The 144,179-nt window shown below is 32.0% G+C and overlaps 6 protein-coding genes, 4 long non-coding RNA genes and 1 pseudogene across 14 annotated transcripts; 9 read left to right on the top strand and 2 right to left on the bottom strand.

The window, feature by feature from the left end:
• The first annotated feature begins 635 nt into the window (after positions 1-635).
• LOC143062022 (uncharacterized) lies at positions 636-4,940 on the top strand. Its single transcript, XM_076233874.1, has 5 exons — positions 636-958; positions 1,687-1,854; positions 2,070-2,228; positions 2,743-2,919; positions 4,908-4,940. The coding sequence occupies exons 2-5, from the start codon at positions 1,687-1,689 to the stop codon at positions 4,938-4,940; spliced, it is 537 nt and encodes a 178-aa protein (XP_076089989.1). The 5' UTR covers positions 636-958.
• Positions 4,941-6,015: 1,075 nt separating this feature from the next.
• Positions 6,016-7,619, top strand: LOC143063494 (uncharacterized; annotated as a pseudogene).
• A 5,327-nt stretch (positions 7,620-12,946) lies between these two features.
• Positions 12,947-19,288, bottom strand: LOC143062225 (uncharacterized). The gene is made up of 4 exons (XR_012974618.1): positions 18,807-19,288; positions 15,140-15,319; positions 14,283-14,566; positions 12,947-13,687 (listed from the first exon to the last, which is right to left on the bottom strand). It is a non-coding gene; the product is annotated as an uncharacterized LOC143062225 (long non-coding RNA).
• Positions 19,289-22,378: 3,090 nt separating this feature from the next.
• LOC143062226 (uncharacterized) lies at positions 22,379-24,083 on the top strand. Its single transcript, XR_012974619.1, has 2 exons — positions 22,379-22,552; positions 23,537-24,083. It is a non-coding gene; the product is annotated as an uncharacterized LOC143062226 (long non-coding RNA).
• Positions 24,084-33,730: 9,647 nt separating this feature from the next.
• On the top strand, positions 33,731-40,873 carry LOC143062227 (kielin/chordin-like protein). 2 transcript variants are annotated; one of them, XM_076233994.1, is made up of 4 exons: positions 33,731-33,749; positions 37,930-37,989; positions 39,561-39,767; positions 40,675-40,873. In XM_076233994.1, exons 2-4 carry the CDS (start codon positions 37,959-37,961, stop codon positions 40,809-40,811), a joined length of 375 nt encoding a protein of 124 aa, XP_076090109.1. In that variant the 5' UTR covers positions 33,731-33,749; positions 37,930-37,958; the 3' UTR covers positions 40,812-40,873. The 2 variants fall into 2 exon arrangements, with proteins under 2 accessions (XP_076090109.1, XP_076090110.1); XM_076233995.1 differs by lacking the exon at positions 33,731-33,749 and adding an exon at positions 37,004-37,019.
• A 4,542-nt stretch (positions 40,874-45,415) lies between these two features.
• LOC143062228 (kielin/chordin-like protein) lies at positions 45,416-48,565 on the top strand. Its single transcript, XM_076233998.1, has 3 exons — positions 45,416-45,572; positions 46,790-46,996; positions 48,377-48,565. Exons 1-3 carry the CDS (start codon positions 45,542-45,544, stop codon positions 48,514-48,516), a joined length of 378 nt encoding a protein of 125 aa, XP_076090113.1. The 5' UTR covers positions 45,416-45,541; the 3' UTR covers positions 48,517-48,565.
• An 869-nt stretch (positions 48,566-49,434) lies between these two features.
• Positions 49,435-54,155, top strand: LOC143063495 (uncharacterized). 2 transcript variants are annotated; one of them, XR_012975017.1, is made up of 5 exons: positions 49,514-49,528; positions 50,749-50,788; positions 51,429-51,487; positions 52,458-52,664; positions 53,950-54,155. It is a non-coding gene; the product is annotated as an uncharacterized LOC143063495 (long non-coding RNA). The 2 variants fall into 2 exon arrangements; XR_012975015.1 differs by lacking the exon at positions 50,749-50,788 and having other exon boundaries at positions 49,435-49,528.
• Positions 54,156-59,740: 5,585 nt separating this feature from the next.
• On the top strand, positions 59,741-62,858 carry LOC143062229 (kielin/chordin-like protein). The gene is made up of 3 exons (XM_076233999.1): positions 59,741-59,898; positions 61,104-61,310; positions 62,665-62,858. The coding sequence occupies exons 1-3, from the start codon at positions 59,868-59,870 to the stop codon at positions 62,802-62,804; spliced, it is 378 nt and encodes a 125-aa protein (XP_076090114.1). The 5' UTR covers positions 59,741-59,867; the 3' UTR covers positions 62,805-62,858.
• An 862-nt stretch (positions 62,859-63,720) lies between these two features.
• On the top strand, positions 63,721-69,181 carry LOC143063496 (kielin/chordin-like protein). Its single transcript, XM_076235689.1, has 4 exons — positions 63,721-63,820; positions 65,793-65,850; positions 67,867-68,073; positions 68,972-69,181. The coding sequence occupies exons 2-4, from the start codon at positions 65,820-65,822 to the stop codon at positions 69,127-69,129; spliced, it is 396 nt and encodes a 131-aa protein (XP_076091804.1). The 5' UTR covers positions 63,721-63,820; positions 65,793-65,819; the 3' UTR covers positions 69,130-69,181.
• Positions 69,182-71,520: 2,339 nt separating this feature from the next.
• Positions 71,521-77,303, top strand: LOC143063497 (uncharacterized). Its single transcript, XR_012975018.1, has 3 exons — positions 71,521-72,560; positions 75,665-75,862; positions 77,117-77,303. It is a non-coding gene; the product is annotated as an uncharacterized LOC143063497 (long non-coding RNA).
• A 5,416-nt stretch (positions 77,304-82,719) lies between these two features.
• On the bottom strand, positions 82,720-115,691 carry LOC143063498 (uncharacterized). Of its 3 annotated transcripts, none has more exons than XM_076235691.1 (4): positions 115,065-115,691; positions 87,939-87,992; positions 85,927-86,032; positions 82,720-85,466 (listed from the first exon to the last, which is right to left on the bottom strand). In XM_076235691.1, the coding sequence occupies exons 1-4, from the start codon at positions 115,113-115,115 to the stop codon at positions 84,796-84,798; spliced, it is 882 nt and encodes a 293-aa protein (XP_076091806.1). In that variant the 5' UTR covers positions 115,116-115,691; the 3' UTR covers positions 82,720-84,795. The 3 variants fall into 3 exon arrangements, with proteins under 3 accessions (XP_076091806.1, XP_076091805.1, XP_076091807.1); XM_076235690.1 differs by having other exon boundaries at positions 85,912-86,032; XM_076235692.1 differs by lacking the exon at positions 115,065-115,691 and adding an exon at positions 112,782-112,800 and having other exon boundaries at positions 85,912-86,032.
• Positions 115,692-144,179: the final 28,488 nt, after the last annotated feature.

The following is a 144,179-nucleotide window of genomic DNA, read 5'->3' on the forward strand; positions in this document are numbered from 1 at the left end:
TACATGCATGTTCGGATAGCAGTAGTTTTACTACTTCAATCACCAACAACGTAGAGGGTATTTTATTTATGCATTCGACGACATCATTGGCGAAAATGTCCAAATGCATTTGTGATTCCCGTTTTTGATACAAGTTGTTAACTGCAATAATGGCATGATGTGGTTAATCTGCCCCGTGGGTGAATGCATTTAATGCATGAGTTCTATTAGTTTCTGACCAGATTTGTCAAGTTAGAAAATGAAAAATATATTTAGATAATTAGTCAATTTAATAAATGACAAAAATCGACAATAAAGCAAAGAACAGAACCTTTCCCCTGTATGCAATGATGACTTCTGTCGAAACATTGAAATTGTTACTGTCGTGTGATTATGTTATATGAATACAATGGATAAGAATGGATTCTTGAAAAAGTAATCATGAATCACGGTACATGAAAAGGTTGACGTCACGACAAGGTAAAGATCAAGTTAGCATTTTATTCCAGTACACTGAATTTCTAACCAATAGACAATACTCACATAATGCTTATTGTATTTTATTTCAAGTGATAACTTTATTAATTTTTAACTTTTTTTTAATTATAGGATGATGGTTGGTTACTTGATATGAGGAAAAGTGATGGAAAGAAAGGGGTGTTTCCAGAAAACTTTACAAAACGGATCTGACAGAACAGATAGATTTTTAAAGATGCCATATTATATTTGTATTTATATGTATTTCATGAATCAATCATTTGAGGCCCAAACACAGGGGGTTCTAGGTTACAGGTTTCTCTGTAAAGTATATTATTTGTTATATTTGTCAATACAGATATTAATGTGTATTTAACCTCATTGGCCAATTAACTTAGGCGGAAGTCCATGTGATTCTGTCTCATTTGTTTAATATCCACTGAAGAGAGCGGACCGTGTCCTGACTGCTCAGGCCAAGTTGGCAACATACTTCATAGGAAAGGTATATATTTTTTATTTTAAATGGCAAGAGGCCATATGATATAAGAATGACAAGAGGTCATGTAATTTGAGAATAGCAATAGACATAATACATTTTTAAATGGGCAAGAGGCCATGAGATATGATACTGGAAAAATGGCGAGGGCCAAGGAGATGGTTTGATTTATTTGGAGATGGTAATATTTATTTTTTGATAAAGCAAGAGGTTTTGAGATATAATTGAAGAATAATGACAAGGGTTATTAGGTATAATTTGAAAAAATAACCAGGGCCAAGGAGATATAATAAATTTTAGATTGGCCGGAAAGTCCGACACCACGAGGTCGAGTGCGAAATAAATTATATCTATAGGAACAATGTTTTTTTTTTTAACATTTGTATTGTATTTATATTCTAAACTGGTTGATAAGATATGTTCATTTCATAGTTTCTCACGAAATTTAATGAGGTATAAAGATTTTCAACAATCCCGTCGTGGCGAAAGGTGCGCTCGACACGTGTTATCATAGATTTTATAAGATTTGATTTATATAATCAAATGATAGACACTTTTAAAAATGTTGTTTGTTTCTTTAAGATTATAATGATAAATAACATTTGCCTATGTTCGTTTATTATGTGTGGTACTTCAGATAGTTTTAAAAAATGCCAAAAGGGGATTTCCCTCAACAGGTGCGCAAGGTCATTTGATGTCTAGACTAGTGTGTAGAGTTGTGTATTTATTTTCAGATGGTTTTACCCACGTGTTTGAAACGGAGGCACTCATTAAAAGGGGTACGGTTAGTGGCAGCTATTAAGAGAATAAGAGGAGGACAACCACAGGGCTTAAAGGAGTTTGCCCGTTTTCAAAAGGACAAAAAATTGGATAATTTATCCATGGATGATCTGAGGCAACAGGTTTGTAGTACTATTAATCATTTCATTGTTTGACTTGATTTATCTTGCTACTATTTTAAAACCATTTATAGACAATCATATGCAAGTCAAGTGTTTGTAATACATTATAAATAAACCAGTTTTATTTAAATTTAGCAAGGTTACTAGTACAAGAAGTAAAACAAAAGCTCTGTTGAGTTTTATTTGTCATTTTTTTGTTTTAAATTATTGATCAGGTTCTGGATTTAACTGGTGCAGAACTACAAGATTTACTTCAATTTGCCAATAGAGATAATACAGTTGAAGAAGCCAGGTGGGCCACACATTGTTTGATACTGTATGCAAATGAATATGGGCAACCTAGTGGACAAGATTTAACCCAGTCACAAGATCAAGTAAGTAATTTCTAGTCCTGCACTTTGAATGTAATGTCTTGGCTGGTAGATAAAATTAAATCTATTGAATTTTACATATACAATTCTGCACATTGACTAGGATGACAAGCTTAGAAGACAAATCAATGATCGCACTAGAGAATTTCTAAAATTGTATGCCAATGAGATAATAACCTAAGAAGTAATTGGACAATGCCATCATTTATGGTCTTTGTGTGGCCTTCACTTATGAGCAACAAATTGTACCACATAACGAGCATATAAAAATATAAAATTGTCTTGTTGGTTAATACATAATTACTTGTCTTACTGTGACGTAATCCATACTGGTTGAATCCAAGTATATGTTTATTCATATTTATAAATGAAAATATTGACAACACTGTGGTAATTTACATAGAATTTTGATATTAATAGTGATTCACTGGCATTGACTGGTGTTATGTAATGTGTGTTAATAATGATACCGGTTTTGTTTCTGTTTTTAAGACCGATTTTGTTTTCTGTTTTTAAGACTCCCACTACTAGTGCTAATCCTGTCAATGTGCAGATGAGTGGTGACATTGTGCAGAGTAGTGGTGACAACAACAACAATGGGACAAATAAAAGGAAGAGGGACGATTTGGAAGACAGGATTGCTAACTTAGAGAATACTACAAAAGAAGAAGTTGTTAAGAACACAAAGGAGAAGGTGAGGACACTTTGTCTGCAAGATAATCCTAGTGATTCACTCATATTACTTACTCTGGAGGAACTTGCTAAAGCTGCAAGACGGGTTAATCATGATGATGCCGATACCTTTGAAGAGTTAACACGTCAGGCAAACCGACATCAATTAAAATTAGATATCTCTTCTTTGTGTTTGTCCGTACTGGGTGGTAAGGTTGCGGATGCAATCACAAAAGCTGTGTCGAAGTGTTTAAAGGAAAAGCAACCTGAAAAGGATACTACTCCAAAACCTGAAGATTCGCCATTGCATAATTTATACCCGCCATACCAGGCTCCTTGTATGTATCCATACAATGCTATGCCTTACTTGCAACCGCCATATCCAGGTGGCTTTAATAATAATTATAGGGGTAGACCCCGAAATTCTGGAAATTTTGGAAATTCTGGAATACGTCAGAGAGGTGCTTGTCTGTTTTGCGAGAGTACAAGTCATCAGATAAGAGACTGTGACAAAATGAAGGCTGCAAAGGGAAAATAATGTTTTTCGTATATTTGTATGTTCAATTAATTGGGGAATTTTAATTTATTGTGAAATATTTTGTTTTTTATTTTATTTTATTTTTTCTCTATTTGAAATGTCTTCATTTACAATTCAAGGGTCACTGATACCCTAGTGGTTCTACATGTTCCACGTGGATTGTAGGTGAAGGGGTTTCTCCTTAAAGTGCTCTTATGTTGGTTCTTGGATATAGAGAGAGTTTTATTTTCTCTTCAGAATAGTAATACATTGGGAAGTTTAAATTCATTCAACATTCATGTTCCAGAATGGGAAATGGAAAGTGGTTTTAATCCCGAAAAGGTACAAGTACGCCAAGAACCAGCATGGGTAACACTTGGAGGTGAAACTCCTTCACTTACAACACACGTTCCTTCGGCTGAAGAAGTTCTGAATGGTGCATGTGGTGTTCATTTTGATAGTGGGACTTTTCCTTTGCGTGATCCTGATCTTTTTCTAAGCGGTCAGATTCATCACCATTTGTCTAACTGGAAAGATATTCTAGTAGGGACAGATGATAAAGATATACTAAAATGGCTTATAAATGGGGTTGATGCTACAGATTTTTTCAGATACTTTAAAGGAAATTTTAAGGGTCGTTTCTATGATTCGGATATCCCTCCAAATCAATATTTTCAAAATTCAAAAATTTGTAAGCAACATGTTGATTTTATTTCAAAAGAATTATGCGAGAAAATTGCTATGGGTTCAGTTAAGCTGTTGGGAGCAGTTGGTGAATGTGAACCCCCTAGAATAGTAATGCCACTTACAGTCGAACCCAGCAAGCCACGTTTATGCCATGATGAACGTTTTTTAAATTTGTGGGTGAAAGATTTACCATTTCATCTTGAAACTTTGAAAGATATTCCTAGATTAGTACAGAAAGATGCATTAATGGTAACATATGATGAAAAGTCAGGTTATGACCATGTTAAACTTAGTCAACATTCATTTACATATTTTGGTATTCAGTTTGGGGGATTTTACATGACTTACACAACATTGCCCTTTGGTTGGAAAGCAAGCCCATTCATATACCAGTCAATAGGGATGTGTGTAACATCATATTTAAGAAAATTAAATGTACTGAATACATTATATATTGATGATAGGTTTTCAGTAACTCGAGGGGGCCCATTGCAGTTTAGTGAGGAGAAAGAGTTCGAAGGTAGGAGGTTGGTTTATGTTATGCTGGAGGTTTTGACAAGGTTAGGGTATACTCTTTCGCTTAAGAAGTGTTCATTGGTTCCAGAATTTTGTAAGAAATTTCTTGGTTTTTTCGTTGATTCGGAAAAGCAAGCATTTATTTTACCAGAGGATAAGCGGAAAAAATTTATTGAGTTGCGTGAATTTATTTTGTCTTCTAAGGAGGTAGACTTGAGAACTTTACAAAGGTTTTCTGGAAAGTGTATTAGTATGCAATTAGCTGTACCTGGCTGTAAGCTTTTTTGCAGGGAGGTGAATGCTGCTATTTCTGTTTGTACTAAATGTAGTAGGCCTGTTAGGGTATTTGGACCTCTTAAAGAGGAGATTGAATATTGGAAATTTTTGGACAAATGGGAAGGCTTCTCAAAATGGAGACCAGAATTTCATAATAAGATTGACATGGTTACAGACTCTTCAGGTTATAGATATGGGGCACTTGTGAATTTAGGTGACAACCATTTGACTATGGGTGATTATTGGTTGGGTGATGATACTAGACCTATTCATGAAAAGGAGGCTGAAGCCATTTTGAAGGCATTGCAATCTTTGGGAAAATCTTTATTAGACTCTCGGGTTGATGTATTAACTGATAGCATGGCGGTAATAGGAGCCTGGAATAGTCAAGGGAGCAAATGTCCGGCCTTGAATTGTATTATGAAGGATATATTTCAGTTGGTCGCTGGGCAAAATGTTGATTTGCATCTAAGTTTTGTTCCATCTGAACTGAATAAGGCTGATGGTCCTTCTAGAATTTTGAACACGGCTGATACTATGTTGAGTAATGCTTCATGGGTTTTAGTTGATTCTCGATTTGGTCCACATACTGTTGATCTTATGTCTTTAGACTCGAATGTAATGCAATCAGTAGACAGTAGGCCACTTAGACATTTTACCCCATGGTTAACACCAGAAACCTCTGGTGTTAATGTGTTTTCCCAAGATTTAAAGGCAGAATCTAATATGTATGTATATCCACCCTATGTATTGATTTTTCCTTTGCTATGTTTTTTGAAGGAACAGTCAGTTTCTTGCACAGTTGTGGTACCTGAACTTTATCCAGTTCCTATGTGGTGGCCAATGTTGACTAGTTGTTCATCAACCTCCATTCTTCTAGGAGCTAGGGGTCAAAAAGGGGTTGTCAAAGCACCTTCAAGGAAAGGCTTTGTTGTTGATGAATTTGGTTTAAGATGGCCATTGTGGGCATTCAGAGTTTCTTTTTCTTGATCTTATTTTTGTTTATATTTCATGTGAAGTAATACATCTGTAATACGGATATTTCAAGTGAACTTAAAATGAATTGAATGTTTTTGTATAATTTTAATGTATCAGTGTTGCTAATCTTAAAAATATGTATATTGTTATTGGGTAATGCATGTGCATTGTATTTCTTTTGAGGTTATAAGTCCTATTAAGATATTTTCAATTTTTAATTGTTAAATTTTTTGTCATTGACCTAAAAATGGACCTTATATTTGTCATTGCAGATAAATAGTGACATTGATTTGGAAAAAATTGAGGGAAGAATGGACGAGTTAGATAAACGAATAACTTGTTCATCAGGTCACAAGAGGAAGAAAAGTTTTCAAGGTTCTTTTCTCCAATTTCTCCAAGATTTAGATTGCAAACATTTGTCAGTTTGTACACCTGATGATATTCGAAGATTTTTAATTTGGAAGGATTTTTTCTGGAAAAACTACTATTCACGGTGGTCATTGCAAACATTTAGGCCAAAAGGGGGAGTTTGACTGTTTTTGTCCAAAACGACTGGCTTCCGGTACAGTTGAAGGGGTGATCAATCAATTGGTTAATATATTTGATGATAATGGCTTTGGGAGATATTGGGACATTTTTTCTAAGTCTGGTAACCCTGCTTGTGCCCCCATAGTAAAAGAATATCTTAAACTAATCAGGGAAGAACAAGCCAGTGCACATGTATTGCCAAAACAAGCTAAGCCTATATTTTTATCAAAAATTAAGGCAATGTGTTCATACATTGATAGGGAAATTAAAAGTCCTGGTCTGTCATTACGGGAGAGGTATATTCTGTATAGAGATAGAGCTTGGATGAAACTACAATTTTTTGCAGGTGATAGGGCTAGTGACCTTTCTTTAGTTGTTGCTCAGGAGGTAAAAGTATTAAATGATAATAGTGGCTTGGTTTTTCAACATACGTTTGGAAAGACACTCCGAGGTGATAAGGGAAAGAGTAATACATTTGTTATTAAAAAGTGTGATGACTTGTCTATTTGTCCTGTACAAGGTCTGCTTGATTATGTTAATTTTTGCCAAGTCAGTACAGTTGATATGTCAGTAGGTTATTTGTTCAGAATAGTTTCTGAAAAAGGCAGAGTGTTGGATAAGGCTGTCAATTACTCTGTCATGTATGAGAGATTGCGTTATTACTTATCACTGTTGGGAATTTATGAAGGAGAAACCCCCCATAGCTTTCGATCAGGTTGTGCAGTTACCATGGCTTTATCAGGGGCAGCTGAAAATGTAGACCAGGCAATGAAACATATTGGTTGGTTTGGCAGAACAAGTGCCGAGTACTATAGTAGAATTCATACATTAGTTGATGCAGGCAGTATTGCATTGAGATTATCTCAAGTTGCAAATGGGTCTGAAAATATTGAAACTGTATTTAAAGAACAAGCTGACTATTCTAGTTTAGTTCATGTTTTTAACAAAGAGTAAAAGTAATCTTAATTGTGATCTAGCCCTAAGATTGAGGAAGTTTAATGAAGTATTTGCACCATATTCATTGTACTTGCATTGGTAATTAAAAATGTTTTCATCGTAACTATCATTTTGATAAGTTTTATTTGAATAATTGAAATTGCACAAGTTATTATTGTTAAATTTATAAAATACCCATGCATACATTTTGTGAATCTAAGAGCAATGTATAATTATGTTATCTGTACAACACTTGTTATGTAATAAATAATATTAAGAAAGAAGATATGTTTTATTTTGAGTTTTGGGAAGAGGCATTATACTGTATTTGAGATTTTGGGTTTCATCTTCAGGAAGTCTGTAGAGTTTCTGCTACCCATAACTTAATGGAACTGTAGCAAGAAGATATTGGACACTGAGGATATGGTCATAAATAAAGGCAACAGTAGTATACCGCTGTTCAAAACTCATAAATCCATGGACAAAAAACAAAATCGGGGTAACAAACTAAAACCGAGGGAAACGCATTAAATATAAGAGGAGAACAACGACACAACACCGAAACGCAACACACACAGAAACGGACCAAGCAACAGACAAAACACCACGAGAATAACAAATATAACATCAAAACCAAATACCATAACCTCATTGGCCAATTAACTTAGGCGGAAGTCCATGTGATTCTGTCTCATTTGTTTAATATCGACTCAATGAGGAGGCAAACGTTTGACAGAATAGGCAACGTTTGTACTGTAATGTATGTTTATAGCCTGCAAGTGAAGTTATTTTAATCCCACCTCATCCCACCCATTGTCTGTTTATAGTCGTGTGGTACCAAAATGTGATATACAGGATTGTATGTGAAATGTTGAGTTATTTTTGTTTTTAATTTATTCAATGCAGAGGCACCACAAGTCCTTCTAGTCTTTGATGTTTATTGTCCATCATAATAGGAGTTGAACAATAGACATGATAGAAATCATGACACCTAATTGCTAATTTCATGACATAGACTTGATTGGTTTTGTTATACTGAGTCATTTGGATTGTTGTTTGCTTAAAAGTTAAGCATTGTCTTGTTTAGAATCTATAGGAAAGGTATATCCCCATTTTGGTACTCCAGGAGTGTTCGATATCATCTCACACCAGTTCCCTGCAGAGTTTCTGCTACCCATAACTTAATGGAACTGTAGCAAGAAGATATTGGACACTGAGGATATGGTCAGATTGAATATTACATCTCATGTTTAACATAGATACTACCTCGCCACCTTGTTGATTGAAATATTTATCCACTGAAGGTTATTTCGCAAATATGTAAGCTTAAAAATGTGAAGTTACCTTAAATTACTGAGAGATGAAATATATTGTTATGAACCTGGATAAAGTGGTAGAATGGTTTTTTGTACTTATTTAATGAAAATGTTGCGTACAAAGAACCTGATGTATAATTTAGAAAATTCATGCAATGGCTGATTTGTCAAACTGGGTAGAATTGGTTTGTTTGCATACAGAGTAAGAAAAATCATGTTATAACCTGCAATTGTTAATTTACCCACCTATTAGTTCCATTTAGTTTCTGTTCTACTTAATAATGTTATGGTGCTATAACATCAGTAATTATTCACTACATTTATTCGTGTTCACTATAGTTATATTGTTTGGTGTAATAATTATCAGCTATGTTTTAAGTTTTTCACTGTTAAACAAATTGTCATGTTCTAATCATAAGCTTATTTTCAAACAAAAATCAAACATCATTTAATAGTGAGAAATTTCTTTTGTTCAATTTGACAAATTTTCTTTTTACACCTAAATTTTACATTTTAATGTCAACAGTTTTAATATTTTTAATCATAATGCAACCAAATGAAAGAATGATGGGACAAAAAACAATGTTATATGTATGAGTAGGAAAGTAAACAAACCCTATGACATTTTATTTAGTATATTGTGCAAACATTGCAGTTAAATTTTGAACTTGAAGATCATATCTCATACATACAAAATATGAGATTAAAATGCAATTTGAGATTTTTTATGATTAAGTTTATTATTTTCCTTTTAAATTTTGGAAAAAAAATGGTAATCTTTCCTAATTATGTTGTATATCTTCTTCATATTGGAGAAATTTTATATAAAATTTGTATGTTAGAGAGGTAAGCTATGTGCAGATCAAGGCATTTTTATAAGGGGGTTCCAACCATATGTCCCTATACAAAAGCGTTAGTTGTCAAACAAAAATGATGGTTTCAATCCCCAAAGCATTCACCAATAAGCTTGGAACATACATCATGCAGTAAGGTAAAAAAAAAGGTCACATCCTTTGATTTTAAAGAAGTTGTATTATTTAATGATTCAAAGATATTGAGGGTATATATGTGTATATCACATAACAACTATTCTTTGTTAGTGAAGTATTTTTTCTTCCTTAAAATAATGTAACTTGTTGAAATTTATAAATGTAAACTGAATTACAAGGTAGGATACTATTTTAGAAATAGATGACAAAAGTACTATTTTAATATATTATTGTAAATTACTATGAAATACTCTAAAAGGTATTTAGGATACACAATATTTTACCACTATTTGTAAACTATATATGAATTATTAGAACAATAGTATTTTGTTCAAGAGTTGTGTATCAACATGTGATTTTAAGATGCCTGTTGGAAAGAAGTAGTTTTGAAAACTTCTGTTTTTAGAGAAAGAAGGATTATTAGAATAATGTGAATACATGATCATGATGTTTTTTCCATGCATGGGTTTGTACAGTTGTAAATTCTTCAATTTCACAACTCTAGACAAATCTTTTGATATCCACGGTTAATGAATATACAGGGTTAAATTCAATAAAAAAGTAATGAATACAACTGTTATTGTATTTTAATGATTTGGCAGGGTATTATATTTTTGATAGACTTTTTTCTTTGAATGATTGTAAGATCTTTCTGTACATGTTGGTAATTTTAGTCAACTTGTGAAGTTGGATAAGGATATCATTTATAACAGGGTTTTGTTTTATATTTCTGCATTTCGGTTTATTTGATTATGAAAAAAATCTTTTATTGAATAATGGATAGTTTTAATGCATGAGAATTTACAGCCTTTATAAAAAATTAATTAATCTTTGATTCCCATACACCCAAACTTTTTCAGAGTAAAAAAAAAGTTTGAATTTGATTTCTGTCTGTTCTCCCCTTTTGGCAGAGTTTTTTTTTTTTTTTTTATGAAAAAAAGGTTTAATAAAAAAATGGATCTAAGAATTGGTTTATTATGGCCTATTAAATTTTTTTTTCTGTATTTTAAATTTATCACATTTTTGTCGAGCCTTCGACTTTAGTCGAAAAAGCCAGACTAAGCGATCCTACATTCCGTCGTCGGCGGCGGCGTCCACAAATATTCACTCTGTGGTTAAGTTTTTGAAATTTTAATAACTTTCTTAAACCATACTGGATTTCTACCAAACCTGGACAGAAGCTTGTTTATGATCATAAGATAGTATCCAGAAGTAAATTTCGTGAAAATAAAATTCCTTTTTTTCCGTAATTTACTTATAAATGGACTTAGTTTTTCTGCGGGAAAACATTACATACACTCTGTGGTTAAAGTTTTTAAAATTTAAATAACTTTCTTAAACTATCCTGGATTTCTACCAAACTTGTACAGAAGCTTATTTATGATCATAAGATATTATCCAGAAGTAAATTTTGTGAAAATAAAATTCCAATTTTTCCATATTTTACTTATAAATAGACTTAGTTTTTCTGCGGGAAAACATTACATCACTCTGTGGTTGTAGTTTTTTAAATTTTAATAACTTTCTTAAACTATCCTTGGTTTGTACAAAATTTGGACAGAAGCTTGTTTATGATCATAAGATAGTATCCAGAAGTAAATTTTGTAAAATGACAAATCCATTTTTTCCATATTTTACTTTAAATGGACTTTTTTTCTGCCAGGAAACATCACATTCACTCTGTTGTTAAATTTTTAAAAATTTTGATAACTTTCTTATACTATTTTTTATTTGTACCAAACTTAGACAGACGCTTGTTTATGATCAAAAGCTAGTATCTAGAAGGAAATTTTGTTAATATTTTGTACCTGTGTATCTGTATTTTACTTATAAATGGACTTAGTTTTTCTTCCAGTTAACATTACATCCAGTCTGCAGTTAAAGTTTTTAAAACATTTATTAGATTCATAAACTATCCAGGATTTTTTACCAAACTTGGACAGAAGCTTCCTACAATCTAAACAAAGTATCAAGCGGAATATTTTTATTGATTTTTCCCCTCATTTTTGTTGATCCTGCAATTTACAGCAAAAGTAGGCGAGACACTGGGTTCCGCGGAACCCTTACAATTTTTTTTAAAAAACTGACACCATTGATTGTTGAAGCAATAGATTTTGTTCTACATAAAGAGTGCTATTTAAGATATTCACCTACAAAAACATATAACATGTTCAGCCATATTTTCTATAAAACATAATGTTTGTTTATTGATCGCATTTAAATACTTATTATCATTTGTTAATATGTACAATTGTTGTTTTATAAATGCCAAATGCACTTGTTTTATAAATGCCAAATAGTGCATTTACATATAATCAATTTCTTGTAATTTGTAATTATGAATATACTCTTCAAAAGCCTTAATACTCTTCAGGATAGTTACATGAAAACTTGCATAGATCACTGGGAAGTCACATTTATGCCTTTTTAACTTTTTTGGATTCGAGCGTCACTGATGAGTCTTTAGTAGACGAAACGCGCATCTGGTGTATATACAAAATTTAGTCCTGGTATCTATGATGAGTTTATTTATATATCAATTTCTTTTGGGACAGGGAAAAAGAAAGGGAAAATTTAAAAACTCTATACAAGATAACCTATTTTCCAAGTTCCATCCCTTCATTTTATGTTTGTTTGTAATGGAACAGCCTTTGTACTAAAAGCTGCATTTATAGCAAAAAAAATCAGAAACTCACCATTTAAAAGATTTTCTAGTCTACCCTAATTAAACAGAATAGTGGCTGAAATTTTGAAATCTTCATGTCAGATGAATTTGATGTATCGATTTAAGGAAAAGACAAAGTAAGAAGGTTTTCTTTTTGGGTTTTAAAAACATTTAGTTCTTTGTATTTGTTGAATCAGACATACTTAAATGATTGAAAAAATTGAAAAAAAAACTGATTGGCAAAATTTTTATGTCATTTCTTAATTTTGACCAAATAAGGGCTGAGAACAACTAATTGCACTGATTATCTGACAGTATCAAAAGTTTCACAAAAGTACTTATTGACAAAATATTATGTCTAATCAAGATAATAATTTATATATGTGGTTATACCTATATTGTTGTGAGATTATAAATTAGAGGAAAAATAAAATATTTACTTGCATTGTATTATATTATATATTACAGTAGATATTGTCCTCGATGACAATACTATTAAAATGATATTTTCATAGAAGACCTGCGTTACTTGTCATACTTTGAACTCTTTAATAAACATTAGAGCCATGGAAACAGTTGTCAAGACGAAGAAAATATCTAAAATTCTTTTATACACATTGAAACAAGTTAATTCCTTAAAATCTGATGTTTTAAACAAAAGCCTTTCTTCTCACCCCTTGAATACATCATATTTCACTAAATTTCTAAATTTTATTTTGTACCGCATAAACTCTACTAAATGAGTATTAAAGGTACCCCTAAGGGTAAAACAAAGCATATTTTCCACTTCACAATTAAGTGTATCAAAATATCATAATGATGAAATAATCAACATTATGAACCATGAACTAAGCTAATGATTTCATATCATAGTGTTAGCTCTTTCAAAATATTTTGGAACAAGGATCCCATTTATGTTGAAATCTGCCTTCGCGAGATCACCTCGTTTCTGATTATCAGCAGAAAATTCTATGACGGCATTCATCGCATTTCCCAGTGTACCCCAGAACTCCACTGAAAAGGATGTAAAATTGTCTTTTGCGAGATACATGAAATACAAAAAAGAGTGTTGATGGCCTTTCTTTGTCGTTCTCGGTCTTAAACATCCATCTGGGCGAATTCGAATTCTCTGATGAGGGGGTAAAAACACATCTTTTGACGCAAAAACCCTAACTTTCCCATCTTTTTGATGCTCTGCACATATAAACTCCGCATGTTGTTTCAAACAACATTCTGTGATCAGGTGGATGGTTTTCCCATGTTTCTTTTCGAAGAACAGCAAAATGTTGCAAAGCATTCTGTTACCATAAAATAGTTCCAGCTCCTCTGATAATTCAGCTGTAAGATTTTTATGTCGTTTGATTCTTGCAAACAGTACGCTTCTAATGAAAAAAATATTAAGTCTTAAAAAAAAATTATACAAAAATTACAAAAAGAAAAAAATATTGTATAAGTATGTTCAAAGTGCGACTCAGTATTCAACAACAGGTAGATGATCTGATCTTTTGGTTAACAAAATATATTACGCCCAATTTTAGGTAATTATTACTAACTGTTTAATAGTTTTTTTTGGTGATATCCATTTGACGTGGTCTGGTTCTTATACATCAGGTAATTGTACTATGGTACATTTTTGTATTCTTCTCTTTCATATTGCTAATGGGCTTCGTCTGTATGCATTTTATTTTTCTCTTTTGGCTTATAATTGTTTGTTTTTATAGAGATTAAGATTATGGCACACTGTCAATGCACTAAAATGTCCTCCGTCGCATAAATTCTATTATATTGACGAAGATCTGTGAACAAAACAAGTAGACATAATAGGTTAAAATGTCAAAAATAGGGTCCAGCCGTCAGGTGGGGGACATTTTAGCGCATTTTTAGGACATTTTAGAGGCGGAAAAACTCATATGTAAAAGACTACGGGGAAAATGAATTACTTTTCTTAAATAATGAGGATTTCTAGATAGTACTTACTCTTCCGAATCTATTATTTGTCCAGTATACTCTCCAGTAGTGAGACGTGTTGGGTTCTGAATGGTGAGTTTGCCCTGCTTGAATAGTATCATTTGAACATTGGAATCGTCGGCTGAATCTGAGTCTCCAGTTTCATTTGTGTCATTGTTAAGTCTTGCAGATATATTTATTGACCTTTTTAATTTCGCCTTCTTATAATCTAAGGTTATTTTATGGCTTACCGCTTTTACTATTGTTGTTGAATTCGAATCATTGATTACGTATTTTCCACTTGGTCTTTGTACCTGAAAGGCATGTAGATACTTTATACTACTGTTTTTCGCTCTGAATTGTTTGTAAAGATACAAGGGAAAACATTTACAAAATCCTTAATCAGTAGGATACGAATGAATATAGTTGGAAGGCCGAAACAAATACCAAGTACTTGAACACTAATAATCATTGATTACTAGTAGAATAAAGTAAGCTAATTCTTTTAAGAAATGAGAGTGAAAATATGCATCACATCACATTCTAAGGGATGCGTTAATACATTAGAACGTTGGCAATATCAGTAGTTGATATGTTTTGCGTGTGGAAACATCATGCGGCCTTCAGAACGCAGCGTTATCAAAGCGACCAAATTAAACAGTAAAACAAATCTCAATTATATTTACATTTTGAATAATTTATAGGAGCCTTGTAGAATAGTTCAATAAGTCATATTAATAATAAATCTACAAAAGCAGAAAGATTACATTTATAAGTGAGCAATTTATTGTTCTCAAAACACTTTTGCACATGCAACAATTAATTAGCGCTGCTCAGTACGATCATTTTGTCGTAAAACTTATTTATTTATACATATTTATACATACCGTATATTCCAATGTATGTTCTTGATTAACGCAACCCTTTTCAAATTTGACAGTCATACCATTTTCTTTGCCGGTGTTTGTTGTTGATCCTTCCGGATGAACGACATGTGTAATCTTCTTTGGACTAGACACAATCAGAAAACTGTTAAGTCGACGACAAGCGAATTCAATAAAATCAAACTGAAAATATGATATAATACCATCTAACTATCATATATAGTTTTGTGTCATTACCGAGTATAAAGTATCTCCTGTCAAAATCACAGTTAACCGTTATATAATATAGTAGTATATTGGCAATTATTAAAAACAACTATATTGAATACCGCTCTGTATTTAGTTTTCTATGTTGTGTTTTGTAAACTGTTGTTTGAATTTTGATTGTTGTTATTGTCATGATGTTTTTTTCGACTTAGGAATTTTAAGTCCTTTTGTTATCTTTCGCATCTCTTTCACATAAAACTATGAGTAACAAAATTGAGAGAAATGAATACAATATATTTTATTGCTACCCATTTAACAGAGGAAATTTATTGATTATTATAACATTCATTATGCTGACATGGATTGAGGATTTTGCGAATTTTTTTCTTAGTAAAGTTGTTGAAATGGTTATTTGCATTCTAATACTATTATTGTTTTTTTTCTAATGTCCCCCCTTTAAACATACAACTGCAATAAAGAACAATAGGCACGTAGTTTGAAGTCATGACGTCCAGGTGTCATACAAGGAGAATACAGCTGGAACATGAAACAGACGATTTAATTAATTTTATCAAGGTTGTAATAAAAACAAATAAAAAAGGGCAACAGTGGTATACCCTGTTAAAAAGTTTTAAATCGATTGAGAGAAAACAACGAATCATTAAAAAGGAAAAAAGGAAAAAACAACGAAACAACAGAAACTGTAGTGCAACAAAAACAAACGCAAATGCAACTTACATAGAAAAGAACTATTTGATAACAACTACCATATTCCTAATTTGGTACAGGTAATTTCAAGAATAAAAGTGAGATGGACCTGGTTTTATGTCTAGTCAAACCTCGCGTTGTTAATAGCAATGTTAAAAATGTCGCTAAAGTGACAACACTACAAATAAATGCAAGAACACTCAGGACAGAGAAATATATAATATAATCATAAATTTCGACCTGTTAATCATAGAATAACAACGAACACCTACAATTAATGCACGTTAATACACAAAAACAGAAAAATGTAATTTCCAACTGTGTGTCACACGAATGTATCAACGCCACTATAAGTGACGTCACAGATGAATTTAAAAAAAAATGAATCTATTGGATAAAAAAGGGACGAAAGATACCATAGGGACAGTCAAACTCATAAATCGAAAATAAACTGACAACGCCATGGCTAAAAATGAAAAGGACAAACAGACAAACAATAGTACATATGACACAACATAGAAAACTAAAGAATAAACAACACGAACCCCATCAATAACTAGGGGTGATCCCAGGTGTTCCGGAAGGGTAAACAGATCCTGCTCCACATGTGGCACCCGTCGTGTTGCTTATGAGATAACACATCCGGTAAATAGTCTAATTCGGTAGGTCACATTTATGAAAGGGAAGGGGATTGTTATTACGACGTTAGGAACATATCCGATATCATTTGTGAAACGGTTATTCCATAACAGTCAACCAACTCGTGATGGCGTCCGTAAAATTTACGAAGAGATTATTTCAACTTTACCATTTGAAACTCTTGATTAAATAGCTTCCTTGTGAGCAACAACCCTCTATCAAGAAAATGATGATAGGAACTGCAAGCACGGGAATATCGTATCAATTGGGAGATATATACACCGTATGCAGGTGCTGCTGGAATGTTGCTACTTAGAAATGGAAAGTTCACAAAAGGAAAGCTGAATTCATCTCGTTTGTCGTAAAGTTTTGTTTTCAATCTACCCTCATTGTCAATTTCTAGATGTAAGTCAAGATATGAGGCCGACTTAACTTTATCTGTTGTATCCTTTATCTCTAGTTCAACTTGATAGATGCATTCGACATAGTCACCAAATTTTGAATTATTTAGTGAAAGTACATCATCTATATAGCGGAAAGTCGAGTTAAAGGATATTGCTAACTTCTTATCTTTCTTCCTAAGAAGTTCCTGTATGAAGTCAGCCTCATAATAATAAAGAAACAAGTCGGCAAGAAGAGGTGCACAATTCGTTCCCATTGGAATGCCGATGGTCTGTTAAAAAACACGTCATCCGAACGTAACAAATTTGTTGTCAATCAAGAAATCAAGCATCTTGATAATGTCAGTTTCAGAGAATTTTTTGTTTGAATCAGAGTGATCCTTTACAAAGTAGGAATTTTTCCCTTCCTCAGACAAGATACTTGTATCTTCGTTGGCCATTCTTTTTAATGAAACAAAGCAATACCAACTCTTTCAATTTGTCTTTTAGTTTAGAATGTGGAATTATTGTATAAAGTGTAGAAAAGTCAAATGTTTTAATACTATTGCAAGATGAAAGAGAGTTAGATTGTATGTTCTCTAAAAGATTTTGAAATTTTTAAGTATCCACATCTGATTCACGCCACCTCTAGAATAGGCAGTTTCACAATAACTTTGAAGCCCGTCTTTGATTGCTGATAAAATGAATATTAATAATTCAGAAAGAGGTTTCGTGGAGCACTTGGAATACCCAGCAATATACCGTTGTTTGTAAGGACACTTATGCAGTTTAGGTATCTAATACAGTGATGGAAGATACAGTTCATCATCTTTGGTTGAAATTCCAAAGGAACATAGAACAGATCTATGATTATCCAGGATTTCCTCTTTGGTATGTGTCGTGAGGGTATATGTTAGGTTTCCAAGTGAATTGTCAATACCTAATTCGTTTATCAAGCAGTTAATGTAATGGGTTTTACACACAAAAACGATGTTGTTTGGGGCTTTATCTGCGGAGACAACAACATATTTGTCTTGAAGGTAGGATAAGTGCTTTGCAACATTAGGGTCTTTAAAGATTGACGTAGCATGGGCATTGATAGACCCATTCAGTTTCTTAATTCTGATTTGCATTAACGACATCACTTCCTTAATCCATTCGGAAAGAGTGTCTACGTCTTCCTTCTGACGCTTAGCCCATTGCCTGGCATAATCCTCGACTGAATCAATCAAAATTTAAAGCTGTATTTCCAATTGATGAATTTTGCTCACGATATTTTGGACCTTTCGATAACACATTTCGTAGGGGAGTGTTATTAACAATGTTGAGGTCACCGGTAATACCACGGCCAGCCGGATTATATTTGAATTGGAAACTAGCACAAGTGCAATCAGGAGGTTTAGACTTGAAGTCGTCAATACTAAGATATGTTTGTTATGGGGTTATTTGATGTATTTTAAAACAATAAGAAGAATATTGATATAGAATTGTGTAATTAATTGTATAATCTAACTATGTCGAGATTTCTTCTAAATCAAACTGTGAAAACAAATAAAGTATGTAATTATATTTGCAGAGGGTATGCTACTGTTGAAAAATGAGAAATTGGAAATAAAAAATGAAATCGTATCATTGCAATCATTTCTTAACATTTCAAAAGTTTTACAAATCATTGAAATTTATTGCAAAATATTTGAAAGCTTCAAAAACTTAAATATCCTCAATATCTAATTTACCGTTATCCTAGCAGGTATTTTTTTCCACTGATTTTCACCATCCTCAATTAATGCCCAGTAATGGCTTATATCACCATCTTTGATATAGGTGTCGTCCACTGGAACTTGGAAATCACTATCAGCTTTATAACTATCCCGAAGTGAAAACAAACATTGTTTTTTTCCTAAACGTTTCCTTTCCGAGGGATCGCTTGCCTCTTCTAAACCACCTTTCTCTAATTTGATTGATATTTTATAGATATCGGTTACAAGTTTGAAACCAGAAGGGAAGCTTAACTCATTTAAATACATATTCCTTTCTTCAGCTTTCCATCTTTCAGCTTTAAAACATTTTAAGTTTTCTGAAAGTTCTGGTTTTGTTCTTATTCTCATTCCATTCGTTAAATCAACAATTCCGTGTCCTTCCAGAAAGTAGAAGAAATCATTTAAACCTTCATCTGATTCATTTTCTTTTATATCATTTAAATATGTATCAGACATTCTAGAATCTGGAAATCATAAATGCTGATAGTATTATATGAAGAACAACATGGAGAATTTTTTCAAACTAGAGGCTGACATGAGATACTTTAACATGCAACTACCTATTAAATTGCATTCGGATTAGATCAATAATTTAAGGACGAAACACGATTTGTTTTGTAGCTTAACTTTTTATATATCGAACAATTCCAAGGATGAACTTGCTAATATGGAAATGATAGAAATGTTTATAAATGTTTCCTTGTCTTAAGATCAGTGGAATAATTGAATCTAGTGTAATATCATACCGTAGTGATCATCGTTATTGATACAGTGTGTTTCGTGAACTGTTTGTCTTTTCGCTGTATTTATTGTTTGGCATGGCGTTGTTTCTTTTTCACTTGAGATTTGAACACCCCTTTCACCTCATATAATATAAGATCGATCATTGTAGTGCTCTTGTTGATCGGCTGTTGTGTTTGGTATACTGACTGAGTCTTTTAATCGTCTTTTGCAAAGTCATTGTCAGTTTTAGACTAATGAGTTTGAATGTTCCTTTGGTATCTTTCGACCTTTTTTTTATAATTGTAGATCTAGTTTCAACTGAAAATATGCGTTTAGAGTATTTCACACAGAATTAAATAAACATAAAATGGCATTATGAATTTGCATATGAAATTAAAATAAAATACATACAAAGTTGCACTTATGGTTACCTCTTGGTCAGTTTTGCTTTCGATTCCAAAAAGAATGCACAATACAGATTCGCTTTACTCTCGTTTGTATTGGTAACGCTATACAGGAAGTATTTTAAACATCCTGCATTATTTGACAAAGCATCTATATCATTATTTCGATTTGAATGCTATATTAATACTTTTCACGTTATTCCTTTTCAATAGATATTGCTCAATTGGTATAATATAAAAAAAAAAATCATTTGGATTTTAATTGAATGTTATATAATTTGTTTATTTACACAGTATTAAATTTTAAGATACACTAATCTTAAATATCTATTGACACGTTCAACAGAAAACGCTCGTCATGGTCTTGTGTTGTTGCTTCAACTATTTACGTAAACAACCTAATTTTTTACGAGAATAAGAAAATGTAAGCATTGTTTCTGCAACTTAAGCCAAAAAACATAAATATAGTTTATCTGATTATGCGTTATTTTATTTAAAGGATATATAGTAAATATATTTGCATTTTTATATATGATAACATTTGTTTGAAACGAATGATTTCAATCGGGAACTGAAAAAAATATTCTTAAATGAAAATAGAGATTGACATAGATGGATAACTTCAAACTAGAATTTATGACAGACGCGTGATCTTTCAATCCTCAACTTTAAACTTCTCAACAGTAACATACCTTCGGTCCTTTTGCTGCATCGAATTGTGTTTCATGTCTTCACTGGTACGTAACGTTTACATGCATGTTCACACTATACGGTTGTCATTAGCTGATGTGTGAACTTTACAAAGAGTTAACAGAAGCTATATTATAAAAGCAATATGATTTGAAACCGATAAACTACTGTCTTTTTTATTTTTCATCATCAACTCATAGCTTAGAATGAATATAGCCCATTAGAATAATCAAACAACTTAATTGACCATTGTGTCGTAGTACTCCAATAACCTGTCTTCATTTTCACCATCTTCCACTCTTAAAAATAATGTTTCTACAAAAGTGAGTTAAATAGTGAGACATTACCCCCACCCACCCCAAACAGTTGCCTTTATTGCTGTATATCATATTTGTTTTCTGATTATATTTTGTATACGTAAACGAGACTGTTTAAAAAAAAAGTCTCGTTTAAATTGTTTTGCCGTTGTCATTTCGGGGCTTTGTATAGCTTGCTATGCGGTAGTAAGTTTTCTGCTTAAGTTAGTTTGATAGTAGCTACTTACAATAGACACCTATAATATGTTCTATAAAGTTAGTAACTAAATGCCTGTACATCTCAGTGTTTTAACCTTTTCGAGGCCCCTACTCACTAGTTCATGATCCAGCGATTTGAATTAATTCGCAAGTTTGCGATTAATCAGATTGTCTTTTTCTGAATGTGATATAGAAATATTGTCATGAGAAGAATGTCTGAGTAGATATCAGCTACATAAAACATGAGAAAAACGCGCTTGGATGATTACAGCTTCCCATTTCATGAGACGAATGAACTTAAAAATAATAGCATCTCAGATCATGAGAACAATGTATACTTGGCATATAAAACTTAAGCATCCCAACATATGCACTTCCGTAATTGCTATTTGTTTAACTTTTTCAGACTATATACAATAAAAACACATTGAGATTCCAAAAGGCTATATCATTCTACAAAACGAATTAAAATTTAATGAATAAACACATCATAAAAAAAGTTATGCGTTAGCCTTCCTATTTCAATACATATAATGTCGCTGGACCATGAGAAGAAAGCAGAACGTATCTTCATTTTTTCATAAACAGTATTCGATATTTACATTTTTTTAGAGAACTTTACTTATGGTTCTAGAATCCCCCTCATAAAAAAGTGAACTTTAATATCAATTTAAGAAGAATATAAAAACAATTAAATCTTGCATCCAGTTTTCTGTGCTACCCTCATACAGATGTCATATTGTACTATTCTGTAGCTTATTAAAAAGATAATCGGAACACTTTGGCTATATTTGGCAGTTGGTCGTTGCAAATACGGATTATACATTTTTATTGTACAATTTCATGACTTTTGAACGGATTGCTTTTTAAATGTTCTAATTGCTTGTTTTTGTAAAATAAAACGGGTAGGACTTTTTAAAAATACCATATGTTCTACCTTTATTTATTAATGTACATGTACACTGTAACTAGCCTTTGGGTTCGTATCACGACGTCATCAAAGATGAGTTGGTGTTAGAATATTAAAGACTAGATTACATGTAGATACATATGCATCGCAGCACATATGGCAATCGAGAGTTATTGCCCTTAGGGTTAATAATAAAGATAAATAAGTTCATAAAAAAATCCCCAAACGGTACCAATTTTAATACAGCAGATGCGCATTTGAAAGTGACAATTAATGTCACTTCAGTGATGCTATAGGCCAAAATATTTCGAAATAAAAATCCTAATACAAACGGTGAGGAGATGATAAAAAGATACGTGTATGTGTACATTGTCATAATTGATTTTAATGGAGCTTGCAGCTTTGTTTTCCTGAATATAAATAAGTCTCGCTTACATGTATCTCATAATTAATTTAACATTTAACAGAAGAAACATGCAGGTAAGCCTCTTCATATTTAGTAACTTTGGGTATTTGTAAATGAGACAGCACCCGACACTACAATAATATCAACATATAGGAAAAAATGCAGTACCATTTATGGAAAACCTTCTTTTTTTCACCAATTTTGACGGAATAAGATTGGACATAAATGCCCCGGAGAGTTGTCTCATTGGCAATCATACCACATCTTCTTATATCGTTATATAACAATATTAACAGGCAACTATTGTATGGAAAGTATAAAAAGAAGAGGAGTGATTGCCAAATAATGAAACACAAATTTTAAACGAAAAAAACAAACGACATATTGTGTATGTTAGATTGCATTTTTGCGAAATGCTCTAAACGGGGCAAGATATTTGATTTGAAATGATTTCATATAATGCATCATCTATATATGAAGGTCTGGATTGGACTCCCTTCTTTCTTAATTCTTTAATTTTTCAGTCAATTTTTCTCTCGTGATTCTTTATATTTTTTGCCCTTAATTCTGTACGTTTTGATAATTATTCTCTATTATATAATTAAATAACATGTATGCTTCATTACACAACGTTATTTTGATTGGCTAAGACTTTTTCGCATCATTCTGAAATTAACCTCCATTTCAACATGAAATGTAACATTCATAAATATATAATGACACGAGCTTCCACAATGCAGTGCACAGGTATATAATGAAAAACTTGATAGAAATCGTGTTTTCATGATCCTAGCAAAAACAAATGTAATTATAAGTATAGAATGCTTCTTTTAGTAATTCTATAGGGTTGTAAAAGCAGTGACCGTGCCCACATTTTTTAGAATTTAGCGAAAGCGCTTCATACGCAATGTACTTTGGTCAATGCTTTTACACCCCAATTAATTTACAAAAAGAAGCATTCAATTCTCAATCAACACCCACCAGACCCTCACATATAACAATGGTTTAACTTATATTCATTTGTCGTTCTTGCTTAGAAATATTGTTGTTTTTTGCAGACCAAAGTGGTGTTGGTTGTTCTGGTCCTAGCGGTGATGCTCATCCTAACTAACGCCCAACAGACCTGCAGAGGGCGCTGCGATAATAAAACATCAGTATGCCAAAGAGAGTGTAAAATTAACAACAACAGCATTAAAAAGGTACAGAAGTGTGTTGATAAATGTTGGAAAAAAAATAGTAAATGCAAGAAGAAATGCCGGAAAGGACGCGATCTTGGTCTTCTAGACTCACTGGAGTCATTGCATGACTCGCTGGAAGATGAAGAAGACGCATATGATTTCTTGTTGTACTAGTCACAGACGGAGATACTGGTAAACCCTATAGGAGATACCGGTAGACCCTGTCGGAGATACTGGTAGACCCTACCGGAGATAAAAGTTTAGCAGATATTTTAATTTAATGATCCCTATTTTCCACTTTTTATATTGTGACAATTAATCGTTACTAGAATAAACGTACCAGCTCATTCGTGTAATATTTCACACTATTTTATTGTTTGATGTTTTGAAGTTCTTTACTGTCATTTATTAAAAGTAAATATTTGAGGATACTGTCCTGGAGAATCCTAATTATTTTTGCTATCCAAAAGGTTATTCACCAAAATAAATTAAATTTACATTACGTTGATTGAAAGAAACGTCTTCATTTGTTTTAAGATGATAAATTCACTTTAAAATAGCTATACGTTAATTGTTGTTGTTGTTGTTTGTGTTGTGGGTAATAGTACAGTGGCCGAGATTATGATATGTATATTGTCTAGTTTTATGATGATATAGTTCTTCGTTTTTTAACCAGCTTTGAACCTTTTTACATAACACCATGGTGTCTATTGTTTTGATTTGTGTCAACTTTTTTTCCAAGAACAAAGACCTATTTAATTTTCTCTGCAAGAATCAGCAAAATTAGTCCTAATCGTTTTTGTTATCCCATCAGCAACTTAGAAAATACTGCATATAAGAACAAATTTCCTTTAGCATTTTCAGTTGTTGATTACGTGGAATATTTTTGAACTCTAGATGAAAGAAATATTCAAGAAATTAGAGGTACATTTTTTATGTCTCCTTAATATCCCACTTTTAATCAAATGGTCCTAATAAAAATAAAACATTGTAATCATTCCACACGATATAAGATGCAGTGCAATATTGCTTTTAACAGGCTGCATGATTCTAATGTACATTTTCAGTTATTTTCCTAGGACTTAGTCTTATGGGCCGCAGTGAACTATAAACGTATTTACACTTTTGGTTTTTAGCAGAATTTTGTTCCCGAATGACCTTAGATCTACTCTGAATAAACTTTTGACGTTAATCACTTTTTTAATCTTAACGTCAAATTTTTCCAATTGTGATGGCAAAGTTTACGGGAAATTGTCTGACTTTACGTAATGGCGGACAAATTTGTATACTTGTAAGTGTAAATACGTCTATTGTCATCACTCGGCCTCCTTCGTCTTGTGGACTTTTATAAGTTATATGGTAGTCGCATGTTGTCTGTATCTTAATGTTTTTCGTCCAATCCTTTGAAGCGGTATGGTTCGAGAATTACAAGTAACATCTTGATCTTGACCTTTTAATTGTAAGGTGACATGTCCGATAGGGATTATTTCACCGCGCATACGTAATGTTGTAATTACTTAATCAAAATACTCCGCCCATTACAATATCTCCTAATGATCTGCCTTTGTTTGTTGACAAATCTTCTGTGTATTGAGTTCCAGTCCTTTGTAGTATTATCAACAAAAGTATTGCGGTTGTCCACGCTGTTATGACAATGATTCTATATTATTATAAGGAGAAAGGAGGTATTCGTCAATGAAATATTGACCCAAGCTCAAAACTGCACAAACATATCTATATTGACTTTAAGATATGAGATTTGATATATAACTAAAGAGACACCGAACCAATTAATTAATCAAAACATATCTATATTGACTTTGAGATATGATATTTGAAATATAAGTCAATGAGACAACGAGCCATCTAATGTTCAAGTAAACAAGAATCATATCACCCTTCCATTCATAAAACGACCAGTATTTTAACAAGACATCATCTGCACAACCAACATAAGTCGCAGATATTACAAAAAAATAATCAATTGGTTCTTTTTTGGAGATGATAACACAAACTGTCAATATGTACTCTGCAACACTTCACAGTAGCGAAGGTAGAACATTACATAAACAATTATATGTATGTCCAACACTATTCGACAATCTCTACAGATTCAATGCTAAAGTTCATTGGTTCATATGTATTCACTTGTTTTTTTTAACCGATTAAGATCAGCACATATACACAAATCTTTTTATTAGTCTCCAAGATTTTAGTCAGCTACACCATTCTACTGCAACCAACAACAATCACGGTGTAGAATGGTACGGAAGCCAATAAGGGCCATTCAAAAAAAAATAAATTATGTCGTAATTACGACATAGCATGTTGTAATTTCGACATAACATGTCGTTATTACGACATCGCTATGTCGTAATTTCGACATAACATGTCGTTATAACGACATCGCTATGTCGTTATTTCGACATAACATGTCGTAATAACGACATCACTATGTCGTTTTAACGATATAGCTATGTCGTAATAACGACATCACTATATATATTAAAAAATATGTATTATGATTGCCAAGAGACTAAATGACACAGAAATTAACAACTATATGTTATCATAATGCCCCCAATAATTACAAAAGCCCCCGCATAGTCAGCTATAAAAGAGGGACGAAAGATACCAGAGGGAGAGGCCCCGAAATGCTGTGTGGCAGACAGTTTTAACATTAATTAATTATTAGCTCCCTTGGTAAAACTCCAAATTTCATATTAAAAGTATTTTTAATTTACACGATGCTTATTAAGTATATATTTGTTAATTGCTTTTGCTATTTAAATTCATTGGTTAAAGATATTTATTCATATTGTAAAGTTTAATATATGTATCGTTGCAAAATCTTTGGTCACCTTCTTTGGTTACCTTCTGTGAGAAACTTATATAATTTATAGATCCTATTTAAGAAGTTACCAACCGAGGAAGGCATGCAGAGTCAGTCAAGGTCTTATAAACCTTCTACTTGTTCCAACAAATTTGTGTGGAATTATATGAGGACTGACATACAGTCCTACCTATAAACAAGCGCTAACTACATGCCTTCGTGTAATAAGAGTAAATTGAAATATTGATTGCTCTCTTTCTACTTTCAAACGTTGGACACGATGTTCCTACAACCTCTAGGATTTAAAACAGAATCTTCGAAATTTCATCCGCAAAACAAAATAAAAATGTTAGAAAACACGAACCAATATTAAAACAAATTCAATATATGTTTCAAATTATGTTTTTACAGCTCTTGATCATATACTAAGTAATATCTAGTATATTTGATGATTAGATTAGCAAAGCTATGTGAAAAAAACCGGATGTCCAACGTTACATTTATGAAAAACTGTTTTAAATCTTATGTATAGTGATCCTATTTCTTATTCTCTGATCTTCTTGATACTTGGCAGGAACAACGACAGGTGTCGGTTCTTTGTGGCGTTAAAGCCGTTATTTTTGCCAAATTTTATTTGACTCGGTGGCTTCATATTAAGCGGGAATAAGAAAAATGTCCAACGACGTTTTTCGTTATCTCAACGACTGAAAGTGAATTTTGTAAGTAGCAGAAAATGAATAAAAAGAGTAAGACAATAATAATATCTAACAAAAGTACAAATATTTGCCTCACGGTTCGTGAGTTCAAATATTGCTGATTCAATAAAATCTTCTCTACACAGTCGTTTTTCAAACGGTAGCCATTTTGTCCAAGTTGATATTTCATTTTTCAAAGCAGTTAACGCGTTTTTTTTATAATTAATCAAAACAAAAGTTAGATACACGAAGAGCAAAAAATGCCAAGATTCTTTTCTTATTAACTACATGTTTGGGTCTTAAAGGAATAAAATGCTTCCACACATTACAAAACAGTAGCCAATTTGTCCAAACGTCGAAAGTTCGAAAGACGCTAATTTCCGTCGTTACATGTGCTAAAGTTTCAATTAAATGTTCATGATAATTAAAACAAATCGTGTTATGAAATTTGGGAAAACAGGTTGATGATTGCTGCCGAAAAAAAAAGAATAGCGCATGTTGCTATAGACTCCACCCGGGGACATAGGTTCGACACAGGTTAAATTTTGCAATTTTTATTAATCGTTTATAGCTTTTAACGATTTATTTAAAAGAATGGGGAAAAACATCTCATTACATGAACTTCGTCCAACTTTTGCAAAGACAAATTTTAGACACCAAGACAGTCCTCTAAATGTGAAATTCGAATTGAAATTTATGTTGTGGAAGTACTCCATAGATCATTTAAAGTCGTCACTTCAGTAAGGTGCAATCACCAATATTACAAGACTTATACCAGTTCACGGAGTGTTTTACTTCGCGATTTGTCCTGCTATTCATGTTATAACTGTCGTGATGAAATTAATTCCTGTACAAGCGAAGCCGGAACTTTTCGTCAATATAAACTTGTGCATGAAATGGAGGTACAGAAATTAAACACTATAGATGACTTGCGGAAATAATTCTCAAGCCAAGGTTCAAGTAATTGAAGGGGTGTATTTCGACAACTTATGTACCAGGGAAAATACAATTCTATTCAAATTCAACCAAGGGTAAAAATGTTCGATTTACTTGCAGAGTGTCAGATATATTTGTATTGGGGTTGAGTTATTATAAGATATAGAAATTTTACAATGACAGATGATATGCACCTTGAAAGTTAAACATCATATGATAAAAGTTCCGTACATCTAAAAAAAATATCTTTTTTATGGAAAACTGTACCACATCTTTCTATATCTACTTCCGTCCCATCTTTCTTTCCCACATTACTTGCGACAGTAATGCATTTTTAGTTGAAATAACTTAAAGGGTAAACATTATTAAATAGATTTCCACAACTTGAGGTAATTTATGATAAAATGACATCACAAAACGAACAGAACCAGAATCAGAAATTTTAAAAATTTTGTAATATAATAATATATATCACCAACATATAAAAAAACGAATAAAACTTGCAAAAATTAATCAAAAACCCTCTTCGACGCCGCTTTTTATGTGTAACGTCGTTTTTTAGGAACATCGTGCCCATCGTTTGACAGTAAATACAGAGCAATCGATACGTCCATTCACCCTCATTACAACAAACCATGGAGTTGTGCGCTTCTTTAAAGAGAGGTGGGAAACTTTGCTTGCTTCGATAGGACTTCTGCTCAGTCCTCATAGTCCCCGGTCGGTTTCTTATTACTTTCAATCAGGATCTATAAAATATATAAGTTTCTCACAGAAGGTAACCAAAGAAGGTGACCAAAGATTTTGCGACGATACAAATATTAAACTTTACAATATAAATAAATATCTTTAATCAATGAATTCAAATAGCAAAAGCTATGCAATTAACAGATATATACTTATTCAGCTTCATGTAAATTATTTAACAATGAAATACACTAAATATGAAATTTAGAGTTTTACCAAGGGAGCTAATAATTAATTAATAACACTGTCTGCCACACAGCATTTCGGGGGCTCTCCCTCTGGTATCTTTCGTCCCTCTTTTATAGCTGATTATGCGGGGGCTTTTCTAGTTATTGGGGGCATTATGATATGACCTATAGTTGTTAATTTCTGTGTCATTTAGTGTCTTGGCAATCATAATACATATTCTTTAATATATATAGTGATGTCGTTATTACGACATAGCTATGTCGTTATTACGACATGTTATGTCGAAATTACGACATAGCGATGTCGTTATAACGACATATTATGTCGAAATTACGACATAGCGATGTCGTTATAACGACATGTTATGTCGAAATTAAGACATGCTATGTCGTAATTACGACATAACATTTTTTTTTTGATTGGCCCTTATCGGCTTTCGTAGAATGGTAACGGACTTATCGTTTTTTTTCGGCGTTTCCGCACTAATCGGGTTCAGCAACGGACGTGTTTTCAGGTGACAACATTTGGCGTAAGTGGTTATTTCTTTCAATTTGTATTAAAGCAGAATTGATATTTCCAAATAAGCTTGATGTCACGGAATGGTGAAATTATTTCTTTTGCTGGATATCTAGTCATATTCATGGGAAGCTACGATTTATTTTAAATTGTTTCCACCAATGTGGTACCCCAACTTGAAAACAAACATTTTTCATGGAAAGACGTCCAATTAAAGCGTGTTTTAAGCTTGTTGATTTCTTCTGCAAGTAAATATTTGGTTATTATTCATTAAATGTAGACATTTTCCCTTTCGGAACTGTTTCATGCACTATAAAGGTCTTAAATGATGGTTAATTTTGAAAATTTGTGGCACCGGACTCTTTGTGTTTTTGGCACCGGACTTTTTGCGCGCAAATGAATATGGAGACTCATATCGTTTCTGTCGGTCTATGTGTTTACTCCGCCTGCATGGTTGTTCAATACTTCTTACTTTATACATTAATCACACATCACACACTGATATATTTTATTAATCCACAAACAAATGTATGAGATTCTATCAGTATCTCGGCCTCATAGCAGGGAGGTTTCTAGTCCAAATAATTATGACGTCTGGGAAGGCTATTCTAGATGCTTGCTTTGACACCCTTCTGCGACGATGTAAAGCCTTTCAAGACGTGATAGTTATTTGAACTAGTAGGTATAAAAAAGAAGATATGGTATGATTGCCAATAAGACAACTCTCCACACGAGTCCAAAAGACATAGTAATTATCAATTATAGGTCACCGTATGGCCTTCAACAATGAGCAAAGTCTATACCGCATAGTCAGCTATAAAAGGCCCCGAAATGACAATCGGTCAAACAATTCACGAGAAAACAAACGGCCTTATCTATATAAAAAAAAAATGAACGAAAAACAAATGTTTCTACACCGAAGTGACTCAAACCAGTTGTTGGCATGACACGGGTTATGTTCTTCTCATATATGTTATGATGGTATGATACTAAACCCCTTACGGGAGGGATTGTGCCTGATATTCATATGATGAAAACATAATCTTTCAATCAGTGTAATTGAAGTCTGGAGCTGGCATGTCAGTTAACTGCTATAGTAATCTGTTGTTTTTGTGTATTTTTGTCATTTTGTTTAGTTTCTTTTGTTACATCTCCTGACATCAGACTCGGACTTCTTTTGAACTGAATTTTAATGTGCGTATTGTTATGCGTTTACTTTTCTATATTGGCTAGAGGTATAGGGTTGAGATCTCATAAACATGTTTAACCCCGCCGCATTTTTTCGCCTGTCCAAAGTCAGGAGCCTCTGGCCTTTGTTAGTCTTGTATTATTTTTAACTTTAGGTTCTTATGTATAATTTGGAGTTTAGTATGGCGTTCATTATCACTGAACTAGTATATATATTTATTTAGGGGCCAGCTGAAGGACGCCTCCTGGTGCGGGAATTTCTCGCTGCATTAAAGACCTATTGGTGACCTTCTGCTGTTGTCTGTTATATGGTCGGGTTGTTGTCTCTTTATCAATTTAACACATTCCTAATTTCCATTCTAAATTTTATTGCATACAAAATTAAGTACCTCCAGTTTTCCCAGGCATTTACACCAAACGATGATTTTTCACTAAGCGCAATATATCTAAAGAAACGCACACACACACACGCGGTTAAAAGACAGTTTACACAGAAAATTGCTCTATACATGTTCGGATAGCAGTAGTTTTACTACTTCAATCACCAACAACGTAGAGGGTATTTTATTTATGCATTCGACGACATCATTGGCGAAAATGTCCAAATGCATTTGTTATTCCCGTTTTTGATACAAGTTGTTAACTGCAATAATGACATGATGTGATTAATCTGCCGAGTGAGTGAATGCATTTAATGCATGAGTTCTATCAGTTTCTGACCAGATTTGTCAAGTTAGAAAATGAAAAAAATATCTAGATAATAAGACAATTTAATAAATGACAAAAATCGACAATAAAGCAAAGAACAGAACCTTTCCCCTGTATGCAATGATGGCTTTTGTCGAAACATTGAAATTTTTCAATAAAACTAACCACTATTAATAATAGGAATTGTTCCTTTTTGGGACCCTTCATTGATGTAGCAAAGGGAATACAACATTTAACATAATGTTGTACAACCTTTGCGATAACGAGTATTATGAAGATATGCTTGTAAAGTTATTTTGAACACGTAGAAAGGCAAACTCATTGGATTTTTGATGTAGTTATTTTCAATGTGCTATGTTGTATACAGCTGTCATTCATTAAATCAATTAATCAGCAAGCGTTCATGTATAGTTTTAATTTCTCATAACAACTTGATTGTCTAAGACACTTATCGTTAACATTTTGTTGGATTTTTTTTTATAAATGAATATTTTTATTGTCATTTTTTTTCATAATTCAAGTTTAAGGTAGCTGTTCATGAGAATGCCCTTCCCCAAATAATGACAAATAGTCAGTGCACAATACATTTATTTTTCCTTGCACATGATTAGCCTGCTATATAGGATGGTTTTTGTTTCTATCATAGGTCAATGCAACTCGTGTCGGATATTTGTCATTTGAGTTAAAATATCACCAGCAAAAAAGTAAGTAAGCACTTTTTTGCTAAAATGAAAGAACATTGGTATGCTCATTTTTATGTAAATTTACTGGTTGTTTAAGGTTGAATTATCAAGACCAGTAAAGTTAATATGAACAACAGATTGAGAGCGATGGCTTCCCTCCTTAATCTATGCTAGAATTTGTTCATGACCTGAAGATGGTTAATAAAAGTTGATTTTTAAGTTATTTTTGTTGCTCGGGTAGCTTCTTTAATTGTTAAGGTTTATCCAAATATCTTTAATTTATTCTGATAATTTGTCCTTACAAATCTGGTCGCTGTCAACTTTAGGAGTCATTTTATTTTATTTTGGGACTATACATTGTTTAAGCAGATGGGAAATGCCTTAATTTTTAATAACAAACTTACGTTATTTTCATTTTATTTCTATGATCACGGCTGAATATGTACATGTACATGTAAAGTATTTTTTTAATTTGTAGAAAAAAGCCATCTTCATATGATTATTGTATAACAAATTTATTTTATTTACAGCTGTTATTAAATAAATTGATTGATCGGAATGCCATCATGCATATCTTTACTTTTGAAAACAATATAGTTACATTGTACTACTTTCTTGTATGCTCGTTCTGACCGGACCCGAATTAAAGGTTCTTTACTTGACCGGTCGATAAGCTTGTCAGTTGTTCTATCAATATTTTTTTTATTAACAAAACTAAATTCTCTAGAGGGTTTTGATTATCATTAACGTCGATAGCTGGCATTTAAAGTTTAAATAGAATTTTACGCTGAACCATTTCTTAATGGCGAAATTTAAGTGGTTGTTTTTTCTGTTAATTTTTTTTCAATTTTTTTTGTTTGTTTCTTGGTGCTTGTGTTGCTATGCAGTAACACTGTCGGAGGGTTTGGCGTCCATTGCTATGTTTAATCCACCTTAAGTCAATGCATGTGGCAGACGTATGCAGTCTGTTGTATCCTTGTAGTAACAAAACTTTGAATTATTTAGCAAGAGGACAAAAGTTTAAAAGTCATTTTTGAGATTATTTTAAAAATCATTGTTATTTTTTTCGTAGTTTGTGAAAGGAAATAAGATGTCAATGTTAAATTTATGAAATATGCAGAGAATACATTTGTATATTCAGTCAATTTGAACAATAGATTTCCCACGATGTATTTCCCTCTAGTTTATCAAGGCATCAAGATGATGAGTTAAGGTGGATGTCTTTTGCTCACTATAATTTTTGTTGTTCGGTTTGATGCCTCATTGACTAATACCCAGATCTTCTCATGACTATACTGATAACACAAAGAGTAAAGTTCTTTGTCCTAACCGATAAAACTGGCCATATTGTATTTAAATGTTAAGCAAAATTAAACTCCTATATTTGTTGTAACAAATTTGTCATTTCTACTCCTGTGAAAACGGATCAATATGCACATGTACATGTTTAATTTTTTTTTTTAAATTTATGTAAAAAATATATTTAGTAAACAGATGTCTTCACATAAATCGATTAATCAGCAAGCGTTCATGTATACTTATACTTCCTCATTCGAATATAGTGTTCATTTCTTCAGCAACTTGAGTGTCTCTGAAAGCAGGTAATAACATTCTTTTATTTTGAAGCCAGGGAAAATGTTAAGTGAAACATATCATGAGGCTGCGGTCATTCATATTGTGTTTATAAAAGGGAGATGAATGGTATGTGTCTAATTTTTCTACTTTCCGATAAGTTTGGTCGTCGACTGAAAATGACGAATGCTCGAAATTACTATCTCGAAAAGACACCAGAATTTTCAAAACCAAAAACTAAATGAATGAGCGTTCTAGTTATTCTTTTAAACAATATTTTGTTTCTGATAAAGCTCTAATGGTTGGAACATTTCTAATCATCAACAATGTTGGTAGTTTGTCTGTTAAGTTGAATTGTAATTTTTAAAATATTCAACGCTGAACCACTCAAGAATATGAGACATTGTTGGCTTTTTTTTGCGGTTGTTTTGTTGCTCTGTTATACACTTGTAACACAGTCCCAGATTTAGGTGAGGGTTTGGCGTACATGAACATGTTTAATCCGCCACATTATGTGTGTGCCAGGAACCTATAATTTATTGGATGTCGTTAGTTGCTATGTATCATTTTGTTTTTGTTCAATATTTCGTACATAAATAAGACCAGTAGTTTTCTCGTTCAAATGGTTTCTGTACTGTTTCATTTCGAAGCCGTTTAAAGGTTGCATGCGGACTGTGTTTTGCTAATTGTTGAAGGCCGTATAATAAAGAGAACTAAAGTTGCCAACATCTCCGTAATTGGGTCTCTAATTGAGAGTTGTTTCATTGGCAATCGTACCGCGTTTTCTCATTTTTGTATTTGTTCTCACAACTATAACGAACATTTTTACAATTTCTGAAAGAATAGTTTATTATACAGAAAAAAATACAGAGATAGGAGATAGATCTATAAAATGTTGGGATAAATTTGATTTTTTACCAGCGTAGCCTTTGACTACTCACATTGGCGGTAGTGTATGTCCTATTGTTACGGAATAGAAGTTCCTTCATAATATAAGTTCCAAATGGAAAATAAATATTCTGGAATATTATTTCCAGAGGAATATATATTACTGTAGATGTTCCTAACGGAATAAATAGTATAGTATATTTGTTCCATCAGGTACCGGTATTATGACATTGTTTATAATAAAGTTTCCACTGGAACTTCTGTTAGGTGGAACGAATATACGTTGACACTATGTCAATTAGTTTGATAATCACCGCTGTGAAAAAACTATTTATGTTTAATAGCAGCAATTTTGTTAAGGACATTTTTACAGGAAATGTAAGTTATGAATAATAAGTTGATGTAATAGACAATGAACAATTATTGTAGAAAAGTTGTACACAACTTTTATATTTCTTGTGAGCAATTTTTGTGTGTAGTCATATCATAACCAAGTTGATACAAAATTCCGCTTTATAGTTACTAGTATTATTTTCATAGAAATCATGTCAACAGACGGATTTTTCCGTACAGTCGGATCTTCAAAACTAATTTTTGATTAAGGACTTTCTGTTTTGAATTTTCTTCGTAGTTCAGTAGTTTTGTGATCTTACGTTTTGCTTACAATAAAGTGATACAAAATTCCCCTTTGTAGTTATTATTTTCATAGAAATCATCTTTGCATACGGATTTTCCCGTACACTCGTAACTTCATAACTTATTTTTGATAAGAGACTTTCCATATTGAATTTTCTTCGAAGTTCAGTTTTTTTTGTGATTAAATGTTAATTTGCTTACAATAAAGTGATACAAAATTCCCTCTTTGTAATTATTATTTTCATAGAAATCATCTTTGCAGACGGATTTTTCCGTACAGTCGTATAAACTTCAAAACTTATTTTTGATTAGGGACTTTCCATTTTGAATTTTCTTTGGAATTCAGTATTTTTGTGATTTTTACGTTTTGCATACAATAATTTTTTTGTTGTTCGGTTTGATGCATCATTGAATATTACCCATCTTTTCTTTTAATCTACACAGATAATACAAAGAGTAACTTTCATTTGTCCTTACCAATCAAACTAATCGTTGTGTTTTGTAGAAATTTATCTATTCGCAGACAATGCTTTGTTTAAGCAAATTAGAAACGTCTTGATTTTTATAAACAAATTTCTAATTTCATCATTTCATCGACTGTGATTATGGATCAATATGCACATGTTCATGTTTATTTTGTTTGGAATTCATCTTCACATGATTCATGTAAAAAAAAGATATTTTATAAACAACTGTCTTTACTAAAATCAATTTAAGTGTTCATGTATACTTTTATTACCTCATTTCAACATAGCTCTCCAATTCGTCAGCAACATGAGTGTCTCTGAAAAAGGTAATAAAATTATATTAATTTGAAGACTACTGAAAATATAAAGCGAAACATATCATAAGGCACCGGTCATTCATATTGTGTTTATAAAAGAGGGATGAATGGTATGTGTTTGATATTTCTACTTTCCGATACATTTGGTCGTCGCCTAAAATGAAGAATGTTCGAATATACTATCTTTAAAAGAGACTAAAATGTTCAAATTACACCTGGGCGAGTTAGCGTTCCAATTTTTTTGGAACATTTTGTTTTGCCAAAGCATAATTCTCTAAGGTTGGAACACTTCTAATCATCCACAATGTTGGTAGCTTGTCTTTTTTGTTTTTTAATATAATTTTATTCCTGGACGAGAAAGCTGACCAGTTTTCTGTAAAACAAATTTTGATTTTAACTATACCAACTTTTCAAGAGGTTGGAACATTTTGTAACCATCATCAATGTCGGTAGCTGGCCTATAAAGCTTAAACATGATTCTAAATAGAATTTTACACCAGTCAAGAATTTCTATTTTGTCATTTTTACTCCTGTGATAACGGATAAATATATACATGTATTACCAATGCTATTTCAACTGATCGGGTGGAGCTTACGTTTTAATTTGCATGATGACAGTCTATTTGAAAATGTGTGTTAAAAGGAGGATTGCCGTTATAATTAATAATGAATTTTAATCAACTATCCGTGTCATCAAAGGAATTTACAAAGAACGACTGGACACTTCATTAATGAGTATATCTTAAAATCCCTATCTATATATGACTGGTTTATCATGAGCGAACCGGTTAAACTCCGCCCAGTCAAGTGAAATAAATCGAGTAATACATGTACAGTTTTTTTTTAAATTTACGAAAAAAACATATTTGGTAAACAGCTGTTACAGCTGTAACATAAATCGATTAATCAGCAAGCATTAATGTATACGTTTACTTCTTCATTCGAATATAGCTCTCCAATTCTTCAGAAACCGGAGTGTCTCTGTAAACAGGTAATACAATTATATTATATCGAAGACTGAAAAATGTAAAGTGAAACATATCCTAAGTCTCCAGTGACTCATACTGTGTTTATAAAAGGGGATGAATGGTATGTGCCTAATATTTCTATTTTCCAACGTTGATTAAAAATGTTCGAATATACTATCTTGAAAAGAGACAATAATGTTCACATCACATCTAATCGAATGGGCCATTCGCTTTTGTTTTAAACATTTTTTTTTTGTTTTGAGCTTAATTTTCTAATATATGGGTAGATTCTCTGTTAAGTTTGAATATAGTTTTACAAATATTCAAATCTTAACCAGTCAAGAATATGAGACAATTATTGGCAAACTGTGAGCGGTTGTCGTTTGTTGCTGTTCATTGTCTTATTGTTTTGAAGAGTTGGTTTTAGTGTTGTTCTATAGACATTTGTACCACAATCCCATATGTAGAAAAGGGTTGGCGTCTATGAACACGTTTAATCAGCCACATTATGTGTGTGACTGTAACTAACTAGTAACTTTAGTTGCTGTTGTTAGATTCGATATATTCCCTTCAAGTTAAAACGTATCATGGATAAAACATTTATAGACATGTTAGGTTAATAAGCATCAAACTTTTATTTATAGTCAATGCACTGTTGTCAATGGCTATCTCGGCGTTCCCGATGATGGCGAATCCAGAAAATCGTTTCGATCACTTGAAAGTTCTAATTGTTGTTTTCATTTATTGGGAAATACATTTATCAATTTTCTGATTGCTTTTTTCATATAGAAACATTTGAATTTTAATATGGTACATATAAGTGATGTGCGTTTGTTATCGATTCCCTCAATAATCTAGGACATTCTTTTAAACATATTTATTCCAGTTGAAACAACACCTGTTTATACATGTAGTTCTTTTTCTACGTTTTAGATATAGAGGACAAAAATAAATAAAGAATAATGAAGATCTTATTTGTATGTTTTGTGTTTGGTAAGTTCTTAATTTTGAATTTGATACATCTTTTGAAGATATATATAATTGATTTTAAAAGAAAAACCAATTGTTTTATATTGGTTATTTCACATACAAATGATACGAATGCTTAACTCTTAATTAAATTACACATTTTGCCTGTTACAATCGGTACTTTGTAATGTGCATATGGTACTTCTCGATGTAACATATTTAGCAAATTTTAGAACAATTTAAGTTTTCGGTGTAATTATTTTTTTCTGTCCAAGAGATCTTTTTAATGGGATAGACACGTTTATTTATACACTTAATAGATTTCCTGCAATATATGGGTGAACATTCTAAATTGTATTTCAAAAATAAATTTACCGATTAAGGTGATCAATGTTCAAATGTCATAAATTCATGTAGAAGAAAAAAATTGAAGGTAAAAGCAAACCGAGATTTCAAATTAATTGAGTACGGATGAATCTATAGCTTTAAGCATCTCTTGCTATGCTAGCACTAACTGCTTAGCAAAAAACTTTGAATCAATTATCTGGAGCGCATCTATCCAATCGAGCTAGAGATAAAGGATACTACAGATACAGTTAAGTCGGCCTCATATCTTGACTTACATCTAGAAATTGACACTGAGGGTCGGTTGAAAAAAAAAAATTTACGACAAAAGAGATGATTTCAGTTTTCCAATTGTGAACTTTCCATTTCCAAGTAGCAACATTCCAGCAGCACCTGCATACGGAGTATATATCTCCCAATTGATAGGATATTCCCGTGCTTGTATTTCCTAACATGATTTTCTTGATAGAGGGTTGCTGCTCACAAGGAAGCTATTAAACCAAGAGTTCCAAATGGTGCAGTTGAAATCATCCCTTCGCAAATTTTACGGACGCCATCACGAGTTGGTTGACCGTTATGGAATAACCGTTTCACAAATGATATCGGACATGTTCCTTACGTCGTAACTACAATCCCCTTCCCTTTCATGAATGTGACCTACCGAATTAGACTATTTACCGGATTTGTTATCACATAAGCAACACGACGGGTGCCACATGTGGAGCAGGATCTGCTTACCCTTTCGGAGCACCTGAGATCACCCCTAGTTTTTTGGTGGGGTTCGTGTTGTTTATTCTTTGGTTTTCTATGTTGTGTCGTGTGTGCTGTTGTTTGTTTGTCTTTTTCGTTTTTAGCCATGACGTTGTCAGTTGTTTTGGATTTATGAGTTTGACTGTCCCTTTGGTATCTTTCGTCCCTCTTTTATGTAACAATAGATCAGACGGATATTCTTCATAAAAGAAAAGAAAAATTTAAAGTGGCGCTTTCTGTAGATGCACAGTTCATTTGAACTGAATCTAATCAAATCAATAAAAGTAATTTAGACCTCTTTACAATATCAGAATGCTATACAATACTCTATATAATATCTTTTAGGAATGTACGCACAATCAATGTTAGGAAAACTTAGCATTCTTACGAATTACATATGTAAATTAGTTTTGTCCATAGATGTTAAATAGGCTTAATTATCTGTTTGAAAATACATGAAAAGTAATATACCTCATGACATTACTTTAATATTCATGCAGGCATAGGGATTGCTGGTGTACTTGGTAGAAGATGTGTTGTTTATTCGGCGGGTGAAACTATTCCAGCCATTCCAAAGGGTGCGCGGTATGGTAGAACGTGTCATTCTGTGCTTTTTGACCCCAAAAGGTACTGCATTGAGTGGGATTGTCCCCAAACTGACTGTTCTAATCCAATCATACCATATAGTGGTTGTCCTTACTGCCAAGGTACGTACAAATATATTCATGTTAATCTCAAATAAAAAACAGAAAACATAAACACACACAGTATATAACAAAAAATATCCGGACATTTCTTCCAATAGTGTTTTTTTCGTAATAAATATTTTTCGTTTTTTTTTTTATAAACTATGAGGAGTTTATTTAGAAAACCCTTACCAAAATTGCGCATCAATGGTGTATGAGCGTGATATTCTGTGCACATCAATTTTTCCAAAAAACTAAGGATTTTCTTGTCCCAGGAATAGATTACCTTAGCCGTATTTGGCACAACTTTTTTGAATTTTGAATCTTCTATGCTCTTCAACTTTGAATTGTTTGGCTTTATAACTATTTTGATATGAGCGTCACTGCTGAGTCTTATGTAGACGAAACGCGCGTCTAGCGTACTAAATTATAATCCTGGTACTTTTGATAACTATTGTATGAGTGTGACGTTCGAAATGCATCAATTGTTAATGAGTTTGACGTTCAATGGTTTACCAGTATTAGGTCAAGTATGTTACCAATTTGATATCCATGTTACGTTAAGAACACATCGCGTCATCTGTGTATTAGGGTAACGTTCAGTTTTCATCATTGGTGTCTCGTTGTTACGCTCAGTATCTATCATTGGTGTTATATTCAGTGTGCATTAAGTGTGTATTAATGTTACTTTAAGTGCAAGTTTGAGATTTAGAATACAGCAACGTTGATTTATTATAACGGACATTGAGCATTTAACAAACCCGACGTTCAGTTTGCATCATTTATTTATCAATGTTATATTGTGTATGTCTTTAATTGTACCACTTTTACATACTTGCAGTTTTCCGTCAATAGAATGCTGTTAATAAAACACATCTTTCTCATTTCATTTTAATTTCTGATTCTCTTAAAATATTTATTATCGCAGGTACATGTGTAAATGATGGTAATGTGTATCAGTATGGTGTGTCATTCCCATGTGACGGAGGATGTAATACCTGCACGTGTTTCATGTCGACTATGAGGGCGTGCTTTAAGAAAACACCACCAGCAGAGTGCCTGTGAATCATTGCAAACAACATAACGCGAAGATAATTGTTGTAAAATAAAACACGAAACATTCATAACTTTCATGTAATTTCAAATTTATTTCATATATTTCCTTACAATATAAAGTCATTTGTTGCGACGGTCATACAAGTAAGAGGTTAAGCTAGCTATAAAACTTATTTTTACATAAGACAATGCCTGTACCAAGTCAGGAATGTGACAGTTGTTATCCATTCGTTTGATGTGTTTATTATTTTGATTTTGCCATTTGATTAAGGACTTTTCGTTTTGAATTTTCCTTGCACTATTTTTGTAAATTTAATTTTTCCCAGATTTTAATTTGCATTGAAGAAGAGAGGTAAAAGATTCCAAAGAGACATTAAAACATATAAACTGAAAATAAAAGGACAACGCCAAGGCAAAAAAAAAGAAAAAAACCTAGAAGACAAATAACTGGCACTCAAAACACAACACAGAGAATCATAAACTGAGCAAAACAAACTCATCTCACGTATGACACCATCATTGCAAGTCATGATACTTTTACTTCTTTTTAAATAAATTGATTCATTGATATACAAAAAAGAAGATGTGGTGTAATTGTCAATGAGACAACTCTCCACAAGAGACCAAATGACACAGAAATTTCATAACTATAGGTCACCGTACAGCCTTCAACAAGAAGCAAAGCCCAAACGCATAGTCAGGTATAAAAAAAGCCCAAAATGACAAACGTCAAACGAGAAAACTAACGGCTTAATTTATGTACCAAAAAGATAATGGAAAATAAATATGTAACGCATCAACAAACGATAACCACTGAATTAACGGCTCCTGACTTACATACAGAATGTGGCGGGGTTTAACATGTTCGCGGGATCCCATCCCTCCCTCTAACCTTACGATAAGAACGAACTATAAAAATCAGTTGAAAAGGCTAAACTTATCAGATGGATAAAAATAGAAATACTACACAGAGTGCACGTGGCCGGGTACTTGTATATCCCAACAACAAAAAGATACTACGTACAGATCTGAGAGTACTCGCAGTTGCTGACAGCTAGTTCAAAGCCACTAACAACTAATTAAAAGAAATCATGCATCTTAGACTGAATTATCAATCAGTACACATCCAACATCCAATAGCTTTAGTGTAGAGACGTCATAAACAGTCAGATAAAAACATGACAGTGCAATGCCAAGATACAGGTATCAACAAACTGTAGATCCATGAATGTGAATATGTATATAACAATAATATCTAGTTTTCTTTTAATTTACAAAATCAATATTAATACCAATAAAACAATATTCAATGATCTTATTACAGTGTTAAAATAGTAGGTCCGGTAAGGGCCGATGTTGGCCTCAAATTTCAAGTTCATCTGACGAAAGATTGTAAACACTTTTTAAACACCTAAGTGTCTATTTCAGTTGATTCAATAAGTTTATGTGAAAGATTTTAACTGATGTACTCATTAAAAACGCTCCGATTCTAGCTTAAATATGAAAAATCTATCCAATATGCCCAAAAAATGTCACTTTTCTGATGGTTTTTGTAAAAAATGAGAGTGGCCGCATCCGTGTTCATCCACAACCTTTATATATGTTATGTAGTATCATAAAATACAACTTACATTTCAATATTAAGAATGAACACGAATGCGGCCACTTTCATATAAGACGGAAACCGTCTAAAATTTAACTAAAATGCTAAAATTGTGAAGATTTCAGTAATTTAGCATGACTTAATGAGCATTGTATTCTCAAAAACAGCCCATATTTATGTAGCAGAAGCATTTTACTTTCCAATGAATAACTTAAAGTTTACATCTTATTAATTTTGTAAAACTGCTATATTTTGGGCCAAAAAAGAGGGCTTCATGAACCTACTCCTTTGTAACCCTTATGGAAAGTTTATTTAAAGGATCGATAAGTTTACCAGTATTGTTTCTAAAATTTTGGGCGCGGTTGACGACATTTTCGTAAAAATGAGGATGTGCTATCCCGTTTGAAATAAGTTTTCTATATGTACAACCAAAACCAAATCTTTATATTTATGGAAGAATTTAGTAGAGGTTTTACGTAACTTGTGGCTTCAGAAATGGTTGTGCAGCCTTCCCTAAATAACTAAACAGAAAAATGTTAAATAAAGGTGAAAGAGTCGAACAAGTCGGCCGATTACATATCATCGTTTTATAAATAACTGGGGTCTGTCGTTTTTTAAATGATTTTCTTTTACTACAGATATCAACAAAGTAGATATACAGTGGACATTCTTTAAGGTCGATTCTCTCAAAGTTTAAAGTTCAAAATTATAATTAAGTCTTCCGTGTAAAATTTTGTGCACATGTAACATGCCATAGAAAATGCTGTAGTCTATCTCAGTTTCAAAATAATGAAATTTTCAAATCACTAGTTTATATTGATAGGGATTAATAAAGGAATCATAAGTGCCAAAAAAATATATAGGTCACCGTGCTTGTTTTTCAAAATTATGTAACACAGTATGTTCTGATGGTTCTAAGATCCAACTCTTACACAAGTTCTCCTATGTCACTCTTGCAATGCTCAGAGAAAATTCCAGACAGGTGCATGAAGTTTTATGACATTCCTGAGCCCTTTCTTATATTGTTTTTATATATTTAAAATTTATGTAATACAGTATGTTCTGATGGTCCTTAGATCCAACTCTTACACAAGTTCTCCTATGTCACTCTTGCAATGCTCAGAGAAAATTCCAGACAGGTGCATGCAGTTTTATGACATCCATGAGCCCTTTCTGATATTGTTTTTATATATTTAAAATTTAACTGCCGAGAGTGAAAGAGAATCGGTTTGAACAAAATGTGGTGGTCAAAGCAAATAACCAAGAGGTCAGAAAATGAATAAATAGGGTAAAAAATATAGAAATGGTGTTATGGTTATATTTGTTAAAATTAATCAAGTAACTCAAATTATTCATTATCGGTATTTTTTTAAATTTTTTTTTTAAATTTTATTGATTCATATTAAGTGGAATATTTGTTGATAACTAAATACATTAATATCATACTTTGAATGATATTTACCTTCATCCACGAGTACTGTTCATGTCCGACTGGTACATACTGGAAAGGCAGTTAGGATGGTTTGATAATAGATCGAAAGTCTCGTTGAGAACAAACCCATGCTTTGAGATCAATGCGTAGAACTGCAGATCAAGGGACAGTTCATGGGCTTTGTTACATATTTTGGTAAAATGTTGCATAAACATCTACTACAAGGTGATGAGGATTTGCTTTGGAAACAACATTATAAAAATAATGAAATGTTTTGGATAAATCAATGTTAAACACAGATGAACATATTAATTGGTTTACAGCTCACCACCCACGTAAATATACATGTATCTTAACCTATGTCGAATACAACGTCAATTTCGCTGTTTATAATAACATTTAAAAAACCCAAATAGGGCCGCTTTTCCTGTTCTAATGCATCACAAACATTATTACTGCGTTGGAGAGCCGTGGTGTAGTGGTTAGTGCATTAGACTACTAACACAATTGTTACTGGTTCGATTCCCGTTCCGTGATTAAAACTTCAGTGACTGAATTTTCGGCTCTCCCTTGACACCATTTGCGAGTATAGTCTTGAAGAAACAATGATAGTCCGTCGGAAGGGGAAGATAAATTGCTGACCCGTGTTAAGAGAGAGCCATATCTCTTGCACGTAAAAGACACCCTTGTAGATTTTGAAAAAATGTAGGATGATGCCGCTACAAGGCAGCACTCGCAACCACAAAGTGGAAAGGGATTTATATAAGTTGCAAAACTTTTTTCCAAATCCACTGTAAATAAACATGTTTAAACTACTGCGTTGGACATTGAAAAAGTTGTAAATTCAAATTGTTATAAAATCCCGCAATATTCCATGAGATGTCAGACCTGAACCACGAGGACATTAAACTTACGAAATGGCATAAGCTAACTAAATCATGAGTCAGGCTTTTTCATTGAATTTAAATAATGTGCAATAGAAGCTTTGTCAAGGAAGTTAATGGGCAATTATATACGTTATAAATAGCTAAACGATACAATATACTGTAGATAAACACGTGTAGAAAAACATTATGTATCTTCTAAATATGCTAGACATAAAATTGTCTTTATTCTGTCAAAACGTTATGCTATTCAACTGTGAAAAATGATTATAGTTATCAAAGGTACCAGGATTATGATTTAGTACGCATTGCGTCGACATAAGACTCATCAGTGACGCTCATATCAAAATATTTATAAAGCGAAACAAGCACAAAGTTGAAGAGCATTGAGGATCCAAAATTCCAAAAAGTTGTGCCAAATACGGCTAATGGTATATGCGTTTTTGTACCTAGCTGTAGTAACATTTACGGTACCATTTTTTTTCTGAATCCATCACGAATTCATTCGAGTTTCAAACTCCTAAAACAGAAATCAGATACAGACATACATCAATTTTGTATAGTTATTGGCATAGATGTTTTATTTTTATTTGGTTATTATTGTGTCTAAACTTTACAACGACGAAGAATTATGAATTGTTAGATTACAAAGGTATTTTTATAACATCATACGGTAAATATTCAGAATGTGTGTTTGTTATCTATACTGTCAACTATCTAGGACATTTTTGTCTTTCTAGAGATACTGATTTTAGTAGAACAACACCTGCTTAAAATATATATTTGCGTTTTAGACTTAGAGGACAAGAATAAAAGGAAAATGAATACCTTACGTATTTGCTTAGTGTTTGGTAAGTTCTTTTTTTATAATTTGAAATCGTTTATAATGATTGTAGATAATACTGATTTTAAAAGACAAAGGATAACATTAAATAATAATACCATGCTGACGATAAAACTACGAATTTTGCCTGTTTCTTTTTTTCTAGTAATATTTGGCACATATTCTCTCGATCTTACATATTCATCCTTTTTGTTCTGTTTTTTATCATACAGAATTATCAAGAATATAACATAAGAGATTTTCTTGTGCATCATCTATATTCTAGACCAGATAGACACTTATAATGATATAATATATAGATTTCAATTCAAAATTGAATTAAATTTCAAAGATAAAGTCGCCGTTTTACTTTACAAATGATCAAATCGCCGTTTTAGTTTACAAATGATCAAATTCCCAAAATCCATTCACAAGATAAAAACCAATAAAAAAATTATAACGTCACCAGATATTCTTGCATCACCACCAATGCAATTCCACACTAACCAAAACACTCATAATCGATTAAAAAAGGACACACGTTCAAACGATTATCCCCTAAAAACAGACAAATTTAAGATACCAATTTCTATAGTTGCACTGATTACTGTTCAGTTTTAAAACATCTTACAAATTGATCCTAGTAACGTTAACATATAGTTTCAATGTCAGCAGGCAACTCACAAACCTTTGGTAGATTCACTTTTGGAACGTTCTGTCAATCACTGATTGTAACACTAAACGTTTTTAAAAATTATATAAATAAAGGCAACAGTAGTATACCGCTGTTCAAAACTCATAAATCCATGGACAAAAAACAAAATCGGGGTAACAAACTAAATTCGAGGGAAACGCATCAAATATAAGAGGAGAATAACGACACAACATTAAAATGTGACGCACACAGAAACGGACTAAGCATTAGAAAAAATCCTATGAGAATAACAAATATAACATCAAAACCATATACATGAATTTGGGATAGATAAGTACCGTGACACGTCTTATAGTAATGTGAATTCACACTAAAACAAAAGAGAAAACAAACGACACAACGGAACACAACTTTAAAATGTAACACACTCAGAAACGAACCATAATATAGCAATGGCCATATTCCTGACTTGGTACAGGACATATATGTAAATTATCTTCTTTTCATAGACGATTGCATTGTCTGAATTAGTTGTTTGAAAATACACAACGAGAGAATGACATCATGACAACGTTTTTATCATCATGCAGGCATAGGGATTGCTGGTGTGATTAGTAAAAGATGTGTTGTTTATACACCGAGTGAAACTATACCCGCCATTCCAAAGGGTGCCCGATTAGGTAGAACGTGCCATTCCGTGATGACTGACCAAAATAATTATTGCATTGAATGGGATTGTCCCCCAACTGACTGTTCTGATCCCATTATACCAGAGACTGGATGTCCTCACTGTAAAGGTAACTACAAATATGTTCTGAAGAGGGAGACTACGTTGTTTTATAATATATCAACATAAAATGAACATAAACACGTATTATTAAGTGAAATAACCGGAAATTAATTTCGAAAGTGTTCTTTGATTCGTAATTCAACTGCAACATTTGCAAATATTAATAGCTTACAAAAGTAAGGTATAATATCGCTCGGGGTTTGTTTGTTTTTATAAAAAAAGATTTTGGCAAAATAAAGTTGATTACCTGCTTTCGATAGCTTGTTCTTCGTCGTTATATCTCAGATATTCCTTAGCAAAGGTCGATAGAATGTGAGACATACGTATGTTAATCCGATGACGGCAATTGTGAGCAATATTATCATACTGTATAAGATCTGTTTTATCCATACATTGCCATATTTTGTTTACATATGTCGTTTGTAATATGTCCGTTATCTTAATTCTTATTGGCATTGGCGAGTCATTGCTATGAATTTGGCATAGTTTGTGTTATTAGGAAATTGTTTCACATAGCATTCAATAGTTAATATGAAAACTATTTTTGTTAAGTAACGTTTCAAAATATGTATAACCGTAAGAGAGCGTTAACCTGAACCGCGTCCACTATCAATTTGTACTGATTATAGTCAACTTGTTAAGCAAATTTCCTAAGTACTAGTACTCTTAGTACAAGATAAACTTCATTTGTTGCAAAGAATGATTTTAATTGTATAGGTCGGTTTGCGGTCCAGATTAGTTAGTATTCATAGCGTCACTGTCGTATTAGTGTGTCGTTCAGTTGTAATGCTCTATCATTGTGGTGTCCAGTGTATTTTCACGATGTGGACCATTATTATGTTCAGCGGCATCAATCGTGTACCGGTATGAAGGTCAATACAATCACCAGTATATCATGATGACGTTTAGTGTGCATCAATGGTGTATGAATTTAAATAAATTGTGTTTCATTGTGACATTCAGTGTACATCAATATTGTATCAGTGTGATCTCTAATGTACATTGATAAGTCTGTTAGTTTGACGTCCAGGGTGAATCAATATTGTATAGGTGTGACGTTCAGTATACATCAATGGTATATTAATGTGATGTTCATTGTGCATCAATGATATACCAGTGTGATGTTCGATGTGCATCAATGATATACCAGTGTGATCTTCGATGTGCATTGCTTAGTTTATTGTTATGACGTTCGGAGTTGATCAATGTTGTATTACTTTGACGTGTAGTATGAAAAGAAAGTTTACCACCGTTATTGCTTGTTTTTGTTGTTGTCTTTAATATTGGCTCTAGTATGCCTTCTTCTTTTCTTTCAATAATACGTTTATTAAGAATGATGTTTTAAAATTTATTAATATTCTGATGCATTGAATATTTTTCATCGCAGGTACATGTGTAAATGGAGGTAGAGTGTATCAGGAAGGTGTATCGTTCAAATGTGACGATGGCTGTAATACATGTACATGTCAGTTTTCTACGTTGATGATGTGTTATTTGAAAACCCCACCAACTGAATGCATTAACTAACAACATAATACCCGGAGATAAACTATTGTACAATAAAAGATAAAACATTTGGAATGTTCGTATTTTTTATTCATGTCATTTCAAATCTATTGTATGCTTTTACTGTGAATTTTAACTTCCATTAGAGATACACATAGCAAGACAAGTTAATTTTACGGTAGCCATCACCAGTTGGGTAATTTAATAAAACAAAATTGACGGACATGAACCAACGACAACCACTACACCCCATGCTCCGGACTTGAAACAACATAAGAAAAAAATACAAAAATCAGTTGAAAAAAGCCTCATACGACGAAGATGTAAGCAACTGTAGACCCCTAACATTGGGCTACATACATACACCTAAAGTAAGCTACAAGAGATCCCCAAAAGACAAAATGTAAAATATTTGAAAAACAAGTCCTGATTTATATATAAGACAAAATTACGAAAAAAGAACCACACAGATCACAATACGTAACAACCAAAAAGCCACAGACGCAAGTATCAATCTAAGGGTATTTTCAGGAGACTTTGCCCTTTTCTTACATTTCAACTTTATTAATATAACGAGATAATAAATGAAATTACATCTTTTATTCCGCACACAAGGTTTAGATCCTTACCTAGTGTTCAAAGTTTGATGTAAACCAAACATACACTTTTATTTTGTGGTGAGGTGAATAACACGTTTATCACTCATATAAGGATGCAAGTTTGAGAAGATGAAAAAACACGACCAAAATACTCCATCTACATTTAATTGTTTTTTTTTCTAATTGTAAAATACTTAATACGGAAAACGTGAGTTGCGTTAATAATTATGTGGTTTCTTGACTAATTTGTTTCTTTATAAAACAAGGACAAAACACATACATGAAACGTCAGATTCGTTAATCATTTTGTGGTTACGAAACTGGTATGTCTATTTTTCAAACCAGGATTTAAAAAATATTATTATATAAGAAAACATATAGTTACGTAATAGAGAGGAAAAATTAGTATAACCATCTTCAGCTAATAGTAACATGTAAGTAAAAGTTTAATATTTTATTGTTGCTAATATAATATTAGAGCACAGCTTGGATCATGTATTTCTTTATGTGTATTCAAGAGCAAGGCTTCAAATAATAGTGAATTGGAACTACCAAGTCAAAAGTAAATTGCATCAATCAATTAAACCATACATCTGTGCTTTGGTCCGGCTTCCCTTATATCATGGCATAATTGTTGTGCCTTTCCTAAAAAAGGAGCTGTTTTTAATTTCATCTTGAACTCTTTTTATTTTCTTCTTTCATATTATATCTAGTTACCAATTGTAAAACGTCACACTAGTAGTCAAACTACGATAAATTTGACAAAGCCGCCACTTTAAATGATTTTTTTAGACAGTACATACCGTATCTGGTATACGAGTTCTCGATAAAGTACAAATTAAGTCAATCTATAAAAACAAGAGTAAATAAAATGAAAACAACAGTGTAAAATCCTCCTTCGTCCGAATCGAACCTCAAGGTGTACATACAAGAAGGTAGTACATATTTCAGACAAAATGGAATCTATGCATAGATGTCAATATTTAGGTAGTTTTGATATCAAATGAAAACTTCTGGACTGGAGAACCCTTTATGAAAATTTCTATAAATAATAAAGAAGTATATGAAATTGTATAAGAAGGGCACATTTACCCTGTTGTTCAGTTCAGAAGTACCTGTTTTATTACTACCTAACTTCAGGGTAACAGAACGCTCTTATATGCAATTAAGGGTATGTTGAATTTTTCAGCTGAAGTCAGGATTAGGTGTAGTTTTGATATTATGAAATAGCTGCCCCTTTATTTGAACATAAGACAAATAAGCCATTTATCCTGAACAAAATGACATTCAGATTCATAAGTCGAAAATAAGCTGACAGTGCCATTGCAAAAGAAAAAATAATAAGAGGACCAAAAGACAAACAATAGATTGCAAAACACAATAAAAAAACCTAAAGATTTAGCAACGCGAACCACACCCAACCTGGAGTTTTGATTTGTTAACGATCATATTACTTTTTCACATGTATTCATTTTAAATTTGGAATGTTTGTTTGGTTTTGAGCGTTCCTGTTGAAGGTAACTATAAAGAGATTCCATTATATATTCCGGCACCTGCTGGCGTGATAAAAACGTTTTTTTTTGGTCCCATTAAAAGTCAATAGCGTCAACATAACAAACGTAATCTGCATTACAGTTACAAAAAAATATTTCAGAGGCTAGTAAAGGATAAAATCTGATGAATATCCTATAACGGTACGTTTTTGATTTAAGATCGTGCTTTTTACACTCAAAATATTAAATTATTTGCTTTACGTATAATTATAAAGTATTGTATACAAGAGAAAGTAATTTTCACTGCATATAACAAAGTATTACATGTCCATCAATATTTAAGGAGGTACACCTAAGTTAAGGGAAATAAGCTTCTAGGTTACATAGATTATTACCAATCTGTTTCATGTATGCTTAAAATATATTGATGAAACTTGACTTTTACAAACGCACTGATTCAGAGACTTATCTACCTGAAATAAGGTCTACACCCTTAAGCGATCAAAATTACATTGAAAGCACTATAATACAAGCAGTGAATACAAAAGTTACAAACTTCATTGCAAAATTATTTATCTTAAACATATTTCTCATGATAAAACACATATTTAAACAAGTACACAAACTTGTACAGAACATATTTACTGCATCGCATATGTTGAACAAATACCTGGTTTTGATTAATATACGTTTAGGTAATGTAATTTGTAATATAATTGAAATTCAAGTCCCAGACTTGGTAAATCATTTGACTTGAATAAATAAAAAAAAAATCGTATTTGTAAAGGTAGTGCATTCCGTTATCACAGAACGAACTTAAATGTGTGTACTTATGTTTTAGACAAAAAAGGAAAGCAATAAAAAGGAAAATGAAGATCCTATTTGTTTGCTTCTTGTTTGGTAAGTCTGTTATTTTTACTTTGGAACCGCTTTTAAAGGTTATCGATAATACTAGTTTTCAAAAGTTAAGGAGATGTTTTGAAAAACAACATTGAAACCAATTGATATTTCGCTTAGTGACATTTTTGCATGTTATCATTTTCATTAGCCAAATAGCATTATTTGATACATTGCAATTATCGATTTTAAATATGAAGTCAGTGTTTTTAATAGATATACAAAACTATCATTAATTCTAAATTTCTTTTTTTTTTTATCAAATCTCAATCTAAGAGTGTCTTGTACATTAGCTCTATTGTCGAGCTACATTGGATAGTTGATATTCACTAATTTGTATACACTATAATACACTGTAAGTTGCCTTTAATTTACTTTCATTGGAACAGTTCATACATTTGAAATTCAATTTGAATATGATCTTAGTCTGAAATTCTGGTTTTCGTTTAAAGATGTTCAATTCTCATAATCTGTTAAGAAAATGAAATTCACGTTAAACAACAAAACGTGTAGGGAATTGCAAGACCTGCAAATGGAACAAGTCCTGGTGCTTGAACAGGGAATGCGTTTGTTGATTTGCTTGCACTACCATTCATGTGAATCAAAATTAAGTCAAAACTTCAAGTAATGAAAACGACCTGATGAGACGACTGTTTATCATAAAAAAAATCTAAATCAAGATGGCCCACTTATCAATACACACAATTTGATTTTGAGTTGAGCAGAGTTAAACAAAACCCGTACAAGTGATGAAAACGTGTGGTTACAATATAAGTTAGCAACACACTCACATTTTTTTTAATATTATATCCTTCATTAGCTTATGACAATGTTAGGGAGCCTAACATCGTCTTTGAAAATTAGATATGGTAATCAGCTTTGTTTATATATGCTTACATTTGCTTGATAAGCTGTTTGAAAATGCAGGACAAATTAACGATATCATGAAATAATCAATCCATTCCTCACGCAGGTCTAGGGACTGCAGGTGGACAGAGTAGAGGATGTGTTATTTATAAAGCGGGTGAAACTATTCCAGCCATTCCAAAGGGTGCCCGGTATGATAGAACGTGTCATTCCGTGATAAATGACACAAATAAGTACTGCGTTGAGTGGGATTGTCCCAAGACTGACTGTTCCAACCCTATTAAACCAAATAGTGGCTGTCCTTATTGTAAAGGTTGGTACAATAATGTTCTGATAGAGACCATGTATTAACTTATGTAAATATAAAATTCAAACAAGAAAACTAACTTTTCGAGGACATGTGCAGAAATTGCAATAGTATTTTGTTTATTCGTACAAAAATATTTGTAAATATGGTTTCCTTTTCTGATAAGTGATAAACACATTATACATTGCTCAAAAATCGATTAAAACATTTTTGGCAACGTTATTCGATTATGTTTCGATTAAAAACAATCTTATTTTGGCAATACCAAGGCGATTTTACAAATAGGCTTTTACCAAATTGGAAAACTCATTTGTAGTCATTATTTTTGTTCGATTAAACAAAAAGTCTTATTTTGGCAATACCAAGGCGATTTTACAAATAGGCTTTTACCAAATCGGAAAGCTCATTCGTAATCATTGATTTTGTTCGATTAAAAACAAATCTTTTTTTGGCAATACCAAGGCTGTTCTAATCCAATCATACCATATAGGGGTTGTCCTTACTGCCAAGGTACGTACAAATATTTTCATGTTAATCTAACAAAAAAAAAAAACCAGAAAACATAAACACACACAGTATATAACAGCAAATATCCGGACATTTCTTCCAATACTGTTTTTTTCGTAATAAATATTTTTCGTTTTTTCTGATAAATTATGAGGAGTCTATTCAGAAAACCCTTACCAAAAATTGCGCATCAATGGTGTATGAGCGTGATATTCTGTGCACATCAATGTTGTTTGACGTTCGAAGTGCATCAATGTTGTATGAGTTTGACGTTCGAAGTGCATCAATGTTGTATGAGTGTGACGTTCGAAGTGCATCAATTGTTAATGAGTTTGACGTTCAATGGTTTACCAGTATTAGGTCAAGTATGTTACCAATTTGATATCCATGTTACATTAAGAACACATCCATTTAATTTACAGTTACGTTCAACATAAGTTAAGGTTGTGACATTTGTACTTTCAGTGTTACGCTCAGTATCTGTCATTGGTATTATATTCAGTGTGCATTAAGTGTGTACTAATGTTACTTTAAGTGCAAGTTACTGGTGTGCAAGTTTGAGATTTAGAATACAGCAACGTTGATTTATTATAACGGACATTGAGCATTTAACAAACCCGAGGTTCAGTTTGCATCATTTATTTATCAATGTTATATTGTGTATGTCTTTAATTGTACCACTTTTACATACTTGCAGTTTTCCGTCAATAGAATCTTGTTAATAAAATACATCTTTTTCATTTCATTTTAATTTCTGATTCTCTTAAAATATTTATTATCGCAGGTACATGCGTAAATGATGGTAATGTGTATCAGTATGATGTGTCATTCCCATGTAACGGAGGATGTAATACCTGTAAGTGTTCCAATTGGTCGACTACGGCGGCGTGCTTTAAGGAAACACCACCAGCAGAGTGCCTGTGAATCATTGCAAACAACATAACGCGAAGACAATTGTTGTAAAATAAAACACGAAACATTCATAACTTTCATGTAATTTCAAATTTATTTCATATATTTCCTTACAATATAAAGTAATTTGTTGCGATGGTCATACAAGTAAGAGGTTAATCTAGCTATAAAACAAGGTCCAATCTACCATTTTTTTACATAAGACAATGCCTGTACCAAGTCAGGAATGTGACAGTTGTTATCCATTCGTTTGATGTGTTTATTATTTTGATTTTGCCATTTGATTAAGGACTTTTCGTTTTGAATTTTCCTTGCACTATTTTTGTAAATTTAATTTTTCCCAGATTTAAATTTTCATTGAAGAAGAGAGGTAAAAGATTCCAAAGAGACATTAAAACATATAAGCTGAAAATAAAAGGAAAACGCCAAGGCAAAAAAAAAAAAAAAAGAAAAAAAAACCTAGAACACAAATACCTGGCACTCAAAACCTAACACAGAGAATCATAAACTGAGCAAAACAAACTCAACTCAAGTATGACACCATCATTGCAAGTCATGATACTTTTACTTCTTTTTAAAAAAAATTGATTCATTGATATACAAAAAAGAAGATGTGGTGTAATTGTAAATGAGACAACTCTCCACAAGAGACCAAATGACACAGAAATTTCATAACTATAGGTCACCGTACAGCCTTCAACAATAAGCAAAGCCCAAACGCATAGTCAGCTATAAAAAGCCCGAAATGACAAATTTCAAACTAGAAAACTAACGGCTTAATTTATGTACCAAAAAGATAACGGAAAACAAATATGTAACACATCAACAAACGATAACCACTGAATTAAAGGCTCCTGACTTACATACAGAATGTGGCGGGGTTTAACATGTTCGCGGGATCCCATCCCTCCCTCTAACCTGGGAAAGTGGTGTAACATTACACGATAAGAACGAACTATAAAAATCAGTTGAAAAGGCTAAACTCATCAGATGGATAAAAATAGAAATACTACACAGAGTGCACGTGGCCGGGTACTTATATATCCCAACAACAAAAAGACACTACGTACAGATCTGAGAGTACTCGCAGTTGCTGACAGCTAGTTCAAAGCCACAAACAACTAATTAAAAAAAATCATGCATCTTAGACTGAATTATTAATCAGTACACATCCAACATCCAATAGATTTAGTGAAGAGACGTCATAAACAGTCAGATAAAAACATGACATAGAGCAATGACAAGATACAGGTATCAACAAACTGTAGATCCATGAATGTGAATATGTAAATAACAATAACATCTAGTTTTCTTTTAATTTACAAAATCAATATTAATACCAATAAAACAATATGCAATGAGGATGTGCTATCCCGTTTGAAATAAGTTTTCTACATGTACAACCAAAACCAAATCTTTATATTTATGGAAGAATTTAGTAGAGGTTTTACGTAACTTGTGGTAACGAAATCCCTGGCTTCAGAAATGGTTGTGCAGCCTTCCCTAAATAACTAAACAGAAAAATGTTAAATAAAGGTGAAAGAGTCAAACAAGTCGACCGATTACGTATCATTGTTTTTAAATAACTGTGGTCTGTCGTTTTTAAAATGATTTTCTCTTACTACAGATATCAACAAAGTAGATATACAAGGGACATTCTTTAAGGGCGATTACGTTTATGGATTCTCTCAAAGTTTAAAGTTCAAAATTATAATTAAGTCTTCCGTGTAAAATTTTGTGCACATGTAAACATGGCAGTTTCAAAATAATTAAATTTTCAAAACACCAGTTTATATTGATGTGAATTAATAAAGGAATCCAAAGTGCAAAAAAAATATATAGGTCACCGTGCTTGTTTTTCAAAATTTATGTAATACAGTATGTTCTGATGGTCCATAGATCCAACTCTTACACAAGTTCTCCTATGTCACTCTTGTAATGCTCAGAGAAAATTCCAGACAGGTGCAAGCAGTTATATGACATCCCTGAGCCCTTTCTGATATTGTTTTTATATATTTAAAATTAATGTAATACAGTATGTTCTGATGGTCCTTAGATCCAACTCTTACACAAGTTTTCCTATGTCACTCTTGCAATACTCAGAGAAAATTCCAGACAGGTGCATGCAGTTTTATGACATCCATGAGCCCTTTCTGATATTGTTTTTATATATTTAAAATTTAACTGCCGAGAGTGAAAGAGAATCGGTTTGAACAAAATGTGGTGGTCAAAGCAAATAACCAAGAGGTCAGAAAATGAATAATTAGGGTAAAAATTATAGAAATGGTGTTATGGTTATATTTGTTAAATTTAATCAAGTAACTGAAATTATTCATTATCGGTATTTTTTTAAATTTTTTTCTTTTAATTTTATTGATTCATATTAAGTGGAATATTTGTTGATAACTATATACATTAATATCATACTTTGAATGATATTTACCTTCATCCACGAGTACTGTTCATGTCCGACTGGTACATACTGGAAAGGCAGTTAGGATGGTTTGATAATAGATCGAAAGTCTCGTTGAGAACAAACCCATGCTTTGAGATCAATGCGTAGAACTGCAGATCAAGGGACAGTTCATGGGCTTTGTTACATATTTTGGTAAAATGTTGCATAAACATCTTCTACAAGGTGATGAGGATTTGCTTTGGAAACAACATTATAAAAATAATGAAATGTTTTGGATAAATCAATGTTAAACACAGATGAACATATTAATTGGTTTACAGCTCACCACCCACGTAAATATACATGTATCTTAACCTATGTCGAATACAACGTCAATTTCGCTGTTTATAATAACATTTAAAAAACCCAAATAGGGCCGCTTTTCCTGTTCTAATGCATCACAAACATTATTGAGAGCCGTGGTGTAGTGGTTAGTGCATTAGACTACTAACACAAAGGTTACTGGTTCGATTCCCGTTCCGTGATTAAAACTTCAGTGACTGAATTTTCGGCTCTCCCTTGACACCATTTGCGAGTATAGTCTTGAAGAAACGATGATAGTCCGTCGGAAGGGGACGATAAATTGCTGACCCGTGTTAAGAGTGTTGCGAAGGACGCGTGTTTATTTTATTAACTAACATTCTGTGAACAATATTTTCTTTATGGACTATTAAAGGGGCACTAGCTGTCAAATTCATGGTCACCGATTTGACTCAAATTCTTATATTTGATTTATAACAATGTAAAACATTTATCCAAACTATCAAAAGTTTAAAATAAACAGTTTACAGAGCATGGGGTAGATAATATATAGGTTCATTTCGTGTGTATTTTAGTCCGGACGCCATCTAATTAACTATCGATTTGACCTCAGATGACCATATAAGCGATGTAAACATAAATAAAGATATGAATAGATTAAGGTAGCACAATGCAAAGATTTTTTTACTTCCAATCACTAACCTTTGAAATGCTGTAACTTTCTTATGAATGCATAGAAAATAATAAAAGAGGTATATATAGATAGATAAAAGATTAATCTTTTAAATGAATGCAATATTTTTATTATGCAATCATTATGTAATCAATTATTATGTAATTAGTGGCAAAATCTGGGTAAGTTCACTTGATTGAATTTAGCTCTATCATCTCTTTAACTGTACAGAAAATTTTAACGAAATCTTAATCAACACATTTCAAAAGGGTGTCTCAGATTGTCTCTATGGTATTCCATTCTCTCATAAATCTCTAATTAGTGTAAACATCCTAACCACATAAAAGAAGATAATGTTTAATTAGGTGTAAAGTTTGTTCTATACATTCTATCTGAAATCTGAGACACCCTTTTGTAGATAATGGCCATAGGAACAACATATAATAAAATCAACCCTCTAGGGATACCTATGCAGAAGCTAATTTCATTTGAAAGTGGAAATTTGGTGAAAAATATTTTAGACACAGTTAACATTATAATTGGTTACATAATTGTTGAATAACACTAACCTTGCGTTTATTTGAAAGAGTAATCTGTTAGCTATCCAAAACTACCACTTTTATAAATTTTCAAGCATTATTAAGAAAGTTACAGCATTTTAAAACTTGGGAGTTGGAGTTATAAAATCTTTGTATTGTGCTACCTTAAACCAACACGTGCAATTGGATTTTTATAGGTATGTTTGATTTAATTTTATAGATTAAAAATAGATGTTTTTCATTGCTTTTAACCGTATAAGAATGATTTTACATGCATCGAATTAGTAATCAAATGATTTACCGTAGTTTCACTTTCATTGTTGACATTCTTTTTCTTTAAATAACCAGTACACGTACAATGCATGCGTTGTCAATCTCTAGCGAGCGGTTAAATTGAAGTTCACATGAATACGGCTTTAAAGAGATCGACTCATTTACTTGCAAGTGAATAACTAATTATCAATGTTTCTTAGCGTAATTTGACAAAATTGAACCTTTTTGGCTGAAAAAACGAATTTTTATTTCACTATTTCACTTTCATTATTGATTGAACAAAAAAAAAATCAAACTTTAGATTTTTTATATATCTCGTAGCTAGTGCCCCTTTAATTCAATTCAGTTTAAATTTACATTTATTATCGGAAATTTTTGATACTTATTTTAGCTAGTTTTTTAATAGGCAGAAATTATCTCCCTTGAAAACGTGGGCCGAACAAAAACAAGTAGAACTTTAAATCAGGATCAATGTGGACTGTATTGTTGTAACATCTATATTACTAATAGAACATTAATCAGAAACTAATAGTTTATTCTTTCGCCTCAAAGAGATAGCCATATTACTTGCACGTAAAATACACTCTTGTAGATTTCGAAAAAGAGTAGGCTGATGCCGCTACAAGGCAGCACTCGCAACCACAGAGTGGAAAGGGATTTATATAAGTTGCAAAACTTTTTTCCCAATCCACTATAAATAAAAATGTTTAAACTACTGCGTTGAACATTGAAAAAGTTGTAAATTCAAATTGTTATAAAATCCCGCAATATTCCATGAGATGTCAGACCTGAACCACGAGGACATTAAACTTACGAAATGGCATCAGCTAACTAAATCATGAGTCAGGCTTTTTCATTGAATTTAAATAATGTGCAATAGAAGCTTTGTCAAGGAAGTTAATGGGCAATTATATACGTTATAAATAGCTAAACGATACAAGATACTGTAGATAAACACGTGTAGAAAAACTTTATGTATCTTCTAAATGTGCTAGACATAAAATTGTCTTTATTCTGTCAAAACGTTATGCTATTCAACTGTGAAAAATGATTATAGTTATCAAAGGTACCAGGATTATGATTTAGTACGCCAGACGCGCATTGCGTCGACATCAGACTCATCAGTGACGCTCATATCAAAATATTTATAAAGCGAAACAAGTACAAAGTTGAAGAGCATTGAGGATCCAAAATTCCAAAAAGTTTTGCCAAATACGGCTAATGGTATATGCGTTTTTGTACCTAGCTGTAGTAACATTTACGGTACCATTTTTTTCTGAATCCATCACGAATTCATTCGAGTTTCAAACTCCTTAAACAGAAATCAGATACAGACATACATCAATTTTGTATACTTATTTGTTTATTACCGTGTTGAAATTTTACAACGACGAAGAATTATGCGTTGTTAGATTACAAAGATATTTTTATAACATCATACGGTAAATATTCAGAATGTGTGTTTGTTATCTATACTGTCAACTATCTAGGACACTTTTGTCTTTCTAGAGATACTGATTTCAGTAGAACAACACCTGCTTAAATTATATATTTGCGTTTTAGACTTAGAGGACAAGAATAAAAGGAAAATGAATACCTTACTTATTTGCTTAGTGTTTGGTAAGTTCTTTTTTATAATTTGAAATCATTTATAATGATTGTAGATAATACTGATTTTAAAAGACAAAGGATAACATTAAATAATAATACCATGCTGAGCAATAAAACTACGAATTTTGCCTGTTTTTTTTCTAGTAATACTCTCGATCTTACATATTCATCCTTTTTGTTCTGTTTTTTTATCATACAGAATTATCAAGAATATAACGTAAGAGATTTTCTTGTGCATCATCTATATTCTAGACCAGATAGACACTTATAATGATATAATATATAGATTTCAATTCATAAATTGAATTAAATTTCAAAGATAAAGTCGCCGTTTCAGTTTACAAATGATCAATTCGCCGTTTTAGTTTACGAATGATCAAATTCCCAAAATCCATTCACAAGATAAAAACCAATAAAAAAATTATAACGTCACCAGATATTCTTGCATCACCAACAATGCAATTCCACACTAACCAAAACAGTCATAATCAATTAAAGGACACACGTTCAAACTATTATCCCCTAAAAACAGATAAATTTAAGATATCAATTTCTATAGTTGCACTGATTACTGTTCAGTTTTAAAACATCTTTACATATTGGTCCTGGTAACGTTAACATAAAGTTTCAATGTCAGCAGGCAACTCACAAACGTTTGGTAGATTCGTCACTTTTGGAACGTTTTGTCAATCACTGATTGTAACACTAAACGTTTTTAAAAATTATATAAATAAAGGCAACAGTAGTATACCGCTGTTCAAAACTCATAAATCCATGGACAAAAACAAAATCGGGATAACAAACTAAATTCGGGGGAAACGCATCAATATAAGAGGAGAACAACGATACAACATTTAAATGTGACACACACACAGAAATGGACTAAGCATTAGAAAAAATCCTATGAGAATAACAAATATAACATCAAAACCAAATACATGAATTTAGGATAGATAAGTACCGTGACACGTCTTATAGTAATGTGAATTCACACTAAAACAAAAGAGAAAACAAACGACACAACGGAAACACAACGTTAAAATGTAACACACACAGAAACGAACTATAATATAGCAATGACCATATTCCTGACTTGGTACAGGACATATATGTAAATTATCTTCTTTTCATAGAAGATTGCATTGTCTGCATTAGTTGTTTGAAAATACACAAAGAGAGAATGACATCATGACAACGTTTTTATCATCATGCAGGCATAGGGATTGCTGGTGTGATTAGTAGAAGATGTGTTGTTTATACACCGAGTGAAACTATACCCGCCATTCCAAAGGGTGCCCGATTAGGTAGAACATGCCATTCCGTGATGACTGACCAAAATAATTACTGCATTGAATGGGATTGTCCCCCAACTGACTGTTCTGATCCCATTATACCAGAGACTGGATGTCCTCACTGTAAAGGTAACTACAAATATGTTCTAATGAGGGAGACTACGTTGTTTTATAATATATCAACATAAAAAGAACATAAACACGTATTATTAAGGGAAATAACCAGAAATTAATTTCGAAAGTGTTCTTTGATTCGTAATTCACCTGCAATATTTGCAAATATTAATAGCTACAAAAGCAAGGTATAATATCGCTCGGGTTTCATTTTTATAAAAAGATTTTGGCAAAATAACGTTGATTACCTGCTTTCGATAGCTTGTTCTTCGTCGTTATATCTCAGATATTCCTTAGCAAAGGTCGATAGAATGTGAGACATACGTATGTTGATCCGATGACGGCAATTGTGAGCAGTATTATCATACTGTATAAGATCTGTTTTATCCATATATTGCCATACTAGTATTTTGTTTACATATGTCGTTTGTAATATGTCCGTTATCTTAATTCTTATTGGCATTGTCGAGTCATTGCTATGAATTAAGCATAGTTTGTGTTATCAGGAAATTGTTTCACATAACATTCAAATAGGTAATATGAAAACTATTTTTGTTAAGTAACGTTTCAAAATATGTATAACCGTAAGAGAGCGTTAACCTGAACCGCGTCAACTATCAAGTTGTACTGATTACAGTCAACTTGTTAAGTAAATTTCTTAAGAACTAGTACTCTTAGTACATGATAAACTTCATTTGTTGCAAAGAATGATTTTAATTGTATAGGTCGGTCTGCGGTCCAGATTAGTTAGTATTCATAGCGTCATTGTTGTATTAGTGTGTCATTCCGTTGTAGTGCTCTATATTGTGGTGTCCAGTGTATTTTCATGATTTGGACCATTATTATGTTCAGCGGCATCAATCGTGTACCGGTATGAAGGTCAATACAATCACCAGTATATCATGATGACGTTTAGTGTGCATCAATGGTGTATGAATTTAAATAAATTGTGTTTCATTGTGACATTCAGTGTACATCAATATTGTATCAGTACTAGTGTGATCTCTAATGTACATTGATAAGTGTGTTAGTTTGACGTCCAGGGTGAATCAATATTGTTTAGGTGTGACGTTCAGTATACATCAATGGTATATTAATGTGATGTTCATTGTGCATCAATGATATACCAGTGTGATGTTCGATGTGCATTGCTTAGTTTATTGTTATGACGTTCGGAGTTGATCAATGTTGTATTGCTTTGACGTGCAGTATGAAAAGAAAGTTTACCACTGTTATTGCTTGTTTTTGTTGTTGTCTTTTAATATTGGCTCTGGAATGCCTTCTTCTTTTTCTTTCAGTAATACGTTTATTAAGAATGATGTTTTAAAATTTATAAATATTCTGATGCTTTGAATATTTTTCATCGCAGGTACATGTGTAAATGGAGGTAGAGTGTATCAGGAAGGTGTATCGTTCAAGTGTGACGATGGCTGTAATACATGTACATGTCAGTTTTCTACGTTGATGATGTGTTATTTGAAAACCCCACCAACTGAATGCATTAACTAACAACATAATACCCGGAGATAAACTATTGTAAAATAAAAGATAAAACATTTGGAATTTTCGTATTTTTTATTCATGTCATTTCAAATCTATTGTATGCTTTTACTGTCCGTGAATTATAACTTCCATTAGAGATACACATAGCAAGACAAGTTAATTTTACGGTAGCCATCACCAGTATGGTAATTTACTAAAACAAAATTGACTGACATGAACCAACGACAACCACTAAACAACAGGCTCCGGACTTGAAACAACATAAGAAAAAAATACAAAAATCAGTTGAAAAAAGCCTCGTACGACGAAGATGTAAGCAACTATAGACCCCTAACATTGGGCAACATACATTCACCTAAAGTAAGCTACAAGAAATCCCAAAAGGACAAAATGTAAAACATTTGAAAAACAAGTCCTGATTTATATATAAGACAAAATAACGAAAAAAACACACAGACCACAATACGCAATGACCAAAAAGCCAAAGACGCAAGTATCAATCTAAGGGTATTTTCAGCTACTTTATCCTTTTCTTACATTTCAACTTTATTAATATAACGAGATAATAAATGAAATTACATCTTTTATTCCGCACACAAGGTTTAGATCCTTACCAAGTGTTCAAAGTTTGATGTAAACCAAACATACACTTTTATTTTGTGGTGAGGTGAATAACACGTTTATCACTGATATAAGGATGCAAGTTTGAGAAGATGAAAAAACACGACCAAAATAAAAACTCCATCTACATTTAATTGTTTTTTTTTCTAATTGTAAAATACTTAATACGGAAAACGGGAGTTGCGTTAATAATTATGTGGTTTCTTGACTAATTTGTTTCTTTATAAAACAAGGACAAAACACATACATGAAACGTCAGATTCGTTAATCATTTTGTCGTTACGAAACTGGTTTGTCTATTTTTCAAACCAGGATTTAAAAAATATTATTATATAAGAAAACATATAGTTACGTAATAGAGAGGAAAAATTAGTATAACCATCTTCAGCTAATAGTAACATGTAAGTAAAAGTTTTATATTTTATTGTTGCTAATATAATATTGGAGCACAGCTTGGATCATGTATTTCTTTATGTGTATTCAAGAGCAAGGCTTTAAATGATAGTGAATTGGAACTACCAAGTCAAAAGTAAATTGCATCAATCGTTTAAACCATACATCTGTGCTTTGGTCCGGCTTCCCTTATAGCATGGCATAATTGTTGTGCCTTTCCTAAAAAAAGGAGTTGTTTTTAATTTCATCTTGAACTCTTTTTATTTTCTTCTTTCATATTATATCTAGTTACCAATTGTAAAACGTCACAAACTACGATAAATTTGACAAAGCCGCCAACTTAAATGATTTTTTTAGACAGTACATACCGTATCTGGTATACGAGTTCTCGATAAAGTACAAATTAAGTCAATCTATAAAAACAAGAGTAAATAAAATGAAAACAACAGTGTAAAATCCTCCTTCGTCCGAATCGAACCTCAAGGTGTACATACAAGAAGGTAGTACATATTTCAGACAAAATGGAATCTATGCATAGATGTCAATATTTAGGTAGTTTTGATATCAAATGAAAACTTCTGGACTGGAGAACCCTTTATGAAAATTTCTATAAATAATAAAGAAGTATATGAAATTGTATAAGAAGGGCACAGTTACCCTGTTGGTCAGTTCAGAAGTACCTGTTTTATTACTATCTAACTTCAGGGTAACAGAACGCTCTTATATGCAATTAAGGGTATGTTGAATTTTTCAACTGAAGTCAGGATTAGGTGTAGTTTTGATATGATGAAATAGCTGCCCCTTTATTTGAACATAAGACAAATAAGCCATTCATCCTGAACAAAATGACATTCAGATTCATAAGTCGAAAATAAGCTGACAGTGCCATTGCAAAAGAAAAAATAATAAGAGGACCAAAAGACAAACAAAAGATTGCAAAACACAATAAAAAAAACTAAAGATTTAACAACGCGAACCACACCCAACCTGGAGTTTTGATTTGTCAATGATCATATTTTTTTCATTAATTTATTCATTTTAAATTTGGAATGCTTGTTTGGTTTTGAGTGTTCCTGTTGAAGGTAACTATAAAGAGATTCCTTTATATATTACGGGGCCTGGTGGCGTGATAAAAAAACGTTTTTTTTTGTCCCATTAAAAGTCAATAGCGTCAACACAACAAACGTAATCTGTATTACAGTTACAAAAAAAATATTTCAGAGGCTAGCTATATAGTAAAGGATAAAATCTTATGAATATCCTATAACGGTACGTTTTTGATTTAAGATCGTGATATTTACACTAAAAATATTAAATTATTTGCTTTACGTATAATTATAAAGTATTGTATACAAGAGAAAGTCATTTTCACTGCATATAACAAAGTATTAAATGTCCACAGGTTGGGTTTATCAATATTTAAGGAGGTACACCTAAGTTAAGGGGAATAACTTTTTTTTAAATTATCAGTAAGTTTGTGTCAACCATTTTCTAAAATATATTCTAAGCTTCTAGGTTACATACATTATTACCAATCTGTTTCATGTATGCTTTAAATACATTGATGCAACTTGACTTTTACAAACGCATCACTGATTTAAAGACTTATCGACCTGAAATAAGGTCTACACCCTTAGGCGATCAAAATTACATTAAAAGAACTATAATACAAGCAGTGAATACAAAAGTAACAAACATTATTGCAAAATTATTTATCTTAAACATATTTTTCATGATAAAACACATATTTAAACAAATACACAAACTTGTACAGAACATATTTACTGCATCGCACATGTTGAACAAATACCTGGTTTTGATTAATATACGTTTAGGTAATGTAATTTGTAATATAATCGAAATTCAAGTCCCAGATTTGGTAAATCATTTGACTTGAATAAATAAAAAAAAATCGTATTTGTAAAGGTAGTGCATTCCGTTATCACAGAACGAACTTAAATGTGTGTACTTATGTTTTAGACAAAAAGGAAAGCAATAAAAAGGAAAATGAAGATCATATTTGTTTGCTTCTTGTTTGGTAAGTCCGTTATTTTTACGTTGGAACCGCTTTTAAAGGTTATCGATAATACTAGTTTCCTTACGTCGTAACTACAATTCCCTTCCATTTCATGAATATGACTTACCGCATTAGACTATTTACCGGATTTGTTATCACATAAGCAAAACGACGGGTGCCACATGTGGAGCAGGATCTGCTTACCCTTCCGGATCACCTGAGATCACCCCTAGTTTTTTGGTGGGGTTCGTGTTGTTTATTCTTTAGTTTTCTATGTTGTGTCATGTGTGCTGTTGCTTGTTTGTCTTTTTCAATTTTAGCCATGGCGTTGTCAGTTTGTTTTAGATTTATGAGTTTGACTGTCCCTTTGGTATCTTTTGTTCCTCTTTCAAAAGTTATAGAGATGTTTTGAAAAACAACATTGAAACCAATTGATATTACGCTTAGTGACATTTTTGCAGGTTATCATTTTCATTACCCAAATAGCATTATTTGATACATTGCAATTATCGATTTTGAATATGAAGTCATTGTTTTTAATAGATATACAAAACAATCATTAATTCTAAATTTCTTTTTTTTTTATCAAATCTCAATCTAAGAGTGTCTTGTACATTAGCTCTATTGTCTAGCTACATTGGATAGTTGATATTCACTAATTTGTATATACTATAATACACTGTAAGTTGCCTTTAATTTACTTTCATTGGAACAGTTCATACATTTAAAATTCAATTTGAATATGATCTTAGTCTGAAATTCTGGTATTCGTTTAAAGATGTTCAATTCTCATAATCCGTTAAGAAAATGAAATTCACGTTAAACAACAAATCATGTAGGGAATTGCAAGACCTGCAAATGGAACAAGTCCTGGTGCTTGAACAGGGGATGCGTTTGTTGATTTGCTTGCACTACCATTCATGTGAATCAACATTAAGTCAAAACTTCAAGTAATGAAAACGAGCTGATGAGACGACTGTTATCATAAAATATCTAAATCAAGATAGCCCACTTATCAATACACACAATTTGATTTTGAGTTGAGCAGAGTTAAACAAAACCCGTACAAGTGATGTAAACGTGTGGTTACAATATAAGTTAGCAATACACTCACATTTTTTTTATATTACTAGAACACACCCGTGATATCACGGGTACGTGACTGAATTAAAGTATATAACTATGCGCAAGCCTTATTTTAGTATTAGTATTGTCATCTGATAAAGTCATGCCGATTATAAGATACACAGTTTTTCTCTGCTTTCAAGTCTTTCTGTTTAAACCCGTCGAACTGAAACAATAATGTTTATTATTTGGAAAACAAAAGGTCCTGGAATGGAGTATTTTTTAATCAACAGCATTGTCCTATATAAGTTATAAATACAGTTGAATTCTTTGCTTCGCTGTTTTACGTCATGCCCACTAACAAAATGAAAACTGTACCTATACGCCTTATTTTTAGTCCAGATTTTTAGTATTCGTATTGTTATCTTAGAAAGTCTTACTAATTAAAATACTACAATAGGTTACAATTTGACAATTTAGTAGTGTCAACCCTGTGGTTATGACCCGTGTATATAGCATATTAATCCTGAAAACAACGTTGGTGGTGCACCTGTCAGATGCGGAACGTACAGATAAGGTAATAGGTAACAGGTGAATATACTATTGGTATCGGTAGCGGACTCGACCCGGAACTTCTTAATTATTGGCAATATTAATTACGTGGAAAACAAAAGGGCCTGGAGTGGTGTAATTTTTAATCTACACCTTTGTACTATATTAGTTATATATAAAGTTGAATTCTGTGATTCGTCGTTTTTACGTGATGACGGCTGACAAATTGGACCTCGTAATTTTAATATTATAGATATCCTTCATTAGCTTATGTCAATGTTAGGGAGCCTTACATCGTCTTTGAAAATTAGATATGGAAATTAGCCTTGTTTATATATGCTTACATTTACTTGATAAGCTGTTTGAAAATGCAGGACAAATTAACGATATCATGAAATAATCAATCCATTCCTCACGCAGGTCTAGGGACTGCAGGTGGACAGAGTAGAGGATGTGTTATTTATAAAGCGGGTGAAACTATTCCAGCCATTCCAAAGGGTGCCCGGTATGATAGAACGTGTCATTCCGTGATAAATGACACAAATAAGTACTGCGTTGAGTGGGATTGTCCGAAAACTGACTGTTCCTACCCTATTAAACCAAATAGTGGCTGTCCTTATTGTAGAGGTTGGTACAATAATGTTCTGATAGAGACCATGTATTAACTTATGTAAACATAAAATTCAAACAAGAAAACTAACTTTTCGAGGAAATGTGCGGAAATTGCAATAGTATTTTGTTTATTCGTACTAAAATATTTGTAAATATGGTTTCCTTTTCTGATAAGTGATAAACACATTATACATTGCTCAAAAATCGATTAAAACATTTTTGGCAAAATTATTCGATTAAGCAATACCAAGGCGATTTTACAAATAGGCTTTTACCAAATTGGAAAACTCATTTGAATTCATTATTTTTGTTCGATTAAACAAAAAGTCTTATTTTGGCAATACCAAGGCGATTTTACAAATAGGCTTTTACCAAATCGGAAAACTCATTCGTAGTCATTGATTTTGTTCGATTAAAAACAAATCTTTTTTTAGCAATACCAAGGCGATTTTACAAATAGCTTTTTCTGAATATCTTTAGTAACATCACAGTGATTGTTTTCGATAATAAAAAAAAATCCGATTTTTACATAACCAAGGTAATTTAACACATATGTTTTTACAAAATCGGAAATCATATCTTTAGTTACATCACAGTGATTGTGTTGTATTGCCTGCGAAGTCGGTAGCAGATGCGAGAATCCGGCAGCGGCAACACAGAAAATATAAACAACAGATCAAGTTCCAGTAATGAATAAATTGCACAAGTTCATTCGATATCAATCTGTATAGTTGGACATCATTGAACATGTACTCTGCGACTTCCTTATTATTTTTTTTAATAATCTCAGTCTTGCATTGTCATGGAACTTTCTATTTCAGATGTTCCTCCAGTAAAATTTAGCATGCTGATTATGGATTATTGTCTCTGTTTCTGTTCAAACTTTTGATCCTTTTTAAATGTTCTATTGCAGATACATGTGTAGATGGTGGTAAAGTGTATCAAAAAGGTGCGTCATGGAAGTGTGACGATGGATGTAATAGATGCTCGTGTCGCCCTCCGGTGGTGTCAACGATGATGATGTGCTATGACAAAACACCACCAAAGGAGTGCATGGCAACCATTGGATAATGGCAAAATACCCATATATTTACCATTGTTAAATAAAACCTGAAATATTCGATATTGTTTATTTCGATTTTTGTGCTAAGCGTTTAATATTGTAAATGTCCGGGAATATTATCTTTCATTAGAGAAGTCCTGTTTCTTTTATCTCTTTTTAAAGGAGACAATATGCACAAAGACGAAACGCTAAAAAATTTAAGTGAACATTGAATGATGACCCCTGTCTTGAGGTTTGTATAATTTGGTTGATATACTTCTTTAGCAAACTGTGGTATATCAAATAACCTCTTCTGACCAACTAGTTTGTATATGCATGTGGGGACGAATTCAAAACTTTATGAAAGAAAACAAAACGTATCTTGCTTAATTATCTTGTGCAACTACAAATGTATTAATGATGCAGTGCCATTCAGTAGCTTAAATTTAAGTGGAGAGTCCTTTTATTCTATTTCCACTATCCTCATCTTTATCTTCAATTTTACTTTTTTTCATATTATCATAATCAGCATCGATGTATTGTCAGATTATACAATTACCAAGAACGTATCATCAAATAATGATTGATCATAGCGTTCGTTGTATAGCTCCAAAACTGCAATTTTTAAAAAGGAATTGATCAACCAGTTTTTGGAAGATACTTTTCTTCCAAAGCGTAGTTTCTCATATACCAAAAGTATATGTGTAGTTATAAATAAGAGACAACGGTAGTTAACTAAGTAATATTGAATTTCGATTTCGGTATATTCATTAATTTTTTTATAATTCTATTATAATTCGACTCAACAAAATTATGCAGATGGGTCGTACTAGAGTTATTGAACTTTGAACTTCACATTTCAATTAAATACTGTAATTTTGTACAATGCAATATGCTGTTTCATTCATAGACAATTGTCTGTAGTAAACGGTAACTATATGCATGCATTTCGACTGGACAACCAGGTAAATCTTTTACCAAAATTGTTATCGATGTCCACATGGCCGGACACAAATCGATTCAATTTCAGGATTTTAATAGTAAAACTTGGAAGGAAATAGATTTCAACCAAATGTTTTATCTTTTCTATTTAATGTTTCTTATATTTAATGTGTTTCCCTCAGTTTTAGTTTGTTACCCCGATTTTGTTTTTTTGTCCATGGATTTATTATTTTTGAACAGCGATATACTACTGTTGCCTTTATTCTGTACATGTTCTTTTGAAACCAAAACAAGAAATTCAAATTGTCCTTTCACATGTATGTAAGATAGTTCTTTTCCTTTCATATTTCATGATAGAGTTTATCGAGACATTCGCTAAGCTAGTTTTTTCGTGTGGGCTACTGTCTCAGTAACTGAAATTCAATTCCCCTTTTTATTTATACGGATAATACAAAGAGTTACTAATAAACTTGACCACTGTGCACTGAAGGAAGTGATCCTTATTGAGACCGTACATTGTTGTGGCAATGCGGAAATCCCTTGCATTTTAACATAATCATATTGTCGTAAATCCCTGTACTTGTGGATTATTGTGTATATGTACATGTATAGTGATTTTAAACCTGTAGAACGACATATTCATATGATTATGTAACATATATATTCAATGTTTTATGCAGCTGTCAGCAATTAAGTCGACTTTTCAGCATGCACTCATATATACTTTTACTTCCTTCAACCAATATATTTGGTCAATACTCTAATCGATTAATTCATTGTTTACTGGTATATATACTTTATTCAACATCTTATTTATAGAGGTCTCAAAGCTCTAACAATTGGATCGTCTCTGAAAAAAGGTAATACAATTATATTGTTATATCGTTTTTAATATTTTTGTTTTGAAAATTTTAAGATTTTAAGCATGCATCATCCATATTATATTTGTTATTCTCATCGGACTTTGTCTAATGATTAGTTCGTTTCTGTGTGTGTAACATTTTATTGTTGTGTCGTTGTTCTCCTCTTATATTTAATGAGTTTCCCTCAGTTTTGGGTTGTAACCCGGATTTGTTTTGTTCTATCAATTTATGCGTTTCGAACAGCGGTATACTTCTGTTGCCTTAATTTATATGCGCGATACTTTTTTTCAAATATTTTTTTTTTTACTTGTTTTTATAAAAAAAAAAAATGTTTCGGATGGAAAGGGTAAATAGTTTCTACCTTTTTGCAAATTAGAAATAAAATTACCGAAAAAAACATTTATTTCGTAAGAGAAAAATCTTGTGCCTGCATGTATTGAATAAAACATGGTAAGCAGCACTTGATCTCTTGCGTGAAAATTTCGAAAATTTGTTCTATTAGTTTTCTTTTTGAAATAAGTGAGTAAAAAAGGGAAAGATATATTTGAACATTCAGTCAATATGGATACTCCAAGGTAAATTAAAAAGGAGAACGTCTATAAAATTTAACAAAACGTTTGACTATATGAACAAATGGAACGAACGTGAAACAACTGTCATACTTCGAAATTGGTACATGAATTTGCGGAGAAAAAGATGGCTTAAACTTGGTTTCATAGTTAGTTAACACATTTTATGTATTACATTTGTTTATTGTATAAATATATTGCTGAAAATCGTTGAGCCCGAACCAGACATACTTAAGGCCTTTTTCAAATGTTTTTTATAGTTCGTTCTTATGTTGTACTATTATGCCACTATCCCAGGTAAGGGGGAGGGTTGGGGTCCCGCTAACATGTTTAACCCCGCCACATTATTTATTTATGTGTCTGTCCCAAGTCAGGAGCCTGTAATTCAGTGGTTGTCGTTTGTTTATGTGTAACATATTTGTTTTTCGTTCATTTTTTTTATATAAATAAGGCAGTTAGTTTTCTCGTTTGAATTGTTTAACATTATCATATCGGGGCCTTTTATAGCTGACTATGCGGTATGGGCTTTGCTCATTGTTGAAGGCCGTACGGTGACCTATAGTTGTTAATGTCTGTGTAATTTTGGTTTCTTGTGGACAGTTGTCTCATTGGCAATCATACCACACCTTCTTTTTTATAATTAGTTAAATGTCAATTATGTATAGATTCTGCTGTCACATTTGCTTAAACATACATCATAGATATACCACAAAACCATCTGTAAAGATCCAAACAAACATAAACAAAGACGATAACAAAACACATTTTGTTGTTGATAGCACAATATGTAATACATGAGGCAAGTGCACTTTCCAAATTGAGTAAATATAAATACAAGTGTATACAAAATAAAAACAACATGAGTTCGGTTCGCTTTTGGACTCATTTGAAACGCCCATATCCAAAATCCCGAAAGCAGGATCTTTCAACATCCTAGCCAACTAAAAGAAACATAGAACACTGACAAATTAAGATTTCCGTTGGCACGGCACCTGTTAAAAATTATATATTAGCATATTCATGTTTCAGATATAGAAGAAAAAAAAATTGAGAAAATGAAGATCTGGTTTATTTGCTTCGTGGTTGGTAAGTCTATTTTTTTTTTTAATTTGAAGTTGATTTAAAGATTTTTGATAATACTGATATAACAAATTATATATGGTTTTAAAAAATAATTTTTATACTCATTGATTTTACTCTTAGTAACGTTACAATTAAAAATAGATGAATTTTCCGCACATTGAAATTTTCATTGTTACATATTTAGATTGTAGATATATAAGGGACGACATCAAATTAAAGATAATGTAAGATAAAAAAAAAATAGTTTGGGGGTTGGTGTGTGAGGGGGGGGGGGGGGGTTGAACTGCTGCAAGATTTGGTTATCCGACATTAATTTTTACATATATCCATATGGGTCAATCAATTTTTCCCAAATCAAGTTAAGAGGGGGGAGGTGGGGGGTTGGGGGGGGGGGGTGAAAAACTATGTGAATTAAGTTTTTTTATCTTTCATTGAACTTTTGATGTCGTCCCTAACACTATCTCAATTTTATACATGTATAATCTTTGGTTTGTTTTTTTTGGTAATTATCAAATCTTAATGTCCAATGAGATTAGTGATTGTCTTCTGTATTATCCCGAACTTTTGTACGATATATTTTCCTTAAATTTACTTGAGTTTAAGGTAACAGGTACGGAAATGGCTTGTCCTGCGATTTTTAAAAGAAATTGTATGCACGTAGAACTTTTCAACATTCCCGATTTTTTAAGTCTCTGATCTTTGCCGATTACCGGTTTATAGTAAGTTCATGTATGGACAGTTACCCCAAGGTTTAAACAAAATAGTTCCGAGACCCATTCTTTGTACTTTAAACAGTTTTGTAGAAACATAATTGAAATGCAAGCTTTAAGTTGGTCAGGTAGTATTAGTAAACCCAACTCAGTGGCTCTTCGGCCATCACGACATGCCAAGTTTCTTTCATTTTCATGGGAGGAAAGCACTGTTTAACTGTTACAAGATATTTCATTTTACATTCTTCAATTTTGCCTATATTTTTGATGAGATGCATTCAATACTCTTCCACCAAATTGACCATTATTCCGACGAAGCGGAAATATATTCCGACATCTTGAAAATATTTGTTATGGTGTACAGGAGATAACTCCCATAGCAACAAACGCCTATTGTCCCGTTCTCCGCTAGAGGCGTTCATTTACGTATACCTCTCACCTTAATATTCATACATTAACAATTCTATTTTAAAGAAAAATAATATCGTTAAATATTTACCAGTGATCAAATCTCATCCATTCAAAAAATACAAATCGAGATAATATAGACCAGGAAGGAATCGCATGAACTGCAAAAAAGAACATTTCCGATCGCGTCGACATGGTATTACCAATGTTATTTCAACTGTTCGGGAGCTTACGTTTGATCACGTTTACATTTGCATAAGGACAGTCTATTTGAAGATGTGTGCGATAAGGATGATTGCCGTTATATTATTTACTGATTTTTAATCACCTATTAGATATCCAAACCAAAAAATCTAAGTGTATGATATTGGACGAATAACTGGACACTTCATTGATGAGTTTATCCCGTAACTCTTGTCTATAGATGGACTGGTCTCTCATAAGTGAACCGGTTTAAACCCGCCCAGTCAAGTGAAATAAATCAAGTAATATGCATCTCTTGCTATGCATGAAGTACCAGCCATATCAATACACATTGATTTAAATGTCACAATCGGGAATAAGACATGATACCAGACGGCTCAAATATTAATAATATTCAAGAGTGCTTAACTTATGGATCCGCAATTTAATAATCAGTTTAACAGTGTTTTACCTAATTCGTACAAGTTATGTAAATGTAAGGATAATGTCAGTAGGATAGACAAACGTTTGTATCTGTCATGAACGTATACTATAGTCAATATCTATGAACCTGGACGTTTTCTAGAATAAAACTTGTAAAGCAGGTTTGATTGTATATTTAAAGTCATATGAAACGAGTGACTGGTGAAAAATAATGTTTATCCAATTCTTGAACCAATGCATGTATATATCATAAACTTAGTCTTCTGTGCACGATTTTATCATTTTTTACGCAAATATATCGTACAATCGTCATTTTTTTCTCTCTGTCTGTTAAGATTTAACAAATATGGCTGCTCATTAAATGTCGTGTTTTGAAGCCGAAGTTTACCGATTGTCACCTTGTAGTCAACAATCAACAAAAAATCATGTGTATTGAGCACGTGTTGAACATGTACAATCAGATAATTGTTTATTCTAATAACAGATCCAAGCGTATTGCGATCACCGGATTTTTACGAAGAGGGTCACGCTAAGGTCACTATGCTTACGGAAATATGTCGGAGAATTGAAGCAATTAAAAAAAGGAAACTTCTTCTAAATGTGAAAAAAGTATATAAGTTATATAATGAAAACTATCTATTAAGTAATAAAAAATATATGCATACTTTTTTTTTAATTTGAGGTTTCATATGACTTTAAGGTTCATGTGGACCCTTTGGCTAAAATGGCCGTATTTTCACCTCAAAATTTACTCTAAGTACAGACAAATCTGTGCATCTGTAAAAGTTTCAAGGCATAGCATGCCCTAGGTAAATAGAATTCAAATGTATTGTATATGATTTAGAAAATTCATAACTAAACTGGATTTTGGTGTGCTCTTTTTTTCGTCCCTGCAGAAGATGATAAAATTAACAAACAGTTGAGTTTTCCTTGATATGGTCCACTCAGGTACACAGTTTAAATCACCAATTATTGTCACGTATCTATTGTCCATATATTGTCCATGTCAATCAATACAGCTCAATTCAATTATTACTCGTGGGGAAGTTCTCAAACCTGTTTCACAACTTAGTTTATTTTGGCAACTTCTTGAGGAATGAAAGAAAATGAACTGCAAAATCCTGGTAAGTTTTTATTTGTCTAAAACATAAAACATATTTGTAATTTATTTATCTAGGGCATGCTATGCCTTGAAAATTTTACAGATGCGCAGGTTTGTCTGTACTCAGGGTAAATTTTGAGGTGAAAATACGGCCATTTTAGCCAAATGGTCCACATGAACCTTAAGAATGGGCTAGATTTATTGCTTGAATATGCAATACAAAATTCTGTCCTCATTACTTTGTTTCAATTCTCCTGTAGTCCTAGGGATTGCAGGTGTACTGAGCAGAAGATGTGTGGTTTATAAGGGAGATTTATCAGCCATGCCAAAAGGTGCCCGGTTTGGTAGAACATGTCATGCAGTGACAAATGAATTAAAATACTGCATGCACTGGGATTGTCCCCCAGTGGACTGTTCGGATCCTATTATTCCAGTTTCTGGTTGCCCTTACTGTAAAGGTAAGTACATGAACGTGAATAGTCATAAGGTTCGAAATGTGTATCTGGGGCGGTCAAATTAATATAGTTAATCTTATCATAATGGAGGGTATATAGAAATATTGTGTACACACATACACACACGTGTGACGTAGGTCGCAGAATGAGAGACACGTGAATCCAGCCACTTATTTCTATGAAGCTTTACATTTCAACAATTAGATGAACTTTATATTCCATATCATGTTAACAGTTTTTTTTGTTTTGTTTTACGTTTTCGTCTGTCATGTATCAGTTGACCTTAATTTAAATGTCTAGTGACTACATTTAAAATGTATATTTTGTTTTATCACATAATTTATTCAGTGATTATGCCATAAAGTAAAAAGCTATATGGTATGATTGATAATAAGACAATTTCTCACCAGAGTCCAAATAAAGATGATAACTCTGACTGTAGGACACCGTACGTTCAGTCTTTATCAATCCAATGGTGTATCAGTTTGAAGAACAGTGTGCATCAATGGTGTATTTGTAACAAAAAAATTGTTCCGGCGTGACATTTGTTCCGCCAGAACAAATTTTATAGGAAATATGTTCCACCGGAATTTATATCACAGAAAATATGTTCCAGCACTTGTGTGACGTCTTTTGTTTATCACTGGTGTATCAGTGTGTTTCATAGAACATCAATTGTGGATCCATGTGACGTTCGGTCTACTTCTATGGTGTATCAGTGTGACTTTCAGTTTGCATCAATGTTGCTTCTGAGTTACAAAAGTGTGGTCAATGGTCTATCAATTTGACGTTCAAGTTTAGTCATTGGTGCATCAGCATAACTCGGGTATAACAATGATGTGTTAAAGTGACCTTTAGTTATCGATGCTAGAACATTGTGCCGTTCAGTGTACTTCAATGATGTATCAGGGTGACTGAACGTACATCAAATGTGCATGCATAATTATATTTTTGATTTTTATGTTGTTTATCTGTCAATGACAGTATCGAGCAAAGTTTGTTGACAACAAATACACCAATTTCCAGTTCCGTTTTATGAATTAGTTGCATCGGTTTACACAACGTCAAACGATGTAAAACCACAATCCATCAATTGACCTTTAACGCGACGAAGTGATAAAAGCATAGTGACGTCGAAATGAACAGTGAATGCACGAATGTGGAAATCTTCTATTTTTTTATTTTAGAAATATCAGAAATTCCTTCTTTAGTTTTTTACTTCAGTAGTATGATAAGTATGATTTTTTTTTCCCGCAGGTACATGTATACATGACGGTAAAGTGCACAAGGAACATACATATTTCCAGTGTGATTGTAACCAATGCACGTGTAGAGGGTCGACGAGAAGGAGGTGCTTTTATAGGCTACCAAAAGAGTGCATGTAATACCTCCACCAACAACATAATACCTACAGAGTAATTATGATAAAATAAACAAAAACAAAATCTAACTGTTCCTTTTTGTTTGTTATAAGTTCAAGTTTCATTTATGTGTTTACTGGCCGTGCACTGCAGGTCTATCTTTTGCTGAGGCAGTTGAAACCTGAAAATCATTTTCTTAATTGCTTGTAAACGAACAATTGTAGAAAGGTTTTGTTATATATCATATCAGTTCGTTGCTTCTGACTAATTTGGATTGATTACATCGTTACATGTATTTGATGGTTCAAAACTGCAATTTTGACAACTTTTCATCTTTCATCTAAAAATAGGAGTTTTTTTCCAATTTGAAGGTTGTTCCACCTCTAAAAAATATATTCTATACAAAATCAATTATCTTTTTGTGGTAACACCCGATGCTTATCCTTGGTTTTTGTCTTTAGTTCTATAGAAGTAAATAGTGTTATTCCATTTTTTAAACCAATTTTTTAAATGTTTTTGTCACATAAAGGCAACAGTAGTATACCGCTGTTCGAAAGTTATATATCAATTGAAAGAAAAAAATCCGGTACAAACCAAAACGGAGGGAAACACATCAACCACAAAAGGAAAACAACGAAACTACAGAAACACTGAAATGCAACAAAAACAAACGACATCGTAACACGCACAGAAACGAACCACAAGATAACAATTGCCATGTACCTTACATAGGAACAGGACATTTCTAAAACCAATGGTGGGTTGAACCTGGTTTTGTGGCCAGCCAAACCTCGCGCTTTTGCGGCAATGTTAAATATAACACTAAAAATTTCAGTTAAAGATATTTGACAAGAGAAAGGTAGTTTTATCTGTAGCTTGATCGATTGTGTTATATTCTCACTTTTAAAATCCATACAATTCCCTCTGTTTTTGTTTGTATGTCTTAAAATGTATCTTATTAATAGATTTACGATATTTGAACCTCAGAAAAGTACTGCTGCCTTTATTTAGACATGTCTTCAATTTGCCGATTTTATGTTAAGTTTTACAAGAACATACAATATTTGGAATTTAAGTAATATTAGGGTTATAGAACTTTGTACAGTTAATATAAAGTCTATTCTTGCGTGTTCGTACAATACTTTGTTTATCGACTCATATATTAAAGTCTTTCAAAATATTTAAAGACAATTTTGTATTAAAATTATCCTATCTTAACCTTTTCAAATATGTCTCTAATAGTACTGAAAGTTTGTTTCATAAACCAACATTACATAAACTGTAAATGGTGAAAATATTAGTTGTTCTCTTCTATTCACCGTGATCTAGAGTTACACATGACATTTATCATAGACTGTGGTATTTTATTGTTTTGCTAAATAATTTTACACGTTTGACGGACTCGATATGTTGAAAAAAACTTTTCTATAAAAGTAAAAATATCAAAAAGAGTAAAATACTGTAAACTATTATCTATACAGTATGTGTCAAAATATCTCATCTCATTCCAGATTGTAAAATTTTTGCTCAATGTGGATTTGCATGGTGAGTAATTCCTGGATAGCAGAACAAACTTACGCTAGGAATTGCTTACCTTATTTGTATTTGGAAAAACTTTTCGGAATTTGGGTTCTCAATACTTCTCACTTTTGTAATTTATTTCATCTTTTGAATTAATTTCTTATTCGTTCGTCATTGATTATACTAGTCGTGGCATCTAGCGTACAAAATTATTATAAGCCCGGGATCTGTGATGGTTTTTTTTCCTGTCGAGTTATCTGGTTTATTCTATTTCCTCAGTTTTTGATTGTTACCTTTATGTGTCTTCGTAAACGATTTATGAATTTGAACATCGATAAACTACCGTTTAACATAGTACGAATTCAAGTTCGTTTTAACTTAAAAGAATGTCAATTGTTTATTAATAATAAAAAAAAAAACAGTCAAAAGTAGGTATTCTCTTTGCATATCTTTCTTAAGATTTGTTTTCATATTTATATCTAACTAATAACTTTTGGGAATTTTGGGTCCTCAAGGCTCTTCAATTTTGTACTTGTTCGACTTTATAACTATTTTGATCTAAGCGTCACTCACTGATGAGTCTTTATATGTAGACGAAACGCGCGTCTGGCGTATTTAATTATAATCCTGTTACCTTTGATAACTGTTAGTTAGGTTATTAGGAAACTGACTATTCTAGAGTTGGCGTAAATCGAGGTGGATACTAATAAATCCAAAGATCTTTTAGAGTACCTACAATTTAAGACTCGTTTATCTTGCAATAGTATTAAAACATTTGACTGTTCTACACTTTTAAACAAGTATTCCACATTCCAATCTAAAAGACAAATTGAAAGGAGTTGGTATTGATTTGTCTCTTTTTCAAGAAGGTCTTAATAGTTTAAAAGTATCTTATCTTTGTGGGGGGGGGGGGGGGGGTAATTCTATTTTGTAAAAATCACTCCGATTCATTAAAAAAAAACTCTCTGTACTGATAATATCAATATTCTTGATGTCTTGATTGTCAATATATTTGTAATTTTTCAACATTTTATCAACACGAACTTCTTAGGAAGAAAGAAAAGAAGTAAGTAGTATACTTAGACTTTACTATCCGCTATATAGATTATGTTCTCTTACTAAATAGTTTAAAATTTGGTAACTATATTGAACGATTCTATCCCATCCAACTCCAGATAAATGATACAAAAGATACAGTTAAGTCTGCCTTATATCTTGAATTATATTTAGAATTGACAATGAGGGTCGGTTAAAAATAAAACTTTACGACAAAAGAGATGATTTCAGCATTCCCAATTGTGAATTTTCCATTTTTATTCAGCAATATCCAAACAGCGCATGCATACGGGGTATGCATATCTTAATTGATACAATATTCCCGGGCTAGTATTTCCTATCATAAGGAAGCTATTAAACCAAGAGTTCAAAATTATCCATTAATAAATTTTACCAACGCGAGTTTGTTAATCGTTATGAAATATCCGTTTTTCAAATGATAGCAGATATGTTCATAATTTCGTTACTAAAGTCCCGTTCCCTTCTCTCGAATGGACTTAGCGAATTATACTTATTACAAACCAACATGAGCAAAACAACTGTGCCACATGTTGAGCAGGATCTGTTTCTGTCATAGCACTTGAGATCACATCCAGTGTTTAGTGTGGTTCGTGTTGCTTAGTCTTTAGTTTTCTATGTTGTGCTTGGTGTACTATTGTTTGCCTGTTGTTTTTTTGTTTTTGTTTTTTTTTTTAGCCATGGTGTTGTAGGTTTATTATAATAGATTGATAAATGTGAATGTCCCTCTGGTATCGTTTGCCTTTCTTTTGCATGAAACAACAATCCATCTGATACAAAATAAATGTGTGTAAACAAAACGAACATGTGTCGTACTTAATTATTATCATAAAATTGAGAATGGAAATGGGGAATGTGTCAAAGAGACAACAACCCGACCAAATAAAAAACAACAGCAGAGGGTCACCAACAGGTCTATTTGATGATTGTATTCCTACGCTATAAGATCTTGCACGTGACAATGAAGGTGATGATTCTCTCTAATTTGTCCGTTTGTATATATATACTTTGTATGTCATTCGTTCCTTGTTTTGTCTTCTACGCGCGATGCTTTTTTATGAATATGACTAAAACTGTTAATTTTTCAATAGATACATGCAATTTTCAGGTTTTCCTCTTCTAAAAGAATTAGTATAATCAACGCATTATTTTGTTTATTTGCTTGCCACTGCTAAAAGACCGTGAAATGTCAAGGGAACAATCAACAAAATAGACTGGTCATGATTCATATGTTGCATTTTACTTTTACAAATAATTATTATTATAGTCTAAAATTAAATTTGTCTATGTGTATGTTTCCTTCATATTTTGCTATGCGGACAAGGAATGATTTCCTAAAACGGTACACTATGGTAAAACTGTTCTTATAAAGGTACAAAAGAGGGGCGAAATGTATCAGAGGGACATTCAAACTCATAGATAGAAAATAAACTGACAACGCCGTTTTCAAAGATAAAAAGACAAACAGATAAACCATAGTACACAAGGCACAACATAGAAAACTGACGACTAAGCAACACGAACCCCATCAAAACCTGGAGGTGATATCTGGACTTGCGGTCATAAAACTTTCGAGTCAGGTTTTTGTACTCCTACTCGAAAATCAACCAATCAAACTGCTTGATTTTATGTTTCGAGCATGAATTTTGAGTTCCGAGCACTGAACAAAGTTTGATGCCTTCAAGGCCAGGTGCTCCGGAAGGTTAAGCAGATCCTGCTCCACATGTGACAACTGTATTTGTAATTGTTACTTGACCACTGCAATATGGTATAATGCTTGAGAATTACTATCGTTAATGACATGAAATTTCAACTGGGCTACATGCTGTTCAATTCTCGACTTTACAATGGGATGTTGAACAGAATATATGTGCCAATTATTTTAACGTTCGTTCTCTTAAGTATTCCTCGGGGATCCATTGAATATCCGATATCCTTAATCTGTTGTTGAATAACCTTCTGGCGTCATGAAAAATTATTTTTTTAGTTATAACATCAAATGTTTGAAATTGTGAAATACAAAGAAGTAGGTCCGGTAAGACCCCTTTTTGGCCCCAAAATATAGCAGTCTCACAAACTTGTTATAATGTAAATTTTAAGTTATTTATTAGAAAGTAGAATGCTTTTGCTTCAAACATATGGGCTGTTTTTGACAATACAATGCACATGTATCGGGCACTAGCATCATTAAGTTATGCTGAATTACTGAAATCTTCACAATTTTAGCATTTTAGTTAAATTTTAGACGGTTTCCGTCTTGAATGAAAGTGACCGCATCCGTCTTAAATGAAGGTGACCGCATTTGTGTTCATTCTTAATATTGAAATGTTGTATTTGATAATAACACATAACATATATAAAGTTTGAGGATGAACACGGATGCGGCCACTTTCATTTTTGACAAAAATCATCTGAAAAGTGACATTTTTGGGGATATTTGATAGATTTTTCATATCAAAGCTAGAATCGGCGCTTTTTTAATGACTAAATCAGTTAGAATGTTTCACATAAACGTATTGAATCAACTGAAATAGACACTTAAATGTTTAAAAAGTGTCAAAAGTATTTCGTCAGATTAACTTGAAATTTGAAGCCAAAATCAGTCTTTACCGGACCTACTCCTTTGCGGGAACTTGTTTGACTTCAAGTAATGACCGAAACATTTGGAGTATTCTCATGCTTTTTCTCGTGGTATCTTGTTTTGATTCCTGTAAGTTTTTTTTTTTAATCAGACTATTAGTGTTCCCTTTGAAAACAAATAGATATAAGGAAATTTGGTATGTGTGCCAGTGAGATAACTCTTTATCCAAGTCATAATTTGTAAAAGTATTTATTATTATAGGTCAAAGTACGCTCTTCAAAACGGAGCCTTGTGCTTGTTTTCATTGTTAAAAGAACTTGAGATTTGGCTTATTTTTATTTTATTTTACATTTCAAATAGTATACAATGAAAATTTTTGTTTTGATTATTATTATGCAAAGTTTCACAATTTTTATAACATAGATGATCCAAGTCAAAACTTCATATCACAAATTCAGATATTTAATTAATACATGTACCCTGAAAACAGACAAAAAAGGTCAACTTTTTAAACATATTATTATTTACATACAAACAATGGTAAGCAACGTATTGATAACTAAAAATAAATAAGATTTCTCGGCAGGTGAAGGCCTTTTAAAAGTAAAAGGCCCTTAAGTGTAAACTTGATAGCATTACCAGTAAATCATTAAGGTATTTGCAACATTCACTCAAACAAATTTACCATTATACCGGAAAAAGTCATATTTCTTTAAAGAACAAAATTGCTAGACATGTTATTTATGTTCCCACGAAAGTTTTAACTTGGTTCAGAAAACGAGAGATAAGTTTTAAGATGTTGTAAAATGAATAAACAAAAAGTAACAAAGAAAAATTAAAACCGATAAATTTCCTTTATTTTTTCCTTACTGACAAAACTCTTGATTTATCCTTTTTACCAAATTAATGTTACAATAGTTTCACATTGAAAACAGAGAGAAATAAGATACCTATATGCTGTAATTTCATATCATATTTTGTGATAATATCTGTTAATTTGAAAGCAACAAAGGAGTATCCCCTAAAGAAAGTATTTCCTTTTCACAGAAATTATATTAATGATTTTCTTATTCAGAAGAAAACAAAGACTGTTTTGTGAGATCAGTAGAAACGCAAGACATATTTATAGAGTTTAACATAAAGAGTAGGTTATTGAAGGCATTTTGCTAACCTTCAAATATTTTTATTTCCTTTCTTCTGGCTCTTTGGGATGATTTACGCCCAACTACCATTTTTCCATATTTAGATAACTAAAAATCGTGTTTTCGTTTTTTATAAAAATCTGGTAATAGACTTATAAAACTACCGCTGATGTTGTATAATAAGATGTTCTCCATAAATTCATTCATATCAAATCTTTCATAGTGCTTCATCACTACGAAATTGAACATTCTATAAACTGATGCCATTAATATTATGTTTCTAAAGGGTTTTAAATAAAGTGAAAGTATAAGAAGTTGATATTAATAAAACAGTGAAAAATAGATGGTACAATAAGAGCAATTACGTGGCCCCTGAAATAGCCAAAATAGTAAATGTATATAAGCGTCTCAAAATTTTGTTTTAATTACAAACTGAACAGGTTAATAATAATCTGAACACTTAAGTGCAGAAAGGTCAGCATTGATGTCACTATGGCGCTATAAACATATAGAAAGAACGTATTCAACCAAAAAGAGGCATTTGGAGCATAGTTTTTGGTCAGAATATATATCATGAGTCATATAGTTTTACTCAACGATATGTTACACTTATTGACATCTTAAGAAAATACATTATGTAACATAAAATAACTCAAAAATGAAATATTTACAGTAAAAATAAATCTATATACAATGATAGCTTAAACTATTAGTGCATTATGGACCTATAAATATCAACCCTATCTGTATTGTTCTTGCATTCATAACAAAAGCAAGCTTTGATAACATCACGAAACGAATGATGAATACAATATATATGTGTTTCAATCACTATTTGTTGAACCTCTTTGCAAATTTGTTGACTTTTGCTGAAAAGTACCAAAGTATTATATACCTCAAACTACAAAATATTGCATTTAATAATAATTAACAAGATGCAAAAATTGTAAAGGTTGAAGGTTGTGGAACTACGAAATCTTTAAAGACTGAATGGAAACGTGGTAAGAAATATTTGTCATGATTTCAGATTGTTTTTTTGGTTTCCAAGCAACAAAGTTGCATGACCAGTCTCCTGAAAGAAATACTTTTTTATTTTCACTTTCAGAATTATTGAATTGTTATTTCAACATCGTCATAGCATACGCTATTTCATTTCTGGAACCCGCTTTACCGCTATGTTTTAACTCTGTTAAAGACTGAAAAGACATCAATAAAACAAACACCACAGTAATGCAATAATGAATAGTGTCACTAATGTTATGATTTTGTTCTTCTCTCCTTCTTTTTGTCCTTCTTGGAAATCTCTTGTGAAACAAGTTTGTTCATTAAATCACTCGTGGTGGTAATATCATCATCTTCTCCTGGAATGATTGTTATTTTTGATTTTTCACCTTTTGATTTTTGATTTTTGTTTTTCTTACCACGTCTTCCGCGTTTATTCTTCTTTTTCTTATTTTTATTCTTGCGTTTTTTATTTCCTTTTGGCTTCACTTTACCTTCGCGTCTTCGCTTTTTACTACGCATACTCTTGCGGCGTTTCCGCATCAATTTGCGCATGCGTTTTTGACGCCTCTTTTCAAGTCTGCGTTTTCGCCTAACTTCTCTGTTATCACCACTAGTTTTGTGTGATCTGACTAAGTAACCTCTGTCTATATAATTTGAGTAGTCAGGCGACTTTATTGGTTGTGTAACCACCACAGGTTCATTTGAACCTAAGCCGATAATAGGTTTCTGTATAACATTAGTCTGTTGATTAGGCATGCATTCGCTTTCACATTCAGCCTTTGATTTAAAGTTATTTTCATTTCCTCTGCAGCCTTGAAAATAAAACCAGCTACATTTTTGAATGTGAGTATTGAAATACCATCGTACCCATCTTGCGCCACAGTTTCCCGGTTGAGGAGGTTTTTGACATATTCTCAATTTCACTATAAAAGAACACAAAATGAAACATCAAATATATATTCAGTGAGAACATAAAGGCTAAAAATAAAGTTAACGACGAGTGTCCAGAATGGTCGGTTACACTGTCTTATCAACGAAGGAATAAGTCTGATTATCAATAACCAACATATAAAGCATCTTGGTCAGATCTCATTTTGCACAAATCACAAATTGTGTATTTATAGATATGGCTCGGTTTTGCATTTTAACTTTTTCAATACCTTGTGATAGATATAATTAGAGTTATTTTTCTTTGAACGATTATCGTGGGTCTAAAATTACATATGAGAAGCATGTAAAAAATGTGAGAAGAAAGACAAAAACAAAGCAGAAACAACACGTACAAAACTAAAAATTACATAAAACAAAACTCAACAAAAGAAAAAAGTAAAATAACTTAAAAGTAAATAAAACAAAAACTCTAGCTACCTTGTATCAACATACCCGAGATTTCACTTTCCGGGACACAGATGGGAAATGACATATTCATAGGCCATGATAGGTGTTGTATTACACATAAACTGCCTTCAGTACAACTTTTCTTCCATTCCTGAAATAAATGATTTTATCATTACAAACTAACTTAGTTTAGCGCTCACAAACATGTTTAACCCCTCTACATTTTGCTCAATGAAGGTAAAAAGTCAAATTACAAAAATACTGAACTCCGAGGATAATTTAACAAGGAAACTCCCTAATATATGAATAAAATAGAAAATCATATTCCTGACTTAGTACAGGCATTTTCATATGTAGAAAATTTTGAATTGAACCTCGTTTTATAGCTAGCTAAACCTCTCACTTGTGTGACAGTCGCATCAAATTTCATGCATTCTTTTTTACATCAACCAATACAAAAAAATAGAAGATTTTTTTATATATATATACTTCTTTTTCATGATAAGAATTAAGATTATGTATGCAATCCATGAAAAAGCCATAACACAAAATTAAAAGTCTGAAAGGCTGAATATATAAATATTATTTTAAAAATCTTGAGTTATGATGCGTAAACTGCGTACCAGGAATATTTTAAGTTAGCTAATATTACAAGAGTTTAGCCCCTTACGATTCTGATAAGTATGGAATTTACTTCTCATATCTGAGAAAGTATTATTGTTACTCAACGCATCTTTTAAGGTTTGCATTATAATCGATCACTCTGTTAAGTAAGAATTTAACTATATTTGTCTTAACTTGCAAACTTGGATCAAATCTGAACCTTTCTCAAAACTGTATACTTTCGGGAATCCCAAAGATGACAGGAACCTGAACAACTCTACAATTTTTGACTTAGACCTAACTAAACTAGTTCTGAATAGCACTGACCGATCTTTGATTATTCCTGTACAATTCCAATACATTTTTTGACTTATATCTAACTTAACTAAGTCTTTATAGCACTGCCCGATCTTTGATTATTCCTGTAAAATTCCTGTACAATTTTCGACTTAGACCTAACTTAACTAAGTCTTAATAGCACTGACCGATCTTTGATTATTCCTGTTCCGTACATGTAAGTTCTGATCATTAATGGCTCTCCAAACAAAGTACAGATAGTTCAAATAAGACACATACATGTATAGAGACATTGCAAAGTTATTTGATGAACTATTAAATATTGACAGTTGGCGTACAAGTCTCTTTAAATCTTCCTTGTGTTAAAATATAATCATTTTAATAAATCACTAAAGTTGAATTATTTTAAATAACTCTAATGTATAGGTACTGGAACATGCTGGTAATCATTAAGGATATTTTTTAAGTATATAAAACTTTTGCCTTTTTGCTGTTGGGATAAACAAGTACCCGGTCACGTCCACTCTGAGTTTCTATTTGTATTTATCTGATGAGTTAAGCCCTTTTTAACTGATTTTTATAGTTCGTTCTTATGTTGTACTATGAATATGACAGTTGTTATCCATTCGTTTGATGTGCTTGGACTTTTGATTTTGCCTTTTGATTTTTGATTTTCCTTTTTGAATTTTCCTCGGAGTTCAGTATTTTTGTGTTTTTACTTTGTACTGTTACATCACTGTCCCAGGTAAGAGTAGGGTTGGGATCCGGCTAATATGTTAAACCCCGCCATATTTTGTATGTATGTGCCTGTCCCAAGTCAGGAGCCTGTAATTTAGTGGTTGTCGTTTGTTTATGTGTTACATATTTGTTTTTGGTTCATTTTTTTGTACATAATTTAGGCCGTAAGTTTTCTCGTTTCAATTGTTTTATGTTTGTCATTTCGGGCTTTTATTGCCGACTATGCGGTATGGGCTTTGCTCATTTTTGAAGGCCGTACTGTGACCTATAGTTGTTAATGTATGAGTCATTTGGTCTCTTGTGGAGATTAGTCTCATTGGCAATCATTCTAGATCTTCTTCTTTATATTTAACCCTATTTTCAAGAGTGTGATGTGTCCTTCACACTTAAGTAGGCCAATTATTAAAGTATATACATACCTTGCATTTTAGTTCTGCATCTTTACCGATTGTAATTCTGTTTGCTCCAGTTACCTGAAAACAAACAAATAAATCAATTTACACGAATGTTTTTACATATCTAAATGTTTTTACATGTACATATTTCTATGTTTTGTACATATTTTTCTGTGTTTTCCATTATTCTTGTCGTAAACATCCAATAAAAAGAAAATTTAATGTCACAAAAAAATCAGTGATTTATTTACCAGTGCATTCATGAGCAGAAGGAATTTTACCCATAAATAGCTAAAATATATATCTTACAAACATTTAGTCTGATATAATAATACGACGTACGTTTGATCTCTAGATCTTCAAGTGAATATGCAGACATATATATATATATATATATATATATAACTTCTTAAAATAGATCATTATATCAAAATCATTCCTGGTGCTGCCAAACTTGTTTTTGTCACAAGGTCCTAAGACAAAGTAAAATATTTTCAATATGATTTATAAATCGCTTCAGTTTGGTTTTTTTTCTTCTTTCACTTGTTACATTAAATGTGCAAAAGTTTTTTATGCAGCGCTTTTCGACTTGTTTAGAAAGGGCGGAAACGATTGGAAATTTACATATAGAAAACACAGGAAAATGGGTCTCTGCCTCAAACATCTATGGAAATCAGCGCATATTTATATATGGGCAATCACAGTTGGAAGCAGCAGTAAGACCGCAAAGGATTCAGGCGCAAAATTCTGGTATAAAAAGGACATTTACGATCAAGCTAAGATCGTTAACACGCGAAGCAAAAGTTTCTTAATGCAACCTGAAGTAAAACAGGCAACATGCTGAAACTGAAACTTGATCTATTACTAAAAAGTATATAAAAATATATTATCCACTTATAAGCCGAACATTTTTGGGTTTCGGGATGTCTGAAGGACGGACATTGGCATAAGTATAACAATATGGCCCGGCCACTGAGTGTCATCAAAACCAATTTCGCTTTACAACTGTGGGCTTTGACTCCAATTTACCAACTAAAACATAAGTTTCCGTAACGGTTTCGCACTAGAACCGGAATTGTTTATACGTTTACTTCAAGCACCTGTTAAGTAGTTGAAGCCATGGAGTTCAAACATTTACCAATGCCTAGCCTTGTTCTTTATCAATGGTTAACATCTTAGAAGTGTCTGCTAATAATATTAACAAGAAATTACATCAATATAATGTTTGATCCGCCTAATGATATTGTTTGATCATAGTTATTATTAACATTTATAAAACAATTAGGAGTGATCAATTTCATCTGATGGGCTTTTTGACGGAACTATAAATACTACTGTTATAGATATCGTATACCTTTGTTGGTACTTCGTCAAATACAAGAAAATGTTTATCCAAAACATAAACATATTTTAGAAGAAAAAAAATATATTCAAAGTTTCAAACGTTTCATTGAAGATAAACACATGTAAGATGAATTAACCTATAAATGAGAATAAATAAAGTTAGCAAAGGCATGCTCCACCTGTGCTAACTTATAGTTGCTTACATATATATGACTCCAAACTTGCCAATGTCTATGATGTATAACTACGAATTTCCTAATTTATAGTAAATTACCTTCCCTTTAATTACAAGAAACTCCCTTTTATACATTAATTTTGCAAATGATTATGAGTCAGAATCTAGAATTAGAAATCATGACGAACCAATCTCTTGAATGAAAAATTGGTCTATGTCAAGAAAATGTAATATTCTTCTTGGAGGTTGTTCCAACAATGTTGCAATTCAATCAAATCAAATCAGTTTGTGTTTACTTTTACCAATATCAAATCTATTATCAGTCCATTCCTATAGAATGTATCCGAGAGGACTAAAATGGTTCACCCCAATAACACAGTGTCGAAATGTGATAACCATTCTTCGAGATATTTTTATGGAAAATCGGACCGTATGCATTATTATTTATGAGTTTATTTTGCAGTATTGTCGATCAATTGATCGAAAACAATAGGATATAAACAATACTTTTGTTGGACACCTATTCAACGGACCTAATAGACACAAAACTGACAAATGAAGAGAGGATACAACTTTTATAAAGCTCTCAATTGTCCATTTCAATCACCCAAATAATGTCAGTTGTTATATTTCGCCGATATCCGACTACATGATCTCCGATAAAGCAGCTAGATAAACAAAAAATTAAGACACCAAAATTAACAAAGAAAACAACTATATAAACCTCTAGTAGCATCACAAATCGCTATCGTAGATAAGCTAAACAACCACAGTCCATTCATATTTCTTTCGCTTTTAGGATTTATTCTTCGAAAAATAGCTTTGACGGCAATAGGGCAAAACATTGAAACTCTACATTCTAGAAGAACAGATTTGACAATTACATTCGACTGTATATTTCCCGTTTCAGATGAACTCATTTTTCCACTGTAAAATCTACTTTATATATGCAAGTAGGTAATCTCGCATAACCGCCTTTATTTATGCTACTAAACATATAAGGTAGCATACTTTGACCTATAATGGTTTACTTTTATAAGTAAGAGTTGTCTCATTGGCACTCATACCACATCTTCCTATATCTATATAAGTATATAAATCAGTTTGTTTACAATCAAGATACGAAAAAATTGTAAAAGAGACGACCGACTATTTATCAGAGAGCCTGCGTTACTCGATTCTTATGTTCAGAAGACATAATCACTATGTTTTGGGCTACTTTATTTGTTTGATACTATCATATAAGTCAACATATCGTAGTCTAAATACTAGTCTGAAGTACCTAAATTATCACATAATTATAGTGTATCCTTAGACCACTCACTGAGGACTTTGAATGGATACATTAATTACGACTATCTGGTACCACTGAAGAGGGTATTAAACACCCGATGACCTTTAATACACAGCGGGAACATGTTCTTTGTCTTCTTTTTACTGATAATGGACAATGGTTATACAAACAAGGTTTAAGCTATGTTATAATGTATTATACAAATAAGAAAAATTTAAAGTGAAAAATCCGTTATATATTTTAATAAAATGTGGGCGAAATTTTCCGGGTGCGAGCCGCTCTGTTTTGATACAATATCTTACTCAACGATGTGTTTGGGAGGAATAATTTCCATTTGTTAATGTTGGTTTCCATCTTTGCTTGCTAAAGGTAACGGCTCACTCTCCCCCCCTTCCCTTGGCCAGCGAAGATTGTTTGTTCCTAGAGAGAGCGACTATTATGATCTGAATGCATTGATATTTTCATAAGCAAAAAGGAAATTAAAATTTTTCAAATTTTTCCCTTATTTTTTTATGATCAAATGCACTCCGTAATTCACAGAACATATTTTAAGCAGCCAAGATTTTTTTAGAGTTAATGAAAAGCAATAGAAAGCTAATATAAATACGAACCACAGAGAGAAGTGCGAAATTGATTACAGTTTTATGTCCTATTAACTGATATTAGGTGAATTAATGTCATACACTCTCTTTGTAAGAAGACCTCTTTTATTTATAATTAACTATTCCTCTGTGACGGAATCTATCATTTCCATGTCCGACCTAACTTTAGAGCTTAGACATTTGTAGCTATTTGATTACAGTATTAACACGTAATAGAACGTCAATTGATTTTCTTCATCAGTTATTAGAACTTAATTAACTCAGAATATGCAACAAGTCCCCATTAAAACTACTATGTCGCTCGAAGCAAATATAAGAGAGTATGAATAAGAAAACAAAAATGAGCATTAGGGTCGTCTAGTTCTAAAATCAACCCCACTGAAAGGCAGCATCTAAGCAAAGCTTAGTCAACCTGATGACGCTTGTCAGTCAGCGGTAAAAGTAGACGTAGGTTACTGTAAGACATTTATATGTGTTTGTTTGTAGTAGAGTTCGTTCGGTACGTTCTATATTATTTTAAAAACTCCAAGACAAACAGCATATCTCATCTTCTCCTATCTGTATTTGAATAAGAAAACACAGATCCTTGTAATGTTTTTTTTTTAAATATGCCGACGTCTTGATAAAGACAATATGCTCTGACAGAAATATAAACATACAGAAGTATAATCCACTTGGTATATCATCAGTTGCACTTCCTTTTACACGTACGTCGTATGTTTTTTTTTTTTTGTTAGGTTTTTTGTGTGCATAGACCGGAAGATATAAACCTCAACGCTATTTCTTAATCCATATCAAATATTTTGTTTAAAGATTGAAAAACAAGTGATGTTGTTCTTAACTTCATATGGAAATGTGGTTGTTGTTTTGGTATTACAATAGTTCCGAACTTTATTTAATGTATGTCTCCAATATAATTTCAAAACGTTTTTCATAAAATGAAACTGACCAACAATTATGTAAAGAGCGACAAGAAATTTGCCTATTCATTGTTAAAATATATAAATTAAAGATGATATCTATTGTCTAAAATATAAGTAAAAAGAGACATGCGATATTACCCTATATATCTTATTTACTGATCAATGATCACTTATACCTATCAAAAATATTGTGATATATATATGAAAGATAAGATGGTCGAGTTTCTTTTACGATATATATCTAAATATATAGGTTGATCGTAATCATTGAACATTTAACCGTAATAGAGTTTATGTCATATTTAGTCAACACATGAGTTAAGCCTAATGAGAAGTATAAAATAATTAACCTCTGGTCCCGTGCCAATACGTTAATCTCCAGTGATTCGCTTTGAGAGAATTTGCTAATTATTTCTCAATTTCCATTCCTTAACATAAAAATTGAAATAAAGTAGCAAAATAAAAGTAGTTTAGATAGATATCTCTCTCAGTGGGGGATAAATACATAGATCAACCATAAGTGACTTAATTTTCAATACTTTTATCCCCTACATTGAAGGTAAATTACAATGTCTTTATATAGAATTTATCCAGTTGAAAGAATAATACTGAACCACTTTGTTGCCGATTACCGACAGCATTCTTTATAGGGAGGTTTAATTACAGTTCAAAACGAGGTTTCCAAATAGTTTTTCGATCTATTCTTGGATTCCAATTCGTTTATTCACGTAAGTTCTCTTTTTGGTTTGAAAGAGATGTTGGCATCGTGTAATCAACATAACAAATATCCCCCAAAAGACACCTCCAACTGCGGTACTTAAGCTGGTATCATGAGAATGTGTTTACAAATGAATATTAAAACGGATCTCTATTTCTATTAAGAATTACTACCATGAATGAAATCTTATCCATTTAAATGCATTCATAAACAATATTTACTTTCTTAAAGTACAGTACTATGTCCTTTCTGTTGATTTAATTAATAATTCACGTCGTTTATTTGCCTAATTTGACGCAAACTATAGTTTTATAGCATTAACTTAGAATTGATATTATCAGCTCTTCATTGGCATATTTATGGCTTTTGATAGTATCCTAAACTAGCTTAAAGAAGCCATGAACTTTCTATTCTATTATATCTATATAGATAAATATTTATATTAGTTATTTAATATGGAAATTCCCACATATTGTAAGTTATGCTGTTCATTTGCTACAACGAATCCCTTAAGCACAGAAAACATATAAACTCGTACCCAGTTTAACATCTACAGTAGAATAAAAAAAAAAACGCGTATTTTAGGGCCCTTTTTAGCAGTTGCTATTCGGTGAGAGCCAAGGCTTCATGTTGAAGACCGTACTTTGACCTTTAATGGTTTAATTATACACATTATGACTTGGATGGAGCATGGATGTATTATTCTTCCATGGATGGAGAGTTGTCTAATTGGCACTCATATTACATCTTTTTATATCTATTATTCATACTGGTCCCGATAGAAAAGCCAAATGGTAGATCATTCAAACCCCATGCTCCTCTTGACCAAAACCAGGAGACAATATTAATGTATGCATTCTAATTTTTAAACGATAAAGCATCTTAAGTTTTTGTTATACAAAATTACATAGCACTTTTACAAGTAGAAAATAGAGTTTTCCGAGCCGTGAATGATTACTGAATGCTCAACATTCAGCGGCACATTTTCATGAATATTTATGACGAAAATATGTAAAATATTATGAATATTGTCTGCATTGGACAAGACCGTGCCTGTTAGGTGAAATTCATTGTTTATTTTACGTTAAAAAACTTGAAATTGAAAATGGAAAAGGCAAATGCGTCAAAGTGACAACTAACCGACCTAAGAGCAGAAACAGACGAAGGTTATTAATGGTTCTTAAATACAGCACAGGGGCGGACCCAGTCATTTTAAAAAGGGGGGTTCCAACCCACGGACCCCGCCCCCCCTGTATCCGCCAATGCAGCGAGAAAATCCCTCACCCTCGGAGGCGTGCTTCAGCTTGCCCCTAAACAAAAATGTGTAGTTCAGTGATTATGGACGTCATACTAAACTCCGAAATATATAAAAGAAACTAAAATTGAAAATCATACAAGGCTCTCTTAACCTCAATGCAGCTTTATTTCTTTCCAGTTCCATCGGTAAGTAGTGTGATGTGTGACTGCGGTACTCTTTCTTTTTGAGAAATACTTCTGATTGTTTTCTTCCAGTTCGTCATAAACTAATTATTTTAATCGATAGGACATTTATGTATGTATCATAGTTTATTATTTTTTCTATGCTAAACATAAGTACAAATAATTTAACAGGTTTTAAAAAATTAGAAAAGCAAGAAATTATCACGAACGATAAATGTTTATGTTTATCCTAATTAAATAATATTAGTAATAACAATACGATTAAAAAATAATAAATATGAAAAATCGTGCGAATTACAATATTGTTATTCATATCGCACAACTTTGAGATAAATTGTCTCTATTATCATAAAAATAAAAATCACACGATCTAAAATTAATAATCTGATTTCTTAATGAGTTAAAAGATTTTTAAACTTTAAATTTCTATACTTTACTCGAGTTTATGGCATGAATCGTGCATTTTTAAATGATTCCTTTATTTAACAAGTTGAAACAGGGGGATATTTTTACACTTAAAGATCGTCTTCACTCGTAAATCAATCGAAAAACAACAATAAAAGATTTTTATCACGTGGTAATACATTCTTATTGTCACCTTAAATACGGGACTAAAGAAAAAAGGAGTGTTCTTCTTTTGGGTATTTAGTCGAAAATAAAGGCACTTTCCACATTTAGTATTTTAAATCTTCTTTTTATCTCCGATCGACAGACATGGCACATTTAATTGTTATGAATTAGTTAAATATTAAGGGTAAATGTTATGGTGGTTACGTATAAACCTAGGGTACTATGATCATGTGAATGTCTTTAAACATGTATTGTTGTAAGTAAAAAGGAATTCCTTCGGTGACTTAATAAAAGAATAACTAACTACCCAAAAATATTTACCACAACATTCCTGGTCGTAAGATGGTTATCAATGTGCAGCAACAAATGAGACAAGATGTTGATAAAAGAGAAAATATTAAGCACAAAAGCTCGTTTCAAAAGTTATGTAATTAAACTTTAAAATGGGCGGGGTTTTACATTTTCAAATCCAGGTCAGTTTTTCAAACTCAAATTTAAAACAAGCGTAAAATTACAAGAATTTCTTCATGTAATATTTGAACTTCTTAGTTTTTCATTTCAGACTCAAACTTTAAATTAAAACAAAAAGAAGAAAGTTGAAAAGTGTACTGTGAACTTAAAGATGGTTGCTTCCTAACGAGTGACTAAGATAAATATTATAATAGTACCAGGTCAAAAAGTACGTGACACAAGCCTTCTAAAAACCGAGACATAAGTCAACAAATAATATCATATTGGAGACTGTGGTCATCGTGCTGGTTAGATGGGAATTTTAACTACCGGTGTAAATAGTTAAGGCTTGCTTTCTATATTCATTTCATAGATCTAGACAAGTTACCTATACCATGACTACATAGGATACCATGTAGCAAGTACAGAAAATACCCACGTTTATCAGTATTCTTTTATTCTGTTCAAGTTTTAAAAATCTTGTGGTCAATATCACAATTAAAAGGATATGTTTTCGCACGGAACAATATCGTTTCGATATAAATGACCTTTGTACACTAAACTATTCAAAAGTGTGAACGCAACACAAAATATGAGACACAAGACAAGCAAAAACGCGACTTACAATCAAAGTACAAATCAGTGAAATGAAGTTTCAGTCAACAATGATCGCATTAATATTTTGAAAATATGAACGCATTTTGAATGAACTACATATAAATCAGTTGTGGTGATCATCTTGGATTTCAACTCCGAGTCTGCAAAATATACCGGCATGACCATACGAAGTTTTTACCGAAAAATGTTCTTAATAACATATCTAAGAATTCAGCATTGGTTTGGCATGTTGGAACATTGATGCAAATTAAAAAAGAAGATGTGGTATGATTGCCAATGAGACAACTCTACACAAGAGACTAAATGACACAGATATTAACCACTTTAAGTCACCGTATGGCCTTCAAAGTTTGATTCCCATCTATAGACTTGAGGTTTCTTGAAAGAACTTTTAATTTTCAAACAACAATTGAAACTCACAAAATAAGGCTCATAGTTTGGTAAAACAGTCGACACGGACGACAGACGCCAAGTGATGACAAAAACTTCACTGATCTTCAATGGTCGTTTTGGAAAGGTGAGCTAGATGGGTGGAATAGAAATTGTACAAAAAAAGAAATCTGATTCAATGCGTTTAATGTTGTGGTTGGTGTAAAATTTGTCGTCGGGTGTCGTTTGGGAAATTCGATTATATCTTTATTGATCTCCCTTTAAAACTGTCTGTTTAACATTGTCAAAGATGACAGAAACGAGAATGTTTATCACATTGTGGTCTAGTATCAACTAACCTCTTGTGACAAACATATCTTTTTACAGAGGGGCGTAAAAGGGGGTATCTGTACGGAAGAACACGAAATAAAATTGCCTTTTCACGATGAACGAAAAAAAAAATCTTGCACGTTGATCTTTTTACCGATTTCACGAAACACGGTGAATAACGAACCTTTTTCACGGCTGCACGTGAAATAAAAATGGAAAAACACGTTGCACGAAAATAACCCTTTACCAACCTCTTTACACTATTGTCAAGGTTATATTTCGAACTAAAAAGTTTTTATAAAGGAGAGAAAAATGAAACAAAAAAATAAAATATGATCCTTCGGAATGCATTTTGCTTTATGGGAAAAATTAACATAAATGAAAAATTGGAGGTTTATAATAGTTATGCCATAAACTATAATAACGGTGGGTATATAGAATCTAAATCAAGAATTTTACTGTAGTATTCTAGAGGATAAATGTAAAATTAAAACATTTTCTATTCATAAGAAAATTCAAGCGTTGAAATATTTTTTTATTATTTAAGAAAAGGAGGTTTGTATAATTTGTTTTAAATGAAAGAATCCTTTTGTAAAATTTTTATTCCCAATGATTTTCTTACAATGGCTATTGTTGACAGATTATATCATTTATAGATTTGACATCCTCTCGTATTTATTATCTACGTGTATACAACTCATCCATGCTTGGATATCATATACTTATGATATATGTTTTCCAATGTTTACAGTGTACAAAAACATGTACGAGTTGTTCTGAAACAAATGCAGTATTGCAGAAAATTATCGATATTATTACTAAAATTGTTATTTTCGTTTGTTTTATTGAGGTTTTAAGTCATTTTCCATATTTATATTAATTCTAATTTGGCAAGGAGTTTTGATAGTATATATAGGAAATATGTAAATCAATCAGGTATAAGATTTAATTTGATTACACGGCACTTTGTATAAATTATAAAATTTAGACATTTCGGAATATTAAGAGGTATAGGAAAATTTATTGTTGATACACAAAAGGGAAAATAAAATTCGTTTCACTTATAAATAAAGGGAGTCATTTACCAAATTGGCCAATACGCGAATTGGATATTTTTGACATAAAAAAAAATAAGGATCGAATATAAACATCTAAACTAGTGGCAGATCCAGAAATGTTCATAAGGGGAGCCTTAAAAAATTCCAAAATTAATGCTGAAAACATGCACAACGCCATGCGGTATATTTAAAATTCAATTGTATACATGTCTCGATGCTAAATGCATTTTTAAATACTCTTACTATATGTTTTTTGTTTATTTCAGTGTTGGTATAACTCTGTGCATTTTCCAAATTTCTAACAACACTCTGATTCAACGTCTGAAAAACGTTTTTCTGTTACATTAAAATGGTGAAATATTTGTCTGCCTTTAACATCACACGTTGCATAATCTAAACATACAAAAGTAATTACAACAAACTCTCAAAAGATGGAATACATCATTATGTCTTGTTTATTGTCATTAGTTCTTGTTTCACTGTTATTTTTAACGTTTTTCTTCCGTGAAAGCTTTTTACTATGTGCTAATAGACGGACAATATATTTCATTGTAAATTGTATTGCACTGATGCATATTTTTATTATTTCCTCAAGAATGTTAGTTAATAAGAAATGACATTTTCGTTTAAGTGCAAATTAGATTGTTGGGCACTAGTTCTAAACCTTTCAAACATATGCAACTATTGTATTTATAAACTATGTTTTTATGAATGCGATTCATTGTTGTATTCATAAATAAGAAAAAAGTTATAATTGCTTTCATCGAGAAAGCAATTTATTAAATACAATGTCAAATTATATAGTCAGCCATAACTTAAAGAATCAGGTTTTCGCATTAACTAAACTGATTTACAAGTGATGGTAATGAATTTTAATTGAAATTTTCTAGTTTATGCTACTATTTATGTCAAGCTCGTTATGTTTCAGCAATGTATGTATTCTATATCATGTAAAACTATGTTTGTCATCAGTTATATATGAATTTTGCTTCACAATTAAAACTTAAGTTAAAGGGGGTGGATTTGTAAGATACATATAATAGTGAAGAGTTGATGGTATAATTTTGTAATTGTCATGTTTTGGAATTCATACTAGCTTTACTTGTTTATTTATTTTCCAAGGATGCTAAGTTTGAAGCAGTGATATGTATATACAGTTTTCGTTATCACTCCGTTGAAAGAATGCCATCTTTTTTATATGTAATTGTTTTTGTCGTAATCAGTATCGGTCTGCTCTGTCTCTCGTATTGTCAAGTGTGTTTTCGGTATTTGCTTCTCTGTTATCAAAGTGGGATCCCTATTCATAAGTTCCTAGAGTCGCAATCAACTGAGCAGTGTGTCATGTTACCAGGCTATAATAGATCTCTATTCGGTTATCATCTGACTTTAACATGTACCGATGATGACACCAGTACCGATATGTTAAAGCAGATGTCTATTCGGTTTACATCTGACTTTTACATATAAAAGATGACATCGATCTGCCATAGTCGATTAGACCACATGTTACGTTTGAAATCAAATTAATTTTATTTATGTTAATAAAGTACTCAATAATTAGTTAAATTTGATAAATCATTGAATTTTCTAATTGTACAGGTGCGTCAAAGAAATGTAATTTTATTGTTGAATATTAATAAAGAACATGACAGTTTATAAATCAAAATTTCTTTGAACGCCTACGAAATATTCAAACATTGCTACGTTTTTAAACATTCCAAATGTATTGATGCAAGTGATTTATCTATCTATTTCCTCATAATAACTTAAAATCGAAAATTTTTATGAAATGTTATTAAATGAACGTATGTTGTGAATAATAAGCATTATATGATGTGCATTGGTATTTTAAAAGTGAGATATTTATCAGGTGCCTTTAAAATTCCATGATGGTCATAAAAACTTAAAGTTAAAATTTCAATTTATTTAAATTGAAAAGTCAAGTGTTCCGAAGGGTGAATTAAAAGCTGTTTAAAAATCTCCATTTTCGATAAAGTTGAAATTTGTATATTGACATACCACTCGTATTAAGTGAAAAATAAATTTTGGCAGACCTTTGGACTACTTTGTCAAAATTATATGGCAAATTATATCACTTTCACTAAGTACGTATACAATCCATTAGGGAGGGTATATTAGAAATCAACCACATGTCAGCTATGTCAGCTATCTCCTTGTTAATGCGATTAAATCCTCAGTTTGTTGATGTTGGATCTTTCTGTTTGTTCTTTTATACTGTCATCAGGCCCCTTTTCTTATGAAAAATGGAAAATAGTGGGTTTTCTTAATTATGATTCTACCAGAGTACTAACGAAAATGCAATCCATAATTTCAATTTATTTTTATGAATGAAATCATTCGATAAACTAGCCATTTGACTACAATATATAATGGTTTGTGTTCAAATGAATATAAAGAGGGTAGATAGTACACATAAACTTCATATTTGAAATAAAAACAAGACAATTCATTTGGTTGAAAGCAGTGTAGGAAATCGCCAGCGAAAACGTAAGCTGGTACTAGATTATAGATAGGTTCCTTTTAAACATACACATCCGAACATCTTTTTATTTTGTATAGAGTGACGCACAGCAAGAAGAATGAAAAATGCATGTCTCCTAAATTTAACAATGATTCGTACAGGACATGACATTTCCGAAATACAACCGTTTGTTTATGTATACATAAATGTTTGGGACTTGTTTAAAATGTCACCTTTGAGTAACCTTCTAATAAATTTATTTGATTACTATCTTGTTCCTAAAACATATATATTTGATATGAATGTCCGTCCACGCACTTAAGTCATTAATTATAAACACTAACAAGCATATGATGTCTTCTCCTTTGTTTTGAGTAATCGTCTAAACATAAACAATTGATATGATCTACGTTAAACTTGGCAGGAGTCTCTAACAATTACAAAATCAATCTATTTAATAGTAACAGTTAAATAATCTTCCTTCTTCTGTTAAATTGAAGACAGCTAACTTAGATATAAAATTTGATAAACGTAATTTTATACTGTTAATATTGATTTGAAACATGATTTAGTCATTTGAAACATCATCATGAATATAAGATAAGTTCAACCAAGACAGGGATATGTTATAAAAGACAAGAGTGAAACATAAAATTGAAAGACAGTTAAAGGCTGAAATATTTTTTAATATGATACAACATAAAGATTGTAAGATAAAAGTTATGATAAGAATTTCGTTGCATCAAGTACGCTTGGTACCGACAGTATGGCAGATAAATGCATAGACTATTGAAAAGCAAAGGTCAGCCAAAATTTGCGCGGTTCAGTCTGGTTTTATTGTGTTTCAACCTTGGACTTGGAATGTCTGAAAAAAAAAACATTTGAGCGACTGAAATAGACCAGTTGGATTGTCTAAAATAGGTCATTGCAGTGACGGAAATAGATCAATGGAGTATCTGAAATAGTTTTATTATCTCAAACATATTGCAGTTAAGAAGTATTATGTAGAGGTAATTTAAAGATTCAATACATGAATGTGTTGGCTTTTTAAAAAATATTTTCTTTTTGCTCAAGCTTGACTTTCTGTATTTTCCTGTTTCTGTAAAATGTTTCATAAAACTATGGGGTTAAAGTTTTTTTGTATTTCATTCTTCCCTTTTGGTGTGTATGTAACTTACTAAGGTGATGTTGGTATTTTTATTATACGACATGACGTGTCCTATACATATATGCTAGTTACAAAATATTTAGGTTTTTACCAATACGTTAGAACATAAAGACAAAATTTCAATTTTAAAAGTCAATTTATAATATAAAAGAATGTCTTTCTAGTATGCTAGTTGTCCTTTCAATTACAGATTTATAGTATACAAAAATTAACAAATTTCTTTTATGCCAATTTCATTCATTTGAATGAATAGTTTAAATAGTTTACTGTTATCTCGAAACGTAACAATACTTGTGGTTTTAAACAGTCTTTAATTCAATCAGTTTGTACTATTTTTGTTTAGTCATTTTTATTTGAAAGTAGAGACTGATTTTAAACATTAAGTTCTGCTGATTCATAGTCAACAAGAAAACTAATGATTACAAATGTTGTTGTCTAGACTCCCATTACAAGCAAAGACATTGTTTTCCTCAAATTTGATATTGTTAGTCATATTATTTGATATAAAGCATCCAAATTAAATGAAATCAGAAAAAAAACTTTAATTTTACATCAAATCATGTGCCTTTATTATTTCACATTACAGAAGTTACACTGTGTTTTTCTCATTTATTATGAAGTGTTGTTATCATAAACAGTTGTTTTTGTTTTTGTTTGTTTTTATTTTTGGGGTGGTGTTGTGAAGTTGTTATTTTCACTGTTTATTTTAAGACCATTTTTTCCAGTTTTGCTCATGATTATAAGTAATGTTTACAACGAATGACTTGCTACTTTTGATTGACAGGAGAAAAGGAAATCGCTGTGCGCAATAACATACTTTCATGCATTTCACAAGTTCTGGTAATCTAAAATGTATTATATATACGCTGCGAGTATTACTATACTGGTAACCTATTTCTCTATTTAAAAACGTAAGATTATATTGTTGATATTCCATGTTCGATCAAGAATAAAGTAAGACACATGATAAGGTGCATACATTGGGATTCATTAGTAGTATTATAAAATCCCAACTTGAATTTTAACTTGGATCTGATATAGCTTGAAAAATCGTTTTTTAAAAAGGAAATAAACAACAAAATAAAACAAACTCCAAGGAAAATTTAAAAAAAAAAAAGTTGTGAGTTCGAACCCCGCTCGTATGGGTGCACGCGACTCTAATCTTTATTGCTTATAGTATTGACAGTTTTCCTATCGAAGGTCGGTGAATTTCTCCAAGCATTCCGGCTTCCTCCACCCATTAAAACTGACCGAAAAAGTGACGCTTAAAAGTGGCATTAAACACCACCAATCAATCAAAATAGAAAATCCATTAACAAATGGAAAATCAAAAGCTCGAACACATCAATCAAACGAATACAACTGTCATATTTCTGACTTGGTATTGGGATTTTCATATGAAGCGACATGATACGGATATCATAACCTAATAGTTTATAACATCATAACCTAGGAGTCAAAAGTCGGTAATATGAAAATGGTCAATTCGGTGTTCTTACTTTCATAATTTGGTATCTTACAGACTTCTATGCAGTGAGTGAGTTTTATTAACGTGTACTTGTATAATAATAATCACCACATTATGATCATAACCCGTGCATGCATACAACATAGAAACAAATTAAATAAACTTGTGTGTGTGGCATCTTAAAAAAAAACTTTCTATATAAACGTTACAATCATAGAACACCTGGGTAATTTATAAAAGCTTAAAATTATTAATTTCTCCGTTTATAACCTGCTGATATGCCTAAATAACAAATTACTGATAAGTATTCTAACACGAGATAAAAGAAGACAGGCAAATTGGTTGCAGACCGGAATTGAAGATTTTTTCCAATAAAACCTAGATACACTTATGATGATCTTATCCGTAATAGATGTAGAATGTCAAGAGCTGCTTTAAGTATCAAAATTACATATTCTTAACAAACATTATAGCAATTCGAATATTAACGCTCAGTATGAAACTATTCCGGATCTTTTTTTTTTAATCGTAAAGAGTTACTTGAAACAATAAGAGTAAGTAGCAAAACAAATAAAATAAACCATTGAATAGATATATGATGAATGATGTCAAAAGTTGATAAGATGTCAATAAATGTCTTTATCTTTATTAAATCACTTACGAAATTGATTATGAAGACAGTTAAAAATAAAACAAAAAACAAAAAAAACAAAGGGTAATACTTTGGTGCATATGTCGCTATGCACCAAATCATATATTCATTGGGAAACTCATGTTTTTGAACTAGGGATTTCATATAGCACTTTCGTTTCATATATATAGTGAACGGGTTTTCCCAAAGCCCAAAGAAAACCTACTATCTTTGTGCTTATAAGGCAGCAACCATTTGATTTTCTGGGGGGGGGGGGGGGCTATGGTTTTTTTTTCTGGACAAATTTTTTCGCGACAAGTCGAAAACAATTTTTTTCTTTCAATTTTAGCATTAAATATAGTGGCAGCTGAGGGTGAAACAAACAATTTTTTTTTCTCAGAATCAAAAACAAATTATTTTTTTCTCCAAAAACTGGAAACAAACTTTTTTTTTCCAAAAAAAAACCATAGCCACCCCCCCCCCCCCCCCCCCTAGAAAATCAAATGGTTGCTGCCTAATGTACAATGTATATTGATCTTAATTCTAGAGTAGTGTTTGTAAACGTGTTTGTAAATTCGTGAATTACATGTAGGTTTCCTTCAAGGACAAAGTGAAAAAACTATATGCTTTGCCTATACAAAAACTGTTATAATATAAAAGCAAACTGGGAATGTATAGGTTAATATACTGGAAGTCTTAATTCAAATTATAACACATAAAAAAGACATGACTTTTTTTTTTAGCTAACCGAACTGTAAATTTCATCCTCGATGTTAAGGTAACCCGATATACTCAGAAAAAAACAAACCACCCCTTGTGAAATTACATTGAAAACGAGATTATAATTTATGTGACGTCGGTATAATACAAGGCGATCTACTGTAACCTAACCTATTCATTACTGCTCAAAATAAACATCCAAGAGATTTATTTACAATGGCAAACATGTAGTTCGTATGTTCTTTTCAATGAAAGAAAACATTTTCCAGGTGCAAACGCATTTGAACAAAAGGTAAATAATTTCTCCATAGACGAAAACGTAATGAGAGACATAAGCAGGTATTGGGGAAACTAATTCATTTCTATTTCTTATGAATTAGTAACCAACCCGGATGTTATTTGACACGACAATCAGCCAAATGTTCTTCTTCCTATTCTTTTTATTTATGAATAGTCAGCATAAAGCAAGATATTTGTGGTACCCAACACTTTCACTAAAATTAATTTGGCTTGTTTAATTTTAATAAAATTTTGTCAAAGAATTTACTTAAACCCTTCAAAAAAAATATAAATATTTCAAAAATTTTGAACCAACCGTTTTGTCAGAAAAATTACACTGGTTATATAGTAGTTTGACAAACTCCAATTTTGATCATTAAGAAGCTTAATATTCCCTTTACAACACAACGTAATCAAAACGTTAAGCTGACTTTACAGAGTTATCTCCCTGTAGTGTTAGGTACCACCTTAAACATTACAAAACACCAAAATAAATACTTTTCTATCGAATGAGTGATTGTATACAAATTCTTGAAATCTTGAACCTGTTTTGGAATTTTATTCGTCAGTGGAAAACAACTCATTGTATCCATCTAGCAAAGAATAAAAGAAATAACCTTGATCAAGTTCAATAAATTCATTTCCGTTTTGTACGTGTTCTTAAAATGAATGCTGTGACTTTTGTATCGTATACATATCTGGTTGATACACATTGAATCATGTACACAATGTTTTTATTTTATAGACGTCTGCATACAGAATCAAAAGTAGAGATTTCTGCGTACCGAATCAAAAGTAGAGATTTCTGCATACCGAATCAAAAGTAGAGATTACTGCACTAAGACATTTTACCTTTTATCGTAATATATCTTTCACTTTTCTTAGGTTTCAGCGATTTCATTCATAAAATTATAAAACATTTACCAACATTTATAAAATGAAAGAAATCGAATCAACTAAGCAGAAAATAGAACGTGACGTTATCTAAGACTTCTATAAAGCGACGATTAGTGAATGAATGCATTGCAATTAAATACTCTTTGTAAAAAAAATGGTTGTGAAATTCCTATTAAAAAGGCTTGTCGGAAAGAATTTTATCGTTAATTTGTTGTATTTTTTTTAACATTTATAGATCAAAAGTTTTATTCAAAACGGTTATCAAATTAATCACAGAAATTCTATAATTATACATAAACTAACATTATAGGGTTCAAATATTTTAAAGATTGCTTTGATTTTCTCGTATGAACTCTTAATATGTTCACTATATGCATACAAAAGACTCGACTTTATTTTGATATTACATGTACATGGAGTGTCTCTTATAGTATACGCGAATACCTGATTTTACTCAACTTTATATCATTATACAATTTGGGGGATCATTAATAATGCAGATATCAAATGCAATACAATTTATAGACTAGTTTAAGAGGGACAGAGAGAGAAATATGTCCAATCCTTTAACTCACATGAAAAACTTTCATAGTATACAAAAACCAATCACAACTATAATAATCTTCGTCTTAAGTAATGTGGGAGTTTTATTTGAAATTATACCACTATTACCGAAAAAGAAGCGCGCTACATATTTTCCACCAAACAATGAATATTCCAATTTGACTCCAAATAAATCATATCATATGAAAGCGAATTAGATGATGTTAATGACCCTTACAGTTGTGTAACAATCTCGCTGTTGTACGTTTATCTTCGTTCTGCTTTCATCTCAAAGACGGATATCATTTGTTTATCTTTAAAATATGTATTGTACAAAGAGCAAAGTGATGGAGGGTAATACATGGTTTCCTTTTTTAGTCTAATCAGGGGCGGATCCAGCCATTATAAAAAGGGGAGGTTCCCAACCCAGAGTAAAGGGGGAGTTCCAACTATATGCTCCCATTCAAATGCATTGATCGGCAAAAAAAAGGGGGGTTCCAACCCCCGGAACCCCCCTCCCCCCCCTGGATCCGCCAATGCTAATTATATTATTACACAGTCGATACCCCTGACCTTCTAACTAGTAGATTCAACTTTAAAAGATAAACTTCAATGAACGCAAACAATCAAAACTGAAAGTTTGCTTCGCAAGTTAAATGAAACCATACGATCAAAGACCTGTCTAGAACCAACTATATAAATAAGTATATACATGTATATCCAATTCACACTAGTCTGGTCAAATATCACACATTCAAATATTAAAGTGGAGACAGTCTGAATTGCACAAATCTCAGCATGTCTCTAAATATGAGATTTGAACATGTAACAATCAACCAATTTGATGACCCTAGAATTCGTAAGTGATGGCCTCAGTTAGTTTCTTCATATCGGTGATGTTTAAACAACATTTATATTTGTGACAAATAGTATATACAGGGGCGGATCCAGCCATTTTAAAAAAGGGGGGTCCCAATCCAGGACAAAAAAGGGGGGGGTTCCGACTATATGTCCCCATTCAAATGCATTGAGCGGCCAAAAAAAGGGGGGTTGCAACCCCCGGAACCCCCCCCCCCCCTGGATCCGCCAATGGTATATCTACATAGAAAACCCGTACTCCAAGGCAATTCAAAGAGGGGAGGACCATGCAAGCTGACATAGTATTAAAATATGTTTTGCATATCTGTAAATAACATTTATACAAATAAACATAGTCGTTTTGTTCATGTTCTGTTTTATTATTCCAATTACACATGTGATATTTTTTTAAACAAAAAGAGAAGGTACCAAAGGGACAATCAAACTCGTAAGTTAAAAAACTGCAAGTGTTTCTTCACACTTTATTGTATTATATTTGTCATTTTAATATGATAGGATGATTTCATTGCTCTCCAGCTTTGAGCTTTTTATAACAAATATGGTCGATTGTATGCATTTATTATATCATATTAAGTATACTTAATGTCATCAGAAACGCAACACTCTCATTAAAATGATATAAAACAGTTGAGTATGACTGCAAAGTTTGGCGCTTGTATTTTATGATGTAATAAAATACACAGTTTGGTAACTTTGTCAGCTATCTGATATCATCTTGATTGTTTAAAGGTGTTTTGTCAAAAAATTAAACTGCTTGACATTTTGGTTTCAAGTTATTTTGCCTTCCTGTCACCAAGAGTGATATAAGAACAAGCAGACGACATAGCTGTTGGTATTGCAGATGTCACTCAGTCATACAGCAACCAATCAAAGCAATCACAGAACAAATCTATATATATATGTACACATTCCAAGTGTTTTAACCTTGTAACAAACTACTGTACACTATTTTTTTAACGGATTGTATATTCTCATTGATTAATTTAAAAGAGGGGCAAAAGATATCAGAGGGACATTCAAACTCATAAAAGAAAAAAAATCAGCTGACAACGCCATGTCTACAAAAGAAAGACAAACAAACGAACAATAGTACACAAAACACAACATAGACAAATAAAGACTGAGCAACACGAACCCCACCAATTACTGGGGGTGAACTCATGTGCTCTGGAAGGGTGAGCAGATCCTGATCAAAGTCATGATAGTGTGTTCCAACCATTTCGTAAGCCACTGTCCGTGAAACGGATAGACGAAACCATATAGGTGGAACATAATACCATATATGGAAAAGATCAGATGAAACAGTAGCCAAGAGGAAAAGAGATGAACATGTTGAGCACTATTCGTTTGCCCAAAAGAGATTATTTGATACTTATAGTACCTCCTTGGTTTGTCTATCGAAATTAAGAATTCGATGTGATATTTATTATGTTTTGTTCAGCTAATGTGCTGACTCTAACTGTAACTCTATGTAACAGAATCTTGGTAATATTCGATGAATAATTTAGCTGATAGATTAATAATTTCAAACAGTTTTATATTTATATGCCACAATTAATTTCTCTGTTGAAAAAGTAATAAATAAAAGAGTACATGTACACAATTTAAATTGTATATTCAAATGACATTTTTTTAGAACCGAACCTTTATTTCACACTAAACCCATTCTAGTTTTGACTACAACAAAAACGTTCTGTAATCAGTTATCAGAGACCTGGACATCAATCATGACAGCCAAATACTGAAGATCATATTATTTTATTTCATTATGTATATGCTGTGTTACATGGTTCTAAGTTATTGGCGTAATACGACCCTAAGTAAAAAGGCTTCCGATATATTCTGACACACTGACAGGTGGAGCAGTGTTGTAGATAAGCTTAATGCTGTCTTATCTTATTCATATATAAACAATACATGATACATTGACCTCCGATATAAACATTCCAATTCATCCACTATTTATACTCTTTATATTACTAAATTCTCTGAGACTAAATTGTATATACTCCTGCTTTGGAAAATACGCATGATATGTTTCAAGGAAATGCTTTTTATTTAAACCTATATAGAAAATATATTTGTCACCATGAAAATCAATTCGGAGTGAAAAGATACTGCTAAAGATGACATGCTAAAACTTAAAATGCAGTTTCCTTTATAAGACAGTCATTAGAACTGAGGACGGGTGACCCAAAACAATAATTTGAACTGCTATTTTAATATTATATTGTTTGTTTTTGTATATATGTTATGTTTGTCACAGATCATGTTTTTTTTTAAATTCATATGGCAATAAAGTATTTGAAATTATAAAAGTTTAGAGATTGTTGAGAAAGTAGGAGTTGTATTGCATTGTAAAACTACGGAAGCTCATAGCAATAGTATTTTAGAGTTACAAATTGAATAGTAATTGCTGTTTATATAACATTTACTCTAATGACATGCAGAAAGACAGTAAACAAATATCACAACAAGTATGGCAATGAAACAACAAACAAACATACGCAAAGCTGCATCATAGATTATTTATCAAGATATGTAAATATTTTCTAACTTTTGTATTCCTTTCTAAAACCAACATAGAATGAGCCGCTATTTTGAGATCATATGTAAAAGTCTTTTACCTATATACTAAAAGTACATTGGAGTTTGCCACAAATCTCCAGATAATAAGTGATTGTTACATCACCTATATTCCACATTTAATGAGATTTAGCTGCATGCATTTAGATTTAAGTATTTTTATTTGAAGCAATAGAATGTGATTCGCCGTATGTTTTAGCCAAGTAGTTTTTGATTAAAGGAAGATACAACAGAACTATCTGCTTTGATGCAGTTCCATTAATTAGTCACCTCATGAACTTTATTTATGAAGAACAGGTTTAGATTTGAACCAAAACTATCCGCAGACAGAGGTGAAATACGGTTGTATAGAGATGAAACACATCCTGTGTTGCACATTTGATAGTTTTGACAATTTTACTCCCTGATGCGAATCTGCAGATAAATTTTGCATTATAAACTTGATTCAATAAATAGACGCATGTTGTCAGAATTAAGAGTACGTGATTAACAGATCAGTTGTGTGTTTTGAAGTTTGTAAACGAATTATGAGAAACCGGATCTTCTTAATAACGTTAAAGCCAACTGCACATATAAAAAGATTAGGATTAAAAACCAAGGACATGCAGTGTATACGCCAATGAGACAGCAACCAAACGATACACGTACTAAGTAACAAAAAGATAGCTGTAGAGGTCTACATAAATCTACACTAACAAACAGGCGTTGGCACAAACAACGAATCTAACAAACGCATACGTAACTGATCATTTCTTTAAAACTGTTGGTTGTAAATAAGACTGCTCTCCTGGTCGAACTTTTTTATAATGAGACGTTATATTGACATTCACAAAACACAATCCGTCGAATAAATCATTTCGCTCTTACTGTTGCGAATACGACATAAATGTACATTATCCGAATGCACTTTCATTCCTCTGTTACAAGGAACAATTAATAAAGCAATTTACATATAATTGAAATGGAATTACAGAAAAAAAACCCAATCTTGGAATCTTGTACATTATATAAGAGTTCCAATTATACAGAATAATACGCAATGAATTTTCATTGAACAGCTCTATAGAACGGTTGTCTTAAGTCTATTACACATGAATAATAAAAAGGAAAATGTATATTACGGTGTTCACAAATACACCGACGTATAATTACAAATCAAATTAGCACTAAGTATGTAATGTATGTTTCAACAAGAAACAATATTGACGGGACAGTTTTATGTCTAAATAAATAGAAATAAATCTCCTACAACTGACAAATAATGACAAATATGTAGTAAATGAATAATAACCAGAATATATTGATATAACGTAAATTTCTATCATTACGACAAACATATTAATCTAAATATTCATACTATTTTTAATGTCTTATTAAATACCTACGTTTTACTTTCCTTTTATTCGCGTTTGGTTGTGTAAATATTATTCTAAACCGTTTAACATGTAATTTAAGAAAAAATGCCATACAAAATTCGCGTTCATTTTCAATTGAAACTTGACACAATTGTTCTCTTAAATTAAGCGATGCTTTTCACACGCTTTCAATATTTTTTGTTCGTTAGTTAGTTTACCAAAGCGAAGAAACTGGCATTCTTTGAGATTATATTTTGGTGTTGAAAATTTTCTCACTTTTAATTGACCAAGGTATAAAAAATATGAAATTGGATTAAAAGATTTATATAGTATTTAAAAGATCGTTTAAATCTTTGAATAGAAAACTTTTGGTTAAGTTGACTAAGGAGAAGTCATACTATTGTCTGAATCGCTATGTCATCTTGTTAACTGAGATGGGCTTTTCTCAAGTCTCGTACTATTTCAATATGGTTCTTGTCAATTTAACACGTACTCGGTACAATTGTATTGTTGAATATGATACAAGAATGTATATAACAAACAATGCATATATATGTGAAAATATTACAGTCGGAGTTAGTTAGTACATTCATAACATTAATATTAACCATATTTTAATATATTAGCTATTTTTACAATTCAACACATCCGTTTTAATGTAATGATGTATCACTGAATAATTATGAGTTCTCAGTATGACTGATTGCATAATTGGAATATCACTATCAAAGCCGATTAAATTTTGAACTGTCAACAGCATATAACAGGGCTGAGGTTTTAATAGTAACAGTGTAGGTCGTCAACCCCCTTTTTTTAACCCCTACCCCCAATAAAGAAGGTTATACAAGGTTAATTTGGACTCTTAACATAGTATTCTTTATTTGCAAAACAAACAAAAAACAATTTTGGTTATGGCAAATACATAGACAAAACAAACATAATGAAAACCTTATGAACATATTGGAAAACAAAGGCTTTTTTTATACACAAATCCCTTTTTAGGGCACCAATGGCATTTCGAAGGCGAAGTGCTTGCAATTGACGGTTGAGTCACATGTTGACAGTATATAAAGAGCTTGTATATACATATCTTTGATGAAAATAAACAGATCTGTTATCTTAATAATACAAAATGATATGCAGTTTATAAGAAATGAAAATAAACCGTAATCAACAGTATATAATATCTTTAAATGGCTTCATATCGCGGTTTTAAAGAAAAAACAAGGTCAAAAAGTACATCTTCAGATTGGTAAAAGTGTAATCTAGAAAGATAATTAACTTACTCAAAATATTTTAAGTGGCGAAACGATGAGATTGCACATCAATTATAGGTATGAAATTTGATTAAAATCACTGAAGCTCAGAAATATTTTTGTTGATAATTTATGAAAGAGAAAATTAGATGTAAAAGGGATAACATAATTTATTTCTTTCAATTTGAACACTGAACATCTATTTCCGATTTTTAATGGAATACAGTGCATTTCTTTTTTATCTAAATTCGTTCAATTCATTGTATCACTACGGTCGATTATTGAAAGCAGATATAACAGTTTATTGAGAGAGGCAAAACATTCAAGAGAAAACATTTTGTAGAGAATAACACATTTTCAATCAATTCCTCATTTTGTCATAGCCAAATTGCGGATTCAGTACCAACTGATTTAGTATACTTTTCAAAGTTTTGAGATGGATTCACATAGCAGTGGACTATATGTTTAATTGTTAATGATAAAATTCATATAAGTGATAAAAATCAAAATATATATTTAATATTTCTGGTAGTGCCCATTTAAATAATCTACATGATAAAATATGAATTTTTCTTCATTAAAATGTACTTGGCATCTATAATCTATGGCGATAATTGATGAAATAAGTCATTAAAGTCTTCAATTCTATTACCATTCTCTAGTGATAAAGTGAATATTTTGGTAGAATATAAATCATTTCGTTTCATCTTACCATTATAAATCATGTGAAACGCGCCTGTTTTTGTCATTACCGCTATCATCTTCTTACTTTTGTTATTGGTTTCGTCAACTGACAAATTCTTTCATTATACGTAAATACTACAAACACATTTCTAGTTCGTTCAAGTTGTTCTTACAAGACAAAATGCCATTGAACACACACGAAATTCATTTATATGTTATGTCAAAAGGTAAAAACAATCGTACTTTATAACTATTGTGCAAAAAAACATATGTAAGACTACACTAACATTTAAAGAACTCGTATAGTACTTATTTCCTTACAAATAACATGTGTTTGTAAAATAACCTCCATTTGCTTCGACCCAGACACCATGTGTTTGTCACATAAGTTTGGTAAGACGTTTATCTAGTCTAAAATATCCTAGAATTTCAATTATTTGGTCTAACACAAACACAGAAAAACGCGTCAGTTACACATATAAATAATGTTTTCAGTAGGGGCATAACAGCTAAAGGTTATAGCCACAACCGCCTTATATATGCCACATACCTTTGCCTGAGAAGTTTGTAACCTTACATTTCAGACGATTTGACATAAACAATATACTGAGCAATTAAAAATGTAATGAGAATTCTCATTTTAATAAAGGCCTTCTGTTTCACATATTGTCCACTGTTTCTCATATTAAATGTCAAATAAAAGTGTCAAATGAACATTAAATCGAATCCTGAATAATATTATATGGGTTTAAGGGTTTCTCTATATTTCTGCTGAAATCAATTATCATATAAAGTAAGCGTAAATACGGCATATTGTAAAAATCATGAGGGTTTTTCAAGTTAACCATTCACAATGGTGTTCGTAGCTCTATGATCTCTACACATATTCTTTTCTCAACAGTATTATTTGGTACACTATTCTACTCGGTGTTTTTTTTATTATTATTTATGGCGCTTATATTTGCATATGATGCGAGAATGGGGTGGTCTTAACAACTACATATAATTTTTATTTATCCACTGATATAATCAGCAACAATTTGAATTTATTGCATGAGAAAGGTTATGCTTTGTGGTAAAGATCTCGGCCTGTTGACACTTAGTCTGCACCAACCCTGACTTCACGTAACAATAAAAATATAATTTGCTTATGATAACCAAGTCATATTCATATAATCTAATCATATTCGAAGACTTCAATAAAATTATGAATAATAAAGATAACAATTGATATGTATGTATATTATATGATCACATTTACTTTCTGTCATAATATTAGGAAAATAAAATAACTATATCAATGCAAATATAGACTATGATGGATAGTTGTCTCATTGGCAAGCATACCACATCCCCTAATTTTATATCGATGTCATTTTTTTTTATCTTTTTTATTTTTCCTTATTATTTCCATAAAATCTGCAGTGTCGTTTAAAAGTGACATTTTGTTGCATAATGAAAGAAAAGATGTGAATCCCTGCAGTATTTAAATGACAATTAATCTTCAACTGTATTTCAAATGAAATGTCAATTGAATCAACAGAAAATGCCAAGTAAATGTTAATCTTTTTTCTATTTATTTTCTCATACATGCATATCGTTGTTTGGTATTTCTGGTATTGTTTGTCATGAATGCAAATATGTGTGTAAGATGCGCCAAAGGTACATTAAATTTGATCTACTTGGTTACAGATTGGATTTTAAAAGTGTTGCTAGCAGACTGGCTGCCCAGACACTATTTGTTCATTTTGGTATGCTTATCAATTTAATTTATCCCTTAGATATCTAGCACAATCAATATATGTGCATGTAATATGATATTACTGGAAAAATTAAAAAGTATGGTTACAAGACATTTAAACTGCAGGTCGATTTTTTACTTAACAAATCACACAAGAATGTCAACTATATTATAGTCTCTTATATTGATTAAAAGAGGTTTGTGCAAACATGTAAAAAACATACTGATAATAATTAGACTTGCTAAGGCGAAATCAAATAGATCCTTGTATAGAAACTTAAAACTATTATCTTTCAGTTGATTAAAATGGAAGAACTATTATTTTGCACGCAAATACCGACAGCGAAATGCCTAAACATCACGGACCTAGAAATAGTTGAGCATCTAGCATTTATCTAGACATTCAACTAATGTACTTTTAGCATGCATCTAATTGTCATGAAAAAATAAAAAAATATTTTCCCCATTATTAACCAATACCAAAATTTATTTGACATAGCATTACTATAAAAATATCAAATACAAGTATTATTTTTATTGGAAAATAAAAAAATGTTAATTTTACCATACCTTTATCACAGCTAGTAACAATACTGTGGAAATTATCTCTTGAATCATCATAGTTAACAATTAATCCAACATTGTAATGAGAAAATAAACATCCCAAGTTAATTTAAATAATATTCACATTTTTTTCTTTTTTTTTTTTAAATATCACTTTAAAGTAAAAACATTATAACTTGAAAATGTGCCACTGTTTTAAAGGTTCTGCAACGAAACATCCATCGAAATAAATTTAATTAATCCTTTAAATGCTCCACAGCTCGGTTTTGTTGCGTGGGACTTCTACATTCAATATACTACTAAATTCGAAAGATATGTGTATCATTGGACAGGTGCAAACGTTTGAAAAAATAAATGAATGATAAAAAAAAAAAACGACAAGAGGTCAAAGATCAACCGAAAGAGCACTTCAACCAATCAAATGTCTCGTTGTAATCGGTCACTTCTCCTGTCGTCTGTTAAAATCCCTTCTCTCAATGATAATTAACGTTTCGTTTGAATTAAACGCACAGTTGGTTAAAATGGGTTGGTATTTACAATATATAGGTATTAACACACTGCTACCTATAGCATGTCGACCACCTTAATAACAAACCGATTAAAGCGCCCCATTACTGTCGAAATACGTTGACACGAATAGCTTGATTGATAAGGAAGACACTGCAAACATAATATCATAGGAGCCTTCTTGTAATAGTTTGTTTATTTTTCAATTATGGCATCTTATATTGACTTTTTCTAAAATTATTGATAACACTGAAACATCGTTATCGGGAATGGATAGGGTTAACCTGTGCTAACACTTAATTTGTAATGACAGTTTTTAAATTTTGTCTATGTTTCGTTACTTTTAATTAATATATTCTGTGTTTTACATTCCACTGCTTTATAAATAAACCAAATAACATCTTTCTGTAATATATACCTGATACATTTCGTGTGTCGGATTTATCCGCATCAGGAACGCTCAAAGATAAGCAATTGAAAGCCATGGATATTAAAGTAAATGCACTGCAACGCTTATAATTAAAATATCAAAAATTGCAGAAAAATATAATTAAATATAGGCTTATATATGGTATTGGTTTTGCTCATTGTTGAATACACATTGACATACCATAGATTCTGTTTGCTATAGTAGCTTACATTAACATAAATCTGGTGGATAGTTGTCTCATTTGCAATCATTCCACATCTCCTTACTTTCAAAAAGAATGGGAGAAGGAAACTTATATATGAAAGTTATACAAAGAACTTACATTCTTATACTACGGACATAACAATAAGGGAAGCATGAGGAATGCACATTCAAAATTATTATCAAATTAATTTATAAAAATCGTAAAATATGATGTCATATATTTTTACAGTGTAGCAATACTGATTGTATTCTGCATCTTAAAATTATATTGTTTTTTTGCGGTTAGCCAATAAATTAATTTTATGATGCCATTAAATGGGACATTTCAGTAGACAGTAATGTCAAATTTCACTGCATTGAATATAGATGTATAGAACATCATTATTAATGGCCGTATTCATAGCAGGGTCCCTACGTTATTGACTGTCAAACTGAAATATTGCCACACAGCCTATTCGATATTCTATCCTTCGAAACACCAATATTATATAAAACCTGGTATCGAGGTAGGTCAGGGAAACGAAACCAATTTAAGTAATCCTTGTTTAAGTGTCTGTAAGACCCCTCCATTTCTTTAGAAATTTATGATCAACAATTTACGCCGTATTTGCTTTAGCTATCAAAATATTTACAACAGATCGTATTAAGAGGATTTTCTATTTTATTCCCTTTCTCAATCCCCTTGTTCAAAGTAAATATATTTAGCTCGGCTATTAAACAGTATGTAGTCGCCATTCGGAATGCCTTTCTGAACGATATTTTATTAATCATGGTTTACAAATTTATATTCACCAATTTCTTAACAGCTGAAACCATTATTATGGTAGTAAATGAGATATGTATCCCGATAAAGTATGAATGACAAATATTTATTGCTTTTGTCAGATATTATTCTTTTATCTCCTTATTAAGCTGTACCAAAATCGGATAAAACGTTCTTTCAGACAAACAAACTATATTAAAAGAGAGGCGAAAGATACCAAAGGAACATTAAATTCATAAATCGAAAACAAAATGACATCGCCATGACAGAAAGAGAAAAGACGATCAAAAGTCAAACAAATAGTATACAAAACACAACATAGAAAACTAAAGACTGAGCAACACGAACCCCACCAAAAACTGGAGGTGTTCTCAAGTGCTCCTGAAGCGGAAGTAATTTTCAAATGTGTGTGCTGTTTCTTGTGCCCATTGTTCGGTTTTCTCTTCAAATTACACCATGAATAGTATTAACGGTCATGTGTAAATACAGGTTAACTGAATTTACACAGTTTGTGTCAATGTTGTGTTGTTTAACTGCTGTCACGGGTTGAGGTTAGGCTTTACCGCTAATAGTCATGTCAAACCCATGCACATTTTTCATGAGCCTATTTAAATCCAGTGGTTGTCGTTGGTTGCTGAACTCCATATATGTTTGTTCCATTGTTGTTTTATGTATTGAACCGTTGTTTTTCTCTTTTAAATTGTTTGAAATTGGTTAATTTGTCATTTTGAACCTTTGGTATGTATCTGGGGCATATGCTATTATCCTATGAACGTAATCGGTTTTGACTAGTTATTGTCCAAATTCTTGTCTTTTAGTTCATGAGTAATAGTGTCATAAAACAACATTTGTAATCCCTCAGATTTGAGTTTACTCCTTCCCCCTTTTTTACCTATAGGACAATGTAGGACATTCGGATGATAATTAAGTCGATAAAGCTGAAGATACAAACACATTTTTTCCAATGTTTGTTGCTTCTGCAATCATATGACACATGAGGTATCAACTTCCATGTAAACACCAGAGCTCATACATCGGCAATCAGACGCATGACGTCAGGAAAGTTTGGAGAGCCGACGACATAGCTTCGGTTGTTAGGGGTATGCAGGTGTCCAGAAAGGATAATCAGTTCTTGTAGACTGGTTCCCTTCCTTAATGTGTTAGGCTCTGACTTATATACCCGTATGTTTTAAAGGAGAGGAGGACCAGCCTAGCAGTACTTGCTCCTCTAGTGACTTTTGTTTTGATTGTTATGACAGTTGTGTCCATCGTGATAGGCAGGAGAGGATCAGTTTCAAGCTAAATTCATAAAAGTTTAACCACCATAAGAAATGTTAATATCTTATTCAGTTTCAGCGATTTTACCTAACTTCTATCCCATATTTTTGAAACATAAACTAGTATCATATGATATGATATTGAGTAAAAATATGTAAATGCTTACTGATGCCTAGTTTGAGTAATTTTGTTTGAGTTCATTTAGAGAATAATGACTCTGAAAAGCAAAGGGTTGCAATATCGAACATTGGTCGTTTGGAAGTTCGGATATGTATACATGTTTACGCCATTTTAGCAAACAAAAATTGTAATACTGACTATGTGGTATGGGCTTTACTCATTGTTGAAGGCCGTACGGTGACCTATAGTTGTTATTTACTGTGTCATTTTGGTCTCTTGTGAAGAGTTGTCTCATTGGCAACCATACCACATCTTCTTTTTTTATGACATGGCAAAGTAAACTGCATTTTCCATAACAGATTTTTACAGCGTCATTGATAATGTCATTTAATAATATTTAATGCAGCCCTATTACCTGGAGATTCTTGATTATTTATGCAAAAATAACAAGATATAATCAAATTTGTTAAAATATGATGAGCAATTTTCTTCTGCACATTATGTTCCATAAAATTAAACACATACTGAGCATGCACCAAACAATATAATGCATGTTTCAAACATGTTTTGGCATGCTGAATCTCTGATGTGCATATAACTATCAATGGCATCTATGCTCACAATTGTGTGTCCAATCAACCGACGTTATTCAATTCATCATAAAAGATAAGCCTGTCATCAATCTCACTTACAATGAAAACACATGCTTAGAAAATAAATATTTCTATTTACGTTTTAGATACTTACATGGGTCGATAGAGCGATTGGGTGGATATATGTAGCATATCTAATTGCTTTAAATGTAATTTTGGTGTTAATGAGTATGACTATTTTGAGATGTTTTTTTCTGAAAGTTCTATTTTTCTATTTCCGTAATATTTCAAACCTTGTTTTTTTCTGAAAGTTCTATTTTTCTATTTCCGTAATATTTCAAACCTATGGTAACGCCTGTTCGCTTTTACAGTTAAAGTTCTAACAGACGTAGAACGCCTCTTGTAACTTTCCAGCGAAAAGGTTCGTGCCTACGCGCCATACACCCTAAGTATAACACGAACATATGTCTGTTTCTTATTTTTCAATCTCTGGGAACTGTATAATTTGCAATTCTTTGTTATTTTAGTTGTTCTTTAATCTCGAAACCATTAAGAATTAGACAGAAAAGACGCATCGTGCGACTAAACCGTAAGACTTGTTAACTATACGGTGACAGTTTTTCTCATTGTTAAAGGCAACACGGTGATCTATAATTACAGTTATCTTCGTCAGTTTGAACTCTGGTGTATAGTTCTCTCAATAACAACCACACCACTTCTTCCTATTTTTATACTGATACACATAATTATATGATATAAACTTCGAATGCAGAGGAAGGATATTAATAAACTAAATTACAACTGAATCATAATGAGGATTTTTTTATATAAAAAAAGTTTATGAAATTCATCATACGCAGCTTTCCGAGAAATACTCCACTTTCAAACCTCCCGTTTGTCAGGGTTAATCAAAATTAATATTGCTAATAAGGTAAAAAGTAATGGATAATATAATGTTGATTTATGTGGTTCATACAAGTGTTTCTCGTTTTTTATTTAGATTAGACCGCTGGTTTTTTGTTTGAATGGTTTTTGTGTTCTTGTCATTTTTGTGAACCGCTTCATAGCTCGCTGTTCGGTGTGAACCAAGTCTCCGTGTTGAAGGCCGTACTTTGATCTATAATGGTTTACTTTAACAAATCGTTACTTGATGGATAGTTGTCCCATTAACACTCATACCACATTTTATTATATCTATGTGGCTAATTACAAAGATGTCAAAACTTCCAAATATTTTTTCAAAGTTGTATTGACTTTGTTTAATTTTATTCATTAATACAGGATAGTTATGTATACGTCATCGCGTGGTAACTTTTGGTCTACAACAAGATGAAGTATAGTATCCTATCAAATACTATATACAGATATCTTTATCCAGGAAAACAAACAAACTATAAGCGCTGATCTGATGAGTAAAGCGTTCCCGAACTGATTTATATAGTGTTTATATTTTGAATTAACCACTGTTTAAAGTTTAGGGAAGGTTGAACGGCCACAAATATTTTTCAACCCCACCAAATTTTTATTTCTACACCCCAGACAATATTTTCGGTCCTTTGTATGTAATCATCGAATTCGTATTAAACTACATCTATAGCGCTACCTTAAATACCACAAATGCAGTTATGATCTGTAAACATTTACATAACGTCCTTTATAGTTTCTATGGAAACTTACGTTCTAACGTCTGCTACCCGCATTGACAAGAAATGAGAGAGTTATTATCAAACCGGATACGGAATAACCCTTCCGATTCCGGACAGATACAGATACCAGAATGTTTATAACCCTTATTTATAACGAAAATTATGTAAAACTATAACATATGAGAAACAGGCCAATAATACAGAAGGAAATATCAAGCCTTTCTTGGTACACCATAAGTGGGAGTCTGTGTTTGTCAATCGTTAAAGTTTCAGCGTGATGACTATAGAATTTTGTTTGACCTTTCGCCTTTTTTTTTAAATCTTTCTGTCTTCCATTCATATTTAAATTGCCCCCTCAGTGTGTTGTTCTTTATTACCGTTCACCCCAATTTATACTGTTATACAGTTCGAACATAACCTCAGAATAAGCACATTTTCGAATGAATGATCATTCCAAATTATACGTCAGATTTCATTTGTCTCAATTAACTTAACATGTTTAGATAGAAATCAATATTCTTTCTTAATTAGAAAAAAATGTATAATTTCAATAAACGTGATATGTAAAAACAAAGAAAATGATTGTTTTAAAAGATATACATTCCAGATTCTAATTGAGACGTTAACTTCGGAACATCTCTTGTGTCCCCTGGGTCAGAGCTCAGAAATCATTAGTCATGTGATATTTAGTCTGTACTGGTTATCTACCATACATGATTTACATTTTTAAAAACACGTAATTGCACTTATGTTGACATAATTACGAAGTTAATACATTGAAACGTGAACCCTTAATACATCAGCATCAAAGACTTCATTTGCAAAAGTAACCCAGAGAAGATATGTACTCTCGTGCTTCTTTCAGTTTAACCTGACGATGTCGTGTGATGGTAAATAACTTATAGAAAGAGAGGTAATTATCTAAAAATGAAAATAGGTAACAAGATCATATTATGTTTTAAATTAGTCTGACCCTATAGTATTTTTAAGTGAATAGATGGGACAATAATATTTATGGAAAAAAGTTCCATGTAACAGTTTTTGAATTTAGAATTAGTTGTTTGAAAAAAAGAATTACTTGGTAACAAACTGTTTTGATTTTGGACTCGGCCCCGTAATCCATGCCCTGTAAATTTTAAAGTTGCCCTTTGCGGATTCCTTGGTTTCACATTATTAGATAGTGTTTATATCAAGAATATATATATATATATATCTATGATTATTGTATTTCAAAATGTTTGAATAAGTCGACGTCGTTTTTCTATTATTTCAACCTACTTCTGTACCAAACGTCAAAGCTTTGCAGCTTTTTTAAAAAACAGTTTGCATTTTGATGTTTAACTATTTATTTAAAAAAAAAACATGTTAACATGACTGATTACTAGTATATAATTTTGACATCATATTCTTAACATAATGAAAGTGTATATTTCAAATATTTGTCACTGCCCAATCATGTCAATTGTTGCAAACACATATCCTCTAAGATTCTCAGAATTCTGTCATCACAAGTATCTAGAACTAGGCATTATAAATATCGATTGGAAACAGCCAGTACCAAAGCTTTTTGTGCTTCAAGAGTATAGATGTTACTAACCCACCTTCAACTAGTTTTTTAACTACAGTTCGCGAATAATGTCAGGGTCTTTTTATTCGTATTATCAACATCTCAAATATGTGTCTTTCATGCAAGAAGATTATAATGAAAAATAATCCTTGTTCAGGTCAATCGCAGCTGCAGCTACTATTTATCCTCTGTTTCACTTTGCTTGATCTATAATTTTAGTTTCATCCTCAGATTTTGAAATGAAAACGGCAGTTTAGAATTGTTGGTTTTATTTAAAATTAACTAGAGGCTCTAAAGAGCCTGTGTCGCTCACCTTGGTCTATGTGAATATTAAACAATGGACACAGATCGATTCATGACAAAATTGTGTTTTGGTGATGGTGATGTGTTTGTAGATCTTACTTTACTAAACATTCTTGCTGCTTACAATTATCTCTATCTATAACAGTACTTTCTGTGGAAAATGTTATTGAAAATCTTCAAATTTTAAGAAAATTGTTAAAAATTGACTATGAAGGGCAATAACTCCTTAGGGGGTCAATTGACTATTTTGGTCATAGTGACTTATTTTTAGTTCTTACTTTGCTGTACATTATTGCTGTTTACAGTTTATCTCTATCTATAATAATATTCAAGATAATAACAAAAAAACAGCAAAATTTCCTCAAAATTACCAATTCAGGGGCAGCAACCTAACAACCGATTATCCGATTCATCTGAAAATTCCAGGGCAGATAGATCGTGACCTGATCAACAATTTTACTTCCTGTCAGATTTGCTCTTAATGCTTTGGTTTTTGAGTTATAAGCCAGAAACTGCATTTTACCCCCATGTTTTATTTTTAGCCATGGCTGCCATCTTGGTTTGTTGGCCGATTTACCGGACACAATTTTTTAACTAGATACCCCAATGATGATTATGGCTAAGTTTGGTTAAATTTGGCCCAGTAGTTTCAGAGGAGAAGATTTTTCTAAAAGATTACTAACATTTACGAAAAATGGTTAAAAATTGACTATAAAGGGCAATAACTCCTAAAGTGGTCAACTGACCATTTTGGTCTTGTTGACTTATTTGTAGATCTTACTTTGCTGTACATTATTGCTGTTTACAGTTTATCTCTATCTATAATAATATTCAAGATAATAACCAAAAACAGCAAAATTTCCTTAAAATTACCATTTCAGGGGCAGCAACCCAACAACGGAATGTCCGATTCATCTGAAAATTTCAGGGCAGATAGATCTTAACCTGATAAACAATTTTACCCCGTCAGATTTGCTCTAAATGCTTTGGTTTTTGAGTTATAAGCCAAAAACTGCATTTTACCCCTATGTTCTATTTTTAGCCATGGCAGCCATCTTGGTAGGTTGGCCGGGTCACCGGACACATTTTCTAAACTAGATACCCCAATGATGATTATGGCCAAGTTTGGTTAAATTTGGCCCAGTAGTTTCAGAGGAGAAGATTTTTCTACAAGATTACTAAGATTTACGAAAAATGGTTAAAAATTGACTATAAAGAGCAATAACTCCTAAAGGGGTCAACTGACCATTTCGGTCATTTGACTTGTTTGTAAATCTTACTTTGCTGAACATTATTGCTGTTTACAGTTTATCTTTATCTATAACAATATTCAAGATAATAACCAATAACATCAGAATTTCCTTAAAATTACATATTCAGGGGCAGCAACCCAACAATGGGTTGTCTGATTCATCTGAAAATTTCAGGGCAGATAGATCTTGACCTGATAAACAATTTTACCTCGTGTCAGATTTGCTCTAAATGCTTTGGTTTTTGAGTTATAAGCCAAAAACTGCATTTTACCCCTATGTTCTATTTTTAGCCATGGCGGCCATCTTGGTTGGTTGGCGGGGTCACACCACACATTTTTTTAAACTAGATACCCCAATGATGATTGTGGCCAAGTTTGGTTTAATTTGGCCCAGCAGTTTCAGAGGAGAAGATTTTTGTAAAAGTTAACGACGACGGACGACGGACGACGACGGACGACAGACAACGGACGACGACGACGACGACGGACGCCGGACGCAAAGTGATGGGAAAAGCTCACTTGGCCCTTCGGGCCAGGTGAGCTAAAAAGTGATCTAGTCCTTGAAATATAATGAGTAATTTCAAACGCGTCTGTTTGTCGGATGCGTGGAATGAATTTTAGTGTATACAACATGTACAATCATACTACCAGACGCATATATGTTACTAGAATCCAAAAACGAAAGGTTCGGCATGTTTAAAGCTTGTGCTACATATTCATCCGAAAATTTAGAGTAATATTTTGATAAATTTACCTGTATATTAACTCATGAAAACCGCTGGATCATATCAAGAGAATCATGATTGAATCATGCTTTTAGAGCGGACTATGCGGTATGGGCGTTGCTCATTGTTGAAGGCCGTACGGTGACCTACAGTTGTTAATTTCTGTGTCATTTGGTTTAAAATGCAATTCTTTTGCATTAAAAATACCTAACCTTTTGCATGATACTTTTATTTATCCGACATCCTCGACGCTTTTAAGATCAGCACATGCCTTAAAAATTTTGATGGAAGTCAAATTTTCTTGTTGATTTAAATAATTATTTAAAAAATATCTCCCAAAATAATATCATTACACACAACGTGTCAAATGCTAAAGACACAACATGCTACACTTTCAGTTAATGGGAAATACAATTATATATTATAACGTTACATTCACGTTCCGTGCAAAAATCGTTCAATTTGGACGTGGTAACATTTACGGGAGACACGCAAAACTTGATGGAAATTGATGAATAATTTAGCGTGTCCTTAACCTTGAAGGCTTAGCCAAATCTTAAAAAAAAATCACATTTCAGTAATAACATTTGTTTGCATAGTTCATTTGTCTGTCACAAATTTAAAATACCCTAAATTATCATGGTACTAAAAAATCTTGAACAATGGCTCTATGGTAACATTTTCGGGAGACACGGAAAATACGAAAAAAAATAAAATGGGAGAAGCTATGTTAAAAATAAAAATGTTTTTGTAAGATTCAATAAAATAACATTTTCATGTAGAGGTGGCGAACCTTTCCTATTATTTATGTGAAAAAATTATATTGAAGTGTAAGCTTTCATTTTTGTGTACTCGAATTTTCAAATCTTACAGCTATATGGAATTTCGAAAATGGCTGCTAGATTGCGACCTGACAATATATTTATCGTGACCGTTTCACATAATAAATATGATCATATCATATCCCATCTGTACAAATTTTATCGAAATCCATTCAATAGTTATTATTTTTTTCTTCGTTTATATTTGGATGGTTGGCACTTGTTGTTACGTCTTACACGGCAAATATGGCAAATTATGAACCCAAAATCATTGCTTAATTACGAAATGAGTTATAACATTCAATTTATTGAAATCAGGTTTTATTTAGTTTCGATTCAAATGAAAAATCAAGACAAGTTACTTTTCATTAATGCGTAGATTTGATTTGTTTTTGTCATACTTCTGCATCAAGAAATGGTCAAATGAAACATAGACCGAATACCGTGCGTAACGTCTTAAGCCTTTTTCAACTGATTTTTTTTATAGTTCGTTCTTATGTTGTACTGTTATACCACTGTCCCAGGTTAGGGGGAGGGTTGGGATCCCGCTAACATGTTTAACTCCACCACATAATTTATGTATGTGCCTGTCCCAAGTCAGGAGCCTGTAATTCAGTGGTTGTCGTTTGTTTATGTGTTACATATTTGTTTTTCGTTCATTTTTTTTTACATAAATAAGACCGTTAGTTTTCTCGTTTGAATTGTTTTACATTGTCTTATCGGGGCCTTTTATAGCTGACTATGCGGTATGGGCTTTGCTCATTGTTGAAGGCTGTACGGTGACCTATAGTTGTTAATGTCTGTGTCATTTTGGTCTTTTGTGGATAGTTGTCTCATTGGCAATCATACCACATCTTCTTTTTTACAATTTTGTTAATTTCTGCGCTTTCTGGATTTACCTTCATCCGCAACGTTTAAACCAAAGCATTTGAAAATCAGAGCTGTATACATTCGTGGAAACGCTAGGGCTATATATATAATCAAAACAGACATAAAACAAAAAAGCTTAATCGGGTATGGTCATCGTTAGCCATGCAACTTTATTGAGACATGTCTTTGTCAGTTTATTTTCGATCTATGAGTTTGAATGTCCCTCTGGTATTTTTTGCTCCTTGTTTTAGAGAATTAAAACCTTAGTTTCTACGTTATTTCCTAATTTATCACTCAGGAAATTTAGAAATATATGTTATACATCTTTTAAGTACAGAAGCACTGTCTAATGATTAGCTGATGTTGAAGAAGTACCTAGTATATTCTGATGTATACATAAGGATATATCTCCATTGTGTGATACAGCTTGATTTTAGTTTTGGCTGAGTAGAAATTAGAAAGGTTCAGAGAAAAAAAACCGTTGCTGCATGAATTGTAAGCCATCCATGGCGGATAAACCTCTCACTACTCTATAAAGTTATGTTTTGCACTATTCTCTCACAAACCTTCTTATAAAAACTATGAATGGATGGACGAAAATTCTGTTTTGAAAGAAGAACCCTTGTAGATCATGCCAGTCTTCCACGGAGTTTCTGTCCTATATCTTATATCAATGACTTTTTTCAAAGCCAGTTTCATCTTCACCTACAACTTATCTCAAAACAAATGCAACAAACTAAAAACTGTAATGACTCTCCGTAAAATAAAAAGATACGGTACTAGTGCACGTCATCCAGTAAATGTTTTTTAAATGACACTAAAGCCATATATATAAAATCTGTAAGCGATTCTGTAAATGCATATATTTTCTTTAACAAAAAAAGATTAATCTGAGTTTATCCAACCAACCAGTCTCTCCTATATTTTATGTTACTTTCACCTTATTTTATATTTTAACGAGGAAGACATTAAGTAATGCGTGTTGTTCTGTCATAACAAGCAGATATAATCTAGTGGTATCTTGTACTGGTCGATGATACTGTGTTTAATCAGGCAAAGATGCTGTTAACACTAATAGCATCTATTTAGCAAATGTTCAGATAACAACTTGAATGATACGATGTGAGTCTAACATACAAGTGAAGGATGTTGAGCAAACTAGTCTAAAATCATAATTACTGTTTGCTTACTGACAAATGTACACTGATTTACAATGCTGAACTCTAAATCAATTATGACGCAACATACACAGTATAAGACATCTTTGAAAATGCTAAAAAAATCAACCCCTTGAACAAAACCTTTTTATTATTATTATTCCATTGACTTGAAAAGCTATTTTGATAGTTCAAGTTTTCATATACAATAAAAAGTTAACAGTAAAAAATGTTTAACCCTTGCTTCGTTATTCGTATAAAGACTCTCAACACGACTTGCGTGACGAATTTAAAATGATCCATGATACAAATATAGTGCAACAAAATTCTTCCATTTGTATATGACCGCCTTGCCAAATAGTGTGCGTTCTTTTCTGGACTACATTTTCAACAACATATAATGGATGTAACAAATGGAGACAGGAAATGCTTATCCATTCACTGATAAAAATCCTAGTTGGACACCAATTTATGATGGGATCATCGGCTGTTGGTTTAATGGCCCTTAATTGTAGTATTTTCTCAAGGATTTATACTCTAAATCTTAAAATTTACAAGAATTGCCAAAGATCCATTACCGACTCGTTGGTGTTGTAGTAGCTTGCTCGTCTCGAGTGGAGCGGAAATCACAGGTTCGATATCGAACTAGGTTTTAACAAAATTCTTTTTTTAAAAGCTTTGTTACTTCTTCAAACATGGTCTATAAATATCAACAAAGGATATGATACAACAAGGTCTGACCACTAAGTTCATAACCCTCTAAATCAAAGTTAAAAACCGTATTTCCTTAATTACTTTCATGTACCACGAATAATTTTCACGTTAGACTTTCATTGAACTTTTTATTTATTAATAGCGACAACATAATGTCATGTTTCTCTCTACCTTTCTCATACTTTTAGAGGCAAATTATCATGTTCATTTTAAAAGTTATTAAATCAAATAGGGACTATATAAATAATTATTTTCATGGTTCGTAGAGCAGTTATAGCAATATATACACTAAACTAAAACGTTGGTGACAAAATTAATTCACATGAAAAAGCTAACAAGACGTCTACATTTGCTCACAGTTGAACGAACTGCCACTAAAAACGATCATAAATTTATTTAGATGGGAGAAGCAGCTGTCAAACTTTCTTTCCAAGCTTTCAAAGTTGTTTGCTATTAAATAATATATTAAATAATATTAAATAACAACTATATTGAAGTGGTTTTTGGTCTATTGACTATATAAGCGACAATTTATGAATCTTCAATTTTATGGCTTATATCTTTGTAATTTATTTTTGAAATCCTCGCAAATCTTTAACCGGGTGAAGGGTACAGCTCTATTAAAAAATCTTTCTCTCCATTATAGTGCCACACAAAAAGATTTTCGAAATGTCCTGATATTTTCTTCACCTTTTTATATAATATTTACCAGTAAAAAATGAATACCAAGGTTCTTTTTAAAACATAATTCATTATGATTTATATTACTGCAGCGAAAAGTAAATATTTGTGGTTGTCGACGTAGATTCTTTGACATCGGCCTTGGTTATAATAACATTTTACTTGTAATGTGTATAGGTAAAATTGAAATATTATGAGTTCAAGCAAAAAATCTTAATTAGGTTCCATACCACCAAGATTTGACTGTGGTATTTTACATATGGTCATCCTTGGCCTTTTTTCCCCCAGTCAGTCAGTAATGGGTCGTCCGTTTAACTATGCACAATGTATAGATGTGTAGTCACGTCACGTTCGCTCTATATACGTTAAATAGCATTTGCATCATTGGCTCAGAAGGTTAAAATGTCTGCCCCTTTTAGCGGAATATCTTCATGTTTTAATAGGTCCCAATGCACTTTCATTTCTTCCGGTCGATATATCTTGCAAAACCCACCTGTTGTTTTGGTTGTTAAATAATTTGTTCTCGTCCTGAATATTCATGAACTTATTAAGGAAGTTACAAAAAATCAATCGATATATGGTTCCGTTTGAATATGATGCGGTTACAATTAACATGTGCATTTGCATGTACAATGTTATCCCTTCATTTAACACGTGCACTCTATATTTACGTGCAGATTTGAACGTTTTGGTTTTTTTTCTTACAGGCTGATTAAAAATTAAAGAATAAAATGTTTTATGGTTGTAAAAAATGTTATTTATACAAAATTGGTAGGGGGCAATCATAAACCGTGAGTGGAAGCTAGTTAGGAATCACCATCATCAAAAGAACACACTATGTCACAAAAAAAACCGGAAGTGTAAATATGTAACACATAAAAAAGAGGACCAAATGGGGTGTGCATGAATTGGTATAAAACATGCAGAAGGTAAGCATTAAACTAGTATACCGGGTAAGATCCAGTATGAACACTGTTGTTACCAATTTTGTGCTTTTAGACGGAAGTTTATTGTACTATCTCACAAATTGTCTGTGCACACCATAACACTCTTGCAACATTATCATTACTCATACATGCCGGTTGCTTAGCGAGGACAACACCAGTACGAAACTGCAAAGACAGTTTTAGTCTACCTGTCTAGATAGTAAAACTACGATCCAAAGCCTTTTTCAAGGCTATGTCTTGTCAGATTTACAACTGTTGTGATTGGCTGTTGTATGTTCCGGACCATATGAGTATTTAGACCATACGCGTATGGTCATGACCATATGGGTATACATATATACTCATATGGTCGGGGTAATTAACAAGTTTACAGGTAACACCCATCTCTTCATAAGGTATAACAATTGTAGTTGTCACGTCATTAAAAAGACGATATCAAAGGTCATTTCATTATATTATAATAACAAAATAAGCAGTTTTGTGCATTTAATTATAATCACTAGTCACTATAGTAAACACATTTTATTCATATAGTCATTACCGACTTGTTGTTACGAGTGCATGACAAAATGTCGACTTAGGTAGATATTTCCATAATTTCTTAATGACTGTCATGGAGTTTCCCCGAGACCTCGGGATCACTGCACGCAGCTGATAAGAAGGCTAGCTTTTCGCTCGAATGGAAATGGTGTAACTGCAAAAGATCGTGCACAATCAAGACGTGCAAATGCAGAAAAAGTTATGGTACAATGTGGAAGTAAATGCCATCCTAAGCGTAATTTTAAGAATACAATTCGCGATGAAAACTAATTGTGGCATCTATATTTGGTTTTTTTTATAGCCTTTGAATTATAAAATTAATACATTTTCATGTAAATATCATTGGCTTTTTTTAGATGAAGTTTATTAATATTTGAAAAAATACCTATATGGTCCAAATACTCATATGGTCCGGTCCGTTAATAACCAAACCAGTAAATATACCCATATGGTCCGACCATACGCGTATGGTTGGACCATATGAGTATACGCATATGGTCATGACCATACGCGTATGGTCCAGATACACATATGGTCCGGAACATATATACTGTATTGTTGTCTGTGAAAGTTGATCATATGAAATGATTGATTTGTGGTTGTTAAGCGCCCAGTGGCAAATTTGTCATGCGTGTTTAGCACTAGTTATGACCATATGAATTAAAAGTATTATATGGTACATGGAACGAAAGTAACATGCATTATTCCTGTTTTGAATCAGTAGGTAGAGCACGTGATTTCCCATACCTTTTTGGGTGAACGTGCACAGATAAAACTGAAGATGTTCAGACTCATAAAATTTAACCTTCGTATGAACATTGTCCTCCGTATGAGCTAGTATTTAGGTTTTCATCAAGAACATTTTATTTAATTTCGATCAAACTTCTAACGAACTTTTGATTTGTCTTTTACATGTTATAATGTACCACGTTATACTCCTATTCATCCGTCATAAACAAAATACACTTGCACAAAACTTGTACTATTTTTTAAAGCAATATGGCTTGTGGGGATCAAAACAAAACATATTTTAGAGAGAATCTCATACAATTTAATATTTCATTAATATAATTGATACAATTTACAACAATCTAGGAGCATGTTATCGATTAATACAATTTGATACAATCTTGGATCATGATATGAATTAAATAAATGATGCAAAATTCTCTCAATTGTGTCTTAATATGTTTTGTTGTAAATTAACAAATTCTACAACATATTATAAGATGAGAGGTGTACTTCATAAAGTATCAACCCAACAGCACAAAAAAAAATAAAGACCTGTTGGTTGACTTCGGCTGTTTTCTGCTCTTCGCTCGGTCGGGTTGTTGTCTCTTTGTCAGCCACATTCCCCATTTTTATTGTCAATTTTAAAGGACAACAATGCGCCTTCGACAATTGATAGATGTCAATGGAATATTTAAAAAAATCTAAGTCTCACATAGAAACTTCAACTTAGAAAAACGCAGTTCTTTCAAGGAAAATATTTGTGTCGAAGTCATCCACATGAAAGAGTTTTGTCCCTTTTCAACCTATGCCAATCGATTTCTTATTTCATACCACCACTGCTTAAGTCAGTATGCAATTCAAAGTGCTAAAAGATATATAATTTCGAGGATGAAAAAAATATTTAGATAAAATCTGTGAGATTGTATTATCAATAAAGTTTATTTGATATGAAATGTCATTTTTTATAAGAAAACAATTAATTCTTATTTTTGACAAAAGTAATATTTCACAAGAGGTCGTTTTTTCTTCTTTTAAATATTGCAATGTAATACAAGATTAAGTTACAAAGAGATGTTTTTACAAAACATACACAAAAGAACTTACAGCTAAGTATTAAAAAGTTTTAAAACATTTTTAATTCACTAAAAATTTAATTTCTATTGCATGCGAATTGAAATTGAAATATTTCTATTATTCTTTTAAATAAAAAAGGAGAATATATAATTAGTTTTGCTCAGCAGGATTGTTAATTTACAATACACGTCATACTCTAGGGTTACGCAAGGTTTAATAATTAGAAACCCTTAGGGTCTAAAAAAAAACGATTTACTAATAAATTGGCATGTTATACGGAGAAATAAACAAAATACATTACATTAAATGAAATATACATATATCACGACCAGAAAATGTATTTAACTAGTGGTTAAAACTGACACAAATGTCCATTGGAACAGATATGGACCTAAATAACAGGTTTTCATCATTCTAGGTACAAATATACTGTCACAAAAATCCAGGGATTACTTACATCATATCTTACTAGATTTGTTTACAAGAAAATGATTTATACTGTCTACTTAAAATATCGACAGAGGGCGTCTGTGTAAAATATCATGGATTAAAACAAAATCTTTTTATGATGTTTTATGGTTATTGGTTGTCTAATTTGTTGTCCCGTTACTGTTACACTTTTATAGTTGTGAAAATGTTATAAAATACAAAAAATGAAGTGGGAAAACCGCCCAATACCTATAATCGAAGCAAGAAAGAAATCACCAAAAGAAAAGAGAAATGAATAAAAGAACAACTTGTCTTAAAAAATCAGGGATGTAATTATCAACACTCTTGTCTTCAGTTTTAAAATGGGAATGTCGAAGTTTTGTTTTATTCCTTTCTGTTATAAAGATGTTACATGATTGCCAATGAGACAACTTCCACTATGTAGTAACTGTTACGGCCTTCAACAATGATCAAAACACATACCTCATAGCTAACGATAAAGGGCCCTGACATGACAAATGTAAAACATTACAAATGAAACAAGAGTGCACACGCTAAAATGTCTCGCCTTCTATACTAATTATTGATATTATGTTGATAGTCCTAAGTATAAAACTAAGCTTTATTACAACTGTCACATAAACTTAACATTAACCAAGTTAACTAAACAAAGACCAATGAACCTTGAAAATGAGGTCAAGGTCAGATGAACCATGCCAGGCAGACATGTACAGCTAACAAGGCTTCTATACAACATATATATAGTTGACCTATTACTTATAGTTTAAGAAAAATAGACCAAACCACAAAAACTTAACACTGTGCAATGAACCGTGAAAATGAGGTCACGGTCAAATAAAACCTGCACGACTGACATAAAGATCATAAAATATTTCCATACACCAAATATAGTTGACCTACGGCATATAGTATTAGAAAAAAAAGACAAAAACTCAAAAACTTAACTTATACCACTGAACCATGAAAATGAGGTCAAGGTCACATGACATCTGCCCGCTAGACATGTACACCTGACAATCATTCCATACAACAAATATAGTAGACCTATTGCATATAGTATGAGAAAAACAGACCAAAACACAAAAATTTAACTATAACCACTGAACCATGAAAATGAGGTCAAGGTCAGATGACACCTGCCAGTTGGACATGTACACCTTACAGTCCTTCCATACACCGAATATACTAGCTCTATTGCTTATAGTATCTGAGATATGGACTTGACCACCAAAACTTAACCTTGTTCACTGATCCATGAAATGAGGTCGAGGTCAAGTGAAAACTGTCTGACAGCCATGAGGACCTTGCAAGGTACGCACATATCAAATATAGTTATCCTATTACTTATAATAAGAGAGAATTCAACATTACAAAAAATCTGAACTTTTTTTTCAAGTGGTCACTGAACCATGAAAATGAGGTCAAGGACATTGGACATTGGACTGACGGAAACTTCGTAACATGAGGCATCTATATACAAAGTATGAAGCATCCAAGTCTTCCACCTTCTAAAATATAAAGCTTTTAAGAAGTTAGCTAACACCGCCGCCGCCGCCGCCGCCGCCGCCGCCGCCGCCGGATCACTATCCCTATGTCGAGCTTTCTGCAACAAAAGTTGCAGGCTCGACAAAAAACTAAAGGAACTGATTTATATGCAAAACAGTTAACGAAAAACAAATAAAATGTACAACAAACGACAACCATGGGACGAATGTGTTTATATTTTTATTGGATGTTGACTTTTTTGTCAATTTTTTCACCTTCGACAATACTCACATCGTACGTTCTATCTGCAATTCCTTTCTGTCTTTCGGTCTGATAGGCTGTCTGTCATTCAGTCTGCTAACATGCATGTCTATCTGCATATTAACTCCTCTCCAATGTATTAGGTTTAGACGCAGTCAGCAAAAAAACACAGAAGTTTGATTAAGAGATTTATAAAAACGTTATCAAATTCAAATTTATTATCATTTGAAATAAAGATAACTCTTATTAAAATACCTCCCTGTTTTATCGGCTGAACTCGACTGAAGACATTATTTCTGGTATTTCATTGCTTCGCTTACAACATCAACAATTGAGATTTAGTTTATAGTTTTCTTAGTGAAATATATAGTGATATATGTCTTATGTTTGGCACAAGTTTTATATAAACAAAATCTTTTTGATGAATAACTACAACTGTTTTTTTTTTCAAATCAAGAATGATTTACTCTAAATACAAACAATGGTAAATCTTGATTTATTCTATCATCGTAGAAAACGAAAAATGTTAAAGTCACATGTTTTTCTTATTAAGAAAAATTCTCAGTACACATGTTGAGGTATTCTTGCTCTGTAAGAAAAATACTACACATGTTTGGGTATTCTTGCTCTTGTAAGAAAAATACTACACATGTTAAGGTATTCTTGTTCTGTGTAAGAAAAATGCTACATATGTTGGGGTATTCTTGCTTTGTGTAAGACAAATGCTACACATGTTAGGGTTTTCTTGCTCTGTGTAAGAAAAATACTACATATGTTGAGGTATTCTTGCTCTTTGTAAGAAAAATGCAACACATGTTGGGGTATTCTTGCTTTGTGTAAGAAAAATGCTACACATGTTGGGGTATTATTGCTCTGTGTAAGAAAATATAACATAAAGTATACCATCCTTGTTCTTTGGTCGGATTTGTTGGTTCAATCTTGTCATGATATTGTGTCTTTCTTTCAATCAAGTTATGGTATGGGTTCGTTTGTTCAAACTTGAATTTTGGGGTACATTGGTTCAATCTTGTTATTTTCTTGTTGTGTGTGTTTAATCTTGTTATAGTATGGATTCGTTTGCTCAATCTTGATATGGTATGAATTAGTTTGTTCAATCTTGACATGGTATGGATAAGTTTGATCAATCTTGATATGGTATGGATTAGTTTGATCAATCTTGATAATGTATGGATTCGTTTGTTCAATCTTAATATGGTATGGATTAGTTTGTTCAATCTTGACATGGTATGGATTCGTTTGTTCAATCTTGACATGGTATGGATTCGTTTGCTCAATCTTGATATGGTATGGATTAGTTTGTTCAATCTTGACATAGTATGGATTCGTTTGCTCAATCTTGATATGATATGGATTCGTTTGCTCAATCTTGATATGGTATAGATTCGTTTGTTCAATCTTGATATGGTATGGATTCGTTTGCTCAATCTTGATATGGTATGGATTCGTTTGCTCAATCTTGATATGGTATGAATTAGTTTGTTCAATCTTGACATGGTATGGATTAGTTTGATCAATCTTGATATGGTATGGATTAGTTTGATCAATCTTGATAATGTATGGATTCGTTTGTTCAATCTTAATATGGTATGGATTAGTTTGTTCAATCTTGACATGGTATGGATAAGTTTGATCAATCTTGATATGGTATGGATTAGTTTGTTCAATCTTGACATGGTATGGATTCGTTTGCTCAATCTTGATATGGTATGGATTAGTTTGTTCAATCTTGACATAGTATGGATTCGTTTGCTCAATCTTGATATGATATGGATTCGTTTGCTCAATCTTGATATGGTATAGATTCGTTTGTTCAATCTTGATATGGTATGGATTCGTTTGCTCAATCTTGATATGGTATGGATTCGTTTGCTCAATCTTGATATGGTATGGATTCGTTTGCTCAATCTTGATATGGTATGGATTCGTTTGTTCAATCTTGATATGGTATGGATTCGTTTGCTCAATCTTGATATGGTATAGATTCGTTTGCTCAATCTTGATATGGTATGAATTAGTTTGTTCAATCTTAATATGGATATGGTATGGATTAGTTTGTTCAATCTTGACATAGTATGGATTCGTTTGTTCAATCTTGTTATGGTATGGATTCGTTTGCTCAATCTTGATATGGTATGTATTCGTTTACTCAATCTTGATATGGTATGGATTCGTTTGTTCAATCTTAATATGGTATGGATTAGTTTGTTCAATCTTGACATGGTATGGATAAGTTTGATCAATCTGGATATGGTATGGATTCGTTTGCTCAATCTTGATATGGTATGGATTCGTTTGTTCAATCTTGATATGGTATAGATTCGTTTGCTCAATCTTGATATGGTATGGATTCGTTTGCTCAATCTTGATATGGTATAGATTCGTTTGTTCAATCTTGATATGGTATGGATTCGTTTGCTCAATCTTGATATGGTATGGATTAGTTTGTTCAAACTTGACATGGTATGGATTCGTTTGCTCAATCTTGATATGGTATGGAATCGTTTGTTCAATCTTGATATGGTATGGATTCGTTTGCTCAATCTTGATATGGTATGGGTTGTTTGTTCAATCTTGTAATGGTATGGATTAAATTTTGTTTTGTATTGGTTCGTATATATTTAATATTGTTATTGTCTGGGTTCGTTTATTCAGTCTTGTTATGGTATATGTTCGTTTGGTCATTCTTGATATTGTATTGGTTCGGTTTTTCAATCTTGTTATTGTCTGGGTTCGTATGTTTAAACTTGTTAGGGCATTGGTTTATTTGTTCAAAATTGTTATGGTATGGGTTGTTTGTTCAATCTTGTAATGGTATGGGTTCAATCTTATTTTTGTCTTGGTTCGTATATATTTAATCTTGTTATTGTCTGGGTTCGTTTATTCAGTCTTGTTATGGTATATGTTCGTTTGATCATTCTTGATATTGTATTGGTTCGTATGTTTAATCTTGTTATTGTTTGGGTTCGTATGTTTAATCTTGTTATGTCATTGGTTCGTGTGTTCAAACTTGTTAGGCTATGGGTTGTTTGTTCAAATTTGTTAGGCTATGGGTTGTTTGTTCAATATTGATACAGTAGGGGTTCATTGGTTTAATCTTGTTATTGTATGGTTTCGTTTGTTCAGTCTGGTATTGTATGATGTGTTTTGTAAACTGGTTTTTTCTGTTCGTTTTTTTTTTTTCGTTTAGCTATTTCTTTGAATTTTGACTTTTTCAGTACGACTTTGGTATCTATTCTTTTTATACTACACGTGGGCTGCGTATCTACAATTCTCATAATGGAAGCCCTCTGAAAAAAGGGGTTTACTTCCGGATGTGACAAGTCACGAGCTATGGTATCTCTACTTAAAAGAACCCTTGCAAGTACTTGTAAAGAGATCTGTAGTTTGTCATGCAAACATTTCTGTCCATATCCAAAATTAACCGTTCAAGAGAACCATCTTCCATTGTTTCTTCACGTCCTGGACATGCATTTAATGTTAAGCAATCATTAATCAAACATCTTTAATTTATAAACAGTTTGGAATTCAAAGCGACTGTCATATCAGTGAGATGTTTAGCTAGCTTTAAAACCAGTTTTAATCCACCATTTCCTACATAAGAAAATGCCTGTACTAAGTCAGGAATATGACAGTTGCTATCTATTCGTTTGACGTATTTGAGCTTTTGATTTTGCAATTTTATTAGTGACTTTTTTTTTGAATTTTCCTCTGAGTTCAGTATTTTTGTGGTTTTACTTTTTACCAGTTTCCATCTCGAAAACATATAAGTATTTACCGGTAATGGAATATTTTTCTACTGCATTTATTATCGAAAATGTTAAGAACTTTGTATGTATCAGAAAAATAACATAATACCAGTTTAATAAGGGTTTTACCTAACATTTTACATGAAGATACTAAGAGTAAAGCTTTATTTGTTTAATTTTTGAAAACTCGAACTGATTCTTTATTGCACATATTACAGTGTGTTTAACAATAATTTTGGTTTGCAGTATTTCGTCAAATATTCCTGTTAAATTTACCAATAATTTTACATGAAGCTTTAATTTTAATGCAAACAAGACACTGATTTATATGATATTTGAAGGGTTGGTTGCACTTTAAAGAAGTATATCATTCTGTGGCGTGTTAATTCTTTCCTCGGAATTATCTGATATCTTATGTCGGTGATTTGTCTTACAGTTTAACACCTGTTATAAAAGTTATCTACCTTGAAATCAAAATTGTTTAAATAATCTTCAAAATGGTCGACCCTCCAGTGGGATCCTATTGTCATATTTTCTCGTGTTAATTATCAGTAAATTATAACAGAAGGCCGCATGCTAAGATTTTCTCTAATTTGTTTAAATTTAATGTGATAATTTCTAAATTACAATTTATGTCAGTAATTACAAGAGCAAATACAGCATTTTACTTCGAACACCTGAAGACTAGATCAATTAAGTGATCTTTCTCATTTAGAAAATTAAATGTGTTGAAAATTTAAGACACACCCATGAAAATCAGTTGTAAAAAATCATAAAGTATTTACAAAAAATACATTTATTTGATCTGTTAATATAATATCATATTTTCAAGACAAATTAGAATTATAAATTTCTGAATGAGAATATTTGTAATGATTTATGTAACGCCCAATCGCGTTTTTCGCTCAACCGAACAGATAAAAATCGTGGAGAAAAGTGTTCAAATCAGAGACTCAAAAATGGCCATCTCATTGTCATCTAGCCTAAATACACGTATAAAGGCAATTACTCGTGTATTCTTCTGTATAATTTAAATAACTAACAGAGGGTTTAATGAACATAAATGTTCCAGTAATTAGCGACTACCACAAAAATGTAAATATTTATCCATTTGCGGTCCCATGTAAATGTGTAATTAAGGGTTATCGTTGTTTTCATCTTTGTTAATAGTTTTAGACTTTTGTGCTTTCGGGGAGATATTGAACATTTAGAACATTTTTAGAATAATGTGAAATCCTCCATAAAAGAATTATGTTTGGATGAGAATCGAGTAACAAATTACTTTAAAAGGTACTTGGGTACGTTTGAATTATCAGGTTTATAGTAAAAATTAAAATAAACCACCCATGAACACAAATGTATATTCTCACGACAAATAAATTCATTTCTCTTTACTAGACGATTATATTCGTTTAAATTTCACAATTATACATGCTTCGAATATAAAAATTTAGTAATTAACTATTAGTCTTCAATAATTTATTATCCTACCCAAGAACTAAGTGGGGTATAAAAACACAGTCAGACAATGTTACCACTACCAGGGTTGCTCGTTTAAGTCTTAGGAATGCATAAATACTTAGCAATATTAAACGGAATTTTGACGATAGATCCAATACCACGTTTAGCAAAAGAGTGTCATTCTTTGCGTGACTGCACATCATTGCAATATCTTTTTAAGGGGCCGTAAGTATCCTGTACCAAGTTAAAATTTCTGCCCGTATCCAACAGGTCCCTTTTTCCAGTTGCAGTCGAAATTTCAGCCCTTTACTCCTGTCAACTCACTTTGCAAATCCTACTTTGTGTTAATTTATTTTATTCCTGCATTGAATGTTTTCCGCCAGAGATTTAGCAAACAATCATGACCAATCAATCAATCAATCAATTTACGATCAGACAATGTATGTAGATGATGGCATAGAATTTATGAGATTGATAAAAAACAAAGTGTTATCGCTTGTCATGATATGCGAGTTTCATCTTTTTTATTTTGAATTCCGACTGAGGAAGATACAAACACTACAAATGATCACATGGAAACTAAATGAATAAAAAAAAAAATAATCAAATTGAAGAAATACTTTGGAAATACGATGTTCTATAGACAAACAGGTCGAGTCAGAATTGAACATGGTACCTACTCACAAGGTAACAATCTGCGGGAAGACAAATTTCATTTTACTTACAATAGTATTCTGACTTAGCCCTTTACTCTTGAAAGCTGCAAATTACGTGGTGGTTATGGGCCATTGTTAACATGGCAAAATGACTTAACAACCAAAGCTGTTTGTTGAAATGATCAAGACTAACAATGACCAGATACCAATACCAAAATATAAAAACAATCGCTTAAAATAAAAAAATATGAACTAACATCATCTGACTATGTTTCTGGTTTTAGTTCAGGAACATTAAAATATGGAGGTTAGTTTTCTCGTTTGAATTGATTTGTATTTGTCATTTCGGGGCCTTTTATACTGAATATGCGGTATGGGCTTTGCTCATACACCTTATCGCTATTTAGTCCAATGCGGGAAAAACAGTCATTTACACAACTTCCTGTTTGGGTCATGCCGCCGAAAAATAGAGGTCATCAGTAGTGAGCTGAGGGAGGAAAAACTTTAGAAAGCGACCATTAAAAAACTTTTATAGAGTATGATCCACTTTTTTCGAAATTAAAATTGAAGTAAAAAAATATTTTGTATGAAGTATTTACGGTAGTTTAAACAGGTCTCAGTAAAAAGTATCTTACATGGTGCATTGTTTAAACAGGGTCCCAGATAGTTTCAACTGGATGAAAAAGTTGAGTAATTTTAGAACTTATCTGGAATGGAATAAATAGCGATTAGGTGTATTGTTGAAGGCAGTACGGTGACCTATAATTGTAAATTTTGTGTCATTTGGTCTCTTGCATAGAGTTGTCTCATTGGCAATCATGCCACATATTTTTTTACATAATATCTTGGAAGCATAAAGACTTTTATTGTAGATTCTTGTATCTTCTGTTTCTCTTTAACGATAATTAGAGATTATCTGTGATCATCTCAACGAGATTGCTTTTCTCGCCTGAGCCGGGACGGCGAAAGCGAGAAAGGCAATCGAGTTGAGATGAACAATGATAATCTTTTTATCGCTATTTTACCTATGACGACGTTGTCAATTTCATGTCAATTTCGTGTCAATTTCATGTCAATTTCGTTAGCAACGCCACGCGCATGCTTAGTTTCTGGCGATATTTTTCCATCTCAAGCGAGTAGAATGATATAAAAATTATCACAAAAAAAGATCAAAGGAAAAATGCACAAAATAGCGATAATAACATATACTTCCTACTTTTGAACGCACGATACTTGATTCGATAATAACCTTCCCCCGCCACAGTATTGAGACTGCAGTTTTCAAAGCAAATGTATAAAATATTTCTTAACATCTAATCAAAGGATCTAAAAAGAGCAACACCACCTCCAAAATCATGATTTTATATATTTTTAGCTAATATTAAAAGTTAATCAGTAAATACATTTAACTATAATTGCTGATAAGTTTTTTCTGGATAGGCATATTGATAAAGTTTAATAAATGGATGAATCAACCATAATCTAAATTAACGAGTAGGTATCCACAAGCAAAAAAACGAAATTTGTTTGCATGGTGAGACGTGGGACGTTTGTGCTTTTAAATAGGACATTTCAGCTTTTTATAATCATTTTATGGACATTTGCGCCTTTTCCATAGGACATAAATTTTATCAAGGTAACATTTAAGTAATTGTTAAAAGTTAAAATAATTTCATATCAAAAACACTGCACATTCAATTTAGTTTCAGCAGTTTCTACAGCTAAAAGTTTTTTCTTCGATTCCTTGGTTTCTATACTGTTTCCCACTGATCAATATCCCGACAGTTTTTATAAGTACCGTATGGTTGTGTTATAATTAAATTATTAGTACGCTTGATATACATGTATATTGAGTCTCGTGATGTATTGAAGTTCGCACTTTACCCTTTAGTTTTTATGTTCGAAAATAACAACTATTAATTACGATGTATTTTCCATATTTCCTTGTTAAAATCTCATAAACTTAAAATTATATATTATTATTAATAAATGTATTGAATTGATTTCCATCCATCAAAATTTGTACAAATTAGTCACGTATTTCCTGAAGCCATTTATCAGCAAAAAATACACATAATAGCATTTGTGAAATCGAAATGAAATAATTTTTATCATCAAAAGAACAATTTATATATGTTTATTTACGGGTCAAATATTTTAAGCCTAATAACTTCATATATAGCTAAAATCTGAAAATAAAGATGTAATCTAGCTTTTTCTCAAACTAAGCGAAGATTAACGCTTTTGATAAGCCCAATTATTGATATAAAAAGAGTAATTTAGTTTTGAACAATTTATCATAACACTTAGTCTATATATAATTTTTTTGTTCACTATAAAATGCGCAAGCAATTATGATGTATAATATAGGATATTGTACAAGAATGTTTTATCAAGATGAAATTAACAATAACACAATTCTTCAGGAAAATTTAAATTGTAATTGTCAATTTCGGAGTACAAAAATAGGTATTGCAACAAATTATGTTGAATGTTACTTTAGATTTATTATACTTGACAAAAATAGACCAATGTACAAAAAGGGTTTTGATTACATCAAGCTGGTATTTACATCATAATTTCTACGAACATCCAATTTCAGTTATCTTTTCAAATAAAATTGCTCCCTAAGAAAGGTAGAATTTAAACTATTAGCATGGCAAAAGTTCTCATGATAATAATAGGTTAAAACTTTGAGCTTGCTTTTAGTATAAACTGCGAGCATTCTCTGATACGATTGATTGATTGATAACATAATCATAATATGTGCTACAAAATACAGTTAATAATTGTCTATGCATGTACACAACACCCTTAGTAATACTACTGGGAGGGTGGGTGGAAAAGCTAGCAAAAAGAAAGCGTGTAGCCATGAGCAAGTTACTGAGAAAGCATGGTCCAAACTGAAACGAGGCTGGGTATTTGGGGTCTGCAAGACCAAGAGGGAGCGCGCCAAATTTAAACCTTCGTGCTAAAAACAAATTAACTGAACAATAATTTCTACGAACATCCAATTTCAGTTATCTTTTCAAATAAAATTGCTCCCTAACAAAGGTAGAATTTAAACTATTAGCATGGCAAAAGTTCTCATGATAATAATAGGTTAAAACTTTGAGCTTGCTTTTAGTAACTGCGAGCATTCTCTGGTACGAGATGAGTTAAGTTTAATTAAGTTCGGCTGTTTCTGTGAATTTTGACCATGCGAAGTTCTGCTGATTCATTTTTCTTATTTATTTGTTGTTGTTTTTTTGGTTTTTAATGTTAACTATGATTGCCTTTTTACACGTACTATGCGTACATAAAATACATTACAGGTATTTCTAGTTCACTATTCTTTTGTTGTTCTGATCAGAGTATTACAGCGTTAAGAACAATAAACATAATCAGACATTTGTGACACGAGAGATCGAGATTTTGTTAAGTTTTAGATTGAATTGTCTCCCATTGTACAGTTATTGGAATTAAGTTTGGAAATAAGTTTTACTCTTAAAAAATTCTTTTTAGTGATAACAAGGATTTGTATAGTGAGGGATCTCACTATAAAAATCCTTGGTGAAAACAGATATTTTAAGAATACATTAAAAAAATATATCGATTTAATTGTAAAAAGAAATAGATATCAGAAATAGAAATTGATGCCCATAGTTCATATTATATAACAATTATAATATATAAATAACACATAGCTTTGAGAGTGACAGAGCAGATTGTTACCCCGCTTTTTCGAGGGATACCAGTCTCTTCCAGAAATGCCTGTACCAAGCCAGGAATATGAAATTTGTTTTCAATTCTAGCTGGCTGTTCGGTGTGAGCCAAGACTTTGACATAAAATGGTTAACTTTTACAAATTGTGATATGTTTAATGTGAAGTTTTGAATAACAGACAACAAATTTATGTGATACAAAATACAATTGTGAAAAATATGTTGCTGAGTTATCCATAATTCATAACGCCTGTGCCGTTATATAATGATATAATGACGAAAACCTGGTCGGGTCGGATTAAAGATCAAATCTTTTTTATATTATTTTTTATTCCATCCCAATATGAAACTTCAATCAATATAAATAAGAACAATTATGAATAAACTCATCATATATACCAGGTTTTATCTTG

This window comes from Mytilus galloprovincialis, chromosome 2 (assembly GCF_965363235.1).
Source record: "Mytilus galloprovincialis chromosome 2, xbMytGall1.hap1.1, whole genome shotgun sequence".
In the NCBI taxonomy this organism is placed as follows: domain Eukaryota; kingdom Metazoa; phylum Mollusca; class Bivalvia; order Mytilida; family Mytilidae; genus Mytilus; species Mytilus galloprovincialis.

Coding starts and splice junctions, on each gene's coding strand:
- LOC143062022 (XM_076233874.1), top strand. CDS start 1,687: ATGGTTTTACCCACGTGTTTGAAACGGAGGCACTCATTAAAAGGGGTA. Junction 1,855..2,069: donor TGGATGATCTGAGGCAACAG/GTTTGTAGTACT, acceptor ATTATTGATCAG/GTTCTGGATTTAACTGGTGC. Junction 2,229..2,742: donor TAACCCAGTCACAAGATCAA/GTAAGTAATTTC, acceptor TCTGTTTTTAAG/ACTCCCACTACTAGTGCTAA.
- LOC143062227 (XM_076233994.1), top strand. CDS start 37,959: ATGAAGATCTTATTTGTATGTTTTGTGTTTG. Junction 37,990..39,560: donor ATTTGTATGTTTTGTGTTTG/GTAAGTTCTTAA, acceptor ATATTCATGCAG/GCATAGGGATTGCTGGTGTA. Junction 39,768..40,674: donor TGGTTGTCCTTACTGCCAAG/GTACGTACAAAT, acceptor TTATTATCGCAG/GTACATGTGTAAATGATGGT.
- LOC143062228 (XM_076233998.1), top strand. CDS start 45,542: ATGAATACCTTACGTATTTGCTTAGTGTTTG. Junction 45,573..46,789: donor ACGTATTTGCTTAGTGTTTG/GTAAGTTCTTTT, acceptor ATCATCATGCAG/GCATAGGGATTGCTGGTGTG. Junction 46,997..48,376: donor TGGATGTCCTCACTGTAAAG/GTAACTACAAAT, acceptor TTTTCATCGCAG/GTACATGTGTAAATGGAGGT.
- LOC143062229 (XM_076233999.1), top strand. CDS start 59,868: ATGAATACCTTACTTATTTGCTTAGTGTTTG. Junction 59,899..61,103: donor ACTTATTTGCTTAGTGTTTG/GTAAGTTCTTTT, acceptor ATCATCATGCAG/GCATAGGGATTGCTGGTGTG. Junction 61,311..62,664: donor TGGATGTCCTCACTGTAAAG/GTAACTACAAAT, acceptor TTTTCATCGCAG/GTACATGTGTAAATGGAGGT.
- LOC143063496 (XM_076235689.1), top strand. CDS start 65,820: ATGAAGATCATATTTGTTTGCTTCTTGTTTG. Junction 65,851..67,866: donor ATTTGTTTGCTTCTTGTTTG/GTAAGTCCGTTA, acceptor TTCCTCACGCAG/GTCTAGGGACTGCAGGTGGA. Junction 68,074..68,971: donor TGGCTGTCCTTATTGTAGAG/GTTGGTACAATA, acceptor GTTCTATTGCAG/ATACATGTGTAGATGGTGGT.
- LOC143063498 (XM_076235690.1), bottom strand. CDS start 115,115: ATGATGATTCAAGAGATAATTTCCACAGTATTGTTACTAGCTGTGATA. Junction 87,993..115,064: donor TGTTACTAGCTGTGATAAAG/GTATGGTAAAAT, acceptor GTTTGTTTTCAG/GTAACTGGAGCAAACAGAAT. Junction 85,467..85,911: donor CTCGGGTATGTTGATACAAG/GTAGCTAGAGTT, acceptor GTTCTTTTATAG/TGAAATTGAGAATATGTCAA.